A 144,179-nucleotide genomic window follows, 5' to 3' on the forward strand; every position below is an offset into this window, starting at 1 on the left:
TCAACTTGTCCACGGATGTGGACAAGTTTAGAGCTGACAAGTTGAGAGCTTGTCCAAAACTCATTGTCCTTTCCAATGAGGATTCTGGAATGGACAAACATGGCATACAGTTTAAAAAGTCTTTGTCACGTAGAAATGAACAAAAACTCAACAAACAGGTTAGAGAGAAGGCAGAGGAACGATTGGTAAAGCCAAGGCAAACACCCAGAGTTAGTGAAGGCAAACGGTCAGAATATGTACATAACGAGAGGGAGAAAAATGTTCACGAGCAGGTTAAATTTCAAGAGAAATGTAAGAAGATGGCCTATGAAAATATAGAGAATATAAGGAGAAAAGAATATGTCAAAGAAGCTGTTGAGGAGAAAAAGCTTAATCAAGAAAAAGCTAAGCAGGAGTTTGCCCAAAAGTTACTTGACAAACAGGAGAAAGAAAAGAAAGTCAAATTGCAAAAGTATTTGACTGATGCATGGGATGATCAAGTTGAATACAAACGGCAAAAGCAGATTGAAATGGACAAGATCATAAATAAAGGGTCTGATTCCTTGATGGAATCAGAGCAGTCGCATCGAACGGAGGACGTTGAGAAGAAGAAACAGAAGAAGCAGCAGAAACTCAGAACACAGGACAAGACTGAGCAAAACATGAGGGACCAAAAGTTGAATTCCTTAGAGGAATGTAAGCAGATTGTTTATGAAAATCTGGATAATATCAAGAAGAAGGAAGCTGCAAACTTTGCTCTTTTGGAGGAAAAGCAATTTCAAGAGAGGGTTAAGCAGCAGTTAGGCCAAAAGTTACAAGAGGAACAGGAGAGGGACAAGAAAGCCATATTGAAAAAGTCAGTGTCTGACACATGGGATGCCAAAATTCAAGCCAATAAACAGAATAAGAAGAAAATAGCGGAACATGAAAGGCAACAAATGGCTGCCACAATGGAGTCAGATAGACTGCATCAAATTGATGAAATTGAGATCAGGAGACAGAAGAAAGAGAAAGACTGAAATTTTTTTTGGAGGCAGAATGAGACTGAGCCAAACATGGAAGACCAAAAGAAGACTGTGGATGACAATTTACAGGATATATTGAGGAAAGAAGCTGCCTACGACTCTGTTTTGCAAAAGAAGCTATGCAACAGCATGGCTAAAGAGAAGGTTGCCAAAATGCTACATGAAGCACATCAGCAGAAGAAGGAAACTCCAAAGCCAAAGACTCTGGCTGATAAAGTCTTCGCTAGTTATGAAAATAAACAGGAACAGAAGAGGGAAATGGACAGGGCTGAAAGGGAAGGGGTGCTTCCTGGATATCCAGCTGAGGAAATTGTAGCCAGGAGACAGAAGAAGGATCCCCAGCAGAAACTGAAGACACAGGACGAGACTAAAAAACATACGGAAAATTTAGTAATAATGCAGTGGGAAATACAGCACAGTGTAACTAAGCAAGAAAGAGATGTTCAGTATGAATCTGGCTTTCTAGACTATGAGAGTGACTGCGACATTCCTGATAAGGACAGAAGTCGTGAAATACGTAAAAAAATTGTGTACGACCAACTGTCACTTACAAAGAAGGAAGAAGCTAAAAAACGGGCTTTTATGGAGGATAAGTTACTGAAAGAAAGGAAAGAACGGGAATCTGCAGAGCAAAAGCGTGAAAAACTGGAGAAAGAGAAAAAAGCTGCAGCTATAAAGAGTCTGACTAATTCTTGGGATTCCCAGATTCAACTCAAACGGCAGGAGAAAAAGGAACTGTGTGAGATTGAAAGGAAAAACATGCAGACCTTGATGGAATTAGACAGAGTGTGTGGAGCTGAAAACAGTAAGCCAAGCCACCAGACTCTGCCAGGGAGAAGTACCTCCCTGGCAGAGTCTGCAAGAAGATCTGCAAGAAGATCGGTGGGTACTGCTGACCAACATGACGACACAAGAAACAGACCTATACTGAGTAGTCAGAAAGTTAGGAAGCCTGTCACATTACCTTTACTCAAATCCACCTCTGTGCACTTTGCTGAGGATCACCAACAGCAAAATAAAAGAGTAAAATTCCCGTCCATTTCCAGTCCCAGAATAACAGAATAGCTGTTTCTCAGCTGGCCATGGAATGTGATGGGAATCCCCCGGAGGAGCTGACCAAAGTGGCTTAGGAGAGGGAAGTTTGTGCCTCCCTACTTAGGCTGCTGCCCCCATGACCTGAAGAAAATGGATGGATGGATAGATGGATAGATAGGTTTTCTCTGGGTGCTCCAGTTTCCCTACAAAAACGATAGATAGGTTTTCAGCTTCAGAAGGGAGGCCCAGACTTCCCTCTCCTCAGCCACTTCTTCCAGCTCCTCCGGGGGAATCCCAAGGCGTTCCCATGCCAGCCGAGAGACATAGTCCCTCCAGCGTGTCCATGTCTTTCTGATTAGCTTCCCTGTGTATTTAACCCCACCTGTTGTCTCTGTCCTTCGTTGGGTCCTCGTCATTAGTTCATCGTTCTTCTGTCCGTTTGCAGTGCCGCATGTCTTTCTGAGTTTGTTCCTGATTCTTTATTAAATACATAATTTCCTCATTACTACCTGGGTTTACCGGCGTCTTCCTCACCTACAACCACGCACACATGACAGAATGTCCCTAGTATTAGCTACGAGAGAGATATGGCCAGGGCCGTACAGAGACCAGTACAGGGGCAGGTGCTCAACAACAAAAAAGGGCCCATCTAACCGCCTTCTAGGACAGAATATTAACAGCCTCTCAGCTTTCAGAGTTTAATAAACAATGATAAATTACAAAATTGTGAGACATACATTCAGAGCTAAAGGAAATCTCTACATAGAGCATAACACTATGCATATGTAAGATATTTTATTAGTAATTTCGTTCTGCAGGTCTATTTTGTAAATCAGAGCTGGTGGTCTAGCTCTGGTTTACATATTTTGTCTTTACATAATTACACTATTAAAAATATAAACAAGGGCACAAAGCCACCTTTGTGCCCTTGTAATCTTTTTATAGATTACAGATTAGTGGACTGTAATCTCTAAAAAGAGCTTCCTGTTTGCTGCAGTGGAGATGAAGACGGTCCAATCAGGAAAGCAGAGCTGCATCAAACTTTAGGGTGGAACTGCAGAAAAAAGAAAAAAACAAAAGCAAAAATTGAATTGTTAATGCATGTCACCATGAGAAAAGCCTACTGAGTTTTGCTTAAAAAAACCTTTTTAAACATTTAAATCACACATTTGTCTCATGAACAGCAGTCTCATGTCTCAGTGATTGTTTTTGTTAAACAAACTTATTTGTGCATGTCATAAATCTTTTCTTGATATTCTAAGTTTTTGTTTGACTCAAAGTTTTGCTTGTGATTCTCACATGACGTTGTGAGCAGTGGCGTAGCCAGAGGGGGGGGCAGGGGGGCCATGGCTCCCCCTGTCATCTGATTGGCCCCCCAGTGGCCCCCCTGATGATTGAAATGTAACGGCACCAGGTTATTCCTGTACATTATTTGGAATCATTCTAAGTCAATATATCTAAAGAAGAAAAACAATAATAAATATATGAAAAGAAAATGTATAAAACTTTATATAAGTCCATGTGATGACATAAATAAATAGATTTTTATCAGGCGCGATACCAGCCTCCTTTATACTCATAACAACAAGCTGATATTCTTCTCCTGGATGTTTCAGTTATGCTGCGCTGTGGTGCAACTCAAAGGCTAAAGCGCTTCATACCTGGTGGTTGTAAAACACCAATAAGTTATTTATTGATCCTCCGCAAAAAAGAGAAAAAACCGAAGAGGGGCCGACAATGTTCCTAGTTTGGAGCAGAGGTGGCGCTGGAGTTTTTTTGTTGTCTGTCAAAAAAAAAATAATTTTATTTTCAATTTGTAGTCATCAAACGAAACATTTATTATTTCTCTGCTAGAACGTTTTTGAAATCAGGTAACATTTCACAAAATGACGTGATTAGAAGACGGCAGAACTCTGATCGTTTCCTGATCCCGCATCACTTCCCTCTGCGGGAGAAAAACCAGCAGAAGCGGATCAGCTGAGCTAGGAGCTCCAAAGTCTCTGGTCCGTTAAATCGTCCAGATCAGAGATGATCCTCTGACTGATGTTGTTCTTAGTCTGATTAATAATGAGCTCCACGATGTTCTCTGTGCGTAAAGTTGAAACTGTCTGCGCACCAAGTGGTCAGCTGATCACAGTCTGGACAGAAACCAGCGAACTGCTCTCTGTTCTCATCAAGATGAGGGTGAGGAGGGAATCTGGCATATTAACTAGGTTAAGTTTTTACTGCTTTTGTTTTTAAAACACCATTAACATAAGCAGTGTAACTATATATTGTATATTTGGCGTTTCTCATTTCATGTGGGATTAATTGGAGCATTTATGCGCATTTATTGCCCAGCGCTCTGCGCTTGTTTCTGCCTAACGGATCTGCACTTTAATTTCTTTCCTCTCTCAACAGTCAGCTGTTATTCCTCTACATAAACTACAATAAGTACATCACATTCTCTTTAGGTTTTCTCTGTGTGCTCCAAACTCATTAAATGTAAACTCATCAGAAGCCCGAACCACCATCAGGCAAATAATTCTGGTCCAACCCGAAATATTGTTACCCGTCAAATTACCTGTCCAATCAGAGCTTCCTAACCAAGGTGTCCATAACTCTTCAACACGCTGTCAGCTCCCGGTCAGAAAGACGCATTTAGTTCAGTGTCCATGAGATGATATTCAGAAAGGATCTTTAATTTGATTGATTTTAGTTTCCTCTGTGATCAACTCTGCGTATCATGTCTCCATGTGCGCCAGTCAAAGGTGTTAATTATAACATGTCAAATGACAGAGGGGCTTAAAAACTAACCAAATATTCAGTTGTTATTTTTTTAAATTATATATATGTGCACACACACATTTAAAATTTTGCCCCCCCAGAGGTAGTCCTGGCCCCCCCAACGTTAAAAGTCTAGCTCCGCCACTGCCAGCAGGGAGTCCCCGGTTCGAGGTACACATGCTCAGAGCAGAGAACCCTTCATGTACAAAAAAAAAAAGTCTTGGAAAGGAAGGAAGGCACTTACCCAACACGACACAATGCTCCCGGATTGTTGCCATTTTAAATGATAGAGTTTTGATTTTGACACATTTTTTTATTTATAAATAAAGTGCAAAAAAAAGGACATGGTAAGTACATGTATTAAAAAAAACACAAAGACTCAAAATACAAGTGCAAAAAAGGAAATGCAAGTACTTGTATGAAAAAATAAAACGCACACAAAGACTCGATGGACTATAATAAAGTGCAAAATATTAAAGAAAATAAGGTGCAAAAACGTAAAAAAAAAAAAAAAAAAAAAAGACTTCAAACCTAATAAGTGGAATAGAAAAAAAAAGTGCAGGGGAAATTCACATGACAAAAAAAAACAAATGGTTACAAAAGCCACTCGTACAAAGTTCAAGGAAGTTCTACTTCCTTAAAGTAGAACTTCAAGTTGCTCTTCCGCCTCCTGTCTACCGTCGTCGTCGACGCTGGACAAAAAAAGTTCTAACGGACTGCAGTCATCGGACAGGAGGAGGGGACATGAGTTTTGCGGCAGGTCCCTCCTGGACGGCGGGCTCTGGAGCAGAGGCAGGTCCCTCCTGGACGGCGGGCTCTGGAGCAGAGGCAGGTCCCTCCTGGACGGCGGGCTCTGGAGCAGAGGCAGGTCCCTCCTGGACGGCGGGCTCTGGAGCAGAGGCAGGTCCCTCCTGGACGGCGGGCTCTGAAGCAGAGGCAGGTCCCTCCTGGACGGCGGGCTCTGGAGCAGAGGCAGGTCCTCCTGGACGGCGGGCTCTGGAGCAGAGGCAGGTCCCTCCTGGACGGCGGGCTCTGGAGCAGAGGCAGGTCCCTCCTGGACGGCGGGCTCTGAAGCAGAGGCAGGTCCCTCCTGGACGGCGGGCTCTGGAGCAGAGGCAGGTCCCTCCTGGACGGCGGGCTCTGGAGCAGAGGCAGGTCCCTCCTGGACGGCGGGCTCTGAAGCAGAGGCAGGTCCCTCCTGGACGGCGGGCTCTGGAGCAGAGGCAGGTCCCTCCTGGACGGCGGGCTCTGGAGCAGAGGAAGGTCCCTCCTGGACGGCGGGCTCTGGAGCAGAGGCAGGTCCCTCCTGGACGGCGGGCTCTGGAGCAGAGGAAGGTCCCTCCTGGACGGCGGGCTCTGGAGCAGAGGCAGGTCCCTCCTGGACGGCGGGCTCTGGAGCAGAGGAAGGTCCCTCCTGGACGGCGGGCTCTGGAGCAGAGGAAGGTCCCTCCTGGACCGATGGCTCTGTGGGTACCTCCCATGGCTCCAAGCTCTCAGTCCCTGGTGGTAGTTTCTGAACCACTTCTGGTATTGACTCATTCCCTTCTGGTAGTCTGGCTGCCATTCTTCGCTGGGAGACGGCCGCCAACAGGGAGAGGCGGGTTCTGCGGGGACCATTCCCCAGCAGGACCCTTCGCTCCCCAATGGCTGCCGTCTCCCAGCGCTCACGCCCGCTGGGATACCGCCTCCATCAGGGAGCGGCGGGTCCTGCCGGGACCATTCCCCAGCAGGACCCACCGCTCCCGGACGTCAGCCACTCAACCAGCGGGGAATGGCAGCCAGACTACCGGAAGGGAAGGAGTCAATACCAGAAGCAGGTCAGTCCTGCAGGAAAGGAGAACACAGGTAGGTCATTGAATGTGGTCATCGATTTTTCCATACCTGCTCCAAGAGCCTGATCCACCGCTTGAAGTTGTGGTTCAAGTCCTTCAGCTGCATAGTGGGCCAACTTGAATCCACAAGTCTCACCTGGGAGTGGGCTTTGAGGGGAGGTGGATGTCAAGTGATTAAATGTGATTAAATGATTAAATAGAAAAAAGTAGAATTAAAGCAAAGTTTGCAGGACAATAACACACACAACCAGATTAATTTTATTACCGTCTGACTCTACTGTTGGGTCTTGATGTCCCCTGTGTAATTTTATTTATTATTACTATTAAACTAAAAATCTCCAGCATGGGGAAGTGGTATGAGCTCGACTTTTCTCAACATATTCTGGTTCATGAACAAACTGCACACAAACTTATGAAAAAACTGAAAAAGTATACTGCTCAAAAAAAAATAAAGGGAACACCACAATATAACTCCAAGTAAGTCATACTTCTGTGAAATCAAACTGTCCACTTAGGAAGCAACACCGATTAACAGAGACCCTCGTCGGGTCAATCAGTGTTGCTTCCTAAGTGGACAGTTTGATTTCACAGAAGTTTGATTTACATTGTGTTGTTTAAGTGTTCCCTTTATTTTTTTGAGCAGTGTATTTTCTCTACAGCTTCTGACAGAATCAAACTGAGATGTAGGAAGAGTCTTTATCACAAACCTGAAGAGGAGACATGTCCAGGGAATTCTCAGAGCTGCTGCTGGTGAGAACGCTCCTCGATGACATGACTGCCGCTGGGACATACTCGGCTGAAGACAGAGGACAAAAAACCGGTCAAAATAGAGAACTCACAAAGAGAAAAGAAAGAGTCAGCTGCTGGTTAGCTGGCAGAAGAAAGGAGACTAAAATCGTACATGAAAGACACAAAAAACAAGAGGAGTCAAGGTGTGGAAGCTGAAGGAGAGCCACACATCTAAGTGTTAGAAAATCTAAGCACACAGATAATCCAACTACTACAATATTAACTTGTTTATTTTTCATTTCTAGTTTAAAATAAACTTGACACATGTCGACATGAATTAAGTTTTGAATGAAAAGTAGTTTGAAGAACATAAATATTGTATAGTATCAAAAGAAAATCTACAAAACAATTACCACTTTGCATTAAAATCCAAACAGTCAAAAACATAACGTTAATTATGTAAATATTAAATATTTAGCACAGATAGGATTTAAATATAATTACTAGATCATGTCAAATCTTTTTTCACGTTCCTGTCAATCCAAACAAACATGCAGTCAGTTTCTAGAGTTTCACTCAGAACCTTTCATTCAGTGTAATGTACCTGAAGTGTGTCGATGTCCCACGTGGTGATCAACGGGACAGCAGGAGTCGCGGCACGGAGGACAGCCAGGCGCATGATTGTGACGCGCCTTTTGACGCCTTGAATATAGTCACTAAGGAGCGACCTGGCCACCTCCGAGTGGAACTTGGAGGAGAGGTGGACGTCAAGTCGGGATGCGGCATAGCCGCACCCCTCTACGGGACAGGGCTGACCCCTGATGTTAACTCGCCCTGTCCCGTAGCTGACGAGGATCCGCCTCTCCTCCAAGTTCCTGACACCATGAGTTGCCTTCAGGTGCCCAGCCAGTTTTTGAGTGCGATGATGGCACAATGGGCACCTATAGGGAGACATTCTTGAAAAAAAATTTGATCAATCAATGACAAATGAAATCAATTTTTAATTGACAGAATTGTTTAATGTAGCCATTCTTTTACAGCAGCTGGATCAGGTTCTATTATCCCCTGTGCAGATATACTTCAAATACTTCACAGAAGTCTGAAAGAATTTGCATTTAGAAGGGGACAGTTTGAGACCAAAATTAGCAATACGTTGGAGGACCCTCATTAACCTCACCTCATGTTCTTCAACCCAGCTTGAAAATATATCATCTAAGAAGGCAACAACCTCCAACAATTTTTAATTGTTATCAACAAACATACGGTAAGTATTTGTTAAGCATAACAGTTATGTTTCACATCCAGGGTAGCTTGCTACCAACCGAGCAGCTGGCGGGCTACCCTGGATGTGCTAGCCAGCCCACTTGGTAGCAAGCTATCGTGGAGCAAACAGGTGTTTTCACACAGTTACGAATTCGAAAGTTTTCTGCTTTCAAAGTTACATTAACTCACCCATTGAATGGTAAAGTTGCACATTAAACCCGCTTCTATTCCAAACATCACATTTTACATTAAATAAAAACTTACTCTTCTGGTGAGTACATTTGTGGTGCCGCGACTCTGTTCTGCTGTCCGTGTCTGAGGAACTCCTGCTCCTCTCTCACCTCTTTTCAATTAACAGCTAATTTAATTGGACACAGGTGCGTGTGACGCAGGAAGTGGGAAGGACTTCACCTTCTCTCGGAGACTTCACAAGACTGATAAAGAAATACAGTAGGAAGTGATCATTATCCTATAATTATAAGGGTAGGAATAATTGGAAATGAGTATAAAAAGAGTGGGGAGAGATTAAACTTTAATAAGGCAGATTGGAGTAAGTTTAGACATTTGAGTGAAATGTATTTAGAAAAGGTAGATTTTAATATGCATATAAATAAAGTAAATGCAAGTATCTCAAAAATAATAATGGAAGTGTAACCAAAGAACAGAATTTACTCGGGTTCAGACAGCAGTTTACTATCAACCAGTTTATTTATTACAAATTACTGGACTGAAACACATCCAACTTTGTTTCAACACTTTGTCATAGTTTTCCTGGAAAACCCACAAAGAGAAAAGAAAAACAAAACATTTAGGTCATAAGGAATCCTTTCAGGGTCCTTGGTAAAAAATAAAATTAAATTAAAAGAAGCTCGCCAGCAAAAAAAACAAAAAAAAAACTTCATATAGAGCTCTATATTTGTGTGCGTGTCTGATGGGTACGAAACGATGAAAGAGGTTGTCCTGGCTGGGATGGCGACCCAGAATGACGATGGCAGCCGACGTCCACAGACACAGAAACCCCGCAGCCTCTCTCTCTTCCTCCGCAGGCACAGGAGCACCTTCCCAGTGTTCCCTGTTGTGACTTTTTTACACTTATATGTTGTTTAGTATGATAAGTGACTGATTTACAATTATATGTTAAGCATAGATTACATGATTATTATTAATTGAATTGAACATGATTGTATATAATTACAAGGATGAAGTGAAATATATTTAAGTGCAAGACATGATTTATTTGAATAGAAGAAGTCTTTTATTTTGAAGAATGCTTAAGTATCTGGTTTTGTTTTGTCACTATCTTGCTTTGCTGATATTTTGGTTGTCTTGGTTGCGAACAGCTGTCGCCGTTTTCTCTCTTCAATAAAGAACTGAACAGAAAGGTTCAGTAAAAGACATACGAGCCTCCGTTTTGTTTGAAGAAGCTTCACTCCGTAACATTCCCTTCCCCAATATCGGCCACAATAATGCACTAGCAGGAAAACATCATATATCAGGCATAAAAAAGTCAAGGCTATGCAGAAGGGCAGCAGAGACTAGCACGTCTCTGCTCCGCAGCAGCTCTGAAACTCTAAAGCCCGGGAGTTTCCCTAGTAACTGCAGTCGGAACGCTGCCGTAAAGTGATGTCGTACCTTGCTCTTAAAGGGACACTACCCATAAAGTAAAAACAATACAGAAAAGCAAATAACACAGAACAAACAAATAAAATACAGCTGGGTTACATCCTCCCCCACTTAAAATGTGACGTCCTCGTCACTACCAGTAGTCAGCGACTGAACTAACCCTGCAAGTTGTTGTTGCAAGGACACCAAAAAACTACAAACCAGTGTCTGCTGTGTCGGTGAACATGAACTGTGTGGTTGATAATGAACTTTAGAGCCGACCTGACAGTCACTAAGGTAGGCTGGTTGAACTCGCCGTCTTTGGGATCTTGAACGTGGTAAAACTGGACTAACTTCAGCCACTGACCCTGCCAAATCTATTTGTCCTGAAATGAACTCAGAAGCATCGGGATTCAGGGTATTTTGTGACTGTGGCATACTTTGCAAAGAAGTTCCTGCGACCTCCCCCTGTGGTTCCTGATCTGTATTCTCTACCACATTAGACATGTTGATCACACATTCGTCCTCCTAATTTGTCGCTGAAGAGTGAAGCAGGGATTCGGGGCCACTCCGTCTCCAACATCTGGTCTCCAAGCTGCTGGTAGGAATCCGCAGGGGAGAAGCATGTCTCGATGCAGAACCCTCTCTCTGCCCTCTCCATCCTCCGGCGTGACTGGGATACTTTCGTCAGGCTGTTTGACAACAATATGAACAATGGCTTCCCACTTGTCAGAAATCTTGTGTTTCTTTCTTAGACTCAGATTCCTTATAAGAACTATGTCACCTATTTCCAAGGGCATGGCAGTCACTTTGGCATCCCAGCGCGTTTTGTTCAGCAACATTCTCTTCTCTGCATTTTTGGAGGCCAACTCATAAGCATGTTTAAGTCTTTTCTTTAGGTCTCTCACATACTGTGAATGCGTTTTGTGGTTGTAACCTTGAGGGTTGATGCCGAAACAAATGTCCATGGGGAGACGTGGTTCTCTGCCAAGCATGAAAAGAAAAGGAGCTTCTCCAGTCACATCATTCCTGGTGTGCACCAGGGGCCTGACATATTTTCTCCATTCTTCTTTCCTTTTTGTCCTCCAGTGTCCCCAAAAGATCGATCAGAGTTCTGTTAAATCTTTCTACTGGATTGCCTCTTGGATGGTAGGGTGTAGTTCGAGATTTGGAAATTCCAGCAAGTTTGCAGAGTACAGTCACAACTTCAGACTCAAAGCAGGCTCCCTGATCACTATGCAGCCTCCGGGGAAAACCATAGTGACTGATGAAGTTCCCCCACAACACTGCAGCAACAGTTTTTGCAGTCTGATCTCTGGTTGGATATGCCTGGGCATATTTGGTTTAGTGATCTGTTATCACCAAATATTTCGAGTGTCTTTTGGAGTCGGGTTCTAAAGATAAAAAAATCCATGCAAACAAGTTCAAGAGGACCACTGACTTTGATGTTTACTAATTTAGATGCTCTCTGCACCCTTGCCTTTCTTCTCACACACCTTTCACAGATTTTACACTTTGCCTCGATATACTTAGCCATTTTTGGCCAGAAAAATCTTGCTCTAGCAAGCTCGAGAGTTCTTTCTATGCCCATGTGCCCTGTCTCTGTATGGACACCTTCAAAAGCTCTTTCTCTGTGGCTGCTAGGCAGCACAAGCTGATTAAAAGCTTGACCTCTTTGGTTGCAAACTTTACGGTACAGTACTCCTTCTACCAAAACTAGTTTTGACCTCACGCAGAAGTAAAGATACTTCTGACTCCTCAACCATGTTTAGTGTCATAGTATCAGGTTCATTTTCTAGAAGATGGATAACTCTAGCCAAAGAATGATCCCTTCTCTGCAAATGATACCAGTCCTCTCTAGACATTTCAGGCAATGCAGAGAGACCTGGCCCTAAGACTGGGTCTTCCAGGTCCTCTGGGACAACACCTTCATCGCACAAAAGTGGCTCAACTGCAGGTATCTCGCTATCCATTCCCTGCCTATCCCCTGCATCTGCAACATCGGTCACACCAAGGCACATGTACAAGCTGTTCACTACGTCTCTATCCAAAACCTTAAACTCATCAGAGGATGGGCTGGCACGATCCAATAGGGTCGTGATTCTCCTGTCTATCTCTTGAGACTCATCATCATCTTGAGGTGGCTCGTGGGGCCTCCTGGAGAGCCCGTCAGCATCAGCATTGTGTTGACCGGACTTGTAATGAATGTCAAAGTTGTACAGTGACAGTGCTGCAAGCCACCTATGGCTTGTGGCATCAAGCTTAGCACTGGTCAACACGTACGTTAGAGGATTATTATCTGTCAGTACTTTGAAACTAGCCCCATACAAATAGTCGTGGAACTTCTCACTGACCGCCCATTTAAGTGCGAGAAACTCTAACTTGTGCACAGGATAATTTCTTTCACTCTTAGAGAGACCACGACTCGCATAAGCTATCACTCTGATCTGACCATCCTGAACCTGATAAAGAGCTGCGCCTAAACCTGTCAAGCTAGCATCTGTATGAAGCAGATAAGGGAGAAGCCAGTTGGAAAAAGCAAGCACAGGAGCTGATGTTAGCTTTTCAATGATGAGCTCAAATGCAGTCTGACACATAGGGGCCCATCTGTCCCCAAGTGGATGTGACTGTTTGCGGGGCCAATAGCTGGAATTTTTATGCCTAGGGCTCCAGTCTCCTTTCAACAAATCATTCAGAGGTCTAACCACTTTGGCATAATCCCTAACAAAGCGTCGATAATAGCCAGTGAAACCTAAGAAAGACCGCAGCTCCTTAACTGTTTGAGGTCGAGGCCATTCTTTTACAGCAGCTACCTTTTCTGGATCAGGTTCTATCCCCTGTGCAGATATCACATGCCCCAAATACTTCACAGAAGTCTGAAAGAATTTGCATTTAGAAGGGGACAGTTTGAGACCAAAATTAGCAATGCGTTGGAGGACCCTCATTAACCTCACCTCATGTTCTTCAACCGAGCTTGAAAATATGATATCATCTAAGAAGGCAACAACCTCCTGGAGGTTAATTCCTTCCATCACTTTCTCCATAGTTCGTTGAAATGTGGCTGGGGAGTTAGTTAAACCTTGTGGCATTCTGCGGAACTGCCAGGTACCAAAGGGCGTAGTAAACGCTGTCTTTGGTCGATCTGCAGGTTCAACATCCAGCTGATAATACCCACTCTTAAGATCCAGCACGGTGAACCACTTTGAACCTGACAACAGGGAAATGTCTCCTCTATCCGAGGTAATGGCGTCTTTCTTAGTTAAATTGTTCAGTCTGTGGTAATCCACCACCATTCGCAACTCTCCATTCTTTTTATGGACTAGAACAACAGGAGAGGCATAAGGACTATGAGATTCTTCTATCACACCCACAGCCAGAAGATCTTGAAGATGCCGTTTCAAGTCATTGAAGTCTGCAGGTGAGACACGTCTTGTCCTCTCTTTGAACGGCACATGTGGTTCTAGCTCAATATGGTGAGAGACACCTTCAATGATACCGACATCTAGATCATGCCTAGAAAAAGCACTAGCAGCTTCAGTGTTGATTCTACGTTGTATGTGTTCTTTTAATTGGGCTGGTATTGGGCTGTCACTAAAGTCAAGATTGAGAGTTTCAGTTGTTGGTGCTACTTTTACATCACTAGCTATCAAAAAGGAATGTGCCTGGGGAACTTCAGCATCTGATAAAATGTTTGGTTTGCTGGATGTGATAGGCACAACCCAGTCAATGGGAGAGCAATCAGCAATGAGAGTTTTTGGATACAAAGTTATGTCATGTTCTGAAATGTTTTTAACCGCTAGGCGGAATTTATTGTGGGATTCAGACTTTACTTCCACAATCTGGTCATAAACTATTAAGCCTCCTGGTATAGGGGCTTCCTCTGCACCACCCACCAGAGCTTGCAACTCACCCTTTTCCTGCTTAGAATGGCAGATACCCTTTAAAGTGTATAACTCACCACTCTTTAGGTGTACAGGTACTTTGCTGCTGAGTGTGACACGGAGAACTTTTGCACTCTTTGTTTGAAAATCTGTCAATTCACGACACTTGGCATAAGCCATTACCCAATTGGCCTGAATGGGCAAAGTTTCTAAAAATTTTGACCCACCTCTCTTCCTGCAATCTCGTGTCATTAGACACAAAACATTTGTACCAACAAGGAGAGGGTACTCGTTGTTGTAGGCCTGGTCTGGACTGACTAAAGCTAAGATGTGATAGCCTTGGCCTGTCCCACATGCATCTTTTGGGAACTGAACCTCCACCTCTACATATCCCACATAAGGGACCTTTTGCCCCGCTGCTCCTTCAATGTCGAGTGCCCCTTTAATAGAGAATAACTGTCGGTGGGAAAGGTAATGAGAGTAAAATGACTGAGATATTATGGTCACCTGTGACCCAGTGTCAATAATACATTTGCACTGAGCTCCATCCAACCATGCTTCACTGTCGCAGGGTTTCCCCACCAGTCCAACGGGGATCTGAGAGAGTTCTGTTACATGGGATGGCTCAGTAATACTCTGATTCAAAACAAGGGAACTAGTTTGACTTTGGGCCCCTGCCTGTTCCATAGCAGGAGCCCTTACTTGTTTAAAGCCATGTTTGGCAAAGACGTTTTGTGTTGTGGGTTTAGTGTGAGTTGATTCTGCCTGGTATGATGTTTCACACACAGTCTCTGTTGCACCAGGACAGCATTGGTTGGATTGGTGCATTGTGGCAATAAATGAGCGTCGTCTCCACAGTTATAACAAAACTTTCCAACTTTTGTAAGATTTCCTGCTGAAGTTGCTGGGGCTGCTGAAGTTGCAGGACTGCCTTTAGTTCTTTGGTGAAGCTTCCGTATGTTTCTCTTCTTTGGAAGGATGAGGGTGCTTAACAGGCAAGTTTCTCTGAAGTTCAGCTTCCAACTGCCTGGTCTTCTCTTCCAGTTGTTCTCTAGAATGGACATCTGGTCCTAGAGGAAAAGTGTTGCTACAGGGCTCTGAAGCGTCACTAGTGAAATGAGTCCTGGTATGGACTTTGGTTGAGCTTGCCCCCATATGTCGCTTCCTTCTCATTTCCTTTAAATGGCTCTCTTTTCATATGTTCTTATTTTGAACAGTAGTTCTGAAAACGTCAAAATGGTATTTGGGCTATAATCTGACTCTTTCAGATGCAGTGCAGTTATTAAGGAATCATCCCAACAGCCTCGGAGGAACTGCTTTAACAACTGAGAGTCAAAGTTCTGCTTAGCCACACCACTGCTTTCTACAACTTCCTGCAGCAGAGTTTGAAGTCGACGGAGGTAGTCAGATGCCTTCTCCCCACTGTTCTGATGTGTCTCTAGAAACTGAATATACAGCTCCTCCCCTCCTGTAACATTACCATATGCTTTCTCTAATTCTTGAAGATAAGCACTTGGTGTGGCTTGAGCTCCAATGAAAAGAGCCACATTTAAAGCAGGGGTAAGTAAGCTATCAAGTATCATACGACGTTGCTGCCCTTCTGACAGGCTAATGTCATTTATCACTTGCTTAGCTCGAAGCCGCCATATGCTAAAATCTACTTCTGTTGGAGGTTTTGGAGAGTTGCCAGAGAAAAGCTTTAATTCTCTTGGAGGAGGCTGGTGCACTGGTGAGTCATGTTTTACAATATGTTCTACTATAACTTTTTGGACCTCAGCAGGCAGAGGGCTGATTAATATAGTCTCGTTTGCTGCCTGTGTATGATTTGATGTATGATTCTCATCATCTGCGACAGCTGGTCTTGAATGGGTGACCGGCTGGGTTTTGAGTGCAGATACTGGAGTTGATGATACAAGTTTTTTTTCATCATGTTTTCCACAAATGCGACTTGCAGCTACCTGACTTATTGTAGCAGGGTCCATTTTATACGTTAGGGCCAACTCGTGAACTTGTTCCTGAAAACTCATTGTCATGTTACCAATGGCACGTGCAAGAGGTATTACTTCCTGACAGAATGACTCACATTTAGGGGAACAGTAATCATCGATCTGTACAACCTCCCATACTGAATCAACAACTGAGTACTCACAGTCCAACAACATAGGAGTAATACCTTCGGCAAACTGGCACAGAATGGAATCAGGGAGACTGTCAATGAATTGCACTTTGATAACATCAAGCGCTGAAAAGGCCCTTTTTACATCACCCAGTTTAGTTGTAGCTGGGACACCCTTAAGAATGACAATGCACTCAGGGTCAAAGTCATATATTTCACAAAGCTCCATTTTTTTTTTTTTTACTCAGATGTTATCCTGGGAAAATATGGTTTGTTCAACCATATTAGAGACGAGATGAATGCCTTTCAAGTCCCTGTTCGGGCGCCAAATTTTCTCTATTACTTTGGATGTAACCAAAGAACAGAATTTACTCAGGTTCAGATAGCAGTTTACTATCAACCAGTTTATTTATTACAAATTACTGGACTGAAACACATCCAACTTTGTTTCAACACTTTGTCATAGTTTTCCTGGAAAACCCACAAAGAGAAAAGAAAAACAAAACATTTAGGTCATAAGGAATCCTTTCAGGGTCCTTGGTAAAAAATTTAATTAAATTAAAATAAGCTGGCCAGCAAAAAAAAACAAAAATCTTCATATAGAGCTCTATATTTGTGTGCAGAGACTGGCACGTCTCTGCTCCGCAGCAGCTCTGAAACTCTAAAGCCCGGGAGTTTCCCTAGTAACTAAGAGCAGTCAGCTCCATTTTAAAACACTTAAGATTTTTATCAGGACTATAACTCCATAAAATAAGAAGCACCTCATGCACATAGATGAAAATGAAATATTTCATTTAACACGACAAACTCGACAGTCATTTTAAGTCACAATACCCACGGAAAAACAGGAGGTTGGTTTCTAAAACATTACAGAATTAGCGACGACTTAGTACATAAAATTAGAACACATACGACATTACAAATCTCCTCTGAAAGCTCTGAAACTCTAAAGCCGGGAGTTTCCCTAGTAACTGCAGTCGGAACGCTGCCGTAAAGTGATGTCATACCTTGCTCTTAAAGGGACACTACCCATAAAGTAAAAACAATACAGAAAAGCAAATAACACAGAACAAACAAATAAAATACAGCTTGCTTCCCCCCCGGACATTCCCTCTAACCGGCCGGACCCCTCCTCATCGCTGGTGCCCCTGTTAAGGCGGACATTCGGAAGCACCCCAGAATTATTCCGTATGTCCAGCAGAGAGGGTCTCGATTAGGTCGAAGGAAGGAAGGACGCCAGCTGGCTGCTTATTGTCAATCACAACGTGGCTCATGTAGCTTTGCGGCTCACTTACAGGCTCATTTATTGGTCAGGAACAGCTAAGAGCGTCATCCCATTCGGCGGCAGCAATTTATTCCACGTGTCTCCTGCAGCTTGGTGGCTTTTTAAACCTCCATCCATTTCGCCACTGCGAAATGGAGCCTTCTCCATCCATCCATCCATCCATCCATCCATCCATCCATCCATCCATCCATCCATCCATCCATCCATCCATCCATCCATCCATCCATGTGTAACGCTCTATTTAAATGTGCAGGTCTGACTGCAAGATTTAGTGTTGACCACTTTGTAGAATCAGAAGAAGGTACGGCATGGAGTCATGATTGGGTGGATAATTGATGCAGCTGATGCAAAGAGGTTTGTTTATATTGCCATTTATTGCAGTGGAAATAATGATAGTGACAATAATAATAATAACAGCAACAACTAAACAAACATAAATTGTTCAAAAGAAACAAAGAAGGAAAAAACAAATAAACCAATCAAAGAAATAATAATCAGTGATACTTCAAAACCAATTGTAGTTCAAAAGGAGTCCAAGAGCAAAGGGAGAATAGTCTTGTTCAGTGATAGTCGAGTTGGAGATTTTAGATTGTTTTATTAACAACCGACGCCACAACCAACAGTGAGCAGCAGAATAGTGGAAACCCAGAAATACACATGAGGATCCCAGAGGTTAAAGGGAAGGTGGGTTACACAAGCAACGGGTCATTTTTTTTCTCCATCCCCCCAGCACGGACGGACGGCTTCTATAGTTTGGTGATTTTCTGACGTGGAGAGGAAGCTGCTGGTGGTGATGATGCTCCTCGCTGCTCCAAATCGCTTTCTATCAGCTGCTAGCGGCGCTATGAGCAAAGGTGACCCACTTGTGGCTCCAGTAGTCTTGTCTTTTAAGCTGCCCCGCATCGCAATGGATTGCAGCCACGTGTGGCCCCCGCTTGCAGCGGATTTGTTGCAGCCATGTGGTTTGAGGTGGGTTGCCCCTCCACCCGACACAATTGCAGTGGATCGCAGCAGCCACGCATTCTTGGTGTTCGGTGGGGGGGTCTTCCCAATAATACCAGGGTTGCGTCGGCGAAGCTACCCGCATCCTCCGCTAAACCACAGCATCCACTGTGTGGTCGTGTACCGCAAAAAGCAGCGTTGGTACTGCTACTGCTCTTGGCATGTGCGTGCCGCAAAAAGCACCACGGGTACTTCTTCAGCGTGTGGGTGTGGAATTGAGCCGCAACAGGAAAAATAAATAAATAAATAAAAATAAAAGCGCTATCGTTTTTCACCACTGTGCTCCGGTAGTGCAGTTCCTCCGCTCTTGGAGGTCGACGTGCGCAGAGCCAAAACATCCCCATGGTTGGCCTCTCACACACACACACACCCACCCGCATCAGTTCACCCCACAAATACACCCTTTGGAAAATAACCAAAGGTTTCCATATGGCTAAACATGCTCCCTCACGGCCCCAGGACCCTCCCCTAACGACCCCGTAGAACCCCACGAGCCCACCGAGCCCAAATCCCCACTTGACGGGACCCGGGAAACACCATGACACCTCATGGCCGAAATAAACCCCAATGGCTGAACCCAAAACCTCCCAGCAGCCCCACACCGAAATCCAGATCGTCAAAAAGTAAGACCAGAGCTCCACTCGGTGGATTTTGCATGTTACTACACATGCCACCGCATGGCTCAAAACGCTCCCTCTTTCCCCGTTCAAATGCCACGAAATGGCTGTTGACTCCCCCGAACCCTAATGTGTGGTTTGCTGAAGAACTTAAAACCTTTTACACTATGGTTATTTGAATTACTTGGTGTACACAATGACATCAACCCAAAACAAAATAAATATCACTCTGTGAACTAAATAAAAACTATATGAAACAGTTTGTGAAGTCCATCCATCCATCCATTTCTTGCACCCTTTTTCCCTCAGTGGGGTCGGGAGGGGTGCTGGTGCCCATCTCCAGCCAACGTTTCGGGCGAGAGGCGGGGTACACCCTGGACAGGTCGCCAGTCTGTCGCAGGGAGTTTGTGAAGTTATTTAAATTAAAGAAAACATTTATTTTTTCTTTTTAATTAGCTGGAACACATTCAGCTCACTGGGAGGTGAAAGTCTCACCTCCCAGTGAGACTTTCATTAGAGGGACAGTAAATTTGCCCTAAGGAGCATTTTCGCCATGGCGTGGCATTTTACATTGAGTCGTGTTGAGACGCTTCACCAAGGTCGAGAAAGAGTCACACGCTGTTAGACAAAGGCCCGTAGTAAAGAGTTACATGTTTGACTCTGTTAGACACTAAAGTCCATTTCTCACGAAAAAGAAACGTTTTCCCAGGCCACAGAGACATGGTGTGATTTCAGGGAGTGTCTTCAGTCCATATTATCAGCTACCCTCCTCTTCCTCCTCAGACGCTGCACAGACTTTTTTAGAAACTCTTCTCGGATGTAATGGTAAAAGCGTCTCCTTTCAGCGCTGAAAGTGAATAAAATAAGTAAAGTCTCAATGACTTTCTTGGCTGATTTTATGCTCCGTGTGTCAATACAAATTATGATTCATTGATCGGGATTTCCATATAGAAGCTCTTACTAAATTAACAATTGGTTATATAAAATTGAATAGCTTCAATCAATATCTATTTATTTTCAGACTGATGAGTTTCCTGCATTGTTGCTCTGTGGCAGAACCTGCTGGAGTTTGATAAACAGAGGGTGGTATTTGCTGCAAGGCATCAAGAGAAATTGAACATTGGGAGGTTTAGGTCCCCCAAGAAGAGGCAGGAATTACTCCTGGGGTTGAGAGTGTGAAGAGGCATGCTTTAACCACTCCAGCCCCATCTGCCCAATGGCCAGACAGCTGCCGCCTGGTGGAGACCATCTTTGTCCGGCTGTGCAATATCCGTCGTAGTCCAAAGAAAAGAGGGGCAGGCACAGTCTCCAGGTGGGATTTAATCCTTCAAGAGTAAAGGAAGATCAGGCAGCTCGTTCTGGCAAATGGAGCCGTGATGGGGCAGACAAACCTGCAGCTAGTGGATGTGAGCTACACCACCCTGGTTCAGTGGCATAACAGAAGGGTCAAAAGGCAAGAAACCGCTGTGGTACTTCAAGGGTTAAACCTTCCCAGCCGCTTTTCTGTTCCTGCTGACCCACTTCTGCCTGCAAATATACGTCCGCATTACGGCGTACCACATTCAGGGCCACTGCATTCGTACAGGCTACCATCCAACACTGTGGGGCAGTCAAAAAAAAAGCTACAATTCACTGATGGGACAAATCCATCAGGACAGCGGCAGCTTCTCCCTGCCCACCCAAAAGGCCTCAGCTAGTGGCAATTACTCCAGTGGCACCACAGGGATCCGTTATCCTCACTACCCAACAGCAACAGAGTTTGTGGAGCCTCTCCACCCTCCTCCACATGCTTATGCTGTGGCCCCTGCTCTGGACTCTGCTGTGGCCCCTGCTCAACCTGGTAGAGAACCTTGAAAACTGACGCACAAGTTTTGCACAACACATGCAAAAAATGCGGGCAGTTTAGAATAGCTGAAACAGGACACAGCCAATATAGGGGGCAAATTTACTGTCCCTCTAATGAAAGTCTCACTTTCACCTCCCAGTGAGCTGAATGTGTTCCAGCAGTGACTGGAACAAATTAAAAAGAAAAAAATAAATGTTTTCTTTACTTTAAATAACTTCACAAACTGTTTCATATAGTTTTTATTTAGTTCACAGAGTGATATTTATTTTGTTTTAGGTTGATTGATGTCATTGTGTACACCAAGTAATTCAACAAACCATAGTGTAAAAGGTTTCAAGTCCTTCAGCAAACCACACATTTCTTGGTTTAAGAAAGAAATGGGAGACTTCAATGGAAATGTGTTGCATCCAAATGCTACAATGTTTTTGGACTAACTAAAAATGTTTAATTCACCGTCTTAATTGTTGATGAATAAATATTTGGTTCTTTGAAATCGATGAGGTCTATGGTCTTTTACTGTGAGTAAATGTTAGCTGCTTCCAATTCTGAATTATTGGTAATAATTTTAAGCATACACTAGAAAAAAATATTATTCACTTCACTCAAAAAGTACTTAAGGAAAGACACTTGAAAGAATATTTTAGTTTCAGTCATTGTTTAGCTGTGAAAAATGAAAATAAGCACTGGGTATGATTACGGACATTAAAATATACTGTATATAGCATACAGTATAATTTAACATCAATTTGACTATATTGGTAGAATAAAAAAAATTAAGGAATTCATCAGTTTTAAAACGAAAGCCTTTTATTACAAAGTGTTGTGTTTTACTTTACAGTACTACACCATCTGTACAAAAAAGCATTTAAAATGTTCAAGATACAAAAAAACAAACAAACAGTCATTACTTCATAACACTTAAACATTGATTGTGCGAAATCTTTTCACTAAAACATAGTATGGCGACTGGTAGGATCGAACTCACGACTCTGGGATCGGCCTCACTCTTCCCCTTCCTCAACCTTTAAATGGGCGAGTTAATGTAACTTTGAAAGCAGAAAACCTTCGAATTTGTAACTGTGGAAACACCTGTTTGCTCCACGATAGCTTGCTACCAAGTGGGCTGGTTAGCACATCCAGGGTAGCCCGCCAGCTGCTCGGTTGGTAGCAAGCTACCCTGGATGTGACACATAACTGTTATGCTTAACAAATACTTACAGTATGTTTGTTGATAACAATTAAAAATTGTTGGAGGTTGTTGCCTTCTTAGATGATATCATATTTTCAAGCTGGGTTGAAGAACATGAGGTGAGGTTAATGAGGGTCCTCCAACGCATTGCTAATTTTGGTCTCAAACTGTCCCCTTCTAAATGCAAATTCTTTCAGACTTCTGTGAAGTATTTGAAGTATATCTGCACAGGGGATAATAGAACCTGATCCAGCTGCTGTAAAAGAATGGCTACATTAAACAATTCTGTCAATTAAAAATTGATTTCATTTGTCATTGATTGGTCAAATTTTTTTTCAACAATGTCTCCCTATAGATGCCCGTTGTGTCATCACCTTACACCCAAACTGGCTGGGCATCTGAAAACGGCTCATGGTGTCAGGAACTTGGAGGAGAGGCGGATCCTCGTCAACTACGGGTCAGGGCGAGTTAACATCAGGGGACAGCCCTGTCCCGTAGAGGGGTGCGGCTATGCCGCATCCCGACTTGACGTCCACCTCTCCTCCAAGTTCCACTCGGAGGTGGCCAGGTCGCTCCTTAGTGACTATATTCAAGGCGTCAAAAGGCGCGTCACAATCATGCGCCTGGCGGTCCTCCGTGCCGCGACTCCTGCTGTCCCGTTGATCACCACGTGGGACATCGACACACTTCAGGTACATTACACTGAATGAAATTCTTTTTCAAATTCTTTTTCAAGAATGTCTTTTAGTTGCCCCATCTGCTTCAACTGCACCTCGAAACTGGCTCTTCACCTGAAGGCAACTCATGGTGTGGAGAACTTGGACAGGAGGATCCTCGTCAACTACGGGTCAGGGCGAGTTAACATCAGGGGACAGCCCTGTCCTGTAGAGGGGTGCAGCTATGCCGCATCCCGGCTTGACATCCACCTCTCCTCCAAGTTCCACTCCGAGTTGCCCAGTGCGCTCCTCAGTGACGTTATTCAAGGCGTTAAGAGGTAACCATCATGCGCCTGGCTGTCCTCCGTGCCGCGACTCCTGCTGTGCCGTTGATGACGACTTGGGACATCGACAGACTTGAGCTACATTACACTTAAAGGTTCTGAGTGAAACTCTAGAAACTGACTGCATGTTTGTTTGGATCGACAGGAACGTGAAAAAAGATTGGACATGATCTAGTAATTATATTTAAATCCTATCTGTGCTAAATATTTAATATTTACATAATTAACGTTATGTTTTTGACTGTTTGGATTTTAATGCAAAGTGGTAATTGTTTTGTAGATTTTCTTTTGATACTATACAATATTCATGTTCAAACTACTTTTCATTCAAAACTTAATTCTCCAAGATGCCCCATCTGCAAACACCTTGCATCAAAACTGGCTCGCCATCTAAAAACGGCTCATGGTGTTGAGAACTTGGAGGAGAGGCGGATCCTCGTCAACTACGGGTCAGGGCGCGTTAACATCAGGGGACAGCCCTGTCCCGTAGAGGGGTGGGAGACAGGAGTTCCTCAGACACAGACAGCAGAACAGAGTCGCGGCACCACAAATATACTCACCAAAAGGGTTAATGAGGGTCCTCCAACGCATTGCTAATTTTGGTCTCAAACTGTCCCCTTCTAAATGCAAATTCTTTCAGACTTCTGTGACATATTTGAAGTATATCTGCACAGGGGATAATAGAACCTGATCCAGCTGCTGTACAAGAATGGCTACATTAAACAATTCTGTCAATTAAAAATTAATTTCATTTGTCATTGATTGATCAAATTCTTTTTCAAGAATGTCTCCAAGATGCCCCTTATGCCATCGCCTTACACCAAAACTGGCTGGGCATCTAAAAACGGACCATGGTGTTGAGAACTTGGAGAGGCGGATCCTCGTCAACTACGGGTCAGGGCGCGTTAACATCAGGGACAGCCCTGTCCTGTAGAGGGGTGCAGCTATGCCGCATCCCAACTTGACATCCACCTCTCCTCCAAGTTCCACTCGGAGGTGGCCAGGTCGCTCCTTAGTGACTATATTCAAGGCGTCAAAAGGCGCGTCACAATCATGCGCCTGGCTGTCCTCAGTGCCGCGACTCCTGCTGTGCCGTTGATTACCACCTGGGACATCGACACACTTCAGCTACATTACACTGAAAGGTGTCCACCTCTCCTCCAAGTTCCACTCGGAGGTGGCCAGGTCGCTCCTTAGTGACTATATTCAAGGCGTCCAAAGGCGCGTCACAATCATGCGCCTGGCGGTCCTCCGTGCCGCGACTCCTGCTGTGCCCTTGATGACCACCTGGGACATCGACGCACTTGAGCTACATTACACTGAATGAAAGGTTCTGAGTCAGAAACTCTAGAAACTGACTGCATGTTTGTTTGGATCGACAGGAACGTGAAAAAAGACTTGACATGATCTAGTAATTATATTTAAATCCTATCTGTGCTAAATATTTAATATTTACATAATTAACGTTATGTTTTTGACTGTTGTTTGGGTAGGAATTGTCCTTGTCCAAATGAGGTCAAAACTGGAGCTGGTGGACCGTAGCAGAAACCCAAAGAAGTGGATGGCGCTTGTGGCACCTGGTTCTGCTCACAGTGGGACCAAGCAGATGATGGTGGCTGATCAGTCTGTGGATACAAGAAGCTGGCAGGAACTGGGGCCTGTGAAAAGTGTCCTTCCTGGTATGATGGAGGATAATGCTGTGTGAAGCCAGCTTTTCCACCAACCCGTTGACTGATCAGTACCTCGCCTTCACTGTTTTCAGGTTCCTTAAACTCCATGCTTTTATGTCCGTGTTCCACAGGAATGGAGGGGAGCCGTCTCGCTTCTGGGAAGGAGGCGTCAGCCACGGACACCTTCGGAGGAAGTTTCACACCTTGGAGAAGAGAGTCCCTTTCTGTTCTCTTCTGCCGCTCATGTAGCCTGAAAGATAAAAACAGAAATTGTTTCCTTTCAAAGTCGAGCCATCTTTAAAGTGCAATATCTGTTGAAAATAAAGGACTTCTTACCAAGCACACACAGTGGTATTGTTGATGGTGACTAACAACAAGTTGGTCTCGTCCTGTATGGGCTGGGAGTCCTCAAGCAGTTGTTTAATGTAGCAGTATGTTTGAACAATAGACTGCGGGATGGGTAAAACCTTCCCCTTGGTGTCTTTTGGCCGGTTTCTTGCTTGCCGATATTCTTTCAACAGCTTAAGGCAAATGCACTCAGACACTCTGAGTCACAGGTCTCTGGGCAGCCTGGCCATGAAGAGTCTGTGTGACAAACGGGTCATTGAAATAGTAGAAAAACACTAAAGTTCATCAACACTGATTTGATTGGAGCAGCAATGAAGTGCAGTAGAAAAGTACTTCTCATTTTGATGAGCTCAGCAAACCCACATTAATCTCCTAAGCTTAAAACTGTACAACGCTGAGAAAAAAAATTTATTTGGCTTCCATGAGTGAATATGCAAACAAGTTATCCATTGTGTCAAATATCAGACAGGTTACCTTTCAGCTGCTTGCTGACCAGGTGCAGAGCCACTTTGTTTCCGGGAAGCCCTCCATGGTCCTGGTAACGTGCTCTTCTTGTTTTTTAAGGTGTATTTGGGGGCTGCTTGTCCATAGCATGCAGGTTAGAATACAGCTGCAAGACATTTTCTACCTCTGTTGTTGACAATGCAGTTATTGTTCTGTTGGGGCTCAAAAGGTTCTCTGCCAAGCTGTCAACTGCCTCCCATCCAGGAAAACCTCTGTAGTCACACCGGGTCTCCTTAAAAAATAAGAAATAAAAAAATTGGTACAGATATATACACAGTCATTTCTTTGTTATCTCAAAGAATTTCCTGGAACTTCTGGTTGATCGGACTGGATAATCCATATTTGTACCAAAGGAAAAGGCCAACATGCCACAGAAGAAAAAGAGAGAAATAACAGTCTAAACCAGTGGTTCCCAACAAGTGCTGCAGAAGCCTTTTAATCATTTAAGTAAGCGGTTTGCAAGCAGGACACTTAAAACATGCAGTGGAGGGTACATGAGGACCAGACTAGGGAACTACTGGTTTAAATAAAGTAGATTAAAGTTTAAAATCAAGTACCGTTTCAGATTTATTAATAAAAAAAAAAACAGTACAGTGTGAAAGTCCTAGGCACATTCGAACCCTCAAAACCATGAATGTCCGACTTATCCAGCCTTGCAAGAACAATAGGTGTCAGTGATCTTGTCCACAGCTATATTTATGCTGAGGGTGTGAGGATCTGCTGTTTTCCTCATCGACCGGTAGCATTTAGCTGTGACGCACAGCTAAATGCTACTTACTTTTGACCTCATTTCTGCTTATTTTGATATTTACCTCAACACTATCCCTTTTTGTTGCACTCTTAGCAAATTTATCCGCCAACTCATCCTACTATTCCAATATGAGCAGGAATCCAAATTAACTTAACCCTGGACCCATATTTTTTAATTCTAAAAATTAATTAATATTAAATATGATATCTTGTCTCGTTTCTGAATTCTGTTCCAAAATACTTATTAATGCACTACTTGAATCTGAACAAATCAATATTTCTCTTTTTTTCTCGTTTCCTCACTCTATTCTAGAGGCATTAATATAGCCATTAGCTCACCTGTATAAACTGTCAGTCTGTTATTCTTTTATTTTTCATAAGCATCTGTATATACTTGTAAATACTCAGCATATTCTTTATTTTTATACCTTTCCACCTCTTTTTTTTCTATTTGTCTGCCTTTTTCCAATAAGCTTAAATCAAATTCAGGTTTTCCACTTAACCAAGATGGAGTATCGGGAATACTCACCACAGGACTAATTAAATAATGATTTATTCCCATCTTACTTATCTCATCGTTTATAATCCATCCAAAACTATTTGACATTTAAAACATCTAATTGGTCGTGGGACATACTCTCTTACATTGTAGGACAAATATCCTAAATAGACTTTTTCTGGGAGTTTTTCTTCATCAAACTCTATCAGGATACTTTCACTGTTGGTTTTTTCTCCATTTTTAAAGGTCTGAAGCCTTCTTACATTTTTTATTTTTCCTCCTTTGAGATTTGATTTGCTCTCCTCATCTGACACCTCCACTGGGATCCCCCAAATCACTCCCTTCCTCCATTTACTTCCTTCTGGTACCACACTCTATATTTTCCCATTTCTCTCATCCTACATGCTCTGTCTTTTTGTTCCTCTGTATTACAACTTACCATTAAGTTTCCATCTCTTAGTACTTTTGCATTAGTGATATCCCCCACTTGATTCTTCAGAATCGTGGAAAGTTATGAGAGGCCCCAAGGGACAAAACCTACAAACTCTCTTTCATTCACTATCGTTTGATTGCAACGGAAGTTAACTTAAAATTTCAGTTTCTGATTGGACCCCAGGCAGAGTAGGCGGGTTTTCGCGGACAGGAAAATAGCTGAGCGGCAGCGACTCACAGAATGACATCGTTAGCGCTCCTACAGTAATGTCAGCAATATCAGAAGTGTTTTGAAGCCGACAGCCAGCATCAGAAACCCCATCTATCAGTGGGAAAAAGCTAGCCGCCACTTCGGAAATGGCAGTAAAGCCAGCCTGCACTTGATTTTAATGTGCGCGACAGCACAAGTTATGGCGCTCTCTTTTCAAAATAAAAGTGGATTTCCGGTTAATATTTGATTCACACGTCAAGTTTCTCTCCGGCGGCTATAAGAGGCTAAAACTTTGTGTTAATTTATTTGCAAAACGACATTATGTATCTGAAATTTTGTTGATATATTGTGTAGGCAAAAAAATCCTGTAAAGCACATACGTACAACCTCAGTTAAAATTGGATTTTTTGCATGTCAAATGTCAGCAATTTTGATAAAGGTAGAACATTTGTGGTTTACAGAATTTTTTTTACCCACATATTAATTTATTTTCAGATATATGATTTCCTTTAGCAAATCAACACAAAGTTTTACATTTTTAAAGCCGCAGGAGAGAAACATGAATCAAACATAAACCGCTCAGTGAAAGAGAGTTTGTAGGTTTTGTCCCTTGGAGCCTCTCATAGAAAGTTTAACTGGACTGATCTCCTCATTAACTCTAACAATCACTTTGAACTCTCTCACTTACCTCTCCATTTCCTCTTCAGACTCATCCCAGCTTTTCACTACTCTTCCCTTCTTTTCTCCACCTGCCGTTGCTGAAGAATTTCCTCTTTTTGAACTCATCCTTTCACTATTCGATGTTTCAGAACTCCCGTCTCTTTCACCATTTCCCCACTCTGGTCCACTCACAGCACAGCTGTGTCTACCCGCCGTAGTCTTCGTCCAAAGTTCGTTCACCAGTCCTCGGGATTTCCCGATAGAGTCTTGAACATTCCCCCGACGCCGACTTCCAGAAGTCCGAGGTATTCTTAACTCTTTATCTTCATCTTCTCCTTTTTCAGTTCTTGATTTCAACTTTTTAACCATCAATCAGCTACTTAGATTCCACCTGCTCAGACGGAACCTCCCACCTTCCTCCATAGAAGCTATTAGCTCTGCCAGGCTGTTAATGTGAGACATGAAGTCACGTGGGACTTTCGAGGGGCGTTTCTGGGCGGAGCTTGGTAAGGTCCATTTCACTGGATGAAAGGTTCTGAGTCAGAAACTCTAGAACAGTGTTTCTCAACCCTGGTCCTCAATGCCCCTGCTCTGCATGTTTTAGATGTGCCTCTATTCCAGAACAGCTGATTCAAATGATTGCATGACCATCAAGTGGTGCAGAAGCCTGTTAATCACCCAGAGATACAATTCAGGTGTGTGGCAGAAGGGAAATACCTAAGACATGCAGGACAGGGGGGCGCTGAGGACCAGGGTTGAGAAACACTGCTCTAGAAACTGACTGCATGTTTGTTTGGATTGACAGGAACGTGAAAAAGGATTTGAAATGTCAAACAATTATTCCATCATCACATCAGTAATGCGTTACTCTAATTTGACCCCTTGTTTCAGTAACAAATATTCTACAATCCAATAATTGGATTAAAGTTATGCATAGTTTAATGACCATCATTCCAGGATGAACACTCACTTTAGAACAGGGGTGTCAAACTCCAGTCCTGAAGGGCCGCTGTCCTGCAGTTTTTAGATGTGCCACAGGTACAAAACACCTGAATCAAATGGCTTAATTACCTCCTCAGTTCTCCAGAGCCTTGCTAATGACCTAATTATTCTATTCAGGTGTGGTGCAGCAGAGGCACTTCTAAAAGTTGCAGGACACACCGGCCCTCGAGGACTGGAGTTTGACACCCTGCTTTAGAATGTTCCTCACAACTAGAAAGATAAATACTCTGGTAGCACAGACAGGCTACCGGATTCTGATATATCTTATTGGTCAAAAGACATTTGATTATTGGTCAAAATGCATTGATATAAATTGACTGGTAATTGAACTGGTTCTACCTCTTTCTAAAACCAAAGTAGAAAACAGATAAAATAGGACTCGACAGTTTTAAACTCAATACATCAGTTTGACCAACAAAAATAAAATCTAAAAAACAAGTTTTGTTCTTCTTGAACATCTCTCTACATCAGTGCAACAGTTTGATCTACAAAATAAATTAAAATGATACTTTTCACGTCTAACAGACCTTTAGCTCCTCACTGTTAACTCAGTCTCACTTTCCAGCTCTGCATTCAGTAACTTACCAAACATGATCCATAAAAGCACTGATTCAAAAAACCAAAATGTTTTTTTTCCTGTCATTTTCAGCCGCAAACATTTAACTAAAATATCTACGGATACGTGTTTCTGTCTCTGCCTCCCTCTGACTCTCTGCAGCCTGATGTTCCTGCAGGGATTCATGGATTTACAACAGACACTACAGTAATGTACAGTGTCAGAATGTGAACTAAATATAAAAAGTATGATCATACAGAATGAGAATTTAAACAACTTCCTTTTCAGATGTACATTATTATACATCTCAACTCTATTTACAGTGTAGCAAAAATGTTCACAAATTTATTTTTAAACCTCTCCTCCAGCACTTTTCTTATCGTCTCCTAACCATTACCCTTATAGTGTGGAAATAATGAAAACAAAAATTGAAACATTGAAAGAAATCAACCTGACATCAGCCTTCATCTGTTCTCCTTTCTGGTTTTATTGTAATTAATATAATTTTTATATCTTCACACTCTGAAACTCCACCTGGCTCTCCTATGTCTTCCCTGACCTGCTCCTCTCATAATAAAATAGTTTAGTTTATTTAAAAATTAAAAACGGTTAATACATATTTCAATAAACTAAATGAAGACCTCGCCAGAGCTTCATCAGCTTTCAACATCATTCTAGCTCTGCTGTTCTCCTAAATATCTAAATAATATAATATAATTCAATATAAATACATGTTAAGTGGTCGAGTATGATCAGGTGTTGCTCACTTTAAATAATAAAAAGGCTAATTTTGCTGCTGTTTCAGTCTCATTCTAAATCATTGTGACTAGACTAGCTAACTTTTAAGCAGTAACATTTTGAACATGTGACTATTCCAGAATTAAAACAGCTTATCCAAAAAGATTTAGTTCTATATATGAAAATAAACTGACAACAAGATGTTATAAACGAGCGATATTCATGGCAACATTCCTGACAGACAGTTTACTTCATTCAAACGGAGTTTTTCTGACTCCTTCTGCTGCTGCCTTTACTCTGAGCTGTTCAGATGGGGGAGGAAGCGCTCTGCTGAATGCGCTGTTGTGCGCCTTCAAAATAAAAGCATGCGAGTAGAAGATTTTAAAATTCTTCGCAACTGCGGTGAAATTATTGGGGGGGACGAATGTGTCTCTGGCTCTCTCCAATATTTGGGGGACATGTCCCCCCCCCCCCCGTGGCGTAGCCAGAGGCGGGGCCAGGGGGCCAGTGCCCCCCTGTCTTCTGATTGGCCCCCCCATTTATTATTTCTCTGCTAGAACGTTTTGAAATCAGGTAACATTTCACGAAATGACGTGATTAGAAGACGGCAGAACTCTGATCGGTTCCTGATCCCGCATCACTTCCCTCTGCGGGAGAAAAACCAGCAGAAGCGGATCAGCTGCGCTAGGAGCTCCAAAGTCTCTGGTCCGTTAAATCGTCCAGATCAGAGATGATCCTCTGACTGATGTTGTTCTTAGTCTGATTAATAATGAGCTCCACGATGTTCTCTGTGCGTAAAGTTGAAACTGTCTGCGCACCAAGTGGTCAGCTGATCACAGTCTGGACAGAAACCAGCGAACTGCTCTCTGTTCTCATCAAGATGAGGGTGAGGAGGGAATCTGGCATATTAACTAGGTTAAGTTTTTACTGCTTTTGTTTTTAAAACACCATTAACGTAAGCAGTGTAACTATATATTGTATATTTGGCGTTTGTCATCTCATGTGGGATTAATTGGAGCATTTACGTGCATTTATTGCCCAGCGCTCTGCGCTTGTTTCTGCCTAACGGATCTGCACTTTAATTTCTTTCCTCTCTCAACAGTCAGCTGTTATTCCTCTACTCAAACTACAATAAGTAGATCACATTCTCTTTAGGTTTTCTCTGTGTGCTCCAAACTCATTAAATGTAAACTCATCAGAAGCCCGAACCACCATCAGGCAAATAATTCTGGTGCGACCCGAAATATTGTTACCCGTCAAATTACCTGTCCAATCAGAGCTTCCTAACCAAGGTGTCCATAACTCTTCAACACGCTGTCAGCTCCCGGTCAGAAAGACGCATTTAGTTCAGTGTCCATGAGATGATATTCAGAAAGGATCTTTAATTTGATTGATTTTAGTTTCCTCTGCGATCAACTCTGCGTATCATGTCTCCATGTGCGCCAGTCAAAGGTGTTAATTATAACATGTCAAATGACAGAGGGGCTTAAAAACTAACCAAATATTCAGTTATTTTTTAAAATTATATATATGTGAACACACACATTTAAAATTTTGCCCCCCCAGAGGTAGTCCTGGCCCCCCCAACTTTAAAAGTCTAGCTCCGCCACTGCAGGCAGGGAGTCCCCGGTTCGAGGTCGGCATGCTCAGAGTAGAGAACCCTTCATGTACAAAAAAAAAAAAGTCTTGGAAAGGAAGGAAGGCACTTAGTTTACTTTGAGACTTTTGGCAGACAGCTGTACACGAGCACTGACGCCTGCTGGGACATTGCCGCGATTTCCACAGCACGAAACAACGCCGATGTGTCCCCACCACAGACCTGCTGGGAGAGGAATGCCACTTACCCAACACGACACAATGCTACCGGATTGTTGCCATTTTAAATGATAGAGTTTTGATTTTGACACATTTTATTTATAAAGTGCAAAAAAAGGACATGGTAAGTACATGTATTAACAAAAACACAAAAAGACTCAAAATAATACAAGTGAAAAAAAGGAAATGCAAGTACTTGTATGAAAAAATAAAACGCACAAAGACTCGATGGACTATAATAAAGTGCAAAATAATAAAGAAAATAACGTGCAAAAACGTAAAAAAAAAATAAAAAAAAAAGACTTCAAACCTAATAAGTGGAATAGAAAAAAAGGGCAGAGGAAATTCACATGATAAAAAAACAAAAACAAAAAACAAATTGTTACAAAAGCCACTCGTACAAAGTTCAAGGAAGTTCTACTTCCTTAAAGTAGAACTTCAAGTTGCTCGTCCGCCTCCTCTACCGTCGTCGTCGACGCTGGACAAAAAAAGTTCTAACGGACTGCAGTCATCGGACAGGAGGAGGGGACATGAGTTTTGCGGCAGGTCCCTCCTGGACGGCGGGCTCTGGAGCAGAGGCAGGTCCCTCCTGGACGGCGGGCTCTGGAGCAGAGGCAGGTCCCTCCTGGACGGCGGGCTCTGGAGCAGAGGCAGGTCCCTCCTGGACGGCGGGCTCTGAAGCAGAGGCAGGTCCCTCCTGGACGGCGGGCTCTGGAGCAGAGGCAGGTCCCTCCTGGACGGCGGGCTCTGGAGCAGAGGCAGGTCCCTCCTGGACGGCGGGCTCTGGAGCAGAGGCAGGTCCCTCCTGGACCCATGGCTCTGTGGGTACCTCCCATGGCTGCGAGCTCTCAGTCACCCTGGTGGTAGTTTCTGAACCACTTCTGGTATTGACTCGTTCCCTTCTGGTAGTCTGGCTGCCATTCTTCGCTGGGAGACGGCCGCCAACAGGGAGAGGCGGGTCCTGCGGGGACCATTCCCCAGCAGGACCCTCGGCTCCCTAATGGCTACCGTCTCCCAGCGCTCAAGCCCGCTGGGATACCGCCTCCATCAGGGAGCGGCGGGTCCTGCCGGGACCATTCCCCAGCAGGACCCACCGCTCCCGGATGTCAGCCACTCAACCAGCGGGGAATGGCAGCCAGACTACCGGAAGGGAAGGAGTCAATACCAGAAGCAGGTCAGTCCTGCAGGAAAGGAGAACACAGGTAGGTCATTGAATGTGGTCATCGATTTTTACATACCTGCTCCAAGATTCTGATCCACCGCTTGAAGTTGTGGTTCAAGTCCTTCAGCTGCATAGTGGGCCAACTTGCATCCACAAGTCTCACCTGGGAGTGGGCTTTGAGGGGAGGTGGATGTCAAGTCGGGATGCGGCATAGCTGCACCCCTCTACGGGACAAGGCTGTTCCCTGATGTTAACGCGCCCTGTCCCGTAGTTTACTGGAATCCTCTCCAAGTTCTTAACACGAATCTGTCAATGACAAATAATATCAATTCTTAATTGTTAACAGACATACTTTAAGTATTTGTTAAACATAACAGTTATGCGTCACATCCAGGGTAGCTTGCTACCAAGTGAGCGGCAGGCGGGCTAGCTGGCGCTAGCCAGCACGGTAGCGCCCATCTTCCAGCAGGGGCCGCTGCTGGGAGATGGGCGCTACCGTGCTGGCTAGCGCCAGCTAGCGCTCGTTCTACCAAGCTACCCTGAAGAAGACGGTTAAAATTTCCAAGACTTTCTGCTTACATTAACTGAGCAATTACATGGATAAGCATCTCACGGTTAAATAAAATTCAAAACTAATCGGCAAGTATCATATGGAACCGTGTAGAAACACCTGTTGGCTCCACCGTAGCTTGCTACCACGTGCGCAGCTAGCTAGCGTGTTTTCTGCTGTCAAAGTGATATTAACTCACCCATTGAAGGTAAAGTTGCACATTAAACCCGCTTCTATTCTAAACATCACATTTTACATTAAATAAAACTTACCCTGTTTGTGGGACCGCGTCTGTGTCTCTCCTGCTGTCTGTCTGCTCTGAGAAACTCCTGCTCCTCTCCCACCTGTTTTCAATTAACAGCTAATTTAATTGGACACAGGTGCGTGTGACGCAGGAAGTAGGAGGGACTTCACCTGCTCTCTCTCGGAGACTTCACAAGCTGAACGAACAGTAAGTGACGTGGCAAAAGCGGCCGAGTGCTTTAGAGCAGTGGTCCCCAACCTTTTTATTACCGCGGACCGGTCAAGACTTGGAAAATGTTGCTGCGGCCCAGGAGGGGGCGAACCGTCAGATAAGGCGGTGTTGGTGTTCCCGCTACAGCCTGAAAATACCCAATTTGGGTTGTCTTGGACATTTTATCGCAGCCTGTGGGGTTTTCCCTGACTGGGAACGAGAATACGACCTGCTGAATGTGACAGGTAGCCAGGGGCGGATCTAGAAAAATATTTATGGGGTGGCAAGATGGTGGCAGGGACTTTTTCAGGGGTGGCAGCATATATATATATATATATATATATATATATATATATACTGCTCAAAAAAATAAAGAGAACACTTCAGTGTTCACTTAAATGTTAAAGTGTTCCCTTTATTTTTTTGAGCAGTGTACATAGTTTTTAACTTGCATTGTTTCAAAATGAGCTTCATGTAGCACTGAGGCTTAAATACAATTTCTTAATGTATTATAATTAATTATTTTCACATCTTTTGTACTCCTGCTAATTGATATGCATATCAATTGACATGCATTGTGTCCAGAAAACCATTTTATCCCAACACAGGACAAGGAGAAATCTGTCACAAAAATATTAGTAGTGCCATCATTTGTTCTGATTAGAAAACTGATGTTTGATAAATTCTCCATGATACAAATCTATAAACAGTTTAGTTTCTGTTAGTTCTGTCAAGATGCAAGAAAGGGCGAATATCTACTTATATAGGTCAATGGTTTTATTTTAAATATGCTGTAGGAGCCGTAGTTTGACAACTGTTATAAATATCACCATGTTTTGAGAACACAGGGGATTAGCTCAGTTTTTGTCGCTTGTTTTTAGGAATTGCAGCGGCTGCAGTGGCGCCACAATAAAGGTACATACAATAAAGCTGATAAACAGGTGAAGAACCAAACAGAACCACTTCTGACTGTTCGCAAAGCCAAACATCCAATAAAAGTTCCACCAAGCCACTACTAAGGCACTGGGGTCATGATTCTAGACACGGGCAAAACAAGGTTCAATGTCCAAACTTATTGATTGTTCTTGGTGATTTATTTTCCTCTTTCACCAAACAATTACAGACATCAAACTTTCATTTGTTCTCATGCTACCGCTCTTAAAAACCATCAGCCCCAAACCCAAATGCCTGCTGGTCCTTCTCCAGGCTCCTGCACTTATCTATGTGGACTGACCCAGATTACTTCCTGTCTACATTTAGAAAATAAATAAGAAAATAATAAATAACATCAACAATTATCAACCTACAAATAAACTCTGTAAATAATACAAAAAATAGAAATTTAAGAATAAAGTAACAAAATTGAAATGGATAAAGAAATAAAGAAAAAATAGCTCCAACAACTTTTATTCTGCCTTTTCTCGCTCTGTGTCGCTTTACACGGACCCGTTGCCATGGCAACCGACAGACACCAGCTCAACGGGCACATAGAGCAGAGATTACCGATCAGGGGAATCAACACCAAAGAACAAACATTTCCCACACAAAAGAGTAGCAAAAACAATAAAACAGAGCATCCAGTCTGTTACACTATGCTGTCAGACTTAATGTCTATATTTGGATTATTAATAAGTTTTCGCCTGAGCACAGCGGCGGTTGATTAGCTGATTTAAACAGCTGCTCTACTGATGACGTGGTGGGCGGGTTGACCTGTTTTAGTACCAACGGAACCAAAACACACTGAACTGCGCAGCACATGTTAAGGTTATCAAAGTCAGTAGCAGGCTAACAGTTAGGCTAGCATAACTGACCCACTGCTCACTTGTTCAATCTTTTCTTTAAATTAAAAGTTTTCCTCACCTGTGAAATCTGAAGCCCTTATTACCATTATCTATGGCTGAATTAACTACTAAACATTGCGTCCGTTGTTCTGATTCTTTGCGTGATTGTAGTATTTTCCTGACCACCAATATTCCTGACTCAATGGACAGCAATGGCGCATGTGTGACTTACGATAAATCACATAATGTCCAGTCCAGTAACATATACATCTATCAATGCTGCTGCCTCCCGCTCTGTCCTTCTCTCGCACTTCCCGCTACTTAGCAGTGGGTGTCAGGTTACATTGTGTTGCATTCAATGTTGTCGGGGAAAAAAGAGTTTCATGCGCTTAATGTCCGATTTATCATAACTATTTATTAAATTCATTGTCGCTAGCTGGGGTGGCAACAGGGGTGGCGAGGCTCTCGTTTGGGGTGGCAACTGCCACCCCTGTTGCCACCCGCTAGATCCGCCCCTGCAGGTAGCCAATCAGGAAGCGCGGTGACGTAAGAACAGAGGGGGATCCCTAACAGCGGACATATCGACATATCGCGCAACTGAGAGTCCGGTGGATATCGGAGATATGTGGAAATGTTTATTATTATATGTAAAGGTCCTTATTATATATGTTTATGTTTATTCAGTTAAAAATGTTAACTATGAAAAAACAGTCACCTCCAAATCATAGTGCAGCAAATAGAGCGGCTGCTCCCGTCGTCTTTTATCCACCGCCTTTTCTTTTTGTTACGTCTTTTATCTCTTAAAATGACTCAACAAACTGTCACTATTGCTTCTACATCGTCATCCGTGTTTGGTTATTCTAAATCCCCGTATGCTATGTTGGGAGTTTTGTGGATTTTCTTCTGGAATCGGGATGTTTGTGACTGGAATCGGTTCGTGTGGTGTGTTGCTCCTGCCATGTGGCTGGAGACAAGAACCGATCGAACCTATAGTATTTTTATCAGCTCTGTGGTCACAGAGGTTTGGAGAATCGGCCGACAATCATAGGCGTAGGAAGCGGGGGGGGAAGGGGGGGACATGTCCCCCCCAATATTGGAGAGAGACAGAGACACATTCGTCCCCCCCAATAATTTCACCGCAGTTGCGAAGAATTTTAAAATCTTCCACTCGCATGCTTTTATTTTGAAGGCGCACAACAGCGCATTCAGCAGAGCGCTTCCTCCCCCTCCCCCCTCTGAACGGCTCAGAGTAAAGGCAGCAGCAGACGGAGTCAGAAACTCCGTTTGAATCAAGTAAACTGTCTGTCAGGAATGTTGCCATGAATATCGCTCGTTTATAACATCTTGTTGTCAGTTTACTTTTATATATAGAACTAAATCTTTTTGGTTAAGCGGTTTTAATTCTGGAATAGTCACATGTTCAAAATGTTACTGCTTAAAAGTTAGCTAGTTTAGTCACAATGATTTAGAATGAGACTGAAACAGCAGCAAAATTAGCCTTTTTATTATTTAAAGTGAGCAACACCTGATCATACTCGACCACTTAACATGTATTTATATTGAATTATATTATATTATTTAGATATTTAGGAGAACAGCAGAGCTAGAATGATGTTGAAAGCTGATGAAGCTCTGGCGAGGTCTTCATTTAGTTTATTGAAATATGTATTAACTGTTTTTAATTTTTAAATAAACTAAACTATTTTATTATGAGAGGAGCAGGTCAGGGAAGACATAGGAGAGCCAGGTGGAGTTTCAGAGTGTGAAGATATAAACATTATATTAATTACAATAAAACCAGAAAGGAGAACAGATGAAGACTGATGTCAGGTTGATTTCTTTCAATGTTTCAATTTTTGTTTTCATTATTTCCACACTATAAGGGTAATGGTTAGGAGACGATAAGAAAAGTGCTGGAGGAGAGGTTTAAAAATAAATTTGTGAACATTTTTGCTACACATTAAATAGAGTTGAGATGTATAATAATGTACATCTGAAAATGAAGTTGTTTAAATTCTCATTCTGTATGATAAAAACATACTTTTTATATTTAGTTCACATTCTGACACTGTACATTACTGTAGTGTCTGTTGTAAATCCATGAATCCCTGCAGGAACATCAGGCTGCAGAGAGTCAGAGGGAGGCAGAGACAGAAACACGTATCCGTAGATATTTTAGTTAAATGTTTGCGGCTGAAAATGACAGGAAAAAAAACATTTTGGTTTTTTGAATCAGTGCTTTTATGGATCATGTTTGGTAAGTTACTGAATGCAGAGCTGGAAAGTGAGACTGAGTTAACAGTGAGGAGCTAAAGGTCTGTTAGACGTGAAAAGTATCATTTTAATTTATTTTGTAGATCAAACTGTTGCACTGATGTAGAGAGATGTTCAAGAAGAACAAAACTTGTTTTTTAGATTTTATTTTTGTTGGTCAAACTGATGTATTGAGTTTAAAACTGTCGAGTCCTATTTTAGCTGTTTTCTACTTTGGTTTTAGAAAGAGGTAGAACCAGTTCAGTTACCAGTCAATTTATATCAATGCATTTTGACCAATAATCAAATGTCTTTTGACCAATAAGATATATCAGAATCCGGTAGCCTGTCTGTGCTACCAGAGTATTTATCTTTCTAGTTGTGAGGAACATTCTAAAGCAGGGTGTCAAACTCCAGTCCTCGAGGGCCGGTGTCCTGCAACTTTTAGAAGTGCCTCTGCTGCACCACACCTGAATAGAATAATTAGGTCATTAGCAAGGCTCTGGAGAACTGAGGAGGTAATTAAGCCATTTGATTCAGGTGTTTTGTACCTGTGGCACATCTAAAAACTGCAGGACAGCGGCCCTTCAGGACTGGAGTTTGACACCCCTGTTCTAAAGTGAGTGTTCATCCTGGAATGATGGTCATTAAACTATGCATAACTTTAATCCAATTATTGGATTGTAGAATATTTGTTACTGAAACAAGGGGTCAAATTAGAGTAACGCATTACTGAAGTGATGATGGAATAATTGTTTGACATTTCAAATCTTTTTTCACGTTCCTGTCAATCCAAACAAACATGCAGTCAGTTTCTAGAGCAGTGTTTCTCAACCCTGGTCCTCAGCGCCCCCCTGTCCTGCATGTCTTAGGTATTTCCCTTCTGCCACACACCTGAATTGTATCTCTGGGTGATTAACAGGCTTCTGCACCACTTGATGGTCATGCAATCATTTGAATCAGCTGTTCTGGAATAGAGGCACATCTAAAACATGCAGAGCAGGGGCATTGAGGACCAGGGTTGAGAAACACTGTTCTAGAGTTTCTGACTCAGAACCTTTCATCCAGTGAAATGGACCTTACCAAGCTCCGCCCAGAAACGCCCCTCGAAAGTCCCACGTGACTTCATGTCTCACATTAACAGCCTCGCAGAGCTAATAGCTTCTATGGAGGAAGGTGGGAGGTTCCGTCTGAGCAGGTGGAATCTAAGTAGCTGATTGATGGTTAAAAAGTTGAAATCAAGAACTGAAAAAGGAGAAGATGAAGATAAAGAGTTAAGAATACCTCGGACTTCTGGAAGTCGGCGTCGGGGGAATGTTCAAGACTCTATCGGGAAATCCCGAGGACTGGTGAACGAACTTTGGACGAAGACTACGGCGGGTAGACACAGCTGTGCTGTGAGTGGACCAGAGTGGGGAAATGGTGAAAGAGACGGGAGTTCTGAAACATCGAATAGTGAAAGGATGAGTTCAAAAAGAGGAAATTCTTCAGCAACGGCAGGTGGAGAAAAGAAGGGAAGAGTAGTGAAAAGCTGGGATGAGTCTGAAGAGGAAATGGAGAGGTAAGTGAGAGAGTTCAAAGTGATTGTTAGAGTTAATGAGGAGATCAGTCCAGTTAAACTTTCCACGATTCTGAAGAATCAAGTGGGGGATATCACTAATGCAAAAGTACTAAGAGATGGAAACTTAATGGTAAGTTGTAATACAGAGGAACAAAAAGACAGAGCATGTAGGATGAGAGAAATGGGAAAATATAGAGTGTGGTACAAGAAGGAAGTAAATGGAGGAAGGGAGTGATTTGGGGGATCCCAGTGGAGGTGTCAGATGAGGAAATCAAATCAAATCTCAAAGGAGGAAAAATAAAAAATGTAAGAAGGCTTCAGACCTTTAAAAATGGAGAAAAAACCAACAGTGAAAGTATCCTGATAGAGTTTGATGAAGAAAAACTCCCAGAAAAAGTCTATTTAGGATATTTGTCCTACAATGTAAGAGAGTATGTCCCACGACCAATTAGATGTTTTAAATGTCAAATAGTTTTGGATGGATTATAAACGATGAGATAAGTAAGATGGGAATAAATCATTATTTAATTAGTCCTGTGGTGAGTATTCCCGATACTCCATCTTGGTTAAGTGGAAAACCTGAATTTGATTTAAGCTTATTGGAAAAAGGCAGACAAATAGAAAAAAAGAGGTGGAAAGGTATAAAAATAAAGAATATGCTGAGTATTTACAAGTATATACAGATGCTTATGAAAAATAAAAGAATAACAGACAGATTGACAGTTTATGCAGGTGAGCTAATGGCTATATTAATGCCTCTTGAATAGAGTGAGGAAACGAGAAAAAGAGAAATATTGATTTGTTCAGATTCAAGTAGTGCATTAATAAGTATTTTAGAACAGAATTCAGAAACGAGACAAGATATCATATTGAATATTAATTAATTTTTAGAATTAAAAAATATGGGTCCAGGGTTAAGTTAATTTGGATTCCTGCTCATATTGGAATAGTAGGATGAGTTGGCGGATAAATTTGCTAAGAGTGCAACAAAAAGGGATAGTGTTGAGGTAAATATCAAAATAAGCAGAAATGAGGTCAAAAGTAAGTAGCATTTAGCTGTGCGTCACAGCTAAATGCTACCGGTCGATGAGGAAAACAGCAGATCCTCACACCCTCAGCATAAATATAGCTGTGGACAAGATCACTGACGCCTATTGTTCTTGCAAGGCTGGATAAGTCGGACATTCATGGTTTTGAGGGTTCGAATGTGCCTAGGACTTTCACACTGTACTCGTTTTTTTAATTAATAAATCTGAAACGGTACTTGATTTTATACTTTAATCTACTTTATTTAAACCAGTAGTTCCCTAGTCTGGTCCTCATGTACCCCTCCACTGCATGTTTTAAGTGTCCTGCTTGCAAACAGCTTACTTAAATGATTAAAAGGCTTCTGCAGCACTTGTTGGGAACCACTGGTTTAGACTGTTATTTCTCTCTTTTTCTTCTGTGGCATGTTGGCCTTTTCCTTTGGTACAAATATGGATTATCCAGTCCGATCAACCAGAAGTTCCAGGAAATTCTTTGAGATAACAAAAAAATGACTATATCTGTACCAATTTTTTTATTTCTTATTTTGTAAGGAGACCCGGTGTGACTACAGAGGTTTTCCTGGATGGGAGGCAGTTGACAGCTTGGCAGAGAACCTTTTGAGCCCCAACAGAACAATAACTGCATTGTCAACAACAGAGGTAGAAAATGTCTTGCAGCTGTATTCTAACCTGCATGCTATGGACAAGCAGCCCCCCAAATACACCTTAAAAAACAAGAAGAGCACGTTACCAGGACCATGGAGGGCTTCCCGGAAACAAAGTGGCTCTGCACCTGGTCAGCAAGCAGCTGAAAGGTAACCTGTCTGATTTTTGACACAATGGATAACTTGTTTGCATATTCACTCATGGAAACCAAATACATTTTTTTTTTTCTCAGCGTTGTAAAGTTTTAAGCTTAGGAGATTAATGTGGGTTTGCTGAGCTCATCAAAATGAGAAGTACTTTTCTACTGCACTTCATTGCTGCTCCAATCAAATCAGTGTTGATGAACTTTAGTGTTTTTCTACTATTTCAATGACCCGTTTGTCACACAGACTCTTCATGGCCAGGCTGCCCAGAGACCTGTGACTCAGAGTGTCTGAGTGCATTTGCCTTAAGCTGTTGAAAGAATATCGGCAAGCAAGAAACCGGCCAAAAGACACCAAGGGGAAGGTTTTACCCATCCCGCAGTCTATTGTTCAAACATACTGCCACATTAAACAACTGCTTGAGGACCCCCAGCCCATACAGGACGAGACCAACTTGTTGTTAGTCACCATCAACAATACCACTGTGTGTGTTTGGTAAGAAGTTTTTTATTTTCAACAGATATTGCACTTTAAAGATGGCTCGACTTTGAAAGGAAACAATTTCTGTTTTTATCTTTCAGGCTACATGAGCGGCAGAAGAGAACAGACAGGGACTCTCTTCTCCAAGGTGTGAAACTTCCTCCGAAGGTGTCCGTGGCTGACGCCTCCGTCCCAGAAGCGAGACGGCTCCCCTCCATTCCTGTGGAACACGGACATAAAAGCATGGAGTTTAAGGAACCTGAAAACAGTGAAGGCGAGGCACTGATCAGTCAACGGGTTGGTGGAAAAGCTGGCTTCACACAGCATTATCCTCCATCATACCAGGAAGGACACTTTTCACAGGCCCCAGTTCCTGCCAGCTTCTTGTATCCACAGACTGATCAGCCACCATCATCTGCTTGGTCCCACTGTGAGCAGAACCAGGTGCCACAAGCGCCATCCACTTCTTTGGGTTTCTGCTACGGTCCACCAGCTCCAGTTTTGACCTCATTTGGACAAGGACAATTCCTACCCAAATAACAGTCAAAAACAAAACGTTAATTATGTAAATATTAAATATTTAGCACAGATAGGATTTAAATATAATTACTAGATCATGTCAAATCTTTTTTCACGTTCCTGTCGATCCAAACAAACATGCAGTCAGTTTCTAGAGTTTCTGACTCAGAACACGTAACCATCATGCGCCTGGCGGTCCTCCGTGCCGCCAGGCCTACTGTGCCATTGCTGATCACCTAGGACATCGACACACTTGAGGTCCATTACATTGAATAAAATGCCTCTTAATTTCTTCACGAACATCGCTAAGCAGCACACTGGGCAACTCCGAGTGGAACTTGGAGGAGAGGTGGATGTCAAGTCGGGATGCGGCATAGCCGCACCCCTCTACGGGACAGGGCTGTCCCCTGATGTTAACGCGCCCTGACCCGTAGTTGACGAGGATCCGCCTCTCCAAGTTCTCAACACCATGAGCCGTTTTTAGATGCCCAGCCAGTTTTGGTGTTAGGTGTTGGCATAAGGGGCATCTATAGGGAGACATTCTTGAAAAAGAATTTGATCAATCAATGACAAATGAAATCAATTTTTAATTGACAGAATTGTTTAATGTAGCCATTCTTTTACAGCAGCTGGATCAGGTTCTATTATCCCCTGTGCAGATATACTTCAAATATGTCACAGAAGTCTGAAAGAATTTGCATTTAGAAGGGGACAGTTTGAGACCAAAATTAGCAATGCGTTGGAGGACCCTCATTAACCCTTTTGGTGAGTATATTTGTGGTGCCGCGACTCTGTTCTGCTGTCTGTGTCTGAGGAGCTCCTGTCTCCCACCCCTCTACAGGACAGGGCTGTCCCCTGATGTTTACTCGCCCTGACCCGTAGTTGACGAGGATCCGCCTCTCCTCCAAGTTCTCAACACCATGAGCCGTTTTTAGATGGCGAGCCAGTTTGCAGGTTAGGCGTTGGCAGATGGGGCATCTTGGAGACATTCTTGTACAGCAGCTGGATCAGGTTCTATTATCCCCTGTGCAGATATACTTCACAGAAGTCTGAAAGAATTTGCATTTAGAAGGGGACAGTTTGAGACCAAAATTAGCAATGCGTTGGAGGACCCTCATTAACCTCACCTCATGTTCTTCAACCCAGCTTGAAAATATATCATCTAAGAAGGCAACAACCTCCAACAATTTTTAATTAACAAACATACTGTAAGTATTTGTTAAGCATAACAGTTATGTGTCACATCCAGGGTAGCTTGCTACCAAGTGAGCAGCTGGCGGGCTACCCTGGATGTGCTAGCCAGCCCACTTGGTAGCAAGCTATCGTGGAGCAAACAGGCGTTTCCACACTGTTACGAATTCGAACGTTTTCTGCTTTCAAAGTTACATTAACTCGCCCATTGAAAGGGTGAGGAAGGGGAAGAGTGAGGCCGATCCCAGAGTCGTGAGTTCGATCCTACCAGTCGCCATACTATGTTTTAGTGAAAAGATTTCGCACAATCAATGTTTAAGTGTTATGAAGTAATGACTGTTTGTTTGTGTTTTTGTATCTTGAACATTTTAAATGCTTTTTTGTACAGATGGTGTAGTACTGTAAAGTAAAACACAACACTTTGTAATAAAAGGCTTTCGTTTTAAAACTGATGAATTCCTTAATTTTTTTTATTCTATCAATATAGTCAAATTGATGTTAAATTATACTGTATGCTATATACAGTATATTTTAATATCTGTAATCATACCCAGTGCTTATTTTCATTTTTCACAGCTAAACAATGACTGAAACTAAAATATTCTTTCAAGTGTCTTTCCTTAAGTACTTTTTGAGTGAAGTGAATGATATTTTTTTCTAGTGTATGCTTAAAATTATTACCAATAATTCAGAATTGGAAGCAGCTAACATTTACTCACAGTAAAAGACCATAGACCTCATCGATTTCAAAGAACCAAATATTTATTCATCAACAATTAAGACGGTGAATTAAACATTTTTAGTTGGTCCAAAAACATTGTAGCATTTGGATGCAACACATTTCCATTGAAGTCTCCCATTTCTTTCTTCAACCAAGAAATGTGTGGTTTGCTGAAGGACTTGAAACCTTTTACACTATGGTTTGTTGAATTACTTGGTGTACACAATGACATCAATCAACCTAAAACAAAATAAATATCACTCTGTGAACTAAATAAAAACTATATGAAACAGTTTGTGAAGTTATTTAAAGTAAAGAAAACATTTATTTTTTTAATTTGTTCCAGTCACTGCTGGAACACATTCAGCTCACTGGGAGGTGAAAGTGAGACTTTCATTAGAGGGACAGTAAATTTGCCCCCTATATTGGCTGTGTCCTGTTTCAGCTATTCTAAACTGCCCGCATTTTTTGCATGTGTTGTGCAAAACTTTGCGTGTCAGTTTTCGAGGTTCTCTACCAGGTTGAGCAGGGGCCACAGCAGAGTCCAGAGCAGGGGCCACAGCAGAGTCCAGAGCAGGGGCCACAGCAGAGTCCAGAGCAGGGGCCACAGCATAAGCATGTGGAGGAGGGGTGGAGAGGCTCCACAAACTCTGTTGCTGTTGGGTAGTGAGGATAATGGATCCCTGTGGTGCCACTGGAGTAATTGCCACTAGCTGAGGCCTTTTGGGTGGGGCAGGGAGAAGCTGCCGCTGTCCTGATGGATTTGTCCCATCAGTGAATTGTAGCTTTTTTTTATTTTGACTGCCCCACAGTGTTGGATGGTAGCCTGTACGAATGCAGTGGCCCTGAATGTGGTACGCCGTAATGCGGACGTATATTTGCAGGCAGAAGTGGGTCAGCAGCAACAGAAAAGCGGCTGGGAAGGTTTAACCCTTGAAGTACCACAGCGGTTTCTTGCCTTTTGACCCTTCTGTTATGCCACTGAACCAGGGTGGTGTAGCTCACATCCACTAGCTGCAGGTTTGTCTGCCCCATCACAGCTCCATTTGCCAGAACGAGCTGCCTGATCTTCCTTTACTCTTGAAGGATTAAATCCCACCTGGAGACTGTGCCTGCCCCTCTTTTCTTTGGACTACGACGGATATTGCACAGCCGGACAAAGATGGTCTCCACCAGGCGGCAGCAGTCTGGCCATTGGGCAGATGGGGCTGGAGTGGTTAAAGCATGCCTCTTCACACTCTCAACCCCAGGAGTAAATTCCTGCCTCTTCTTGGGGGACCTAAACCTCCCAGTGTTCAATTTCTCTTGATGCCTTGCAGCAAATACCACCCTCTGTTCATCAAACTCCAGCAGGTTCTGCCACAGAGCAACAATGCAGCTCACCTAAACAGGAAAATAAAACAATTATACATGAGGACACAGCAATATGCAAGTGAGGTGAAAGGTGTGTGCATGTCTGCAGCAAGCAACAACGCATGTGACTCACCTCCTGGTTGGTCAGCACCAGTGAGGTTTTGCTCCTTAGCTCCACCAGATACTCAGCCAAGCTGTCAACTTTGCCCAGGCCTGGTACACCGACCTCATCTAAACCCTGAGAAAACAACAAAAAATGTTGAAGTTATTTTTTATTTTTCTTCAATTCTACAGCTTACTAAGAATGCCCACCTCTGACAGGCTAGGTTCTGTCGGTTTTATCCTCGGGGAGTGCTGCCCTCGGAAAATAACGCGTTAGCCAATCTGTGACTTACTCGAGAAACACAAAAGGGTTGAGAGGGTCCACCATAGGAAAAAAAGAGATGAAAAATGTTGATCGCGATCTGTTCCTCTAAAGAGTAATAAGTGAAATAAGAGATAATAAGAGAACAACATAGGAGCTGAAAAGCGTGGATCCATTTCTGTGTGTCTGTCAGCTGTGTGTGTGTCTGTCAGCTGTGTGTGTAAGCTTCTGCCGCTGAGCAGACCTTATGTGTTTAAATGTACTCTTTTCTGTTTATTGCAATGTGTTTTAAAACCATGGTCAACATTGGGAGATTATAATCTGTGGGAGGTTTTTGATTTTGTCTCCTGTGTTTGGTTTCTTTGCCGCCGTGCGAGCGAAACTGCAATAAAAAGAAAAAGAGAAAAGAGAGAAGAGGTGATTTCTGAGTCTAAATTTTGAGCCTAAACAGATATGATCCAAAGTGGGACACCAGGACATGGATTACGCTCAGTGAGCAAATAGAAGCACTAATAACTTATTTGGCAGAGCATGATGAATATCAAAATAAGAGAAAAACAAAAAAGGATAGAATACCTGGTGCAGAAGAAAGGAGGCGACTTGTTAAACAGACGTCCTTTGGGAAAATACCGGCTGGAAGGAATAAATGACGCTAAGGGAAAACTGGTTGAAACTAAAATAATCCTGCACAATTCACTATTTTCACATGTGGTAAAATTAACTGTATGAAAGATGAATGAAGTTACATATAATAATTTTTATTATAAACAAAATAAAGTGACTTCTAATGTGTTGAAGTTTTTGAAACTCAGCTTAGCTGTAGAGGGGTTTAAATTTAGACTTAATGAAACTTAAAAATTGAGATTTATAGCAGACTTGAACTTTATCATGGATTAATCAGTATTTTTATCTCTTATTATCAAAAACAAGATTTCTTTTCATTTGAAACTTGATCACCTTAAAATATCTAAAGAAGGAACAGAATTGGTATATAAATATGAGTATGTGTTTGATTCAAAGGGTGATTATGAAACAGCTCTAGATTCAATTATGGCTCATTACATTGGTTACAACATATTCTTGTCTGAAAGACAATTAATGATTATAGATCTAGATAATTCAGTTACCTTACTTCAAAGTGGGAAATAATATGTTCGAAAAGGAGTAATCACATTTCAGCTTTGGTTTAAATCCAGACAGCATTTATTACGAGACTTTTCATTTAGTTTGACATGTTTTATTTTCTTTTGATTTTTATTAATATTGTTGTTTTTATTTTCTAATAACAAAACTAACTAAATATCTAACTAAATATCTAACTAACTAACTAACTAACTAACTAACTAACTAACTAACTAACTAACTAACTAACTAACTAACTAACTAACTAACTAACTAACTAACTAACTAACTAACTAACTAACTAACTAACTAACTGCTGCTTTCGAAACACATGCTTGTCTTGGTAGAAAGGCACAAATTGGACATGATGAAACGTTTAAAGTGGATATGATTGATTATGTAAAAACAAACTGATTGGACAACAACTGGCTCACAGCACTTTGTGCCTTAAATTTTGATTGAATTGATGCATAAATTCAAGTCCAACAGAACATTTGATTTGAAACGTAATGACATCTTACAGTACTGCACAATATTTGTCTACATTTTTTTTTATCCTCTGCCACAAAAGAAAAATCTGATCAATTTTTCTTTTGTCAGTTCAGAATAAACATTGACACGGCCTTTTAGGAAAGCAATCCAAATTCTGATCTGAACTCTTTAAAATAATAAAACTTTTGGCCTTTGCAGTACAGTTTCAGTTGGACATTTTAGAAATATGTACAGAAAAAGAATCTCTGAAAAATATTTCTGAGGACAATAGAAATGTTGTTGTCAGAAATGTTTGTTTTCTATTTACATAAGAAAATAAAAAGGGGGAAATGGTAAAAGATAAACATAAAACATTTCTGATAAAACTTTTTATTTAAAACATCTGATAGTCTACTTTCAATTCTAGATAGATGATTTGGAAAACTTGTGAAACCCTGTAAAATTTTAGTTTTGGAGAAAAGTAAATGCAAAATCGCTTTCAAATATTTAAATTATGTCAACAGGGGGTGGAGAAGAAATAGACTCTTATTACTAGTCGGTTTAAAGATATGGTTAATTATGAATGTATTCATTTAATATTGTTATATTGTGAGTTCATTTAATGAGCTCTTACACTGGGCCTTCCTGCATGACTGAAATACAGAGTTATAGAGAAGCTCTTACTAAATTAACAATTGGTTATATAAAATTGAATAGCTTCAATCAATATCTATGCCATGTTTATTTTCAGACTGATGAGTTTCCTGCATCACCTCTAATTTTAATTGTATAAAGTTACAGTTGGATGTAATTGTTATCATTGAGAACATTTTGGTTAAAAGTACTTTAAATTCTACGGAGCCCCAAAGGGGACATGGAGAAAAATTCAGACAAAATGTGAACAATTTTTTAATTCTAAAAAGAAAACAATACATTAATAAAACACTCAGCAGTTTTGAAAAATATCAGGATAATGGTAATATTTTCATTAATGAAATAAAGAATAACTGATTACAGTTTTCTTTTTGATGTGAATTATTATTAAGGAAATTTAACTGGTTGTCTTAAAGTGTGGCAATATCACAAGGATGCTTTTGTGTAAAATTGTACAATATTGAATTAATTATTTTACATATGCATTTGAATAACCAATATATGAAAAGTGTATGAAGCTGGAAATACTAAATTTTGTCAAAATGTTTAATAATTTCTTAGTTTGATTTTTGAAAGGAGTTGGTTCCACAACCGGTTAATTCTGAAACATCTGAGGGTGAATCATCTTAATGCATTTCTATTTTATCTTTGGAGCTCAGGGTCTGAGGCAGTGGACGTTATCTGAGCCGCTCCAGTGACCCTGAGCCTGGCTGAAACAAAAGAAACAAACAAAAAAAGAGGCAACTCTTCATCTACATCACCAGCTACAGAAAAGACAGTTAATTTATAATTATGTGAGCAAAAGGTGGCATACACTTTGATTTTCTTAATTTACTTTGTGTTTTACTCTAGCAGTGCTGCTTCCTGTGGTCTGACGGGGACCACGGGGGCCGGGTTTTGCGGGTTTTGCGGGTTCAGGGCCGTGCGAGGAGGTGAGGAGAAAGGCCTCTGCTGTTCTTAGCTGTGCTGACTTGGACATTTGCACTTTCTACACCTATGAATTGTACCATTTTCTCCTGGACTGCTGTTTGAGGGCAAAGACCTATTGGTCGATTCCTACAGCTTCTACAGAGGTCAGTGAGGTTGGATTTTTCCTGTTGTCACATGAGGACGGATTGCAGCTTACAGGATCTCGCATTGGATGTTTGACTGTGATCTCTGAGGACACACCTGGCTACAGGACGAGACCCAGGCGTGATTTGTGAGGGTCTCCTATGGCAGAAAAGACCATCGGATTCTGCCCGACGTGATACGGAGGTTTGAAAACAATGACATGCTGTATCTCTCCGTCTCTCCCTCGCTCTCTCAAGGAGGGCCACACACTTTGTCCAGATTTTTCTGCACAGCAGGACTGAATGCTGCCCTGAACAGCTTCTGATGGGGCAAATGGAGCATCACATGTAAAGTCATCCTGAGACTCAGAGGCGGTCCTGCTTGCCTGTTGCCCTGGTTGGTCCTGGTTCTACGCCTCTGGTCATGTGACCTGGGCTCCGGGGCCCCTGGGGTTCCACTCAGTCTACAGGTTGGAGACAAAATGGCTGCCAACAAAACTTGGTAGTTTTTAAAGGTTTTTCTTGAATTTTTGATGCCACTTTTTCTCACCTTTGTTTAATTTACAGCACATTCATGGTCTACTGTCTTTGCACTCTGACCTCTGCTGTTTGACCCCCAGGATAAGTTTAACGGTACAAGTGAAGGCTCGATGCAGCAGGGTGTTAGAACCCTCTGCAGGTTACAGAAATATTTTGTTTGCCTGAATGATTATAACTGATTGTCCAACATCTGGCTAATGTGTTTTTCTCCTCCAGCATGACAACGATTGAAAAAGGATAAAAGTACGGTAAAAATTGTTAATTTCCTGATTTACAAAAGCACAACCAGCCACACTTCAAATACAAAAAAGGATCGTCTAAAATCTATTTGGCTCAAATTACAGTGGCTACAAATATGAGGACTAGTATCTCAAGTTTTGATTTAAGTTTATTTGAATCCATTTCAAATCTTAGGAAAAATACTCTTCAGAAAATTACTGAACCAAATGATGGGTTTACTGCACATATTGTCAACCAAATATTCAATTCTTTCACTGAGGTGTAAACACCCTGTTCAAATTAAACCCAACTGTTATAGTTAGCAATGAAAGAAATGTGGGCTAAATGATTTGAGTGGGTTTCTTGGGAGTTTCTGTACCGAAACACTTAAACAGTGTTTCAATACAGAAACGGGGAGATGCATGGAATTAATCTAATCTACAAATTGTGAGTTAATCTGATCTATTGAGAAAGTTTTCAGTTTTGGGCTTCAGCAAAATATAAAAGAGGTTAAATCAAAATTCACAAATGTTTTAACTATTCGAATGAGTTTCCAAAGTAATACTGAATATTCTGAATTGTATACATTAAAATTAACAATGATGTCATGTGTCAAATAGATTTCTACAAAATAGAGTTGTTTAAAACAGGGAATAAATTGTTTGCTTCTCTCTGGCTATAATTCAAAATAATCTGTTTAACCAAGTCATGCAGAAAGGTCTAACCTGAAAATTATATAATTTAATAAATCTAGTTGTATCAAATTTCTCCCCAAAACTGCCAAAAACATTGATATTTATGATAAACACTACAAAAGAGGGTAATTCAGTTAAATAAATATTTTATAGAAGGGTTTCGAAAGAACCAATCTTTTGGGATTTAAAACCATGAAGTCAGTTAAATATGGAGTGACAGGGTTAACTTTATTCTTGTAAAAAAAACAAAACAGGCTAATTACATGAGGTTTTAAAATGAGAAGAAAAATACAAAGATTCAAAGTAAATTGGTCTAAATTGGGATTTACAAATGAGCAATTATGGAACTGCTTAAAGCGGGTCAAACAGATTGACAGAATTAAGCTAAAGATCTAGTGCAATATGTAACTATTGATTCAAGGTCTGTCTAAAATGTCTAAACATTTCTCATAATCATAATTTACAGTTTTGGTTTGAGACAAAACAGGGTTATCTTTTATGACATGAATGGAATATATTACAAAAGATCTTAAATTAACACGTATCATTAACTTTTCACACTATTGACAATATGTTACAAGCCTTTAGTATAGCGGGTTACTTCTTATTGTTAAATGAGGACTATATGACTGAATTTAATTAAAATAACAAAAGCAAAAGATTTATAGAGGGTTTAAATTTTCTGGTAAAGTTTCTATTAGGGATAATTCATATATACATTTCAAATGATATTCCTTTGCTAAAGCATGACTGTGGGCAGTTTTGCACATTCATTTCATAATCTGATCCTTTACATGATTTTTTGTTTGGTTTGTCTGATCCTATGAATATGTCTACACTTAAAACAAGCAAAGCTATTTTAGAAGGTTAAAATGTGTTACTTAATTTAAACATTTCTTTAACTATTATTAAGAGGAGAACTTAAATAACAGATGCTATTGATATATTGATCCTCTATTGGCTTAGTATATTAAAAAACCTGATCTTCAGCTTCAAGGAGCAGCCTTTTAAAAAATAGAAAGAAAAACATTATGATGATGCACAATCTGAAAGAATCGTCCTCCTTGCTCTCCTCATCACCTGTGGATTCTGCTGCTCCCTGCCTGAGGTCCTTGGCTGTTCAGTGCATCACCTCCAACATAGAGAAGAGCAGCGGTACCAATAGAACCCCACCTGCCTATCAGATGGTTTCCCAGAACCAAAAGACGACCGTGGAACTTCAGCTTTCCAGAGCTTAAGGGCAGTACTAGTATCTAGTGACGAAAATATATGCTTTCCTTCACTTTAAATTTCTTTATATAATCCATTGATTTCCCTTTTTTTGTGTTTTTTGTGTTGCAGAATGAAGTCCAATCCTTTCTGGGTGTGCCGGGATGTGAGACTGTGGGCACCTTCCACGATTGGTGGACCAGTTTACAGCTGAAACGCCACTGAAGCCTCGCGGGCCTGTCAGGGTTTCCCATCGAGCTGCGCCGGCTCAACATCTGGACACACGCAGAAACTGATTTGACGTTGATAGGTCTCGCTATAGAGAGACTGATATGATTAAATTTTATTACTATTATTACATTTTACTTAGAAAGCATCTTTACTTGTTTCCTCATCATAGTTCATTCATACCAGTATATTTTGACTGTGCTGCCTTGATCCTGATTTATTGGTTTGCTGTTTAGAATTAGTTGTATGTTCTGTGCCTTTCCATATTCATTACTTCTAAGCTTTTCTTGCCATTTCATTTAACATTGCATCCTCTGCGGTTCATTAACTTTTAAATATTACCTTAAAATTTCAAACAAGTTTGGTTTAACGTACTAATAGATCGTTTTACGCATTATTCCTTATTGCTTCATTGACATTAAAGGATAGTATCTTAACATTTCTAATTTTACATTTTATTAACGTTTCAGTAATATCTACCTTTTATTCATTTTACCTTTTATTAAATTTGGTTCCTGTTTTAGTTCTCAACTTTTAAAACATATATTAATCTAACATTTTGTTGACTTTTTGCATGTTGCATAACACTTTGAGTTTGCATTTTAGTAACTCACTCATTTACATTTTATTCATTTGAAAATATTAACCCAAAAAAAAACATTTTCGGATTTTGCTTTTTTACAGTTCTTTAACCTTCTATGGCATAGCATTGACCTGAGCTAATATAAAACAAAAAACAAATCTGGTTTAAAATTAAATTAAAAAATCCAAAATGAAATAATTTACGGTCCGAAATTAAGATGTGTAGCGTATGCCACGCGTCACGATCGAGGGCGGGGGGGTTAAAAATCCCCCCTCCCCCAAAGCCATAATGGCTCCTCCGCTCTTCAGAGGTCGACGTGCGCAGGGCCAAAACATCCCCCATGGTTGGCCTCTCACACACACACACACCCACCCGCATCAGTTCACCCCACAAACACACCCTTTGGAAAATAACCAAAGGTTTCCATATGGCTAAACATGCTCCCTAACGACCCCGTAGAACCCCACGAGCCCAAATCCCCACTTGACGGGACCCGGGAAACACCATGACACCTCATGGCCGAAATAAACCCCAATGGCTGAACCCAAAACCTCCCAGCAGCCCCACGCCGAAATCCAGATCGTCAAAGACAAGAGCGCCACTCGGTGGATTTTGCATGTTACTACACATGCCACCGCATGGCTCAAAACGCTCCCTCATTCCCCGTTCAAATGCCACGAAATGGCTGTTGACTCCCCCGAACCCCAAGGAGCATTTGCCGCCATTGCGTGGCATTTTACATTGAGTCGCCAAACAATCTCGCACCGACCCCATCAGCAAAGTGGTCCAGTAGCCAGAGGGGGGCCAGTGCCCCCCCTGTCATCTGATTGGCCCCCCAGTGGCCCCCCCAGATGATTGACATGTAACAGCACCAGGTTATTCCTGCACATTATTTGGAATCATTCTAAGCCAACCTAATATCTAAAGAAGAAAAACAATAATAAATATATCAAAAGAAAATGTATAAAACTTTATATAAGTCCATGTGATGACATAAATAAATAGATTTTTATCAGGCGCGATACCAGCCTCCTTTATACTCATAACAACAAGCTGATATTCTTCTCCTGGGTGTTTCAGTTATGCTGCGCTGTGGTGCAACTCAAAGGCTAAAGCGCTTCATACCTGGTGGTTGTAAAACACCAATAAGTTATTTATTGATCCTCCGCAAAAAAGAGAAAAAACCGAAGAGGGGCCGACAATGTTCGTAGTTTGGAGCAGAGGTGGCGCTGGAGTTTTTTTGTTGTCTGTCAAAGAAAAAAAAATTTTATTTGCAATTTGTAGTCATCAAACGAAACATTTATTATTTCTCTGCTAGAACGTTTTTGAAATCAGGTAACATTTCACTAAATGACGTGATTAGAAGACGACAGAACTCTGATCGTTTCCTGATCCCGCATCACTTCCCTCTGCGGGAGAAAAACCAGCAGAAGCGGATCAGCTGCGCTAGGAGCTCCAAAGTCTCTGGTCCGTTAAATCGTCCAGATCAGAGATGATCCTCTGACTGATGTTGTTCTTAGTCTGATTAATAATGAGCTCCACGATGTTCTCTGTGCGTAAAGTTGAAACTGTCTGCGCACCAAGTGGTCAGCTGATCACAGTCTGGACAGAAACCAGCGAACTGCTCTCTGTTCTCATCAAGATGAGGGTGAGGAGGGAATCTGGCATATTAACTAGGTTAAGTTTTTACTGCTTTTGTTTTTAAAACACCATTAACATAAGCAGTGTAACTATATATTGTATATTTGGCGTTTGTCATCTCATGTGGGATTAATTGGAGCATTTACGTGCATTTATTGCCCAGCGCTCTGCGCTTGTTTCTGCCTAACGGATCTGCACTTTAATTTCTTTCCTCTCTCAACAGTCAGCTGTTATTCCTCTACATAAACTACAATAAGTAGATCACATTCTCTTTAGGTTTTCTCTGTGTGCTCCAAACTCATTAAATGTAAACTCATCAGAAGCCCGAACCACCATCAGGCAAATAATTCTGGTGCGACCCGAAATATTGTTACCCGTCAAATTACCTGTCCAATCAGAGCTTCCTAACCAAGGTGTCCATAACTCTTCAACACGCTGTCAGCTCCCGGTCAGAAAGACGCATTTAGTTCAGTGTCCATGAGATGATATTCAGAAAGGATCTTTAATTTGATTGATTTTAGTTTCCTCTGCGATCAACTCTGCGTATCATGTCTCCATGTGCGCCAGTCAAAGGTGTTAATTATAACATGTCAAATGACAGAGGGGCTTAAAAACTAACCAAATATTCAGTTTGGTTATTTTTTAAAATTATATATATGTGCACACACACATTTAAAATGTTGCCCCCCCAGAGGTAGTCCTGGCCCCCCCAACTTTAAAAGTCTAGCTCCGCCACTGATGCTATGTTGGGAGTTTTGTGGATTTTCTTCTGGAATCGGGATGTTTGTGACTGGAATCGGTTCGTGTGGTGTGTTGCTCCTGCCATGTCGCTGGAGACAAGAACCGATCGAACCTATAGTATTTTTATCAGCTCTGTGGTCACAGAGGTTTGGAGAATCGGCCGACAATCATAGGCGTAGGAAGCGGGGGGGGAAGGGGGGGACATGTCCCCCCCAATATTGGAGAGAGACAGAGACACATTCGTCCCCCCCAATAATTTCACCGCAGTTGCGAAGAATTTTAAAATCTTCCACTCGCATGCTTTTATTTTGAAGGCGCACAACAGCGCATTCAGCAGAGCGCTTCCTCCCCCGCCCCCCTCTGAACGGCTCAGAGTAAAGGCAGCAGCAGACGGAGTCAGAAATATGGAGGACCAAAACTGACATAATAATAAATAAAAGAATATATATATATACTATATATTTTCTTTTTTATTTCTCCATACACTTGACTTTCCATCAAGAAAAATAGACATTTTTTATTTATTATTTCCTAACCGTATTTATTTCTTGATGTATTTATTTATTATTTCCTCGCTGCATTATTATTCACTCCTCCGTATTATTATTCACTCCTTCGTATTATTATTCACTCCTCCATATTATTATTCACTCCTCCGTATTATTATTCACTCCTACGTTTTATTATTCCCTCGTCCGTTTTATTATTCCCTCGTCCGTTTTATTATTCCCTCGTCCGTTTTATTATTCCCTCGTCCGTTTTATTATTCCCTCGTCCGTTTTATTATTCCCTCGTCCGTTTTATTATTCCCTCGTCGGTGTACGAACGAGGGAATGTAAATATGTAAATGAGGAAGCCTGCTTTCTATGTCCTGCTCCTCTATTGGGTCAATCAACCGGAAACAGAACGATCAGTCTGCAGATCCATTGTTCATGCCTTTCTACTTTGCGCTTTCGGCCTCAGTTGAGCAGTACTTAAGGTATGGCGGAGTCACATGGCGGACGCTCAGTTTCTGACTTGTTAAGGGAGGCTGCGAATAGGTTGGAGGAGTTGGAACGCGGTAAGTTTTTGGCTAACTATACATTTGGAAATTTGTGGAAGATGTTAATCATACTCTCATTTCATTAGCAACCACCGGTTCTACTCCTCCGACACAAAGTCCCAGGGCCAGGCCAACGCGCAATTTTAGTAAGTGTTCTCTTGTTCCCGTCCTTGTGTGTGTTTTTTTTTTTTTTTTTTTACTATTTTTAATGTAATTCGTCAGCTTATGTTATGTTACTTCGTTATTGTACTTAAGTACATTTATTGAGTACTTTCTCCACCACTGATGGGCGGAGCAGCAGGAAGACGCAGGTGGAACCGTATCAGATGGGGAATCGTGGATTGACATACTCCCGTTTCCTCCCACAGTCCATAAACACGACTGTCAGGTTTATTGGTCTGTCTAAATCAGGGATGTCCAAAATGTTTTTAGTGAGCGCCAAAATGCAGAAAAATAAATGAAGGTATTTAGAATCTAAATTATCCGTAGTTGTGAGTGTGTGTTCGTGTTGCTTACAATGCCAGACTTTCTCACATATTTTGACACATATCTCATTATTTTCACAGCATCAACAACACCTGGAAATGTTGATTTTGCAGGACGGCATCCGGTTGATGGTGAGCTATTTCATAGTTTTTAAAAAAAGGTTTTTAAAAAATTGTCTTTCTTAAGTATGTAACTTTGGTGCTTTGAACACTTGATTATTTCCACCCTCAGCTGAGGTTTCTAGACTGTTTTCCAGCCGGACAAATCTAAGGCATCAGAGACGGACAAATCCCGTCTGTCAGACGACGTATACACACAGTTTCTGTTGTCTTGCACGGAAAGACTCCTCGGTTGTCCCAAGACGACAGGACAAAGAGCGTCTCCAAAGAGCTGGGCTGGGAGAAAAACGCATATGTTTCCGAGGTGGGTTAGTTATGTTACTGTTGCTTTACTATTTTGCTTGTCTAACAATGTATGTAAAATGTTTTAGTTCCATAAATTAAAGTGTGTTTGTAAGGACAAACCAATTATGTGTCTTTAAAAGGCCACACTGGTTTGCAATACATCAAACAATTTTATTTTGACAAGTTTGATACATTCCTTCAAAATTTCTTGCTTAATTTTTAAAATGTAATGATTTATGTTTCTTATTTGTTTGTAGAGTGCAACAATGTACTACTAATGGAATGTCTTTCTTTTGTTAAACTACTTATTTTTTATTGAAAACAGACAGACATTACATTTGTTATTACATTTAGTGGATGTCAAAGACTCCAATGATAAGGTTTCGATAGACAAGTTCCTTCATTTTTATCTTTTGTTTATGTTATTTTTCAGGTAACTTCAAAAGTTCTGAAGATTTTTCTCACTGGCTGTATGACAATTATCCAAAGTTGAGGAATAGTGGCGGATACGAGCTCCTTAGATCATCTGGTAACACGAGATCTCGCCAGCTTACACTTATACACTGTCCTAACGAAGGATACAGTGTAGAATACCTGAAGGCACCGAGCACCATGATTTTTCACTCCACTATATACATCCGGCCTGTTCAATCCAATATCAGCATGGAGCAGGTAACTACATATTTTTACTCTGAAATATGATCACTGAACTTGCACTTTAAATCTTGGCTCACAACTGTACAACTGTAATAATCGCTACATTGTTTTATTGATATTTTTGTACTAATAAAATGCACAGGCATTGTGAATTTAGAAATTATCAGTGATAGATGTTTATATCTATCTATCTATATAGACCAGTGGCTATATAGGATCATATTGAATTATTATTGGATCATATTGAATTATGATCATATGATCATAATGATTCAATCCGACTAGGTCATAGTCGGACATGGGGTTCGGGGCCATCGACCGGTGTTCTATCAGATAGCCATACGCTGTCAGGATAGCATACATGCAGTTAGTACGCATGCCCGCGCATGCGCATTAAGAAGTCCAACCGTCAGTGGAGTTGTCAGTTCAGCATACACAACACGTTATGACGAAAATAAGTCATTAAATTGTCTATAATATCACATGATAACTAGATAAATATACATGCGTTGTCGTGGTTTCAACGTGTATTTAAAGCAGGTCTTGTTGCTGCTACAGTAAATTACAACACACGCCGTGTAAAACTCATTAACCTACTTAACCGCTAAGTCAGGATGCCATACAGTTGTTCATAACAAAGTGTATGATGATCTACGTCATGATTATATGTTGCTGATTAAATAAAATCATATGGTAATGACTGCGTATACATGTCTGAGCTAAGCGTATGACTATCTGACAATGTAGGCTGATCTGACAGAACACCGGCCCTATCATGTTTCAAGCTCCACCACTGAGAGATACTTATTTTTAATCTTTATATGTATTTGCTTTCTATGTAGGAAGAAATCGATTGTCATTCCGGCCAATTTTCTGGACCACTGACACCATGTCTTTTTTGTGGAGAGGACTTTCCTTTTTCACAGATGAGGACACACAATCAGTCATGTTCAAGGTACTGACCTAAATCTAAAGTACTCAGCTATACACAATGTTGGACTTAAAAATGTAAAATGCTTTCCCAGACATTTATATTACCTGGATTTACAAATGAGTCACATATACCTATGTAAGAATTGCCTTCATATACCATTTTACAGATTCTTAGGTTTATTCTTTGCTATGAAGTGGTAATGGCTTAATCGAAATTTACTCTTAGTTTATTGTCAGTTTAATTTACATAATTTTAAAAATTAACTTTTAATAAAATTTAATATTTAAATTAACATAACATGGATATTATATGACTTCCCAATCCATAAGGAGTTGTATCCAAAATATTTTTATTAATAAAATTATATATAGGCGATGTACATAATCTGACACTATCAGGTGCAACACATTGTGAAGGAAGACACACCACACAAATGATGAAGATGTTTACATGTAGTACTATTACACATATTTTAATATAATGTGACATATTTAGAGTGACTCAAATTTTTCATTTAGAATACATATATATTTTTTGGGTAATAATAAATAACATGAATGATGTACATCATTATTTGTAATTGTTTCAGAATATCACAGGTTGACAGGGAAAGACGACAGAAAATGACACAGGAGAGGAATCTATCCCTTCCATTAGGGGAACAAGTCGCACCTCTTCACTGCAACATGCTATAGATATAGGGAAAATACAGGTTCAGATCAGGGTTTGTACAGTGATATCTGCAACCAACTGCAGCAATATTTTGTGTATTTTAATGTCAGTCCATTGAGTTTGCAAATTAATAGAAGCCGACTTGTATTAAATGTGTCTTATAACTTGTGCTATGACTGTTTTTATCTTTAGCTGGTCCTTCTACTTCTACAAGTGTACAACTGGCTAATCCTCCAGAAATTAAAAATGATCAGGGACATGGTAATTGGCATTATTGTATCATACTTCAGACTTCAATCTATTACTCAGTAGATGTTAAGATTTTCCGTTTATGTCCATGGTCACTTGGGCACCTATTGAAAACAGTGGCTTTCCATTTTTTTTTCAAATTGATCGTGCTTGTTTGTCATTGTGACGCAAACCTGCTGCTCATGTCATGACATTTGTTATAAAATGTTTTTTTCAATATTCAATGACACACACTCATGTAATAATTATAAAAGGAGACCAGCGCATCACATTAACAAAGTTTGTTTCATTTTGAAAACTGTGCCTTCTTTATTAATGAGGCCCCAGTTGTTCAGTTGCTACATGGAGTATGGAATGTACATGATTAGAAAAATGTAAGGATAGAATAGATGTTTTGGTAAAAGTCTGGTTTTGTAGTCATGTCTTTACTTAAAAATTAATACAGCACTGATTTTGTCCTGTTCATGTCTCTGTTAAGCTTGGATTACAGAACCTCTCCCAGCAAAAGCTTCTGAACTGTACATTGACTCAGTACGTAAAGCGAACAAGGATAAAGACAGTCTGACATTTACTCTGAGTTTAAAGGAAAGCCTGAAGGAAAGGAACCGTGCCATTATTGGATTCTACAAAAGACCACGAGTGCAGTGGACCAACCCACTGCACTGCCAACTCATAGGTAAAAATGACATGAAATAATTTTATCATTATAATCACGTTGGGAACACGTTTGGCTTATGCTCAACAATAAATTATTTCATAACAGTCAAATATGAACTTGCTTATATGCACAAATTTGGTATGACTGACTGTTGGATCGTAATTGTTTGATTTGTCATATGGCATATGTTCTTTAACTAAGGTAAAATGCCTTTTAAATGTAATTGGTCCTCCATAGCTTGTTGATATTGCAATAACACATTATTTAAGATGGTTACAATTTATATTTAAACTTGAAAGCACTTTTAAATGCCTTGCTGGTGAAATAGGATATATAAATGCAATATGATTCAATAAATGATTTATGTAATGGATATGCTAAAAATGTATTAAATATTGTTAGATTAGATATTACGTCTTTGGATGGAGATTAACAAAATTAAAATTAAATTAATTTTTTCTAAACAAAATATAAATTTATTTATTCATTTAATTAGCCAGTAACTGCATGGACACAAACTCTTGCAAGAAGTTGCTTTGATCTTTTTCACACAACTTATCTTCTTTCTACCTCTTTCTTAGGTGATACCGCAATTGGGGATGGTGTCAATCGACATATACTTTCCATAGTAATGTATCATCTCCAAAATGGATTCCTGCTAGCTGAAGAAAATGGTACGGTTGTTTTGTTCATTGTCTTGTCCTGGCAGCTATGCTATGGAGGTAGTTCAGTAAAATATGTTTATTTAAATATCTACATAATATCTTAACAGATGTGACAACATTGTTGTTCGAGGGTGAGCAGGACCATTTAACTCCCTCCACATCAAGGTTGCTTACAGAAAGCGACTTTTTTGTGGTGGCAGGTAGAATGATTGGCCACAGCTTCCTGAATGGTGGACCTCGTCTGGTTGGTCTCAGCCCTGCCATTATGCACGTGCTGATTGGAGGGGACCCAGAAACCGCCACTTTAACAGAGTCAGATTGTGCTGACCAAGACGTACGGGAAGTTGTATCAATGGTTAGATTAATGTATTTATTTTCTTTTTGCGCAATTTTGGATGCCCTTCATATATACTTAGAGATTTATATGTTGCTGTGCATATCTATCAATTGATGTCAAACTGTTTCATTTCTTCAAATTACATATGTAGTTACAAGGAACAAAGGAATTGAGTGAAGAGGAGAAGTCTAAGGTCCTCGCTTTGACGCTGCCATGGGATCTTCCCGGCGTTACATCCAAAAATAGATTTTGGCTCAAGGAGAAAATCCTTCTACATGCTGTAAGTTAAAATGCATGCAGAAAAAATGTCTTATGAAAGGCCATACATTGAGGTAAAAGTGTCCCAATGTTGTTGTACAGTCACTGCAGTCATTATAGTCTTACCTTGCACAATGTATAAGTGTTGAAAGTAAAGACAATTTCTATAAAGACAGAAGGTATGTAATATTAAAGACAAATATGTCTCTTTGTATTACAGATTGTGATAAACATTTTCTTTTAATTTTTTTAATTTTGAATACTCTAATCATAAATTTAAAAAATAACCTAAAAAAGTGTCATGATGATAAATCCTTTAAAAGCAATAAAGAGCATGTCATTAATTCCATACAAAATTTTTAAATTATATTTCTAAGCTTCCAGGACAACCTCTTAAGTACAACACAGAGCATAACAATGTACCTTCTTCTCTTTAACATTGCAATGACCATTGAACTAACTGTCGTCTGTTTTTTTTGTTTTGTTTTTTTATTTTCAAATGTCTTACAGTGTATCACAATGTTTTTCTTATGTTTTGTAGGTTTTGGAAAGAACAGAAAAACAAGTCAAACAAATTCGAAGAGGACTCAAAGACACAGGCGTTTTAGAATTTTCAGTTCAAGGCCTGATGCTTTGCCTTTACTTTTTCCAAGGGCCAGAGAGGCTGAAATAACTCCACAGGTAAGTTCACATTGCACAGCTTACAATTACACAATGCATGCAAAGTTGTTGTTTTTTCATATTAAACTAAAAACCATTAAGAATATATTTTGGGGATGGGGCCTACATACAGTGCTTGTACACGTGAAGTTATATGCACTTGAGACATGTTACTGCACAGTACATACAAATGCATGACACTGTTTACACTTGTATTTCATATGTCTCTTCTGCACATTAAAACACTAAACAAAAGACTTTACACATTCTTAGGCCTACCTTTATACGCATCTTTTTCAAATCTTCAATAACCTATATGTAGATGAATGTTTTTGCATTTCATTTCTTTGTGCAAATGTAACTTGATAACATCAACTGGCCTAATGACGAAGAGATCGATGAGGACATAGTCTCTTTGGAAGATCACTGTCTGATTATGAGTTTCCTCCGCAGATTCATCGAAAGTGGTAAGAAATTATTTAAAAATACATTTGGTTTTTTCAAAACTTAATTGGGAAGAGTTTTTTCACAGATGTATTAATTAAATTTTAATCTTAACATAATTTTTGTATTTGTGTGCCGTAAAGGGACGTCGGACATCCTAAGGAATCTACTAACTTTTTGGACTGGCTGGGGTGTGGTCAGCTCCAATCTGGAGATTCAAGTTGTTGACTGCAGTCTCCCGCAGTCATCTACTTGCTTTCTGATGTTGAAATTGTCAAAAAATGACAAAACCTATGCAGACTTCCACCAAAACCTTATGGCCAGCATTTCATCAAGCTATTCAGGTTTCGGACTAATTTGAACCAGGCTATTGCAACGCGTTACAAGTTTACGCACTTAGACATGCCCCATGACATTTCTTGTCAAAGTTACAACTTTCTAATTTTCTGTAATGGTTCTGAAGTAATGTGTAGTGCACTTGTTAATTACTCGAGTTTGACAGAACTTTGCATTATTGTTTAAAATATAACTGCTTCAAGTTATTGTACAACTTATTGAAGAGCTTGTTCTTGATGCTATCAATTGTTTACTAAGTTTACCTAGTCATTTGTAGTATCGCACAAAAACTTTCAAAATATAAAACCATAGTAATACTTTATTTCTTAGCTTGAAATTAATTAAACCTACAAGCTAAAATCTGATATATATTGATTTATAATGAAAAGTCATATTAAAGGTGTTTTTATTACAGAAACATGTAAGTAGCACATTTAAACACTGAATATTGTTAATTTCCAAATAGTTCACATCAAGTTTATTGTCTTTTCAATTACAAAATGTAACTGGACCACTGTGAAAGATTATGTGATGGTTATAAATAAATAGCAAGTTGTTTCTGTTATAATGGAGTTAATTTTATTAACTTTTCGTCTGAAAAGGAGCAACATACATTATGATAATAAATTACACACTCAAAGAAAATATTTTTATCTAATAAGGAAACAAAGTTGCATCAAATTTTCAAGGACGTTTCTTTTGTAGCCTCTATTTACATATTTCCAAATATTTCAGTGAGAATATCAACTGTCTGTTGATAAACATTTATCACATTAGAAAACAAGGTCGTTGGATCTGGTAGTCTTTCAATTTCCACCTGAGTCAAAGGCCTTGGAAGCTCTACCTCTGGCACAGTCACGCCATCATGATGGTGACCATATTGCCTCTCCCCATCAATACCATACTGGTTGTCAACCTGTCAAAGATTTAAGAAATCGTGATATAAATAAAATCCAAATTAGACACACTGGAGTTTTTTTTAAAACACACAAGTTAATTTATAATTAAACTTTGTGAAATGGAACACATTACACAAACCTGTGTGGGGTCGCCATCTTCACGTTGGTTTTGAGACCACAACAGTAGTGGTGACTGGTTCCGTTCTGTACGTAGTCGGTGGTTGTTCCAGCCGTCCATGAAAAATCTCAGATGTCTGTTGATTTGAGGTAGAAAGGTCCAGTGTAATGCGTATAAGTGCACCTCGTTGTCTGTTTGCAACAGGCCCTCGGTCTCCAGGTAGCAGAAAGTTGTATAAAACAGATCCAACACTGCCCCAAATACATCTCTCCACAACCTCTCAATCCTGGATTGAAAAGACATTTTAATGAGAAAAACAAGGATCTCATAATACACTTATTTAAAGACCAACAACTTTAAATTCTATTTACATTATGTCACTCAATGTTATTCATGTCCTGTAAATGTATTTAGTCTTTAGAAAACAAATTGAATGGTTATTTAAAAATCTTTAATAACAGTCTGAGCGTCAATAATTTTCAGCAAATTCAGTCATGTGTACTACAAAAATGTGAAGACACAGACAACTGTACAAAGCCTTGGACTGCTACACAAGTTAGATGAGTTAGAGCAGTTTAGTCTTCCAGCAGCCCATGACCATGGAGACAAAGGAGAAGACGTGAGAGAAAACAAAAGCTAGGGTGTCATGGACTTGCACATCAGCTAAAAGCTACCCTTTCCAAATGATAGCTTGAAAGCAATGTATCATTGCTTTCATGTAGTCCATTAAGCTTCATGGATTACATGAATCTTAATGTAACCACCAAAAGGGAAACAAGAAACTGCTGCTTTCTCTTTTTCTGCAAGACATGGATAAACTATTTTTTTCCTGATAATGCCATAAGGCTTGGAGGGGCTAACAACTTTTATTGCATGACAGGAGTCATGCTCTTACAGGTAAATCCAGTATAGGTTGTGTTTGGATTTACATTAACAGCTGGCTTCACAACGCCACCCTGGTATCCAGTTATTGCTCTGTAGACATTGAGTTCATGATTTTGAGTTCCATATCTTTATACTAACCTCGGTAATTTGGTTATTTTTAATGCTATTTTTAAAAAGGTAGCAATTTCCATGTAAGTAGTCAATATGAAAAAAAAGGATAATGGATAATAAATATAGAATTTAATTTTAATACCTCTGGTTATGTGTGCTTCTTCCTGTTATGTGAGAATTTCTGTTATGTCCTCTGGTTGAAACCATGAAGTGTGCCACTAGTACGTTCTCTCCTCCTTTGTCTGAACGAACACGAGATGGCACTCCATATGTGTTCACAGCTTCAAGAAAGCTGTCAAGAACTGTTGTGGCACGGTTGTTTGTAGCAGCAGTCAGGTAAACAATGAGGCGGCTAAAGCCGTCAATGCCCCCGTGAACAACGACTCGCCATCTATATAGAGAAAAAACATTTTTTGATTAGCACTGGTAGAAGAAACTTTATTTTTATTGTTGGATGCATGATTAAAATTCACATAGAAATAAAATCATAACTGCAGTGCAATTATTAAGCTAAGTCCATGTTTACGTTAAATAAAATGGTAGTTCCATTAAGGGTTAATTTCTCAATTAGGAAAAGCTGAGAAAAAAGTTATCCTTTTTTTGTCTCACTTTGAAAAATGGCATTAATAAAAGTAATCTGTATAATCATCAGCACTTGAAGTCCTTATTCCCTATTTGTAAAAAGTACATGTATTTTTAATGTCAACTTAATTCCTCTTTTTAAAAAATTACATTAATAAGTAATCATGAGCAGGCAAATAAATTTATAGGAATCAATTTTTACTTTAATGCTTTTCATTATGTAAATGTAATGAAGCAGCTATAGAAGTTTTACAAACATCAATCAAATGTTTTTTTTTTTCTTAATAGGCCTATTCTTTTCATAATAGGTGTGACCCTTAATAAAATTATCAAAACCATTTCAAAATAGATGGTCATTAAAAAAGGAAAATTTGTATGCTTAATTTAGGAAGATTTAACATGTTTGATCAGTATCTGCAGGTCACTAACTATATAGTTAAGCATTTATCTGGTCTTGTCATTTCTCTGTGTCCATAAAGTATCAGGAATTGTTGATATTATTCTATCAAATAAATAATTCTGACCGTATAAGTTTATGGTTTCCATCTATGTGCCACAAGCTGTTTGGAGCTGGCACAGAGTATCTTCTACGACGAACAGTGCGAAGCTGGAAAGTGCGCGTCAATATTCCTTGCTGGTCAACTCGGTGCATTGCTTCTTGCACTCTTCTTCCTTGAAAATTTAAGTAAACCATAATTAAAGCATATTTTATTTGGAGGTGAAGAACATTTATCATCAATTGAATGATATATAAAACTGCAATTGTTGTTTGTATAAGCAGCCACAGGCTCATCTGTTGACTTACTTTGGATATGAATACCTCGGGCATTCAAGTAGCCCAATAACATCTTGTATCCTGTGTTAGGGTGATAACTTAGAATGTCTCGCACAACTCCATCGAGCTCATCATCTTCTATGTTGCTGTATAATTGAGATATTCTAAAAGAGAAAATAAAAAGCAACACAAAGTGAAGTTACACACACAGAATGAATTGCAGGAATAATTACCATAATAGTTATGTGGAAGAATATTAATGGTGGACAGCAAAAAATTCGTAAATACTTTTCTGATGCCATCTAAAACTAAATATATTACTATTAATCAATCAATCCATCAACACTTATCATTATCCTAGTTGGGTGATGATGGGTGAGGTAAACTATCTCCAGAGGTTAAGAGGTCAGAAGCAGGGTTAGAACAGAGAACGAGCAAATCATTAATGAATATGAATATCTCACAATTCTGAACTTCTTCAGTGAATTAAAGGCTCAAGATGACATGTTTTATTAGTAAAATTTGATATTTGGACATTTGAACACAACAGATCAGAAACATGCGGTCAGGGGAGGCAGAGCGTCAGCTGTCATCATGAAAAAATAATATAATGATAACATTATTTATAATGATTTTTGCACCCTGTTTTTCCATAGCTAAACACTAACATGAATGGGATCTTATGATTTAGATTAAGTCAGTACCTCAACAGCCATGAAACATAACCACACGCAACTGAAACAGATGTTCTGTAACAACTGGAATTATAATACTAATATTAAATACAAATAAGTTCCAAAAAGCAAAAGAAATATCACACATGCTTACCTTATACCGTACTCTGCCATTCGCCTGTGAACTGTTCTTTCACTGACCCCAAAAAGTCTGCCAATATCCATGACGGATACACCAGCAAGAAGAAATGATTCCAATACCTCAGCAGGCAGCAAATATCCAGGTCTTCCAACTGTTCTTGTGTGGTACACAGATTGGTGCAAACGGCAAGCCACTTCCTCCAACATCTGGACAACTAATGAGTCAGCATCATTATCCGTGTCTGCAGGTACCTGGACCAGCAACTCCATAAAAACATTGACACGAAAAAGCAAATAGTCATCACTGACTGTGCTACTTTCAGCTAAATTGGCAAGGTGCCTTAAATCCTCAGCAATCCTACGATACATGTCTTAGATTTTTTAAAATTCCTCTAAAAAAGGTTGCTCTGCTAAGAGAAGCACAGCGCAGGCATGAACAATGGATCTGCAGACTGATCGTTCTGTTTCCGGTTGATTGACCCAATAGAAGAGCAGGACATAGAAAGCAGGCCTCCTCATTTACATATTTACATTCCCTCGTCCGTACACCGACGAGGGAATAATAAAACGGACGAGGGAATAATAAAACGGAGGAGTGAATAATAATACGAAGGAGTGAATAATAATACGGAGGAGTGAATAATAATACGAAGGAGTGAATAATAATACGGAGGAGTGAATAATAATACAGCGAGGAAATAATAAATAAATACATCAAGAAATAAATACGGTTAGGAAATAATAAATAAAAAATGTCTATTTTTCTTGATGGAAAGTCATGTGTATGGAGAAATAAAAAAGAAAATATATAGTATATATATTTATTCTTTTATTTATTATTATGTCAGTTTTGGTCCTCCATACAGAAACTCCGTTTGAATCAAGTAAACTGTCTGTCAGGAATGTTGCCATGAATATCGCTCGTTTATAACATCTTGTTGTCAGTTTACTTTTATATATAGAACTAAATCTTTTTGGTTAAGCGGTTTTAATTCTGGAATAGTCACATGTTCAAAATGTTACTGCTTAAAAGTTAGCTAGTCTAGTCACAATGATTTAGAATGAGACTGAAACAGCAGCAAAATTAGCCTTTTTATTATTTAAAGTGAGCAACACCTGATCATACTCGACCACTTAACATGTATTTATATTGTATTGTATTATATTATATTATTTAGATATTTAGGAGAACAGCAGAGCTAGAATGATGTTGAAGAAAGCTGATGAAGCTCTGGCGAGGTCTTCATTTAGTTTATTGAAATATGTATTAACTGTTTTTAATTTTTAAATAAACTAAACTATTTTATTATGAGAGGAGCAGGTCAGGGAAGACATAGGAGAGCCAGGTGGAGTTTCAGAGTGTGAAGATATAAAAATTATATTAATTACAATAAAACCAGAAAGGAGAACAGATGAAGACTGATGTCAGGTTGATTTCTTTCAATGTTTCAATTTTTGTTTTCATTATTTCCACACTATAAGGGTAATGGTTAGGAGACGATAAGAAAAGTGCTGGAGGAGAGGTTTAAAAATAAAGTTGTGAACATTTTTGCTACACTGTAAATAGAGTTGAGATGTATAATAATGTACATCTGAAAATGAAGTTGTTTAAATTCTCATTCTGTATGATCATACTTTTTATATTTAGTTCACATTCTGACACTGTACATTACTGTAGTGTCTGTTGTAAATCCATGAATCCCTGCAGGAACATCAGGCTGCAGAGAGTCAGAGGGAGGCAGAGACAGAAACACGTATCCGTAGATATTTTAGTTAAATGTTTGCGGCTGAAAATGACAGGAAAAAAAACATTTTGGTTTTTTGAATCAGTGCTTTTATGGATCATGTTTGGTAAGTTACTGAATGCAGAGCTGGAAAGTGAGACTGAGTTAACAGTGAGGAGCTAAAGGTCTGTTAGACGTGAAAAGTATCATTTTAATTTATTTTGTAGATCAAACTGTTGCACTGATGTAGAGAGATGTTCAAGAAGAACAAAACTTGTTTTTTAGATTTTATTTTTGTTGGTCAAACTGATGTATTGAGTTTAAAATTGTCGAGTCCTATTTTAGCTGTTTTCTACTTTGGTTTTAGAAAGAGGTAGAACCAGTTCAGTTACCAGTCAATTTATATCAATGCATTTTGACCAATAATCAAATGTCTTTTGACCAATAAGATATATCAGAATCCGGTAGCCTGTCTGTGCTACCAGAGTATTTATCTTTCTAGTTGTGAGGAACATTCTAAAGCAGGGTGTCAAACTCCAGTCCTCGAGGGCCGGTGTGTCCTGCAACTTTTAGAAGTGCCTCTGCTGCACCACACCTGAATAGAATAATTAGGTCATTAGCAAGGCTCTGGAGAACTGAGGAGGTAATTAAGCCATTTGATTCAGGTGTTTTGTACCTGTGGCACATCTAAAAACTGCAGGACAGCGGCCCTTCAGGACTGGAGTTTGACACCCCTGTTCTAAAGTGAGTGTTCATCCTGGAATGATGGTCATTAAACTATGCATAACTTTAATCCAATTATTGGATTGTAGAATATTTGTTACTGAAACAAGGGGTCAAATTAGAGTAACGCATTACTGATGTGATGATGGAATAATTGTTTGACATTTCAAATCTTTTTTCACGTTCCTGTCAATCCAAACAAACATGCAGTCAGTTTCTAGAGCAGTGTTTCTCAACCCTGGTCCTCAGCGCCCCCCTGTCCTGCATGTCTTAGGTATTTCCCTTCTGCCACACACCTGAATTGTATCTCTGGGTGATTAACAGGCTTCTGCACCACTTGATGGTCATGCAATCATTTGAATCAGCTGTTCTGGAATAGAGGCACATCTAAAACATGCAGAGCAGGGGCATTGAGGACCAGGGTTGAGAAACACTGTTCTAGAGTTTCTGACTCAGAACCTTTCATCCAGTGAAATGGACCTTACCAAGCTCCGCCCAGAAACGCCCCTCGAAAGTCCCACGTGACTTCATGTCTCACATTAACAGCCTGGCAGAGCTAATAGCTTCTATGGAGGAAGGTGGGAGGTTCCGTCTGAGCAGGTGGAATCTAAGTAGCTGATTGATGGTTAAAAAGTTGAAATCAAGAACTGAAAAAGGAGAAGATGAAGATAAAGAGTTAAGAATACCTCGGACTTCTGGAAGTCGGCGTCGGGGGAATGTTCAAGACTCTATCGGGAAATCCCGAGGACTGGTGAACGAACTTTGGACGAAGACTACGGCGGGTAGACACAGCTGTGCTGTGAGTGGACCAGAGTGGGGAAATGGTGAAAGAGACGGGAGTTCTGAAACATCGAATAGTGAAAGGATGAGTTCAAAAAGAGGAAATTCTTCAGCAACGGCAGGTGGAGAAAAGAAGGGAAGAGTAGTGAAAAGCTGGGATGAGTCTGAAGAGGAAATGGAGAGGTAAGTGAGAGAGTTCAAAGTGATTGTTAGAGTTAATGAGGAGATCAGTCCAGTTAAACTTTCCACGATTCTGAAGAATCAAGTGGGGGATATCACTAATGCAAAAGTACTAAGAGATGGAAACTTAATGGTAAGTTGTAATACAGAGGAACAAAAAGACAGAGCATGTAGGATGAGAGAAATGGGAAAATATAGAGTGTGGTACAAGAAGGAAGTAAATGGAGGAAGGGAGTGATTTGGGGGATCCCAGTGGAGGTGTCAGATGAGGAAATCAAATCTCAAAGGAGGAAAAATAAAAAAATGTAAGAAGGCTTCAGACCTTTAAAAATGGAGAAAAAACCAACAGTGAAAGTATCCTGATAGAGTTTGATGAAGAAAAACTCCCAGAAAAAGTCTATTTAGGATATTTGTCCTACAATGTAAGAGAGTATGTCCCACGACCAATTAGATGTTTTAAATGTCAAATAGTTTTGGATGGATTATAAACGGTGAGATAAGTAAGATGGGAATAAATCATTATTTAATTAGTCCTGTGGTGAGTATTCCCGATACTCCATCTTGGTTAAGTGGAAAACCTGAATTTGATTTAAGCTTATTGGAAAAAGGCAGACAAATAGAAAAAAAAGAGGTGGAAAGGTATAAAAATAAAGAATATGCTGAGTATTTACAAGTATATACAGATGCTTATGAAAAATAAAAGAATAACAGACAGATTGACAGTTTATACAGGTGAGCTAATGGCTATATTAATGCCTCTAGAATAGAGTGAGGAAACGAGAAAAAAGAAATATTGATTTGTTCAGATTCAAGTAGTGCATTAATAAGTATTTTAGAACAGAATTCAGAAACGAGACAAGATATCATATTGAATATTAATTAATTTTTAGAATTAAAAAATATGGGTCCAGGGTTAAGTTAATTTGGATTCCTGCTCATATTGGAATAGTAGGATGAGTTGGCGGATAAATTTGCTAAGAGTGCAACAAAAAGGGATAGTGTTGAGGTAAATATCAAAATAAGCAGAAATGAGGTCAAAAGTATAAGTAAAATATATATTAAAAAGAAATGGCAGGAACTATGGGATAGAGAAGAAAAGGCAAGATTTTATTATAGCATTCAAAAAACAGTAGGGGAATGTAGGGAAGGTAATGGGAATAAAAAGAGGATATTATATCCAGATTAAGGTTTGGGCATACGGGGCTCAATAGTACTCTGAAAATAATTAATAAACACAGTACTGGTTTGTGTAGTTATTGTGGAGAGTCGGAAACGGTGCAGCATATTTTTCTAGAATGTAATAAGTATAGTCTGGAAAGAGAGGTGTTGGAGAGTTAAATAGAAATAAAAATGATTTAGATATTAAAAATTTGCTGCAAAGATCGTCTGGGGATGTAGCATTTGACAGCATTTTTAGTTTTCTTAGGAAGTCCGATATTATGGGAAGATTATAGCGATAGGCCATCTAATCTATACTCCAGTCTGGAAGGTGGCTGTAATGCACCTATAAGTTGTTTGCCAACCGCCATAATACAAGAAGAAGAAGAAGCTTCTATGGCATTTTTCGTTTCGACTGACTCTCTGCAGAGAATTTCTGAGTCGATTAGTGTAGCATTTCTGCCACATGTTCGCAAAATATCAGCCACGACAATGGACAGGGGAACCAACAAGTTCATGTCATCTTTTTTGAACGACATCAAGGTGTTTTAGCCACGCGATGCCTCCAACATTGTGCGTCACAGCTAAATGCTACCGGTCGATGAGGAAAACAGCAGATCCTCACACCCTCAGCATAAATATAGCTGTGGACAAGATCACTGACACCTATTGTTCTTGCAAGGCTGGATAAGTCGGACTTTCATGGTTTTGAGGGTTCGAATGTGCCTAGGACTTTCACACGGTACTCTGTTTTTTTTAATTAATAAATCTGAAACGGTACTTGATTTTAAACTTTAATCTACTTTATTTAAACCAGTAGTTCCCTAGTCTGGTCCTCATGTACCCCTCCACTGCATGTTTTAAGTGTCCTGCTTGCAAACAGCTTACTTAAATGATTAAAAGGCTTCTGCAGCACTTGTTGGGACCCACTGGTTTAGACTGTTATTTCTCTCTTTTTCTTCTGTGGCATGTTGGCCTTTTCCTTTGGTACAAATATGGATTATCCAGTCCGATCAACCAGAAGTTCCAGGAAATTCTTTGAGATAACAAAGAAATGACTGTGTATATATCTGTACCAATTTTTTTTATTTCTTATTTTGTAAGGAGACCCGGTGTGACTACAGAGGTTTTCCTGGATGGGAGGCAGTTGACAGCTTGGCAGAGAACCTTTTGAGCCCCAACAGAACAATAACTGCATTGTCAACAACAGAGGTAGAAAATGTCTTGCAGCTGTATTCTAACCTGCATGCTATGGACAAGCAGCCCCCCAAATACACCTTAAAAAACAAGAAGAGCACGTTACCAGGACCATGGAGGGCTTCCCGGAAACAAAGTGGCTCTGCACCTGGTCAGCAAGCAGCTGAAAGGTAACCTGTCTGATATTTGACACAATGGATAACTTGTTTGCATATTCACTCATGGAAGCCAAATACATTTTTTTTTTCTCAGCGTTGTAAAGTTTTAAGCTTAGGAGATTAATGTGGGTTTGCTGAGCTCATCAAAATGAGAAGTACTTTTCTACTGCACTTCATTGCTGCTCCAATCAAATCAGTGTTGATGAACTTTAGTGTTTTTCTACTATTTCAATGACCCGTTTGTCACACAGACTCTTCATGGCCAGGCTGCCCAGAAACCTGTGACTCAGAGTGTCTGAGTGCATTTGCCTTAAGCTGTTGAAAGAATATCAGCAAGCAAGAAACCGGCCAAAAGACACCAAGGGGAAGGTTTTACCCATCCCGCAGTCTATTGTTCAAACATACTGCCACATTAAACAACTGCTTGAGGACCCCCAGCCCATACAGGACGAGACCAACTTGTTGTTGGTCACCATCAACAATACCACTGTGTGTGCTTGGTAAGAAGTCCTTTATTTTCAACAGATATTGCACTTTAAAGATGGCTTGACTTTGAAAGGAAACAATTTCTGTTTTTATCTTTCAGGCTACATGAGCGGCAGAAGAGAACAGACAGGGACTCTCTTCTCCAAGGTGTGAAACTTCCTCCGAAGGTGTCCGTGGCTGACGCCTCCTTCCCAGAAGCGAGACGGCTCCCCTCCATTCCTGTGGAACACGGACATAAAAGCATGGAGTTTAAGGAACCTGAAAACAGTGAAGGCGAGGCACTGATCAGTCAACGGGTTGGTGGAAAAGCTGGCTTCACACAGCATTATCCTCCATCATACCAGGAAGGACACTTTTCACAGGCCCCAGTTCCTGCCAGCTTCTTGTATCCACAGACTGATCAGCCACCATCATCTGCTTGGTCCCACTGTGAGCAGAACCAGGTGCCACAAGCGCCATCCACTTCTTTGGGTTTCTGCTACGGTCCACCAGCTCCAGTTTTGACCTCATTTGGACAAGGACAATTCCTACCCAAATAACAGTCAAAAACAAAACGTTAATTATGTAAATATTAAATATTTAGCACAGATAGGATTTAAATATAATTACTAGATCATGTCAAATCATTTTTCACGTTCCTGTCGATCCAAACAAACATGCAGTCAGTTTCTAGAGTTTCTGACTCAGAACCTTTCATTCAGTGTAATGTACCTCAAGTGCTTCGATGTCCCAGGTGGTCAGCAACGGCACAGTAGGGCTAGAGGTACGGAGGACCGCCAGGCGCATGATGGTTACGTGCCTCTTAACGCTTTGACGAACATCGCTTAGCAGCAATGTGGGCAACTCCGAATGGAACTTGGAGGAGAGGTGGACGTCAAGGCGGGATGCGGCATAGCTGCACCACTCTACGGGACAGGGCTGTCCCCTGATGTTAACGCGCCCTGACCCGTAGTTGACCAAGTTCTCCACACCATGAGCCGTTTTTAGATGCCAAGCCAGTTTTGTTGTTCGGTGATGGCAGATGGGGCATCTATATGGAGACATTCTTGAAAAAGAATTTGATCAATCAATGACAAATGAAATCAATTTTTAATTGACAGAATTGTTTAATGTAGCCATTCTTTTACAGCAGCTGGATCAGGTTCTATTATCCCCTGTGCAGATATACTTCAAATACTTCACAGAAGTCTGAAAGAATTTGCATTTAGAAGGGGACAGTTTGAGACGAAAATTAGCAATGCGTTGGAGGACCCTCATTAACCCTTTTTGTGAGTATATTTGTGGTGCTGCGACTCTGTTCTGCTGTCTGTGTCTGAGGAACTCCTGTCTCCCACCCCTCTACGGGACAGGGCTGTCCCCTGATGTTAACGCGCCCTGACCCGTAGTTGACGAGAATCCGCCTCTCCTCCAAGTTCTCAACACCATGAGCCGTTTTCAGATGGCGAGCCAGTTTTGATGCAAGGTGTTTGCAGATGGGGCATCTTGGAGAATTAAGTTTTGAATGAAAAGTAGTTTGAACATGAATATTGTATAGTATCAAAAGAAAATCTACAAAACAATTACCACTTTGCATTAAAATCCAAACAGTCAAAAACATAACGTTAATTATGTAAATATTAAATATTTAGCACAGATAGGATTTAAATATAATTACTAGATCATGTCAAATCTTTTTTCACGTTCCTGTCGATCCAAACAAACATGCAGTCAGTTTCTAGAGTTTCTGACTCAGAACCTTTCATTCAGTGTAATGTAGCTCAAGTGCTTCGATGTCCCAGGTGGTCATCAACGGCACAGCAGGAGTCGCGGCACGGAGGACCGCCAGGCGCATGATGGTTACGTGCCTCTTAATTTCTTCACGAACATCGCTAAGCAGCGCACTGGGCAACTCGGAGTGGAACTTGGAGGAGAGGTGGATGTCAAGTCGGGATGCGGCATAGCTGCACCCCTCTACAGGACAGGGCTGTCCCCTGATGTTAACGCGCCCTGACCCAAGTTCCCAACACCATGCTCCATCCTTAGATGCCCAGCCAGTTTTGTTGTTCGGTGATGGCAGATGGGGCATCTATATGGAGACATTCTTGAAAAAGAATTTGATCAATCAATGACAAATGAAATCAATTTTTAATTGACAGAATTGTTTAATGTAGCCATTCTTGTACAGCAGCTGGATCAGGTTCTATTATCCCCTGTGCAGATATACTTCAAATACTTCACAGAAGTCTGAAAGAATTTGCATTTAGAAGGGGACAGTTTGAGACCAAAATTAGCAATGCGTTGGAGGACCCTCATTAACCTCACCTCATGTTCTTCAACCGAGCTTGAAAAATCATCTAAGAAGGCAACAACCTCCAACAATTTTTAATTGTTAACAAACATACGGTAAGTATTTGTTAAGCATAACAGTTATGTGTCACATCCAGGGTAGCTTGCTACCAAGTGAGCAGCTGGCGGGCTACCCTGGATGTGCTAACCAGTCCACTTGGTAGCAAGCTATCGTGGAGCAAACAGGTGTTTCCACAGTTACAAATTCGAAGGTTTTCTGCTTTCAAAGTTACATTAACTCACCCATTGAATGGTTGAGGAAGGGGAAGAGTGAGGCCGATCCCAGAGTCGTGAGTTCGATCCTACCAGTCGCCATACTATGTTTTAGTGAAAAGATTTCGCACAATCAATGTTTAAGTGTTATGAAGTAATGACTGTTTGTTTTTTTGTATCTTGAAAACATTTTAAATGCTTTTTTGTACAGATGGTGTAGTACTGTAAAGTAAAACACAACACTTTGTAATAAAAGGCTTTCGTTTTAAAACTGATGAATTCCTTAATTTTTTTTTATTCTACCAATATAGTCAAATTGATGTTAAATTATACTGTATGCTATATACAGTATATTTTAATGTCCGTAATCATACCCAGTGCTTATTTTCATTTTTCACAGCTAAACAATGACTGAAACTAAAATATTCTTTCAAGTGTCTTTCCTTAAGTACTTTTTGAGTGAAGTGAATAATATTTTTTTCTAGTGTATGCTTAAAATTATTACCAATAATTCAGAATTGGAAGCAGCTAACATTTACTCACAGTAAAAGACCATAGACCTCATCGATTTCAAAGAACCAAATATTTATTCATCAACAATTAAGACGGTGAATTAAACATTTTGTTGGTCCAAAAACATTGTAGCATTTGGATGCAACACATTTCCATTGAAGTCTCCCATTTCTTTCTTAAACCAAGAAATGTGTGGTTTGCTGAAGGACTTGAAACCTTTTACACTATGGTTTGTTGAATTACTTGGTGTACACAATGACATCAATCAACCTAAAACAAAATAAATATCACTCTGTGAACTAAATAAAAACTATATGAAACAGTTTGTGAAGTTATTTAAAGTAAAGAAAACATTTATTTTTTTCTTTTTAATTTGTTCCAGTCACTGCTGGAACAAATTCAGCTCACTGGGAGGTGAAAGTGAGACTTTCATTAGAGGGACAGTAAATTTGCCCCCTATATTGGCTGTGTCCTGTTTCAGCTATTCTAAACTGCCCGCATTTTTTGCATGTGTTGTGCAAAACTTTGTGCGTCAGTTTTCGAGGTTCTCTACCAGGTTGAGCAGGGGCCACAGCAGAGTCCAGAGCAGGGGCCACAGCAGAGTCCAGAGCAGGGGCCACAGCATAAGCATGTGGAGGAGGGGTGGAGAGGCTCCACAAACTCTGTTGCTGTTGGGTAGTGAGGATAACGGATCCCTGTGGTGCCACTGGAGTAATTGCCACTAGCTGAGGCCTTTTGGGTGGGGCAGGGAGAAGCTGCTGCTGTCCTGATGGATTTGTCCCATCAGTGAATTGTAGCTTTTTTTTATTTTGACTGCCCCACAGTGTTGGATGGTAGCCTGTACGAATGCAGTGGCCCTGAATGTGGTACGCCGTAATGCGGACGTATATTTGCAGGCAGAAGTGGGTCAGCAGCAACAGAAAAGCGGCTGGGAAGGTTTAACCCTTGAAGTACCACAGCGGTTTCTTGCCTTTTGACCCTTCTGTTATGCCACTGAACCAGGGTGGTGTAGCTCACATCCACTAGCTGCAAGTTTGTCTGCCCCATCACGGCTACATTTGCCAGAACGAGCTGCCTGATCTTCCTTTACTCTTGAAGGATTAAATCCCACCTGGAGACTGTGCCTGCCCCTCTTTTCTTTGGACTACGACGGATATTGCACAGCCGGACAAAGATGGTCTCCACCAGGCGGCAGCAGTCTGGCCATTGGGCAGATGGGGCTGGAGTGGTTAAAGCATGCCTCTTCACACTCTCAACCCCAGGAGTAAATTCCTGCCTCTTCTTGGGGGACCAAAACCTCCCAATGTTCAATTTCTCTTGATGCCTTGCAGGTACACCGACCTCATCTAAACCCTGAGAAAACAACAAAAAATGTTGAAGTTATTTTTTATTTTTCTTCAATTCTACAGCTTACTAAGAATGCCCACCTCTGACATAGGCACAGCAATGCCAGGCTGGGTGGAGGATTCGAGCTGTGATGTAGCAGAGAAAAGGGTCTCATCGTCTAGCTCCGATACTAGAAAGTCCCAAGCTTCCTCGTCCACAAAGCCTTCATCTTCCTCCGCTACATTTGCCTCCACACCTTCCAGCAGAACATCTGTCTGTTCTGAGTTTCAGTGGCTTTCCTGTTTGACTTAGAAGGTAGTCAACGCCCAGTAGCTCACCTATGGAAAATCACAAACACATTGATAGTAAAACAGTCCAAAACATGTTACATATTAGTGATTTTTTTTAATACTATAGTTTATCTAAAACCGTTTTTCCTTCACATATTTCATTTTGTAATACCTGTGTACTTTGAAGGAGGCTTAAATTGTGGGACTTACCCTCGTCCCAGCACCTTCAAGCTGTTCTGATTTATGGACCGAGTCATGTCTCCAGCATATGTCAGAAGAGACGATGGTTTATTGGTCACAGCTGCAGAACCCCGGTCCTGATTCCATCTATTCCAGCCTGGAGGCAGCTGGCTGGGTCCAAACAAACATGCAGTCAGTTTCTAGAGTTTCTGACTCGGAACCTTTCATTCAGTGTAATGGACCTTACCAAGCTTAAGGTCCATTGAACACAAAGGTCTCGAGGAGAAGCTCAAGGGTCCCGGGCCGGTCACCTCCTGATCCAGGGCTTCCCGGTCCCAGGTCGTCACCAAAGGAACATGAGGGTTCGATGCCCGTAGCACTGCCAACCGCCTAAGGGTCACCTCCCTGTCCCCTTATGTTTACTCGCCCTGTCCCGTAGTTGACTAGAATCCGCCTCTCCTCCAAGTTCCCAAGTTTATTTATTACAAGTTACTGGACTGAAACACATCCAACTTTGTTTCAACACTTTGTCATAGTTTTCCTGGAAAACCCACAATGAGAAAAGAAAAACAAAACATTTAGGTCATAAGGAATCCTTTCAGGGTCCTTGGTAAAAAAATTAAATAAAATTAAAAGAAGCTGGACAGCAAAAAAAAAAAAAAAATCTTCATATAGAGCTCTATATTTGTGTGCAGAGACTAGCACGTCTCTGCTCCGCAGCAGCTCTGAAACTCTAAAGCCCGGGAGTTTCCCTAGTAACTGCAGTCGGAATGCTGCCGTAAAGTGATGTCGTACCTTGCTCTTAAAGGGACACTACCCATAAAGTAAAAACAATACAGAAAAGCAAATAACACAGAACAAACAAATAAAATACAGCTTGCTTCCCCCCCCCGGACATTCCCGCTACCCGGCCGGACCCCTCCTCATCGCTGGTGCCCCTGTTAAGGCGGACATTCGGAAGCACCCCAGAATTATTCCGGATAATTGATGCAGCTGATGCAAAGAGGTTTGTTTATATTGCCATTTATTGCAGTGGAAATAATGATGATAATAATAATAATAATAATAATAATAATAATAATAATAATAATAATAGTGACAATAATAATAATAACAGCAACAACTAAACAAAAATAAATTGTTCAAAAGAAACAAAGAAGGAAAAAACAAATAAACCAATCAAAGAAATAATAATCAGTGATACTTCAAAACCAATTGTAGTTCAAAAGGAGTCCAAGAGCAAAGGGAGAATAGTCTTGTTCAGTAATAGTTGAGTTGGAGATTTCAGATTGTTTTATTAACAACCGACGCCACAACCAACAGTGAGCAGCAGAATAGTGGAAACCCAGAAATACACATGAGGATCCCAGAGGTTAAAGGGAAGGTGGGTTACACAAGCAACGGGTCATTTTTTTTCTCCATCCCCCCAGCACGGACGGACGGCTTCTATAGTTTGGTGATTTTCTGACGTGGAGAGGAAGCTGCTGGTGGTGATGATGCTCCTCGCTGCTCCAAATCGCTTGCTATCAGCTGCTAGCGGCGCTATGAGCAAAGGTGACCCACTTGTGGCTCCAGTAGTCTTGTCTTTTAAGCTGCCCCACAATGGCAGTTGATGGCAGCCAGCCACTTGGTTTAAGGTGCCCCGCATCGCAATGGATTGCAGCCACGTGTTTGAAGGTCCCTAGCTTGCAGTGGATTGCAGCAGCCACGCATTCTTCGTGTTCGGGGGGGGGGGTCTTCCCAATAATACCAGGGTTGCGTCGGCGAAGCTACCCGCATCCTCCGCTAAACCACAGCATCCACTGTGTGGTCGTGTACCGCAAAAAGCAGCGTTGGTACTGCTACTGCTCTTGGCATGTGCGTGCCGCAAAAAGCACCACGGGTACTTCTTCAGCGTGTGGGTGTGGAATTGAGCCGCAACAGGAAAAAATAAATAAATAAATAAATAAAAATGAAAGCGCTATCGTTTTTCACCACTGTGCTCCGGTAGCGCAGTGGTTCAAGGTGCCAGACTCGCAGTGAATGTCAGCCAAGATGCTGGGGGGGTTGGGGGAGGAAGGTTTGAAATCCCGTGCTGGAACTGGAACTGGCACTCACCCCCGCACATCTCCGAAACTACTCTGGTAAACTACAGGGTCCATTCCATGTGTTTCACAAGCACCCACCACCACCACTACTGGTACTTCTTCAGCTTCAGCTGGTGTTCCATTGAAAAAAATAAATAAATACAGCAAAAACAGTACATAAAACCATCTCCGCTACTCTGCTTTCTGTTCATCTTCTTGAACTGCTAAACTAAACAGCGTGAAGCAAAAAGCAACGTTGGCACTGCGGTTTGTGTTGCGTTCTACCAACACGGCCAATTCCTCATCCCGTAACTGACCCGTGCATCGCAAAAAGCGACGTTGGCACTTCTTCCCTCCTGTTGCGGTCTCAAATGCAGTGGGCACGCTCTGCTTTGGATGTTTTGCGATGCAGTTGGTCCTGATCGGGTCGGGCATCGCATTGTTGTGATCACAAGAGTAATCGAGTCACTTCTATCGTCTTTTTTTAGTTGTTTTTTTATTGGGTTTAGGTTACTCAGGTTACTCCATATGTCTGGTGCCCCTGGTAAGGCAGCCATCGGGAGGCAGCCGCACCCCCCAGCACTGACTCCTGCCATTGTCCAGCAGCGAGTCCTTCTTGCAAATGCCGGACGTTTCCCCAGCAACCTCAGGTCATCCCTAATGTCTGGTGAGGCACGTGGCACCAATCCACCGAAGGCCATAATGGCTCCTCCGCTCTTCGGAGGTCGACGTGCGGACGCGTCACGTTCGAGGGCGGGGGGTAAAAATCCCCCCCTCCCCCAAAGCCATAATGGCTCCTCCACTCTTTGGAGGTCGACGTACGCAGGGCCAAAACATCCCCCATGGTTGGCCTCTCACACACACCCCCACCCACCCGCATCAGTTCACCCCACAAACACACCCTTTGGAAAATAACCAAAGGTTTCCATATGGCTAAACATGCTCCCTCACGGCCCCAGGACCCTCCCCTAACGACCCCGTAGAACCCCACGAGCCCACCGAGCCCAAATCCCCACTTGACGGGACCCGGGAAACACCATGACACCTCATGGCCGAAATAAACCCCAATGGCTGAACCCAAAACCTCCGCGCAGCCCCACGCCGAAATCCAGATTGTCAGAAAGTAAGAGCTCCACTGATTATAGATCTAGATAATTCAGTTACCTTACTTCAAAGTGGGAAATAATATGTTCGAAAAGGAGTAATCACATTTCAGCTTTGGTTTAAATCCAGACAGCATTTATTACGAGACTTTTCATTTAGTTTGACATGTTTTATTTTCTTTTGATTTTTATTAATATTGTTGTTTTTATTTTCTAATAACAAAACTAACTAAATATCTAACTAACTAACTAACTAACTAACTAACTAACTAACTGCTGCTTTCGAAACACATGCTTGTCTTGGTAGAAAGGCACAAATTGGACATGATGAAACGTTTAAAGTGGATATGATTGATTATGTAAAAACAAACTGATTGGACAACAACTGGCTCACAGCACTTTGTGCCTTAAATTTTGATTGAATTGATGCATAAATTCAAGTCCAACAGAACATTTGATTTGAAACGTAATGACATCTTACAGTACTGCACAATATTTGTCTACATTTTTTTCTCCTCTGCCACAAAAGAAAAATCTGATCAATTTTTCTTTTGTCAGTTCAGAATAAACATTGACACGGCCTTTTAGGAAAGCAATCCAAATTCTGATCTGAACTCTTTAAAATAATAAAACTTTTGGCCTTTGCAGTACAGTTTCAGTTGGACATTTTAGAAATATGTACAGAAAAAGAATCTCTGAAAAAATATTTCTGAGAACAATAGAAATGTTGTTGTCAGAAATGTTTGTTTTCTATTTACATAAGAAAACAAAAAGGGGGAAAAAGATAAACATAAAACATTTCTGATAAAACTTTACATTTAAAACATCTGATAGTCTACTTTCAATTCCAGATAGATGATTTGGAAAACTTGTGAAATCCTGTAAAATTTTAGTTTTGGAGAAAAGTAAATGCAAAATCGCTTTCAAATATTTAAATTATGTCAACAGGGGGTGGAGAAGAAATAGACTCTAATTACTATTCGGTTTAAAGATATGGTTAATTATGAATGTATTCATTTAATATTGTTATATTGTGAGTTCATTTAATGAGCTCTTATACTGGGCCTTCCTGCATGACTGAAATACAGAGTTATAGAGAAGCTCTTACTAAATTAACAATTGGTTATATAAAATTGAATAGCTTCAATCAATATCTATGCCATGTTTATTTTCAGACTGATGAGTTTCCTGCATCACCTCTAATTTTAATTGTATAAAGTTACAGTTGGATGTAATTGTTATCATTGAGAACATTTTGGTTAAAAGTACTTTAAATTCTACGGAGCCCCAAAGGGGACATGGAGAAAAATTCAGACAAAATGTGAACAATTTTTTAATTCTAAAAAGAAAACAATACATTAATAAAACACTCAGCAGTTTTGAAAAATATCAGGATAATGGTAATATTTTCATTAATGGAATAAATAATATTTGATTACAGTTTTCTTTTTGACGTGAATTATTATTAAGGAAATTTAACTGGTTGTCTTAAAGTGTGGCAATATCACAAGGATGCTTTTGTGTAAAATTGTACAATATTGAATTCATTATTTTACATATGCATTTGAATAACCAATAGATGAAAAGTGTCTGAAGCTGGAAATAATACATTTTGTCAAAATGTTTAGTAATTTCTTGGAGTTTCATTTTTGAAAGGAGTTGGTTCCACAACCGGTTAATTCTGAAACATCTGAGGGTGAATCATCTTAATGCATTTCTATTTTATCTTTGGAGCTCAGGGTCTGAGGCAGTGGACGTTATCTGAGCCGCTCCAGTGACCCTGAGCCTGGCTGAAACAAAAGAAACAAACAAAAAAAGAGGCAACTCTTCATCTACATCACCAGCTACAGAAAAGACAGTTAATTTTGTTAAGGAAGAATTTTTATATTACTGGTAAATTTAGCAAAACTCTGGCTCTGATACTTCCTTTTGATCCCGGGTTCTCTCGCGTGGCCACGTGTGGGGACAAAAACACAACAATGCGTGTTGACGTCACAGAATTACAGGATTTAATCCAATCAGAAGAAAATATAAGATAGTACAGGAAACTAAAGAAAGACAGATACAAACAGTGTTACCTGAGACAAGAAGACAAAGAAATATCAAGGACGTCCTTGGAGAAAGAGCTGGTGCAGAAGTAAAATGAATCAGCTTTTTTCTGAATTGTTTCCCTTGTGCACAAACTTTTATACCTGTAGGTGTGTTTTCCTCTTTAATGTATTCAAATAAGGCGTATCTCTACTTGACCAATTGGAAGGCATCTCTGGCCCTTTTAAATTTAGAAAAAGTCCCGCAGTTTGTTGACAAGATCAAACACCTTTTGTTAAATAAGGTAGAAGCAGACTCTCCGAATTCATGGTGGTTTATGGCTTTCACAGATCAGTGTGAAAAGCTAGAACTTCCTACTGATTGTTTCCCAGACAGACAAAGAGCAGATCAGAGATCTTGGCAAACAATCTGCTTTAACTACAGTAAAATATATCAATAGGTCAGAATATGTTATAAATTTTAAAACTATAATTATGGTATTTCAATCAAGTCATAATAAATTCTAAAACTAACTTATTTTAAATTTATTTTCTTAACAGTATCTGGCCTCCTGTGGCTCTACAGCCATCTGGGCCAAGAGAAACAGATGCAGGAACCTCACAGGTAGCTGTGAAATTCTGGTTTCTCTTCTGCTCTGCCAGGAACAAACCTTTAATACTGTACTTTTAATTCAATGAAAAGTTCTCCAAAAACCCAATTTGTTCTTCTGCACTCAGCATCTCCAAAGTTTAGTCCTGATATCAAACCAAAAGAAATAGACAATATTAACAGAAAATAATGAAGTACAATTCCTGTTTCTAATTAGGAATTAGAAACAAATAAGAATTAAGACATTCATTCACCATAAACCTAAGTATTTTCTAATACTAAACAAAACATTTTCATGTGATTCTAATATACTCAGAAATAATACAATTTCAAATACATTCATCATTGACTAAATTAATTCTAAAACAAAATAGAATTTTCAGTCAAAACATATTATTAATAACTAAGAAAAATGTCTTACAAATTAACTGTTAGTGATTTAAAACATTTTATGTTCAGTTTTTTCACCATGTCAGATGTTAGTTTTGGAAGAATTCTCATCCTGGTTACGTGAACCGACCAAAGTTCCCTTTCTCAGAGTAATTCAAGTGATACTGTCCTCCACCTTCCTGCATATGTTGATTTATGACCTCCTGTCTTTAATGATAAGACCCCAGGGGTCTGAGCCGAAATTCTCCTGCAGATTCTCTATTCTCCTTTGTACTTTAAATACTTCGGGTTTTAAATCACTCACACAAACCTGTTCAAACTTAAGAAATTTGTTCTAAAAGGTTTAAACTGTGTTAAACACTCAAAATAATAATTTTTCTCAACAATTTATAATTATGTGAGCAAAAGGTGGCATACACTTTGATTTTCTTAATTTACTTTGTGTTTTACTCTAGCAGTGCTGCTTCCTGTGGTCTGACGGGGACCACGGGGGCCGGGTTTTGCGGGTTCAGGGCCGTGCGAGGAGGTGAGGAGAAAGGCCTCTGCTGTTCTTAGCTGTGCTGACTTGGACATTTGCACTTTCTACACCTATGAATTGTACCATTTTCTCCTGGACTGCTGTTTGAGGGCAAAGACCTATTGGTCGATTCCTACAGCTTCTACAGAGGTCAGTGAGGTTGGATTTTTCCTGTTGTCACATGAGGACGGATTGCAGCTTACAGGATCTCGCATTGGATGTTTGACTGTGATCTCTGAGGACACACCTGGCTACAGGACGAGACCCAGGCGTGATTTGTGAGGGTCTCCTATGGCAGAAAAGACCATCGGATTCTGCCCGACGTGATACGGAGGTTTGAAAACAATGACATGCTGTATCTCTCCGTCTCTCCCTCGCTCTCTCAAGGAGGGCCACACACTTTGTCCAGATTTTTCTGCACAGCAGGACTGAATGCTGCCCTGAACAGCTTCTGATGGGGCAAATGGAGCATCACATGTAAAGTCATCCTGAGACTCAGAGGCGGTCCTGCTTGCCTGTTGCCCTGGTTGGTCCTGGTTCTACGCCTCTGGTCATGTGACCTGGGCTCCGGGGCCTCTGGGGTTCCACTCAGTCTACAGGTTGGAGACAAAATGGCTGCCAACAAAACTTGGTAGTTTTTAAAGGTTTTTCTTGAATTTTTGATGCCACTTTTTCTCACCTTTGTTTAATTTACAGCACATTCATGGTCTCCTGTCTTTGCACTCTGACCTCTGCTGTTTGACCCCCAGGATAAGTTTAACGGTACAAGTGAAGGCTCGATGCAGCAGGGTGTTAGAACCCTCTGCAGGTTACAGAAATATTTTGTTTGCCTGAATGATTATAACTGATTGTCCAACATCTGGCTAATGTGTTTTTCTCCTCCAGCATGACAACGATTGAAAAAGGATAAAAGTACGGTAAAAATTGTTAATTTCCTGATTTACAAAAGCACAACCAGCCACACTTCAAATACAAAAAAGGATCGTCTAAAATCTATTTGGCTCAAATTACAGTGGCTACAAATATGAGGACTAGTATCTCAAGTTTTGATTTAAGTTTATTTGAATCCATTTCAAATCTTAGGAAAAATACTCTTCAGAAAATTACTGAACCAAATGATGGGTTTACTGCACATATTGTCAACCAAATATTCAATTCTTTCACTGAGGTGTAAACACCCTGTTCAAATTAAATCCAACTGTTATAGTTAGCAATGAAAGAAATGTGGGCTAAATGATTAGAGTGGGTTTCTTAGGAGTTTCTGTACCGAAACACTTAAACAGTGTTTCAATACAGAAACGGGGAGATGCATGGAATTAATCTAATCTACAAATTGTGAGTTAATCTGATCTATTGAGAAATTTTTCAGTTTTGGGCTTCAGCAAAATATAAAAGAGGTTAAATCAAAATTCACAAATGTTTTAACTATTCGAATGAGTTTCCAAAGTAATACTGAATATTCTGAATTGTATACATTAAAATTAACAATGATGTCATGTGTCAAATAGATTTCTACAAAATAGAGTTGTTTAAAACAGGGAATAAATTGTTTGCTTCTCTCTGGCTATAACTCAAAATAATCTGTTTAACCAAGTCATGCAGAAAGGTCTAACCTGAAAATTATATAATTTAATAAATCTAGTTGTATCAAATTTCTCCCCAAAACTGCCAAAAACATTGATAATGAAAATAATACATTAAGAAATTGTATTTAAGCCTCAGTGCTACATGAAGCTCATTTTGAACCAATGCAAGTTAAAAACTATATACACTGCTCAAAAAAAATAAAGGGAACACTTTAACATTTAAGTGAACACTGAAGTTCACTTAAACAATCTTGCACCGACCCCATCAGCAAAGTGGTCCAGTAGCCCGACTCCCCGGTTCGAGGTCCACATGCTCAGAGCAGAGAACCCTTCATGTACAAAAAAAAAAGTCTTGGAAAGGAAGGAAGGCACTTAGTTTACTTTGAGACTTTTGGCAGACAGCCGTACACGAGCACTGACGCCTGCTGGGACATTGCCGCGATTTCCACAGCACGAAACGACGCGGATGTGTCCCCACCACAGACCTGCTGGGAGAGGAATGCCACTTACCCAACACGACACAATGCTACCGGATTGTTGCCATTTTAAATGATAAGAGTTTTGATTTTGACACATTTTTTTATTTATAAAGTGCAAAAAAAAGGACATGGTAAGTACATGTATTAAAAAAAACACAAAGACTCAAAATACAAGTGCAAAAAAGGAAATGCAAGTACTTGTATGAAAAAATAAAACGCACACAAAGACTCGATGGACTATAATAAAGTGCAAAATATTAAAGAAAATAAGGTGCAAAAACGTAAAAAAAAAAGACTTCAAACCTAATAAGTGGAATAGAAAAAAAAAAGTGCAGGGGAAATTCACATGACAAAAAAAAACAAATGGTTACAAAAGCCACTCGTATAAAGTTCAAGGAAGTTCTACTTCCTTAAAATAGAACTTCAAGGTGCTCTTCCGCCTCCTGTCTACCGTCGTCGCTGCTGGACAAAAAAAGTTCTAACGGACTGCAGTCATCGGACAGGAGGAGGGGACATGAGTGTTGCGGCAGGTCCCTCCTGGACGGCGGGCTCTGGAGCAGAGGCAGGTCCCTCCTGGACGGCGGGCTCTGGAGCAGAGGCAGGTCCCTCCTGGACGGCGGGCTCTGGAGCAGAGGCAGGTCCCTCCTGGACGGCGGGCTCTGGAGCAGAGGCAGGTCCCTCCTGGACGGCGGGCTCTGGAGCAGAGGCAGGTCCCTCCTGGACGGCGGGCTCTGGAGCAGAGGCAGGTCCCTCCTGGACCGATGGCTCTGTGGGTACCTCCCATGGCTGCGAGCTCTCAGTCACCCTGGTGGTAGTTTCTGAACCACTTCTGGTATTGACTCGTTCCCTTCTGGTAGTCTGGCTGCCATTCTTCGCTGGGAGACGGCCGCCAACAGGGAGAGGCGGGTCCTGCCGGGACCATTCCCCAGCAGGACCCTCCGCTCCCTAATGGCTGCCGTCTCCCAGCGCTCACGCCCGCTGGGATACCGCCTCCATCAGGGAGCGGCGGGTCCTGCCGGGACCATTCCCCAGCAGGACCCACCGCTCCCGGATGTCAGCCACTCAACCAGCGGGGAATGGCAGCCAGACTACCGGAAGGGAAGGAGTCAATACCAGAAGCAGGTCAGTCCTGCAGGAAAGGAGAACACAGGTAGGTCATTGAATGTGGTCATCGATTTTTACATACCTGCTCCAAGAGCCTGATCCACCGCTTGAAGTTGTGGTTCAAGTCCTTCAGCTGCATAGTGGGCCAACTTGCATCCACAAGTCTCACCTGGGAGTGGGCTTTGAGGGGAGGTGGACCTCCAGGCGCATGATGGTTACGTGCCTCTTAACGTTTTGACAAACATCGCTTAGCAGCACACTGGGCAACTCCGAATGGAACTTGGAGGAGAGGTGGATGTCAAGGCGGGATGCGGCATAGCTGCACCCGTCTACGGGTCAGGGCTGTCCCCTTATATTTATTCGCCCTGACCCGTAGTTTACTGGAATCCTCTCCCAAGTTCTTAACACGAATCTGTCAATGACAAATAAAATCAATTCTTAATTGTTAACAGACATACTTTAAGTATTTGTTAAACATAACAGTTATGCGTCACATCCAGGGTAGCTTGCTACCAAGTTAGCAGCAGGCGGGCTAGCTGGCGCTAGCCAGCACGGTAGCGCCCATCTTCCAGCATATATATATATATATATATATATATATATATATATATATATATATATATATATATATATATATATATATATATAGATATATATATATATATATATATATATATATATATATATATATATATATATATATATATATATATATATATATATATATATATATGATTTTTTTTCTTTGACGGACAACAAAAAAACTGTAGCGCAACCTCTGCTCCAAACTACGAATATTGTCGGCCCGTCTTCGGTTTTTCCTTTTTTTTTTTTTTTCAGAGGATCAGTAAATACTGTAACTTATTGGTGTTTTACCATCACCACCAGGTATGAAGTGCTTTAGCCTTTGAGTTGCCCCACAGCCCAGCACAACTGAAACAACCGGTGTGAAGTAGCGAAGTACTTGTACTTCGTTACTTCACACCACTGCCTACCAGATTGTCAACAGGAATGGCATCCCGGACGGACAGATTGTGGTCTTGATGTACGATGACTTGACACAAAACGAGGCATGAGTTTGCTTTTCTTACTGTTTCTGTACTTCTCCTTTCTTCTAAAGAGTTCAGAAACTGTATGCCTATTATTCATTTCTTAATAAGTTATAAGACTACAAATGAACTTACACTAGGGATTGCTAACTGTTTACATTCGTGGTTCTCAAGCTGTGGTGCATGTACCACTGGTGGTACTTGGGATGGCTGTAGTTGCACTCAGGAGAAATATTATGTGCAATGCAAGAAATTAGCAGTACTGCAGTGAAAGAACAGATTCCAGCAGCTATTTATGTCATGTTCAGATTAATTTTGAAGTTGCAATGTGAATACGATTTCACCATGTTCCAGTTCCATGTCTGCAAACAGGTGGGACTTACTGCTTGACGTGCTCAGTTATTAACGATATGTGCCAATTACAATGCATTTTTCCACATTTTTGCATAGAGCCGTGTGTGTGAAGCATTTAAAGAAATGCAAACGATCACAAGTGCAAATAAAAAGTTGTATTTTTATGACATGTAAGGATTTATGCATGTCACAATTTTTCCCAGTCAAAATCCCAACTTCGATGGACTTTTTAGTAAATATTTTGAACTTCAAACTCCCAACTACAGTCATATATTTGATGAATTAATATTTAATTTCAAGGCAATAAGAAGCTTCTGATCAAACAAGCAATTCATTTTTCTAAGTATAATTTCAAGGACATAAAATCTGAGGGCGGCGGATGTAGATCCACCTCTGCATAGCAAAAACCACCAACACTTCTCTACCTACTGAGCCTAAAAGTTTAGCTCTGAAAAAGTTACATGTAACCTTGGAAAATAATCCAGCAGGTAAACATAAATAATGTAGTTGGTGAAATCACTGGGAATCTGAGGTGTGAAAGACCTTGAAGCGGGCTGAGAACACTTTCTGCTTCTACTGCTGGGTTTCCTCAGGCCTGGCGCCCAGGATGAGACGAAACTCCATCTTAACTGTTTAATATTATGATAAATGGAGAGAAAATGTGAAATCAGTGTGACTGGAGCAGGGAGTGAGGAAGTGGGATGTGAAATTAGATGGTGAATGTGTCGCCGGTGACAAACCCAAAGTGAGATGGAGAAAGCTTAATGGGAAGAGTGATATTCCTCCTGGGGGAGTTTTGCTGATGGCAGTGGCGCAACTACACATTATTCAGGTGGATGCGAAAACATAGATCGGCGCCCCCCACCACCCAACCTCCCGAGGGAAGGATCGTCAGGGTGAAGGAGCGACGCTCTCCCCCCGAGGCGACGATACGTGAAGGGTAAAACTCGCTACATTTACCTCGTTATGTGCGCGAGGTGAAGGAGCGTTACACGCGCCGAAGTGTATGGGAAAACAATCATCGGCGCGCCGCCCCCTCCAGACGGGGTTTTGGCGCCCCCTCTGGTGCTGCGCCCCTATGCGTTGCATACCCTGCATACCCACTTTTTGCGCCACTGTATATGCTGCCACCCCTGAAAAAGTCCCTGCCACCCTCTTGCCACCCCATAAATATTTTTTCTAGATCCGCCCCTGGCTACCTGTCAATCAATCAATCAATCAATCAAATTTTATTTGTATAGCACATTTCAGCTGCAAGGCATTTCAAAGTGCTTTACATAATTAAAATAAAAACAGAAATAAACAGTAAGAAAGAGAGAAATTTAAAAAGTAAAAAAAAAAAAAATAAAAATAAAAAACTCCCGTTGTCCTTTGCGGAATTTAACTAACTATAGAGGACTCCGCCGTCCTTTGCGGAATTTAACTATTTCATAGAGGACTCCGCCGTCCTTTAGCAGGGGACGCTGCCGTCCCACACAGAATTTAACTAACTTAGAGTTAGGGGAGTCTGCTACGGAAGCGCATTGCTATCACGCAGGAAAAAAAAAATTCGAGCGCTATCACGTTATAACGTGATACGTATCTTGTTAAAACGTGATACATATCACGTTATAACGTGATACTATCTTGTTAAAACGTGATACTATCTTGTTAAAACGTGATAGTTATCCTGTTAAAACGTGATATGTATCTTGTTAAAACGTGATAGTTATCTTGTTAAAACGTGATACGTATCTTGTTAAAACGTGATAGTTATCTTGTTAAAACGTGATACGTATCTTGTTAAAACGTGATAGTTATCTTGTTAAAACGTGATACGTATCTTGTTAAAACGTGATAGTTATCTTGTTAAAACGTGATACGTATCTTGTTAAAACGTGATAGTTATCTTGTTAAAACGTGATAGTTATCTTGTTAAAACATAATACGTATCTCGTTAAAACGTGATAGTTATCTTGTTAAAACGTGATACGTATCTTGTTAAAACGTGATACGTATCTTGTTAAAACGTGATAATTCTATGTCCAGGAAGTGGCGGTATTATGCTAGGCTAGTACAGTGGCTAACATGAATTGGTCAGGTTTCCCTTCATGTTTGGTCTACACGGATATGGATGCTGCTTTGCACTGTGGTTAAAACCATTAATAGCTACTCTGAGCAGGATCCTAAATAGAACGGTCTGCACAGAAGGAAACGTCAGTTTGGTTCTCTAGCTGTGGCGGCGTTCCTGACTGTCTGGATCGAAGCTGAAGTTGGCTTCCGATTGTAGCTTCTGATTCGGGAAATGGCTAAAGAGCGATTATAACGGAGGCTCAGATGTATTTGCTGAATATTTTCTGTTCAGATTTATTTATTTTTTAACAGTACACTTGCTGAACAACGGCTGTTCGTAACCAAGCAACCGAAATCAACAGAAGGCTACATAGTGGCAAAAGACAAAACTAGATCCTGTTAAGCCTTCTTCAAAATAAAAGACTTCCTCTCAAGTTAAAATGCATCCCTGTAAGCCACAACAGCCAAACAGAAAGGCAGGTGCTCTAGGACAAAAAAATGAAAGAAAACAGAAAGCTAAAATAATAGCAAATATTGTAAATGTGATAGTTAATTTATAATGCATTCCAGATACGAAAAGGCTTTTAAATCTCTCATGTTTGAAGTTTCACAATTCAGATAAAGGTTTCACAAATCACAAACTAGGTTTGAAATATTCTGCCACTGGCATAGAATAATCTACTCCAGATTTGAAGTGTCGATGTATGTTTGTTTTTAAAGCATATCAGGTGATTTCTTAACACTTTCATGTTAAATCTAATTCCATGATTAGTTACTTATTTACAGGGCTGCACAATGATGTAGTTGGTAGAGCTAATGCCTTGCAGCAAAAAGGTTCTGGGTTCGATTCCTGGCACGGGTCTTTCTGCATGGAGTTTGCATGTTCTCCCTGTGCATGCGTGGGTTTTCTCCGGGTACTCCGGTTTCCTCCCACAGTCCAAAAACATGACTGTCAGGTTAAATGGCCACTCCAAATTGTCCCTAGGTGTGTGTGTGTGTGTGTGTGTATCTCTTTGTTGCCCTGCGACAGACTGGCGACCTGTCCAGGGTGTACCTCGTCTCTCGCCCAGAATGTCAGCTGGAGATAGGCACCAACACCCCTCCCGAGCCCACTAACGTACAAGGGTGTAAAGAAAATGGACGGAGTTACTTAATTACAGTCATATGTTAAGTATAATTTAAATGCTCATTATTATTTACTGAATGTAACTTGATTGTACATAATTACAAAAAGGTGATGTGAAAAATAATTAAATTCAAAGCTTTATTTATGATTTATTTTGACAAAAGGGAAGAGAGAGGAAGTCTTTTATTTTGAAGAATGCTTAACAGGATCAAATTTTTTGTCTTTTGCCACTATCTAGCCTTCTGTTTATTTTGGTTGCTTGGTTACGAACAGCCGTTGCCGTTATGCACCTATTGTACTGTTCAATAAAAATGTTTTACAGAAAATGTTCAGCAAATACATCTGAGCCTCCGTTCTAATCGCTCTTTAGCCATTTCCCGAATCAGAAGCTACAATCGGAAGCCAACTCCAGCTTCGATCCAGACAGTCAGGAACGCCGCCACAGCTAGAGAACCAAACTGACGTTTCCTTCTGTGCAGACCGTTCTATTTAGGATCCTGCTCAGAGTAGCTATTAATGGTTTTAACCACAGTGCAAAGCAGCATCCATATCCGTGTAGACCAAACATGAAGGGAAACCTGACCAATTCATGTTAGCCACTGTAAAAGCCTAGCATAATACCGCCACTTCCTGGACATAGAATTATCACGTTTTAACAAGATACGTATCACGTTTTAACAAGATAACTATCACGTTTTAACAAGATACGTATCACGTTTTAACAAGATAACTATCACGTTTTAACAAGATACGTATCACGTTTTAACAAGATAACTATCACGTTTTAACAAGATACGTATCACGTTTTAACAAGATAACTATCACGTTTTAACAAGATACATATCACGTTTTAACAAGATAACTATCACGTTTTAACAAGATAGTATCACGTTTTAACAAGATAGTATCACGTTATAACGTGATATGTATCACGTTTTAACAAGATACGTATCACGTTATAACGTGATAGCGCTCGAATTTTTTTTTTTCTTGCGTGATAGCAATGCGCTTCCGTAGTCTGCCCTCCCGCGGACTTTAACTGCTTTTATTGTACCTGACAGTGCCTAGGATTCTCAGGGTTTAACTTCTTACCAGAGGACGCCGCCGTCCCACACAGAATTTAACTAACTTATAATTAGAGGAGTCTGCCCTCCCGCGGACTTTAACTGGTTTTATTTTATTTTTATTTTATTTTTAATTTTTATCGTTTTTTATTTTTATTTTTTATTTTCTTCCCCATACATAAAAGAAAGAAGAAAAAAAAATTAAAAACATTAAAGACATAAAAACATGGAAGACATCAAAACCTGCACTCTAACCCTAATTTAGCCATAAGCAACTCTAAACAGGTGGGTTTTAAGTTGAGATTTAAAGGCACCCAGTGTTTCAGCTGTTTTACAGTTTTCTGGAAGTTTGTTCCAAATCTGTGGTGCGTAGAAACTGAATGCTGCTTCTCCTCGTCTGGTTCTGGGGATGCAGAGCAGACCAGAACCAGAAGATCTGAGGGGTCTAGACGGTTGGTACAGTAATAACAGATCTTTAAGGTATTGTGGTGCTAAACCGTTCAGTGATTTATAAACTAACATCAGTATTTTAAAGTCTATTCTCTGAGCTACAGGGAGCCAGTGTAGGGACCTTAAAACTGGTGTTATGTGCTCTATCTTCCACATTCAGCAGGTCGTATTCTCGTTCCCAGTCAGGGAAAACCCCACAGGCTGCGATAAAATGTCCAAGACAACCCAAATTGGGTATTTTCAGGCTGTAGCGGGAACACCAACACCGCCTTATCTGACGGTTCGCCCCCTCCTGGGCCGCAGCAACATTTTCCAAGTCTTGACCGGTCCGCGGTAATAAAAAGGTTGGGGACCACTGCTCTAAAGCACTCGGCCGCTTTTGCCACGTCACTTACTGTTCGTTCAGCTTGTGAAGTCTCCGAGAGAGAGCAGGTGAAGTCCCTCCTACTTCCTGCGTGGCACGCACCTGTGTCCAATTAAATTAGCTGTTAATTGAAAACAGGTGGGAGAGGAACAGGAGTTTCTCAGAGCAGACAGACAGCAGGAGAGACACAGACGCGGTCCCACAAACAGGGTAAGTTTTATTTAATGTAAAATGTGATGTTTAGAATAGAAGCGGGTTTAATGTGCAACTTTACCATTCAATGGGTGAGTTAATATCACTTTGACAGCAGAAAACACGCTAGCTAGCTGCGCAACGTGGTAGCAAGCTACGGTGGAGCCAACAGGTGTTTCTACACGGTTCCATATGATACTTGCCGATTAGTTTTGAATTTTATTTAACCGTGAGATGCTTATCCATGTATAGCTCAATAGGTATAGCTCAATAGGTAAGTCACCAGTCTTCCACCCGGGAGACCCGGGTTCGAGGCCAGGCTGGGGGCTGGGGCAAAAAGTTACAACGGTGACATTGAGCTGTCAGTGTGGGTCCTTAGGCAAGACCCTTGGAGCTATATAGCCTACCTCATACCATGAGAGACACAAATAAGCATGACATGCCGGCTCAGACGTCGCCCGGTCAAACAAGGTCTGCGTCAGGTGCTGGGGGACCAGAGCACCCTGATGAAAAGTGGGCTACTGGAACAAGACGGAAATGGGCGAGAGATGAAAACATGGATCTGTTGGAATGCTACTACTCAAGTAATCCTAGTCAGAGGGGCTACATGCAAAGACTGTGGGAGGAATGGTTAGCTCGACATCCCCAGTCAACACTAACTGCCAAACAACTAGTAGCTCAGTGTTCCAACATCCGCAAACGGCAACTGCTGTCACAACTGGAGATTGACGAGGTACGACACAAGTGCTACGGGAAGGAGCCAGGATGCCAGGTCAGAAGGGAGTCAACTACAACTCCCCGCCCAGAGACTGGGTATGTAGCCCCAGTAATGAACGAACCATCTGAGCTGAATGAGGCAGCAACTGACCTGAGAGAGAGAATCATGGCCCGAATGAACACCAGACGACCCCGACGCCAATTACAACGGCTGAGTGAAGTACCATCAGAAAGTCTCATTGAAGATGTGAATTCGGCATTGAGAACGATCCCTACCAACACCATAACAGAAACCAATGAGCTGATATACAACTCAGCATCAGTGATCCTTGAGATGCTTGGTTATAAGAGCAACCATGAGACCCAATACCCACCATGGAAAAGACGGTTAGAGGCTAAGATCAAGATAACAAGGAGGGAAGTGAGTCAACTGTCAGAGCTCCAAAGGGGTGCAATGAAAAGATCAGTACCCAAGAAGTACAGCCAGATGCCCATACCTGAAGCACTCGAAACTGCCAAACAAAGGCTCCAAGCCTTGGCCAGCCGCCTAAAGAGATACACGAGAGAGAATGAAGCCAGGAGGATTAACCGGCTCTTCGCCACCCAACCAGCTAAAGTGTACTCTCAATGGCAGGGTAATAACAATAGAGCAGACCCACCCAGGCTGGAGACTGAACAATACTGGAAAGGCATATGGGAAAGGGAGGCGTCCCACAACAGCAATGCACAGTGGCTAACCTCTCTACGAGAGGACCACAGCAACCTCCCTGAACAAGCCCGAGTAACCATCACTGTGGCAGATGTCCAAGACAGAGTCTCGGGTATGAAAAACTGGACAGCACCAGGACCTGACATGATCCATGCCTACTGGCTTAAGAAACTCACTGCCCTCCATGAGCGACTGGCAGCTCAACTGAACCAGCTGCTACAAAATGGGACTCACCCTGAATGGTTAACTGAAGGGCGCACAATCCTGATACAGAAGGAACCCTCGAAGGGTTCAGTCCCATCCAACTATCGGCCAATAACCTGTCTCTCTACAACATGGAAGCTCATGTCAGGCATCATAGCGGCTAAGATAAGCGGGCACATGGATACATACATGAGCAAGGCACAGAAGGGCATAGGCATAAATAGCAGAGGAGCCAAACACCAACTCCTTGTAGACCACACAGTTGCCCGAGACTGCAAAACCCGACACACCAACCTGTGTACCGCTTGGATTGATTACAAGAAAGCCTATGACTCAATGCCACACACTTGGATCATTGAATGCTTAGAGATGTACAACATCAATAGGACTCTAAGAGCCTTCATTGCAAACTCGATGGGGCTGTGGAAAACCACCCTTGAAGCCAACTGCAAACCACTTGCACAAGTGTCCATCAAATGTGGCATATACCAAGGAGATGCTCTGTCCCCACTGCTGTTCTGCATAGGCCTGAACCCTCTCAGCCAAATCATCAACAAGACTGGCTACGGATACCGACTCAAGAATGGGGCTACAATCAGTCACCTCCTCTACATGGATGACATCAAGCTGTACGCCAAGAGCGAGCGAGACATCGACTCACTGATCCACACCACCAGGATCTACAGCACTGACATTGGGATGTCATTCGGACTAGAGAAGTGTGGTCGGATGGTTACAAAGAGAGGAAAGGTCGCCCACACAGAAGGGGTCTCACTCCCAGAAGGAACAATAGCAGACATAGAGCACAGCTACAAGTACCTGGGAATACCACAAGCAAATGGCAACCTCGATGAGGTCACAAGGAAAAGAGCCACAGCCAAATACCTTCAACGAATAAGGCAAGTCCTGAGAAGCCAGCTCAATGGCAAGAACAAGATCCGTGCAATAAACAGCTATGCCTTACCAGTAATCAGATACCCTGCCGGAATAATTAGCTGGCCAATGGAAGAGATGAAGGCCACGGATGTTAAGACTAGGAAGCTACTAACCATGCATGGAGGGTTCCACCCCAAATCCAGCACCCTGAGACTGTACACGAGCCGTAAGGAAGGAGGCAGAGGACTAGTGAGTGTGAGAGCCACTGTCCAGGATGAAACATCCAAGATCCATAAATACATCAAGGACAAAGCCTCAACAGACGATGTGCTCAGCGAATGTCTCAGGCAATGGGGAACAGAAGACACGGTGCTGGAAGTACCATCATGGGAGGACAAGCCCCTACATGGGATGTACCACCGACAAATAACTGAAGTGGCTGATGTCAGGAAAACCTACCAATGGCTGGAGAAAGCTGGACTCAAGGACAGCACAGAGGCTCTCATCCTGGCCGCCCAGGAACAGGCCCTAAACACCAGAGCAATAGAGGCTCAGATCTACCACACCAGACAAGACCCAAGGTGTAGGTTGTGCAAGGAGGCCCCTGAGACAGTCCAGCACATAATAGCAGGGTGCAAGATGCTGGCAGGGAAAGCGTACATGGAACGACATAACCAAGTGGCGGCATAGTGTACAGGAACATCTGTGCAGAATATGGACTGGAAGCCCCAAGATCAAAGTGGGGAACACCCCCAAAAGTGGTGGAGAATGACCGAGCTAAGATCCTGTGGGACTTCCAGATCCAGACAGACAAGATGGTAATGGCGAACCAACCGGACATTGTGGTGGTGGATAAAGAACAGAGGAAAGCCGTTGTGGTGGATGTAGCAATACCAAGTGATTACAACATCAGGAAAAAGGAGCATGAGAAATTGGAGAAATACCAGGGCCTCAGGGAGGAACTGGAAAAGACCTGGAAGGTGAAGACCACAGTGGTGCCTGTGGTCATCGGGGCCCTCGGGGCAGTCACCCCCAAACTGGAGCAGTGGCTCAAACAGATCCCAGGAACAACATCAGACATCTCAGTCCAGAAATGTGCAGTTCTAGGCACAGCCAAGATACTGCGCAGAACCCTCAAGCTCCCAGGCCTCTGGTAGAGGACCCGAGCTCAGAGGATGAAACAGACCACCCGCGGAGGGTGAGAAGGGAATTTTTTTTTATTTTTTTATATATATATATATTTAGTTTGGTCTATCTATCGACTAGATAGATGTGCGCGCACACATTATAAATTTTGCCCCCCCAGAGGTAGTCCTGGCCTCCCCTTGGCCCCCCCAACTTTAAAAGTCTAGCTCCGCCACTGTTTCCAAGCCCAAATGAGGAACTTCATGTTCAAGAACGAGCCCAAAAAACCGCAACCCGCGACTCATTACGTTTGCTAGCGACGTTAAAAAAAAACAAGCCCAAAGTAACTTATAATAATCGGACTTGACAGAAACTCAAAATAGTTCTTGATTTTCCAGCAACAAAATGCGCATCTCCCTCCTCTGTCCATTGTTCATGTTTCTCATCAACTGATCAGCTGATAAAGGTAGCGTAGAAACGGCGGCCGCTCCCCAAGACGCGCAGAGAAAATATAATGACATTACTAAAGAAAATAGTAACGCGCATGATTTGGATAAGTAACTTTTATCTGATTGCTGGATTTGGAATAGTAACGCCTTAGATTACTCATTACTGAAAAAGAAGTGGTCAGATAAGACAAAGTGACGAGGTAGCACAGATCGTCAGAACACTTGCATGCCGATTACGTCATTGCTCTGCATGTATTTCTGTGCTGATGCGTCATAGTTTGTGATGTCACAAGCGCTTTGTTATGTAACACATATATAACTGCTGTTGATAAAATTCTACCTCATTACAAGTCAGTTCGAGGAGAAGAGGATCTCGTTTAATCTAGGAAAATGGCGCTGATGAATTCAATAAGAGCAGATCTCCATGTCTTAGTGGATGACCTTGCAATTCCCGCGATTGAGGAATATTACCAACAAATCCCAGAGGAAGATTGGGACGATTTGACTTTGGAATATGAGGACATCAGAGAGAACACCGAACATCTTTTGAATTATCTGACAGATGTCTTTTCAGATTTGGTTTTAGACCTGGTTGAGAACCAGGGATTTACATATCAGGACTTGAAAGCCACATTTGATAATATTGTTTCTCAGGCCTTCGCCCAGGCCATGGGTATTGAGAAGAATATAAAAGATGAGTGTACAGAGGTAGTAAACATGCTTTTTATAAAGCATATCATATCGATGGTGACATCTCCCTCAGATGACCAGGACCCCAACGAGTGGCTCAAGGTGGGGTTAGAATTTAGATCTCTGGTGAATCCTGTCATCTGGTTCGTCCAGGAACTGAGAGCAATGAGGAAATCACTCGAGGAAGAGCGAAAAGACGCGGTACAACTTTTTGTACAGTTGTTGATATCTCAAGGAATCAAGAAGTCAAAGAAACGTTGGAGTCTTAGCTACCTGAGAGAGACACATGATCGCATTGTCGACCAAATCTGGGCTGAATTTGAGGGACGGCAATACAAAATCCAGCAGAAATGGATTCCTGCCCTAAGTAAAAAGGTTTTTAGGGATATCACTAAACGCTGCGGGTCTGCTGGATGGGTGCTGTCCTTCATAAAGAAAGAGGAGGTCGACGATGCGATCGTGTGGTGTCTAGAAAGTCACCTAAAAAAGCACCAGAAAAAGAGAGCCAGCTTTGTTTCAAGGTTTTTTTCTGGTGCTGTTAATGCCGTGAGATGCCATTTCTCTCAGTTAGGGCCAATAGTGTCTTGTCTCTCTGTGCCTCCGTCAAAAATGGACCGATGATGCTTTTCTGTGCTTATGTTGATTCCGGACCCAAGAAGCCTCCCCATGCCACATCCGATTCCAGCGACAAGGATCTCTTAGCCCTCCGCTTGTCCCAGGGCTTCCAGCTTGTGCCGTTCCAGTGAGCCAGAGTCTCCAGCTGTCGAGCCTTCAGCTGTCAAGCCTTCAGATGTCGAGCCTTCAGTTGTCGAGCCTTCAGTTGTCGAGCTTTCAGTTGTCAAGCCATCAGTTGAAGATCCTTCAGATGTCGAGCCTTCAGTTGTCGAACCTTCAGTTGTCGAACCTTCAGTTGTCGAGCCTTCAGATGTCCATCCTTCAGTTGTCGAGCCTTCAGTTGTCGAGCCTTCAGACGTCGAACCTTAAGTTGTCGAGCTTTCAGCTGTCCATCCTTCAGCTGTCCATCCTTCAGTTGTCCATCCTTCAGTTGTCGAGCCTTCAGTTGTCGAGCCTTCAGACGTTGAGCCTTCAGACGTCGAGCCTTCAGACGTTGAGCCTTCAGACGTCGAGCCTTCAGACGTCGAGCCTTCAGACATCGAACCTTCAGATGTCTGTCCTTCAGTTGTCGAGCCTTCAGACGTCGAACCTTCAGTTGTCGAGCCTTCAGACGTCGAACCTTCAGTTGTCGAGCCTTCAGACGTCGAGCCTTCAGACGTCGAACCTTCAGTTGTCAAGCCTTCATATGTCTATCCTTCAGTTGCTGAGCCTTCAGTTGTCGAGCCTTCAGACGTTGAGCCTTCAGACGTCGAGCCTTCAGACATCGAACCTTCAGATGTCTGTCCTTCAGTTGTCGAGCCTTCAGATGTCGAGCCTTCAGTTGTCAAACCTTCAGATGTAAATCCTTCAAATTTTGAGCCTTCAGTTGTCGTACCTTCAGATGTCGACCCTTCAGTTGTCGTACCTTCAGTTGTCGAGCCTTCAGACGTCGAACCTTCAGATGTCGAACCTTCAGTTGTCAAGCCTTCAGATGTCGAACCTTCAGTTGCTGAGCCTTCAGTTGTCGAGCCTTCAGACGTCGAACCTTCAGTTGTCGAGCCTTCAGACGTCGAACCTTCAGATGTCGAACCTTCAGTTGTCGAGCCTTCAGATGTCCATCCTTCAGTTGTTGAGCCTTCAGTTGTCGAGCCTTCAGACGTTGAGCCTTCAGACGTCGAGCCTTCAGACGTCGAGCCTTCAGACATCGAACCTTCAGATGTCTGTCCTTCAGTTGTCGAGCCTTCAGATGTCGAGCCTTCAGTTGTCAAACCTTCAGATGTAAATCCTTCAATTTTTGAGCCTTCAGTTGTCGAGCCTTCAGATGTCGAGCCTTCGGACGTCGAGCCTTCAGACGTTGAGCCTTCAGACGTCAAGCCTTCAGATGTCGAGCCTTCAGACATTGAACCTTCAGATGTCTGTCCTTCAGTTGTCGAGCCTTCAGACGTCGAACCTTCAGTTGTCGAGCCTTCAGACGTCGAGCCTTCAGACGTCGAACCTTCAGTTGTCAAGCCTTCAGATGTCCATCCTTCAGTTGCTGAGCCTTCAGTTGTCGAGCCTTCAGACGTTGAGCCTTCAGACGTCGAGCCTTCAGACATCGAACCTTCAGATGTCTGTCCTTCAGTTGTCGAGCCTTCAGATGTCGAGCCTTCAGTTGTCAAGCCTTCAGATGTCTGTCCTTCAGTTGTCGAGCCTTCAGACGTCAAACCTTCAGTTGTCGAGCCTTCAGACGTCGAACCTTCAGTTGTCGAGCCTTCAGACGTTGAGCCTTCAGACGTCGAGCCTTCAGACATCGAACCTTCAGATGTCTGTCCTTCAGTTGTCGAGCCTTCAGATGTCGAGCCTTCAGTTGTCAAGCCTTCAGATGTCTGTCCTTCAGTTGTCGAGCCTTCAGACGTCGAGCCTTCAGTTGTCAAGCCTTCAGACGTCGAACCTTCAGTTGTCAAGCCTTCAGATGTCCATCCTTCAGATGCTGAGCCTTCAGTTGTCCTAGCTGGGGTGGCAACAGGGGTGGCGAGGCTCTCGTTTGGGGTGTTGCCACCCCTGCCACCCGCTAGATCCGCCCCTGCAGGTAGCCAATCAGGAAGCGCGGTGACGTAAGAACAGAGGGGGATCCCTAACAGCGGACATATCGACATATCGCGCAACTGAGAGTCCGGTGGATATCGGAGATATGTGGAAATGTTTATTATTATATGTAAAGGTCCTTATTATATATGTTTATGTTTATTCAGTTAAAAATGTTAACTATGAAAAAACAGTCACCTCCAAATCATAGTGCAGCAAATAGAGCGGCTGCTCCCGTCGTCTTTTATCCACCGCCTTTTCTTTTTGTTACGTCTTTTATCTCTTAAAATGACTCCACAAACTGTCACTATTGCTTCTACATCGTCATCCGTGTTTGGTTATTCTAAATCCCCGTATGCTATGTTGGGAGTTTTGTGGATTTTCTTCTGGAATCGGGATGTTTGTGACTGGAATCGGTTCGTGTGGTGTGTTGCTCCTGCCATGTGGCTGGAGACAAGAACCGATCGAACCTATAGTATTTTTATCAGCTCTGTGGTCACAGAGGTTTGGAGAATCGGCCGACAATCATAGGCGTAGGAAGCGGGTGAGGGGGGGACGGGGGGGACATGTCCCCCGAAATATTGGAGAGAGACAGAGACACATTCGTCCCCCCCAATAATTTCACCGCAGTTGCGAAGAATTTTAAAATCTTCCACTCGCATGCTTTTATTTTGAAGGCGCACAACAGCGCATTCAGCAGAGCGCTTCCTCCCCCTCCCCCCTCTGAACGGCTCAGAGTAAAGGCAGCAGCAGACGGAGTCAGAAACTCCGTTTGAATCAAGTAAACTGTCTGTCAGGAATGTTGCCATGAATATCGCTCGTTTATAACATCTTGTTGTCAGTTTACTTTTATATATAGAACTAAATCTTTTTGGTTAAGCGGTTTTAATTCTGGAATAGTCACATGTTCAAAATGTTACTGCTTAAAAGTTAGCTAGTCTAGTCACAATGATTTAGAATGAGACTGAAACAGCAGCAAAATTAGCCTTTTTATTATTTAAAGTGAGCAACACCTGATCATACTCGACCACTTAACATGTATTTATATTGAATTATATTATATTATTTAGATATTTAGGAGAACAGCAGAGCTAGAATGATGTTGAAAGCTGATGAAGCTCTGGCGAGGTCTTCATTTAGTTTATTGAAATATGTATTAACTGTTTTTAATTTTTAAATAAACTAAACTATTTTATTATGAGAGGAGCAGGTCAGGGAAGACATAGGAGAGCCAGGTGGAGTTTCAGAGTGTGAAGATATAAAAATTATATTAATTTCAATAAAACCAGAAAGGAGAACAGATGAAGGCTGATGTCAAGTTGATTTCTTTCAATGTTTCAATTTTTGTTTTCATTATTTCCACACTATAAGGGTAATGGTTAGGAGACGATAAGAAAAGTGCTGGAGGAGAGGTTTAAAAATAAAGTTGTGAACATTTTTGCTACACTGTAAATAGAGTTGAGATGTATAATAATGTACATCTGAAAATGAAGTTGTTTAAATTCTCATTCTGTATGATCATACTTTTTATATTTAGTTCACATTCTGACACTGTACATTACTGTAGTGTCTGTTGTAAATCCATGAATCCCTGCAGGAACATCAGGCTGCAGAGAGTCAGAGGGAGGCAGAGACAGAAACACGTATCCGTAGATATTTAGTTAAATGTTTGCGGCTGAAAATGACAGGAAAAAAAACATTTTGGTTTTTTGAATCAGTGCTTTTATGGATCATGTTTGGTAAGTTACTGAATGCAGAGCTGGAAAGTGAGACTGAGTTAACAGTGAGGAGCTAAAGGTCTGTTAGACGTGAAAAGTATCATTTTAATTTATTTTGTAGATCAAACTGTTGCACTGATGTAGAGAGATGTTCAAGAAGAACAAAACTTGTTTTTTAGATTTTATTTTTGTTGGTCAAACTGATGTATTGAGTTTAAAACTGTCGAGTCCTATTTTAGCTGTTTTCTACTTTGGTTTTAGAAAGAGGTAGAACCAGTTCAGTTACCAGTCAATTTATATCAATGCATTTTGACCAATAATCAAATGTCTTTTGACCAATAAGATATATCAGAATCCGGTAGCCTGTCTGTGCTACCAGAGTATTTATCTTTCTAGTTGTGAGGAACATTCTAAAGCAGGGTGTCAAACTCCAGTCCTCGAGGGCCGGTGTGTCCTGCAACTTTTAGAAGTGCCTCTGCTGCACCACACCTGAATAGAATAATTAGGTCATTAGCAAGGCTCTGGAGAACTGAGGAGGTAATTAAGCCATTTGATTCAGGTGTTTTGTACCTGTGGCACATCTAAAAACTGCAGGACAGCGGCCCTTCAGGACTGGAGTTTGACACCCCTGTTCTAAAGTGAGTGTTCATCCTGGAATGATGGTCATTAAACTATGCATAACTTTAATCCACTTATTGGATTGTAGAATATTTGTTACTGAAACAAAGGGTCAAATTAGAGTAACGCATTACTGATGTGATGATGGAATAATTGTTTGACATTTCAAATCTTTTTTCACGTTCCTGTCAATCCAAACAAACATGCAGTCAGTTTCTAGAGCAGTGTTTCTCAACCCTGGTCCTCAGCGCCCCCCTGTCCTGCATGTCTTAGGTATTTCCCTTCTGCCACACACCTGAATTGTATCTCTGGGTGATTAACAGGCTTCTGCACCACTTGATGGTCATGCAATCATTTGAATCAGCTGTTCTGGAATAGAGGCACATCTAAAACATGCAGAGCAGGGGCATTGAGGACCAGGGTTGAGAAACACTGTTCTAGAGTTTCTGACTCAGAACCTTTCATTCAGTGAAATGGACCTTACCAAGCTCCGCCCAGAAACGCCCCTCGAAAGTCCCACGTGACTTCATGTCTCACATTAACAGCCTCGCAGAGCTAATAGCTTCTATGGAGGAAGGTGGGAGGTTCCGTCTGAGCAGGTGGAATCTAAGTAGCTAATTGATGGTTAAAAAGTTGAAATCAAGAACTGAAAAAGGAGAAGATGAAGATAAAGAGTTAAGAATACCTCGGACTTCTGGAAGTCGGCGTCGGGGGAATGTTCAAGACTCTATCGGGAAATCCCGAGGACTGGTGAACGAACTTTGGACGAAGACTACGGCGGGTAGACACAGCTGTGCTGTGAGTGGACCAGAGTGGGGAAATGGTGAAAGAGACGGGAGTTCTGAAACATCGAATAGTGAAAGGATGAGTTCAAAAAGAGGAAATTCTTCAGCAACGGCAGGTGGAGAAAAGAAGGGAAGAGTAGTGAAAAGCTGGGATGAGTCTGAAGAGGAAATGGAGAGGTAAGTGAGAGAGTTCAAAGTGATTGTTGGAGTTAATGAGGAGATCAGTCCAGTTAAACTTTCTATGAGAGGCTCCAAGGGACAAAACCTACAAACTCTCTTTCACTGAGCGGTTTATGTTTGATTCATGTTTCTCTCCTGCGGCTTTAAAAATGTAAAACTTTGTGTTGATTTGCTAAAGGAAATCATATATCTGAAAATAAATTAATATGTGGGTAAAAAAAATTCTGTAAACCACAAATGTTCTACCTTTATCAAAATTGCTGACATTTGACATGCAAAAAATCTTTCGGATTACATAAGCAATAATTCTTTCACTTCAGGATGACGCAGGGACACCTATAAGACCAATTTTAACTGAGGTTGTACGTATGTGCTTTACAGGATTTTTTTGCCTACACAATATATAAAAAAATTTCAGATGCATAATGTCGTTTTGCAAATTAATTAACACAAAGTTTTAGCCTCTTATAGCCGCCGGAGAGAAACTTGACGTGTGAATCAAATATTAACCGGAAATCCACTTTTATTTTGAAAAGAGAGCGCCATAACTTGTGCTGTCGCGCACATTAAAATCAAGTGCAGGCTGGCTTTACTGCCATTTCCGAAGTGGCGGCTAGCTTTTTCCCACTGATAGATGGGGTTTCTGATGCTGGCTGTCGGCTTCAAAACTCTTCTGATATTGCTGACATTACTGTAGGAGCGCTAACGATGTCATTCTGTGAGTCGCTGCCGCTCAGCTATTTTCCTGTCCGCGAAAACCCGCCTACTCTGCCTGGGGTCCAATCAGAAACTGAAATTTTAAGTTGACTTCCGTTGCAATCAAACGATAGTGAATGAAAGAGAGTTTGATAGTGAATGAAAGAGAGTTTGATAGTGAATGAAAGAGAGTTTGATAGTGAATGAAAGAGAGTTTGATAGTGAATGAAAGAGAGTTTGTAGGTTTTGTCCCTTGGGGCCTCTCATAACTTTCCACGATTCTGAAGAATCAAGTGGGGGATATCACTAATGCAAAAGTACTAAGAGATGGAAACTTAATGGTAAGTTGTAATACAGAGGAACAAAAAGACAGAGCATGTAGGATGAGAGAAATGGGAAAATATAGAGTGTGGTACAAGAAGGAAGTAAATGGAGGAAGGGAGTGATTTGGGGGATCCCAGTGGAGGTGTCAGATGAGGAAATCAAATCAAATCTCAAAGGAGGAAAAATAAAAAAATGTAAGAAGGCTTCAGACCTTTAAAAATGGAGAAAAAACCAACAGTAAAAGTATCCTGATAGAGTTTGATGAAGAAAAAGTCTATTTAGGATATTTGTCCTACAATGTAAGAGAGTATGTCCCACGACCAATTAGATGTTTTAAATGTCAAATAGTTTTGGATGGATTATAAACGATGAGATAAGTAAGATGGGAATAAATCATTATTTAATTAGTCCTGTGGTGAGTATTCCCGATACTCCATCTTGGTTAAGTGGAAAACCTGAATTTGATTTAAGCTTATTGGAAAAAGGCAGACAAATAGAAAAAAAGAGGTGGAAAGGTATAAAAATAAAGAATATGCTGAGTATTTACAAGTATATACAGATGCTTATGAAAAATAAAAGAATAACAGACAGATTGACAGTTTATACAGGTGAGCTAATGGCTATATTAATGCCTCTAGAATAGAGTGAGGAAACGAGAAAAAAGAAATATTGATTTGTTCAGATTCAAGTAGTGCATTAATAAGTATTTTAGAACAGAATTCAGAAACGAGACAAGATATCATATTGAATATTAATTTTTAGAATTAAAAAATATGGGTCCAGGGTTAAGTTAATTTGGATTCCTGCTCATATTGGAATAGTAGGATGAGTTGGCGGATAAATTTGCTAAGAGTGCAACAAAAAGGGATAGTGTTGAGGTAAATATCAAAATAAGCAGAAATGAGGTCAAAAGTATAAGTAAAATATATATTAAAAAGAAATGGCAGGAACTATGGGATAGAGAAGAAAAGGCAAGATTTTATTATAGCATTCAAAAAAAAGTAGGGGAATGTAGGGAAGGTAATGGGAATAAAAAGAGGATATTATATCCAGATTAAGGTTTGGGCATACGGGGCTCAATAGTACTCTGAAAATAATTAATAAACACAGTACTGGTTTGTGTAGTTATTGTGGAGAGTCGGAAACGGTGCAGCATATTTTTCTAGAATGTAATAAGTATAGTCTGGAAAGAGAGGTGTTGGAGAGTTAAATAGAAATAAAAATGATTTAGATATTAAAAATTTGCTGCAAAGATCGTCTGGGGATGTAGCATTTGACAGCATTTTTAGTTTTCGTAGGAAGTCCGATATTATGGGAAGATTATAGCGATAGGCCATCTAATCTATACTCCAGTCTGGAAGGTGGCTGTAATGCACCTATAAGTTGTTTGCCAACCGCCATAATACAAGAAGAAGAAGAAGAAGAAGCTTCTATGGCATTTTTCGTTTCTACTGACTCTCTGCAGAGAATTTCTGAGTCGATTAGTGTAGCATTTCTGCCACATGTTCGCAAAATATCAGCCACGACAATGGACAGGGGAACCAACAAGTTCATGTCATCTTTTTTGAACGACATCAAGGAGTTTTAGCCACGCGATGCCTCCAACATTGTGAGTCACAGCTAAATGCTACCGGTCGATGAGGAAAACAGCAGATCCTCACACCCTCAGCATAAATATAGCTGTGGACAAGATCACTGACACCTATTGTTCTTGCAAGGCTGGATAAGTCGGACTTTCATGGTTTTGAGGGTTCGAATGTGCCTAGGACTTTCACACGGTACTCGTTTTTTTAATTAATAAATCTGAAACGGTACTTGATTTTATACTTTAATCTACTTTATTTAAACCAGTAGTTCCCTAGTCTGGTCCTCATGTACCCCTCCACTGCATGTTTTAAGTGTCCTGCTTGCAAACAGCTTACTTAAATGATTAAAAGGCTTCTGCAGCACTTGTTGGGAACCACTGGTTTAGACTGTTATTTCTCTTTTTCTTCTGTGGCATGTTGGCCTTTTCCTTTGGTACAAATATGGATTATCCAGTCCGATCAACCAGAAGTTCCAGGAAATTCTTTGAGATAACAAAGAAATGACTGTGTATATATCTGTACCAATTTTTTTATTTCTTATTTTGTAAGGAGACCCGGTGTGACTACAGAGGTTTTCCTGGATGGGAGGCAGTTGACAGCTTGGCAGAGAACCTTTTGAGCCCCAACAGAACAATAACTGCATTGTCAACAACAGAGGTAGAAAATGTCTTGCAGCTGTATTCTAACCTGCATGCTATGGACAAGCAGCCCCCCAAATACACCTTAAAAAACAAGAAGAGCACGTTACCAGGACCATGGAGGGCTTCCCGGAAACAAAGTGGCTCTGCACCTGGTCAGCAAGCAGCTGAAAGGTAACCTGTCTGATATTTGACACAATGGATAACTTGTTTGCATATTCACTCATGGAAGCCAAATACATTTTTTTTTTCTCAGCGTTGTAAAGTTTTAAGCTTAGGAGATTAATGTGGGTTTGCTGAGCTCATCAAAATGAGAAGTACTTTTCTACTGCACTTCATTGCTGCTCCAATCAAATCAGTGTTGATGAACTTTAGTGTTTTCTACTATTTCAATGACCCGTTTGTCACACAGACTCTTCATGGCCAGGCTGCCCAGAGACCTGTGACTCAGAGTGTCTGAGTGCATTTGCCTTAAGCTGTTGAAAGAATATCGGCAAGCAAGAAACCGGCCAAAAGACACCAAGGGGAAGGTTTTACCCATCCCGCAGTCTATTGTTCAAACATACTGCCACATTAAACAACTGCTTGAGGACCCCCAGCCCATACAGGACGAGACCAACTTGTTGTTAGTCACCATCAACAATACCACTGTGTGTGCTTGGTAAGAAGTCCTTTATTTTCAACAGATATTGCACTTTAAAGATGGCTTGACTTTGAAAGGAAACAATTTCTGTTTTTATCTTTCAGGCTACATGAGCGGCAGAAGAGAACAGACAGGGACTCTCTTCTCCAAGGTGTGAAACTTCCTCCGAAGGTGTCCGTGGCTGACGCCTCCTTCCCAGAAGCGAGACGGCTCCCCTCCATTCCTGTGGAACACGGACATAAAAGCATGGAGTTTAAGGAACCTGAAAACGGTGAAGGCGAGGCACTGATCAGTCAACGGGTTGGTGGAAAAGCTGGCTTCACACAGCATTATCCTCCATCATACCAGGAAGGACACTTTTCACAGGCCCCAGTTCCTGCCAGCTTCTTGTATCCACAGACTGATCAGCCACCATCATCTGCTTGGTCCCACTGTGAGCAGAACCAGGTGCCACAAGCGCCATCCACTTCTTTGGGTTTCTGCTACGGTCCACCAGCTCCAGTTTTGACCTCATTTGGACAAGGACAATTCCTACCCAAATAACAGTCAAAAACATAACGTTAATTATGTAAATATTAAATATTTAGCACAGATAGGATTTAAATATAATTACTAGATCATGTCAAATCTTTTTTCACGTTCCTGTCGATCCAAACAAACATGCAGTCAGTTTCTAGAGTTTCTGACTCAGAACCTTTCATTCAGTGTAATGTAGCTCAAGTGCTTCGATGTCCCAGGTGGTCATCAAGGGCACAGCAGGAGTCGCGGCACGGAGGACCGCCAGGCGCATGATGGTTACGTGCCTCTTAATTTCTTCACGAACATCGCTAAGCAGCACACTGGGCAACTCGGAGTGGAACTTGGAGGAGAGGTGGATGTCAAGGCGGGATGCGGCATAGCTGCACCACTCTACGGGACAGGGCTGTCCCCTGATGTTAACGCGCCCTGACCCGTAGTTGACCAAGTTCTCCACACCATGAGCCGTTTTTAGATGCCAAGCCAGTTTTGTTGTTCGGTGATGGCAGATGGGGCATCTAGATGTAGACATTCTTGAAAAAGAATTTGATCAATCAATGACAAATGAAATCAATTTTTAATTGACAGAATTGTTTAATGTAGCCATTCTTTTACAGCAGCTGGATCAGGTTCTATTATCCCCTGTGCAGATATACTTCACAGAAGTCTGAAAGAATTTGCATTTAGAAGGGGACAGTTTGAGACCAAAATTAGCAATGCGTTGGAGGACCCTCATTAACCCTTTTTGTGAGTATATTTGTGGTGCTGCGACTCTATTCTGCTGTCTGTGTCTGAGGAACTCCTGTCTCCCACCCCTCTACGGGACAGGGCTGTCCCCTGATGTTTACTCGCCCTGACCCGTAGTTGACGAGGATCCGCCTCTCCTCCAAGTTCTCAACACCATGAGCCGTTTTCAGATGGCGAGCCAGTTTTGATGCAAGGTGTTTGCAGATGGGGCATCTTGGAGAATTAAGTTTTGAATGAAAAGTAGTTTGAACATGAATATTGTATAGTATCAAAAGAAAATCTACAAAACAATTACCACTTTGCATTAAAATCCAAACAGTCAAAAACATAACGTTAATTATGTAAATATTAAATATTTAGCACAGATAGGATTTAAATATAATTACTAGATCATGTCAAATCTTTTTTCACGTTCCTGTCGATCCAAACAAACATGCAGTCAGTTTCTAGAGTTTCTGACTCAGAACCTTTCATTCAGTGTAATGTAGCTCAAGTGCTTCGATGTCCCACGTGGTAATCAACGGCACAGCAGGAGTCGCGGCACGGAGGACCGCCAGGCGCATGATGGTTACGTGCCTCTTAATTTCTTCACGAACATCGCTAAGCAGCGCACTGGGCAACTCGGAGTGGAACTTGGAGGAGAGGTGGATGTCAAGTCGGGATGCGGCATAGCTGCACCCCTCTACAGGACAGGGCTGTCCCCTGATGTTAACGCGCCCTGACCCAAGTTCCCAACACCATGCTCCATCCTTAGATGCCCAGCCAGTTTTGTTGTTCGGTGATGGCAGATGGGGCATCTTGGAGACATTCTTGAAAAAGAATTTGATCAATCAATGACAAATGAAATAAATTTTTAATTGACAGAATTGTTTAATGTAGCCATTCTTTTACAGCAGCTGGATCAGGTTCTATTATCCCCTGTGCAGATATACTTCAAATACTTCACAGAAGTCTGAAAGAATTTGCATTTAGAAGGGGACAGTTTGAGACCAAAATTAGCAATGCGTTGGAGGACCCTCATTAACCTCACCTCATGTTCTTCAACCCAGCTTGAAAATATATCATCTAAGAAGGCAACAACCTCCAACAATTTTTAATTGTTAACAAACGTACTGTAAGTATTTGTTAAGCATAACAGTTATGTGTCACATCCAGGGTAGCTTGCTACCAACCGAGCAGCTGGCGGGCTACCCTGGATGTGCTAACCAGCCCACTTGGTAGCAAGCTATCGTGGAGCAAACAGGCGTTTCCACACTGTTACGAATTCGAACGTTTTCTGCTTTCAAAGTTACATTAACTCGCCCATTGAAAGGGTGAGGAAGGGGAAGAGTGAGGCCGATCCCAGAGTCGTGAGTTCGATCCTACCAGTCGCCATACTATGTTTTAGTGAAAAGATTTCGCACAATCAATGTTTAGGTGTTATGAAGTAATGACTGTTTGTTTGTTTTTTTGTATCTTGAAAACATTTTAAATGCTTTTTTGTACAGATGGTGTAGTACTGTAAAGTAAAACGCAACACTTTGTAATAAAAGGCTTTCGTTTTAAAACTGATGAATTCCTTAATTTTTTATATTCTACCAATATAGTCAAATTGATGTTAAATTATACTGTATGCTATATACAGTATATTTTAATGTCCGTAATCATACCCAGTGCTTATTTACATTTTTCACAGCTAAACAATGACTGAAACCAAAATATTATTTAAAGTGTCTTTCCTTAAGTACTTTTTTAGTGAAGTGAAATTATGACCAATAATTCAGAATTGGAAGCAGCTAACATTTACTCACAGTAAAAGACCATAGACCTTATCGATTTCAAAGAACCAAATATTTATTCATCAACAATTAAGACGGTGAATTAAACATTTTTAGTTAGTCCAAAAACATTGTAGCATTTGGATGCAACACATTTCCATTGAAGTCTCCCATTTCTTTCTTAAACCAAGAAATGTGTGGTTTGCTGAAGGACTTGAAACCTTTTACACTATGGTTTGTTGAATTACTTGGTGTACACAATGACATCAATCAACCTAAAACTAAATAAATATCACTCTGTGAACTAAATAAAAACTATAAGAAACAGTTTGTGAAGTTATTTAAAGTAAAGAAAACATTTATTTTTTTTATTTGTTCCAGCCACTGCTGGAACAAATTCAGCTCACTGGGAGGTGAAAGTGAGACTTTCATTAGAGGGACAGTAAATTTGCCCCCTATATTGGCTGTGTCCTGTTTCAGCTATTCTAAACTGCCCGCATTTTTTGCATGTGTTGTGCAAAACTTTGCGTGTCAGTTTTTGAGGTTCTCTACCAGGTTGAGCAGGGGCCACAGCAGAGTCCAGAGCAGGGGCCACAGCATAAGCATGTGGAGGAGGGGTGGAGAGGCTCCACAAACTCTGTTGCTGTTGGGTAGTGAGGATAACGGATCCCTGTGGTGCCACTGGAGTAATTGCCACTAGCTGAGGCCTTTTGGGTGGGGCAGGGAGAAGCTGCTGCTGTCCTGATGGATTTGTCCCATCAGTGAATTGTAGCTTTTTTTTATTTTGACTGCCCCACAGTGTTGGATGGTAGCCTGTACGAATGCAGTGGCCCTGAATGTGGTACGCCGTAATGCGGACGTATATTTGCAGGCAGAAGTGGGTCAGCAGCAACAGAAAAGCGGCTGGGAAGGTTTAACCCTTGAAGTACCACAGCGGTTTCTTGCCTTTTGACCCTTCTGTTATGCCACTGAACCAGGGTGGTGTAGCTCACATCCACTAGCTGCAAGTTTGTCTGCCCCATCACGGCTCCATTTGCCAGAACGAGCTGCCTGATCTTCCTTTACTCTTGAAGGATTAAATCCCACCTGGAGACTGTGCCTGCCCCTCTTTTCTTTGGACTACGACGGATATTGCACAGCCGGACAAAGATGGTCTCCACCAGGCGGCAGCAGTCTGGCCATTGGGCAGATGGGGCTGGAGTGGTTAAAGCATGCCTCTTCACACTCTCAACCCCAGGAGTAAATTCCTGCCTCTTCTTGGGGGACCAAAACCTCCCAATGTTCAATTTCTCTTGATGCCTTGCAGGTACACCGACCTCATCTAAACCCTGAGAAAACAACAAAAAATGTTGAAGTTATTTTTTATTTTTCTTCAATTCTACAGCTTACTAAGAATGCCCACCTCTGACATAGGCACAGCAATGCCAGGCTGGGTGGAGGATTCGAGCTGTGATGTAGCAGAGAAAAGGGTCTCATCGTCTAGCTCCGATACTAGAAAGTCCCAAGCTTCCTCGTCCACAAAGCCTTCATCTTCCTCCGCTACATTTGCCTCCACACCTTCCAGCAGAACATCTGTCTGTTCTGAGTTTCAGTGGCTTTCCTGTTTGACTTAGAAGGTAGTCAACGCCCAGTAGCTCACCTATCAAACACATTGATAGTAAAACAGTCCAAAACATGTTACATATTAGTGATTTTTTTTAATACTAGTTTATCTAAAACTGTTTTTCCTTCACATATTTCATTTTGTAATACCTGTGTACTTTGAAGGAGGCTTAAATTGTGGGACTTACCCTCGTCCCAGCACCTTCAAGCTGTTCTGATTTATGGACCGAGTCATGTCTCCAGCATATGTCAGAAGAGACGATGGTTTATTGGTCACAGCTGCAGAACCCCGGTCCTGATTCCATCTATTCCAGCCTGGAGGCAGCTGGCTGGGTCCAAACAAACATGCAGTCAGTTTCTAGAGTTTCTGACTCAGAACCTTTCATTCAGTGCAATGGACCTTACCAAGCTTAAGGTCCATTGAACACAAAGGTCTCGAGGAGAAGCTCGAGGGTCCCGGGCCGGTCACCTCCTGATCCAGGGCTTCCCGGTCCCAGGTCGTCACCAAAGGAACATGAGGGTTCGATGCCCGTAGCGCTGCCAACCACCTGAGGGTCACCTCCCTCTTGATGTCATTTACCACATCATGCAGCAGGACTAGTATCTCAAGTTTTGATTTAAGTTTATTTGAATCCATTTCAAATCTTAGGAAAAATACTCTTCAGAAAATTACTGAACCAAATGATGGGTTTACTGCACATATTGTCAACCAAATATTCAATTCTTTCACTGAGGTGTAAACACCCTGTTCAAATTAAACCCAACTGTTATAGTTAGCAATGAAAGAAATGTGGGCTAAATGATTTGAGTGGGTTTCTTGGGAGTTTCTGTACCGAAACACTTAAACAGTGTTTCAATACAGAAACGGGGAGATGCATGGAATTAATCTAATCTACAAATTGTGAGTTAATCTGATCTATTGAGAAATTTTTCAGTTTTGGGCTTCAGCAAAATATAAAAGAGGTTAAATCAAAATTCACAAATGTTTTAACTATTCGAATGAGTTTCCAAAGTAATACTGAATATTCTGAATTGTATACATTAAAATTAACAATGATGTCATGTGTCAAATAGATTTCTACAAAATAGAGTTGTTTAAAACAGGGAATAAATTGTTTGCTTCTCTCTGGCTATAATTCAAAATAATCTGTTTAACCAAGTCATGCAGAAAGGTCTAACCTGAAAATTATATAATTTAATAAATCTAGTTGTATCAAATTTCTCCCCAAAACTGCCAAAAACATTGATATTTATGATAAACACTACAAAAGAGGGTAATTCAGTTAAATAAATATTTTATAGAAGGGTTTCGAAAGAACCAATCTTTTGGGATTTAAAACCATGAAGTCAGTTAAATATGGAGTGACAGGGTTAACTTTATTCTTGTAAAAAAAACAAAACAGGCTAATTACATGAGGTTTTAAAATGAGAAGAAAAATACAAAGATTCAAAGTAAATTGGTCTAAATTGGGATTTACAAATGAGCAATTATGGAACTGCTTAAAGCGGGTCAAACAGATTGACAGAATTAAGCTAAAGATCTAGTGCAATATGTAACTATTGATTCAAGGTCTGTCTAAAATGTCTAAACATTTCTCATAATCATAATTTACAGTTTTGGTTTGAGACAAAACAGGGTTATCTTTTATGACATGAATGGAATATATTACAAAAGATCTTAAATTAACACGTATCATTACCTTTTCACACTATTGACAATATGTTACAAGCCTTTAGTATAGCGGGTTACTTCTTATTGTTAAATGAGGACTATATGACTGAATTTAATTAAAATAACAAAAGCAAAAGATTTATAGAGGGTTTAAATTTTCTGGTAAAGTTTCTATTAGGGATAATTCATATACTTATCCATCCATCCATCCATCCATCCATCCATTTTCTTCCGCTTATCCGGGGTCGGGTCGCGGGGGCAGCAGCTTCAGAAGGGAGGCCCAGACTTCCCTCCCCAGCCACTTCTTCCAGCTCCTCCGGGGGAATCCCAAGGCGTTCCCAGGCCAGCCGAGAGACGTAATCCCTCCAGCGTGTCCTGGGTCTTCCCCGAGGCCTCCTCCCGGTGGGACGTGCCCGGAACACCTCACCAGGGAGGCGTCCAGGAGGCATCCTTACCAGATGCCCGAGCCACCTCAACTGGCTCCTCTCAACGTGGAGGAGCAGCGGCTCTACTCTGAGTCCCTCCCGGATGACCGAGCTTCTCACCCTATCTCTAAGGGAGAGCCCAGCCACCCTGCGGAGGAAACCCATTTCGGCCGCTTGTACCCGTGATCTCGTTCTTTCGGTCATGACCCAAAGCTCATGACCATAGATGAGGGTGGGAACGTAGATCGACCGGTAAATCGAGAGCTTCGCTTACATTTCAAATGATATTCCTTTGCTAAAGCATGACTGTGGGCAGTTTTGCACATTCATTTCATAATCTGATCCTTTACATGATTTTTTGTTTGGTTTGTCTGATCCTATGAATATGGCTACACTTAAAACAAGCAAAGCTATTTTTGAAGGTTAAAATGTGTTACTTAATTTAAGCATTTCTTTAACTATTATTAAGAGGAGAACTTAAATAACAGATGCTATTGATATATTGATCCTCTATTGGCTTAGTATATTAAAAAAACCTGATCTTCAGCTTCAAGGAGCAGCCTTTTAAAAAAAAGAAAGAAAAAACATTATGATGATGCACAATCTGAAAGAATCGTCCTCCTTGCTCTCCTCATCACCTGTGGATTCTGCTGCTCCCTGCCTGAGGTCCTTGGCTGTTCAGTGCATCACCTCCAACATAGAGAAGAGCAGCGGTACCAATAGAACCCCACCTGCCTATCAGATGGTTTCCCAGAACCAAAAGACGACCGTGGAACTTCAGCTTTCCAGAGTTTAAGGGCAGTACTAGTATCTAGTGACGAAAATAGATGCTTTCCTTCACTTTAAATTTCTTTATATAATCCATTGATTTCCCTTCTTGTTGTGTTTTTTGTGTTGCAGAATGAAGTCCAATCCTTTCTGGGTGTGCCGGGATGTGAGACTGTGGGCACCTTCCACGATTGGTGGACCAGTTTACAGCTGAAACGCCACTGAAGCCTCGCGGGCCTGTCAGGGTTTCCCATCGAGCTGCGCCGGCTCAACATCTGGACACACGCAGAAACTGATTTGACGTTGATAGGTCTCGCTATAGAGAGACTGATATGATTAAATTTTATTACTATTATTACATTTTACTTAGAAAGCATCTTTACTTGTTTCCTCATCATAGTTCATTCATACCAGTATATTTTGACTGTGCTGCCTTGATCCTGATTTATTGGTTTGCTGTTTAGAATTAGTTGTATGTTCTGTGCCTTTCCATATTCATCACTTCTAAGCTTTTCTTGCCATTTCATTTAACATTGCATCCTTTCTGTGGTTCATTAACTTTTAAATATTACCTTAAAATTTCAAACAAGTTTGGTTTAACGTACTAATAGATCATTTTACGCATTATTCCTTATTGCTTCATTGACATTAAAGGATAGTATCTTAACATTTCTAATTTTACATTTTATTAACGTTTCAGTAATATCTACCTTTTATTCATTTTACCTTTTATTAAATTTGGTTCCTGTTTTAGTTCTCAACTTTTAAAACATATATTAATCTAACATTTTGTTGACTTTTTGCATGTTGCATAACACTTTGAGTTTGCATTTTAGTAACTCACTCATTTACATTTTATTCATTTGAAAATATTAACCCAAAAAAAAACATTTTCGGATTTTGCTTTTTTACAGTTCTTTAACCTTCTATGGCATAGCATTGACCTGAGCTAATATAAAACAAAAAACAAATCTGGTTTAAAATTAAATTAAAAAATCCAAAATGAAATAATTTACGGTCCGAAATTAAGATGTGTAGCGTATGCCACGCGTCACGATCGAGGGCGGGGGGTTAAAAATCCCCCCCCTCCCCCAAAGCCATAATGGCTCCTCCGCTCTTCGGAGGTCGACGTGCGCAGGGCCAAAACATCCCCCATGGTTGGCCTCTCACACACACCCCCACCCACCCGCATCAGTTCACCCCACAAACACACCCTTTGGAAAATAACCAAAGGTTTCCATATGGCTAAACATGCTCCCTAACGACCCCGTAGAACCCCACGAGCCCAAATCCCCACTTGACGGGACCCGGGAAACACCATGACACCTCATGGCCGAAATAAACCCCAATGGCTGAACCCAAAACCTCCGCGCAGCCCCACGCCGAAATCCAGATCGTCAAAGACAAGAGCGCCACTCGGTGGATTTTGCATGTTACTACACATGCCACCGCATGGCTCAAAACGCTCCCTCATTCCCCGTTCAAATGCCACGAAATGGCTGTTGACTCCCCCGAACCCCAAGGAGCATTTGCCGCCATTGCGTGGCATTTTACATTGAGTCGCCAAACAATCTTGCACCGACCCCATCAGCAAAGTGGTCCAGTAGCCAGAGGGGGGGCCAGTGCCCCCCCTGTCATCTGATTGGCCCCCCAGTGGCCCCCCCAGATGATTGACATGTAACAGCACCAGGTTATTCCTGCACATTATTTGGAATCATTCTAAGCCAACCTAATATCTAAAGAAGAAAAACAATAATAAATATATCAAAAGAAAATGTATAAAACTTTATATAAGTCCATGTGATGACATAAATAAATAGATTTTTATCAGGCGCGATACCAGCCTCCTTTATACTCATAACAACAAGCTGATATTCTTCTCCTGGGTGTTTCAGTTATGCTGCGCTGTGGTGCAACTCAAAGGCTAAAGCGCTTCATACCTGGTGGTTGTAAAACACCAATAAGTTATTTATTGATCCTCCGCAAAAAAGAGAAAAAACCGAAGAGGGGCCGACAATGTTCGTAGTTTGGAGCAGAGGTGGCGCTGGAGTTTTTTTGTTGTCTGTCAAAGAAAAAAAAAATTATTTGCAATTTGTAGTCATCAAACGAAACATTTATTATTTCTCTGCTAGAACGTTTTTGAAATCAGGTAACATTTCACTAAATGACGTGATTAGAAGACGACAGAACTCTGATCGTTTCCTGATCCCGCATCACTTCCCTCTGCGGGAGAAAAACTCAGCAGAAGCGGATCAGCTGCGCTAGGAGCTCCAAAGTCTCTGGTCCGTTAAATCGTCCAGATCAGAGATGATCCTCTGACTGATGTTGTTCTTAGTCTGATTAATAATGAGCTCCACGATGTTCTCTGTGCGTAAAGATGAAACTGTCTGCGCACCAAGTGGTCAGCTGATCACAGTCTGGACAGAAACCAGCGAACTGCTCTCTGTTCTCATCAAGATGAGGTCAGGAGGGAATCTGGCATATTAACTAGGTTAAGTTTTTACTGGTTTTGTTTTTAAAACACCATTAACGTAAGCAGTGTAACTATATATTGTATATTTGGCGTTTGTCATCTCATGTGTGATTAATTGGAGCATTTAAGTGCATTTATTGCCCAGCGCTCTGCGCTTGTTTCTGCCTAACGGATCTGCACTTTAATTTCTTTCCTCTCTCAACAGTCAGCTGTTATTCCTCTACATAAACTACAATAAGTAGATCACATTCTCTTTAGGTTTTCTCTGTGTGCTCCAAACTCATTAAATGTAAACTCATCAGAAGCCCGAACCACCATCAGGCAAATAATTCTGGTGCGACCCGAAATATTGTTACCCGTCAAATTACCTGTCCAATCAGAGCTTCCTAACCAAGGTGTCCATAACTCTTCAACACGCTGTCAGCTCCCGGTCAGAAAGACGCATTTAGTTCAGTGTCCATGAGATGATATTCAGAAAGGATCTTTAATTTGATTGATTTTAGTTTCCTCTGCGATCAACTCTGCGTATCATGTCTCCATGTGCGCCAGTCAAAGGTGTTAATTATAACATGTCAAATGACAGAGGGGCTTAAAAACTAACCAAATATTCAGTTGTTATTTTTTTAAATTATATATATGTGCACACACACATTTAAAATTTTGCCCCCAGAGGTAGTCCTGGCCCCCCCAACTTTAAAAGTCTAGCTCCGCCACTGCCGGCAGGGAGTCCCCGGTTCGAGGTCGGCATGCTCAGAGCAGAGAACCCTTCATGTACAAAAAAAAAGTCTTGGAAAGGAAGGAAGTGACTTACCCAACACGACACAAGGCTGCCGGATGGTTGCCATTTTAAATGATAGAGTTTTGATTTTGACACATTTTTTATTTATAAATAAATTGCAAAAAAAAGGACATGGTAAGTACATGTATTAAAAAAAACACAAAGACTCAAAATACAAGTGCAAAAAAGGAAATGCAAGTACTTGTATGAAAAAATAAAACACAAAGACTCGATGGACTATAATAAAGTGCAAAATATTAAAGAAAATAAGGTGCAAAAACGTAAAAAAAAAAAAAAAAAAAAGACTTCAAACCTAATAAGTGGAATAGAAAAAAATTAAGTGCAGGGGAAATTCACATGACAAAAAAAACAAAAAACAAATGGTTACAAAAGCCACTCGTACAAAGTTCAAGGAAGTTCTACTTCCTTAAAGTAGAACTTCAAGTTGCTCGTCCGCCTCCTCTACTGTCTACCGTCGTCGTCGACGCTGGACAAAAAAGTTCTAACGGACTGCAGTCATCGGACAGGAGGAGGGGACATAAGTTTTGCGGCAGGTCCCTCCTGGACGGCGGGCTCTGAAGCAGAGGCAGGTCCCTCCTGGACGGCGGGCTCTGGAGCAGAGGAAGGTCCCTCCTGGACGGCGGGCTCTGGAGCAGCGGAAGGTCCCTCCTGGACGGCGGGCTCTGGAGCAGAGGAAGGTCCCTCCTGGACGGCGGGCTCTGGAGCAGAGGAAGGTCCCTCCTGGACGGCGGGCTCTGGAGCAGAGGAAGGTCCCTCCTGGACGGCGGGCTCTGGAGCAGAGGCAGGTCCCTCCTGGACCTATGGCTCTGTGGGTACCTCCCATGGCTCCAAGCTCTCAGTCCCTGGTGGTAGTTTCTGAACCACTTCTGGTATTGACTCGTTCCCTTCTGGTAGTCTGGCTGCCATTCTTCGCTGGGAGACGGCCGCCAACAGGGAGAGGCGGGTCCTGCGGGACCATTCCCCAGCAGGACCCTTCGCTCCCAATGGCTGCCGTCTCCCAGCGCTCACGCCCGCTGGGATACCGCCTCCATCAGGGAGCGGCGGGTCCTGCCGGGACCATTCCCCAGCAGGACCCACCGCTCCCGGACGTCAGCCACTCAACCAGCGGGGAATGGCAGCCAGACTACCGGAAGGGAAGGAGTCAATACCAGAAGCAGGTCAGTCCTGCAGGAAAGGAGAACACAGGTAGGTCATTGAATGTGGTCATCGATTTTTCCATACCTGCTCCAAGAGCCTGATCCACCGCTTGAAGTTGTGGTTCAAGTCCTTCAGCTGCATAGTGGGCCAACTTGAATCCACAAGTCTCACCTGGGAGTGGGCTTTGAGGGGAGGTGGATGTCAAGTGATTAAATGTGATTAAATGATTAAATAGAAAAAAGTAGAATTAAAGCAAAGTTTGCAGGACAATAACACACAACCAGATTAATTTTATTACCGTCTGACTCTACTGTTGGGTCTTGATGTCCCCTGTGTAATTTTATTTATTATTACTATTAAACTAAAAATCTCCAGCATGGGGAAGTGGTATGAGCTCGACTTTTCTCAACATATTCTGGTTCATGAACAAACTGCACACAAACTTATGAAAAAACTGAAAAAGTATACTGCTCAAAAAAAATAAAGGGACCACCACAATACAACTCCAAGTAAGTCATACTTCTGTGAAATCAAACTGTCCACTTAGGAAGCAACACCGATTAACAGAGACCCTCGTCGGGTCAATCAGTGTTGCTTCCTAAGTGGACAGTTTGATTTCACAGAAGTTTGATTTACATTGTGTTGTTTAAGTGTTCCCTTTATTTTTTTGAGCAGTGTATTTTCTCTACAGCTTCTGACAGAATCAAACTGAGATGTAGGAAGAGTCTTTATCACAAACCTGAAGAGGAGCCATGTCCAGGGAATTCTCAGAGCTGCTGCTGGTGAGAACGCTCCTCGATGACATGACTGCCGCTGGGACATACTCGGCTGAAGACAGAGGACAAAAAACCGGTCAAAATAGAGAACTCACAAAAGAGAAAAGAAAGAGTCAGCTGCTGGTTAGCTGGCAGAAGAAAGGAGACTAAAATCTTACAAGAAAGACACAAAAAACAAGAGGAGTCAAGGTGTGGAAGCTGAAGGAGAGCCACACATCCAAGTGTTAGAAAATCTAAGCACACAGATAATCCAACTACTACAATATTAACTTGTTTATTTTTCATTTCTAGTTTAAAATAAACTTGACACATGTCGACAGGAATTAAGTTTTGAATGAAAAGTAGTTTGAAGAACATAAATATTGTATAGTATCAAAAGAAAATCTACAAAACAATTACCACTTTGCATTAAAATCCAAACAGTCAAAAACATAACGTTAATTATGTAAATATTAAATATTTAGCACAGATAGGATTTAAATATAATTACTAGATCATGTCAAATCTTTTTTCACGTTCCTGTCAATCCAAACAACATGCAGTCAGTTTCTAGAGTTTCACTCAGAACCTTTCATTCAGTGTAATGTACCTGAAGTGTGTCGATGTCCCACGTGGTGATCAACGGACAGCAGGAGTCGCGGCACGGAGGACAGCCAGGCGCATGATTGTGACGCGCTTTTGACGCCTTGAATATAGTCACTAAGGAGCGACCTGGCCACCTCCGAGTGGAAATTGGAGGAGAGGTGGATGTCAAGTCGGGATGCGGCATAGCCGCACCCCTCTACGGGACAGGGCTGACCCCTGATGTTAACTCGCCCTGTCCCGTAGCTGACGAGGATCCGCCTCTCCTCCAAGTTCCTGACACCATGAGTTGCCTTCAGGTGCCCAGCCAGTTTTTGAGTGCGATGATGGCACAATGGGCACCTATAGGGAGACATTCTTGAAAAAAAAATTTGATCAATCAATGACAAATGAAATCAATTTTTAATTGACAGAATTGTTTAATGTAGCCATTCTTTTACAGCAGCTGGATCAGGTTCTATTATCCCCTGTGCAGATATACTTCAAATACTTCACAGAAGTCTGAAAGAATTTGCATTTAGAAGGGGACAGTTTGAGACCAAAATTAGCAATGCGTTGGAGGACCCTCATTAACCTCACCTCATGTTCTTCAACCCAGCTTGAAAATATATCATCCAAGAAGGCAACAACCTCCAACAATTTTTAATTGTTATCAACAAACATACTGTAAGTATTTGTTAAGCATAACAGTTATGTTTCACATCCAGGGTAGCTTGCTACCAACCGAGCAGCTGGCGGGCTACCCTGGATGTGCTAACCAGCCCACTTGGTAGCAAGCTATCGTGGAGCAAACAGGTGTTTTCACAAAGTTACGAATTCGAAAGTTTTCTGCTTTCAAAGTTACATTAACTCACCCATTGAATGGTAAAGTTGCACATTAAACCCGCTTCTATTCAAACATCACATTTTACATTAAATAAAAACTTACTCTTCTGGTGAGTATTATTTGTGGTGCCGCGACTGTCTGTTCTGCTGTCCGTGTCTGAGGAACTCCTGCTCCTCTCCCACCTCTTTTCAATTAACAGCTAATTTAATTGGACACAGGTGCGTGTGACGCAGGAAGTGGGAAGGACTTCACCTTCTCTCGGAGACTTCACAAGACTGATAAAGAAATACAGTAGGAAGTGATCATTATCCTATAATTATAAGGGTAGGAATAATTGGAAATGAGTATAAAAAGAGTGGGGAGAGATTAAACTTTAATAAGGCAGATTGGAGTAAGTTTAGATATTTGAGTGAAATGTATTTAGAAAAGGTAGATTTTAATATGCATATAAATAAAGTAAATGCAAGTATCTCAAAAATAATAATGGAAGTGTAACCAAAGAACAGAATTTACTCGGGTTCAGACAGCAGTTTACTATCAACCAGTTTATTTATTACAAATTACTGGACTGAAACACATCCAACTTTGTTTCAACACTTTGTCATAGTTTTCCTGGAAAACCCACAAAGAGAAAAGAAAAACAAAACATTTAGGTCATAAGGAATCCTTTCAGGGTCCTTGGTAAAAAATAAAATTAAATTAAAAGAAGCTCGCCAGCAAAAAAAACAAAAAAAAAAACTTCATATAGAGCTCTATATTTGTGTGCGTGTCTGATGGGTACGAAACGATGAAAGAGGTTGTCCTGGCTGGGATGGCGACCCAGAATGACGATGGCAGCCGACGTCCACAGACACAGAAACCCCGCAGCCTCTCTCTCTTCCTCCGCAGGCACAGGAGCACCTTCCCAGTGTTCCCTGTTGTGACTTTTTTACACTTATATGTTGTTTAGTATGATAAGTGACTGATTTACAATTATATGTTAAGCATAGATTACATGATTATTATTAATTGAATTGAACATGATTGTATATAATTACAAGGATGAAGTGAAATATATTTAAGTGCAAGACATGATTTATTTGAATAGAAGAAGTCTTTTATTTTGAAGAATGCTTAAGTATCTGGTTTTGTTTTGTCACTATCTTGCTTTGCTGATATTTTGGTTGTCTTGGTTGCGAACAGCTGTCGCCGTTTTCTCTCTTCAATAAAGAACTGAACAGAAAGGTTCAGTAAAAGACATACGAGCCTCCGTTTTGTTTGAAGAAGCTTCACTCCGTAACATTCCCTTCCCCAATATCGGCCACAATAATGCACTAGCAGGAAAACATCATATATCAGGCATAAAAAAGTCAAGGCTATGCAGAAGGGCAGCAGAGACTAGCACGTCTCTGCTCCGCAGCAGCTCTGAAACTCTAAAGCCCGGGAGTTTCCCTAGTAACTGCAGTCGGAACGCTGCCGTAAAGTGATGTCGTACCTTGCTCTTAAAGGGACACTACCCATAAAGTAAAAACAATACAGAAAAGCAAATAACACAGAACAAACAAATAAAATACAGCTGGGTTACATCCTCCCCCACTTAAAATGTGACGTCCTCGTCACTACCAGTAGTCAGCGACTGAACTAACCCTGCAAGTTGTTGTTGCAAGGACACCAAAAAACTACAAACCAGTGTCTGCTGTGTCGGTGAACATGAACTGTGTGGTTGATAATGAACTTTAGAGCCGACCTGACAGTCACTAAGGTAGGCTGGTTGAACTCGCCGTCTTTGGGATCTTGAACGTGGTAAAACTGGACTAACTTCAGCCACTGACCCTGCCAAATCTGTTTGTCCTGAAATGAACTCAGAAGCATCGGGATTCAGGGTATTTTGTGACTGTGGCATACTTTGCAAAGAAGTTCCTGCGACCTCCCCCTGTGGTTCCTGATCTGTATTCTCTACCACATTAGACATGTTGATCACACATTCGTCCTCCTAATTTGTCGCTGAAGAGTGAAGCAGGGGATTCGGGGCCACTCCGTCTCCAACATCTGGTCTCCAAGCTGCTGGTAGGAATCCGCAGGGGAGAAGCATGTCTCGATGCAGAACCCTCTCTCTGCCCTCTCCATCCTCCGGCGTGACTGGGATACTTTCGTCAGGCTGTTTGACAACAATATGAACAATGGCTTCCCACTTGTCAGAAATCTTGTGTTTCTTTCTTAGACTCAGATTCCTTATAAGAACTATGTCACCTATTTCCAAGGGCATGGCAGTCACTTTGGCATCCCAGCGCGTTTTGTTCAGCAACATTCTCTTCTCTGCATTTTTGGAGGCCAACTCATAAGCATGTTTAAGTCTTTTCTTTAGGTCTCTCACATACTGTGAATGCGTTTTGTGGTTGTAACCTTGAGGGTTGATGCCGAAACAAATGTCCATGGGGAGACGTGGTTCTCTGCCAAGCATGAAAAGAAAAGGAGCTTCTCCAGTCACATCATTCCTGGTGTGCACCAGGGGCCTGACATATTTTCTCCATTCTTCTTTCCTTTTTGTCCTCCAGTGTCCCCAAAAGATCGATCAGAGTTCTGTTAAATCTTTCTACTGGATTGCCTCTTGGATGGTAGGGTGTAGTTCGAGATTTGGAAATTCCAGCAAGTTTGCAGAGTACAGTCACAACTTCAGACTCAAAGCAGGCTCCCTGATCACTATGCAGCCTCCGGGGAAAACCATAGTGACTGATGAAGTTCCCCCACAACACTGCAGCAACAGTTTTTGCAGTCTGATCTCTGGTTGGATATGCCTGGGCATATTTGGTTTAGTGATCTGTTATCACCAAAATATTTCGAGTGTCTTTGGAGTCAGGTTCTAAAGATAAAAAATCCATGCAAACAAGTTCAAGAGGACCACTGACTTTGATGTTTACTAATTTAGATGCTCTCTGCACCCTTGCCTTTCTTCTCACACACCTTTCACAGATTTTACACTTTGCCTCGATATACTTAGCCATTTTTGGCCAGAAAAATCTTGCTCTAGCAAGCTCGAGAGTTCTTTCTATGCCCATGTGCCCTGTCTCTGTATGGACACCTTCAAAAGCTCTTTCTCTGTGGCTGCTAGGCAGCACAAGCTGATTAAAAGCTTGACCTCTTTGGTTGCAAACTTTACGGTACAGTACTCCTTCTACCAAAACTAGTTTTGACCTCACGCAGAAGTAAAGATACTTCTGACTCCTCAACCATGTTTAGTGTCATAGTATCAGGTTCATTTTCTAGAAGATGGATAACTCTAGCCAAAGAATGATCCCTTCTCTGCAAATGATACCAGTCCTCTCTAGACATTTCAGGCAATGCAGAGAGACCTGGCCCTAAGACTGGGTCTTCCAGGTCCTCTGGGACAACACCTTCATCGCACAAAAGTGGCTCAACTGCAGGTATCTCGCTATCCATTCCCTGCCTATCCCCTGCATCTGCAACATCGGTCACACCAAGGCACATGTACAAGCTGTTCACTACGTCTCTATCCAAAACCTTAAACTCATCAGAGGATGGGCTGGCACGATCCAATAGGGTCGTGATTCTCCTGTCTATCTCTTGAGACTCATCATCATCTTGAGGTGGCTCGTGGGGCCTCCTGGAGAGCCCGTCAGCATCAGCATTGTGTTGACCGGACTTGTAATGAATGTCAAAGTTGTACAGTGACAGTGCTGCAAGCCACCTATGGCTTGTGGCATCAAGCTTAGCACTGGTCAACACGTACGTTAGAGGATTATTATCTGTCAGTACTTTGAAACTAGCCCCATACAAATAGTCGTGGAACTTCTCACTGACCGCCCATTTAAGTGCGAGAAACTCTAACTTGTGCACAGGATAATTTCTTTCACTCTTAGAGAGACCACGACTCGCATAAGCTATCACTCTGATCTGACCATCCTGAACCTGATAAAGAGCTGCGCCTAAACCTGTCAAGCTAGCATCTGTATGAAGCAGATAAGGGAGAAGCCAGTTGGAAAAAGCAAGCACAGGAGCTGATGTTAGCTTTTCAATGATGAGCTCAAATGCAGTCTGACACATAGGGGCCCATCTGTCCCAAGTGGATGTGCTGTTTGCGGGGCCAATAGCTGGAATTTTTATGCCTAGGGCTCCAGTCTCCTTTCAACAAATCATTCAGAGGTCTAACCACTTTGGCATAATCCCTAACAAAGCGTCGGTAATAGCCAGTGAAACCTAAGAAAGACCGCAGCTCCTTAACTGTTTGAGGTCGAGGCCATTCTTTTACAGCAGCTACCTTTTCTGGATCAGGTTCTATCCCCTGTGCAGATATCACATGCCCCAAATACTTCACAGAAGTCTGAAAGAATTTGCATTTAGAAGGGGACAGTTTGAGACCAAAATTAGCAATGCGTTGGAGGACCCTCATTAACCTCACCTCATGTTCTTCAACCGAGCTTGAAAATATGATATCATCTAAGAAGGCAACAACCTCCTGGAGGTTAATTCCTTCCATCACTTTCTCCATAGTTCGTTGAAATGTGGCTGGGGAGTTAGTTAAACCTTGTGGCATTCTGCGGAACTGCCAGGTACCAAAGGGCGTAGTAAACGCTGTCTTTGGTCGATCTGCAGGTTCAACATCCAGCTGATAATACCCACTCTTAAGATCCAGCACGGTGAACCACTTTGAACCTGACAACAGGGAAAATGTCTCCTCTATCCGAGGTAATGGCGTCTTTCTTAGTTAAATTGTTCAGTCTGTGGTAATCCACCACCATTCGCAACTCTCCATTCTTTTTATGGACTAGAACAACAGGAGAGGCATAAGGACTATGAGATTCTTCTATCACACCCACAGCCAGAAGATCTTGAAGATGCCGTTTCAAGTCATTGAAGTCTGCAGGTGAGACACGTCTTGTCCTCTCTTTGAACGGCACATGTGGTTCTAGCTCAATATGGTGAGAGACACCTTCAATGATACCGACATCTAGATCATGCCTAGAAAAAGCACTAGCAGCTTCAGTGTTGATTCTACGTTGTATGTGTTCTTTTAATTGGGCTGGTATTGGGCTGTCACTAAAGTCAAGATTGAGAGTTTCAGTTGTTGGTGCTACTTTTACATCACTAGCTATCAAAAAGGAATGTGCCTGGGGAACTTCAGCATCTGATAAAATGTTTGGTTTGCTGGATGTGATAGGCACAACCCAGTCAATGGGAGAGCAATCAGCAATGAGAGTTTTTGGATACAAAGTTATGTCATGTTCTGAAATGTTTTTAACCGCTAGGCGGAATTTATTGTGGGATTCAGACTTTACTTCCACAATCTGGTCATAAACTATTAAGCCTCCTGGTATAGGGGCTTCCTCTGCACCACCCCACCAGGGCTTGCAACTCACCCTTTTCCTGCTTAGAATGGCAGATACCCTTTAAAGTGTATAACTCACCACTCTTTAGGTGTACAGGTACTTTGCTGCTGAGTGTGACACGGAGAACTTTTGCACTCTTTGTTTGAAAATCTGTCAAATTCACGACACTTGGCATAAGCCATTACCCAATTGGCCTGAATGGGCAAAGTTTCTAAAAATTTTGACCCACCTCTCTTCCTGCAATCTCGTGTCATTAGACGCAAAACATTTGTACCAACAAGAAGAGGGTACTCGTTGTTGTAGGCCTGGTCTGGACTGACTAAAGCTAAGATGTGATAGCCTTGGCCTGTCCCACATGCATCTTTTGGGAATGGAACCTCCACCTCTACATATCCCACATAAGGGACCTTTTGCCCCGCTGCTCCTTCAATGTCGAGTGCCCCTTTAATAGAGAATAACTGTCGGTGGGAAAGGTAATGAGAGTAAAATGACTGAGATATTATGGTCACCTGTGACCCAGTGTCAATAATACATTTGCACTGAGCTCCATCCAACCATGCTTCACTGTCGCAGGGTTTCCCACCAGTCCAACGGGGATCTGAGAGAGTTCTGTTACATGGGATGGCTCAGTAATACTCTGATTCAAAACAAGGGAACTAGTTTGACTTTGGGCCCCTGCCTGTTCCATAGCAGGAGCCCTTACTTGTTTAAAGCCATGTTTGGCAAAGACGTTTTGTGTTGTGGGTTTAGTGTGAGTTGATTCTGCCTGGTATGATGTTTCACACACAGTCTCTGTTGCACCAGGACAGCATTGGTTGGATTGGTGCATTGTGGCAATAAATGAGCGTCGTCTCCACAGTTATAACAAAACTTTCCAACTTTTGTAAGATTTCCTGCTGAAGTTGCTGGGGCTGCTGAAGTTGCAGGACTGCCTTTAGTTCTTTGGTGAAGCTTCCGTATGTTTCTCTTCTTTGGAAGGATGAGGGTGCTTAACAGGCAAGTTTCTCTGAAGTTCAGCTTCCAACTGCCTGGTCTTCTCTTCCAGTTGTTCTCTAGAATGGACATCTGGTCCTAGAGGAAAAGTGTTGCTACAGGGCTCTGAAGCGTCACTAGTGAAATGAGTCCTGGTATGGACTTTGGTTGAGCTTGCCCCCATATGTCGCTTCCTTCTCATTTCCTTTAAATGGCTCTCTTTTTCATATGTTCTTATTTTGAACAGTAGTTCTGAAAACGTCAAAATGGTATTTGGGCTATAATCTGACTCTTTCAGATGCAGTGCAGTTATTAAGGAATCATCCCAACAGCCTCGGAGGAACTGCTTTAACAACTGAGAGTCAAAGTTCTGCTTAGCCACACCACTGCTTTCTACAACTTCCTGCAGCAGAGTTTGAAGTCGACGGAGGTAGTCAGATGCCTTCTCCCCACTGTTCTGATGTGTCTCTAGAAACTGAATATACAGCTCCTCCCCTCCTGTAACATTACCATATGCTTTCTCTAATTCTTGAAGATAAGCACTTGGTGTGGCTTGAGCTCCAATGAAAAGAGCCACATTTAAAGCAGGGGTAAGTAAGCTATCAAGTATCATACGACGTTGCTGCCCTTCTGACAGGCTAATGTCATTTATCACTTGCTTAGCTCGAAGCCGCCATATGCTAAAATCTACTTCTGTTGGAGGTTTTGGAGAGTTGCCAGAGAAAAGCTTTAATTCTCTTGGAGGAGGCTGGTGCACTGGTGAGTCATGTTTTACAATATGTTCTACTATAACTTTTTGGACCTCAGCAGGCAGAGGGCTGATTAATATAGTCTCGTTTGCTGCCTGTGTATGATTTGATGTATGATTCTCATCATCTGCGACAGCTGGTCTTGAATGGGTGACCGGCTGGGTTTTGAGTGCAGATACTGGAGTTGATGATACAAGTTTTTTTTCATGTTTTCCACAAATGCGACTTGCAGCTACCTGACTTATTGTAGCAGGGTCCATTTTATACGTTAGGGCCAACTCGTGAACTTGTTCCTGAAAACTCATTGTCATGTTACCAATGGCACGTGCAAGAGGTATTACTTCCTGACAGAATGACTCACATTTAGGGGAACAGTAATCATCGATCTGTACAACCTCCATACTGATCAACAACTGAGTACTCACAGTCCAACAACATAGGAGTAATACCTTCGGCAAACTGGCACAGAATGGAATCAGGGAGACTGTCAATGAATTGCACTTTGATAACATCAAGCGCTGAAAAGGCCCTTTTTACATCATCCAGTTTAGTTGTAGCTGGGACACCCTTAAGAATGACAATGCACTCAGGGTCAAAGTCATATATTTCACAAAGCTCCATTTTTTTTTTTTTTACTCAGATGTTATCCTGGGAAAATATGGTTTGTTCAACCATATTAGAGACGAGATGAATGCCTTTCAAGTCCCTGTTCGGGCGCCAAATTTTCTCTATTACTTTGGATGTAACCAAAGAACAGAATTTACTCAGGTTCAGATAGCAGTTTACTATCAACCAGTTTATTTATTACAAATTACTGGACTGAAACACATCCAACTTTGTTTCAACACTTTGTCATAGTTTTCCTGGAAAACCCACAAAGAGAAAAGAAAAACAAAACATTTAGGTCATAAGGAATCCTTTCAGGGTCCTTGGTAAAAAATTTAATTAAATTAAAATAAGCTGGCCAGCAAAAAAAAACAAAAATCTTCATATAGAGCTCTATATTTGTGTGCAGAGACTGGCACGTCTCTGCTCCGCAGCAGCTCTGAAACTCTAAAGCCCGGGAGTTTCCCTAGTAACTAAGAGCAGTCAGCTCCATTTTAAAACAACACTTAAGATTTTTTATCAGGACTATAACTCCATAAAATAATAAGCACCTCATGAACATAGATGAAAATGAAATATTTCATTTAACACGACAAACTCGACAGTCATTTTAAGTCACAATAGCCACGGAAAAATAGGAGTTTGGTTTCTAAAACATTACAGAATTAGCGACGACTTAGTACATAAAATTAGAACACATACGACATTACAAATCTCCTCTGAAAGCTTGAAACTCTAAAGCCCGGGAGTTTCTCTAGTAACTGCAGTCGGAACGCTGCCGTAAAGTGATGTCGTACCTTGCTCTTAAAGGGACACTACCCATAAAGTAAAAACAATACAGAAAAGCAAATAACACAGAACAAACAAATAAAAGCTTGCTTCCCCCCTGAATTCCCTCTAACCGGCCGACCCCTCCTCATCGCTGGTGCCCCTGTTAAGGCGGACATTCGGAAGCACCCCAGAATTATTCCGTATGTCCAGCAGAGAGGGTCTCGATTAGGTCGAAGGAAGGAAGGACGCCAGCTGGCTGCTTATTGTCAATCACAACGTGGCTCATGTAGCTTTGCAGCTCACTTACAGGCTCATTTATTGATCAGGAACAGCTAAGAGCGTCATCCCATTCGGCGGCAGCAATTTATTCCACGTGTCTCCTGCAGCTTGGTGGATTTTTAAACCTCCATCCATTTCGCCACTGCGAAATGGAGCCTTCTCCATCCATCCATCCATCCATCCATCCATCCATCCATCCATCCATGTGTAACGCTCTATTTAAATGTGCAGGTCTGACTGCAAGATTTAGTGTTGACCACTTTGTAGAATCAGAAGAAGGTACGACATGGAGTCATGATTGGGTGGATAATTGATGCAGCTGATGCAAAGAGGTTTGTTTATATTGCCATTTATTGCAGTGGAAATAATGATAGTGACAATAATAATAATAACAGCAACAACTAAACAAACATAAATTGTTCAAAAGAAAAAGAAGGAAAAACAAATAAACCAATCAAAGAATAATAATCAGTGAAACTTCAAAACCAATTGTAGTTCAAAAGGAGTCCAAGAGCAAAGGGAGAATAGTCTTGTTCAGCGATAGTCGAGTTGGAGATTTTAGATTGTTTTATTAACAACCGACGCCACAACCAACAGTGAGCTGCAGCATAGTGGAAACCCAGAAATACACATGAGGATCCAGAGGTTAAAGGGAAGGTGGGTTACACAAGCAACGTGTCATTTTTTTTCTCCATCCCCCCGCACGGACGGACGGCTTCTATAGTTTGGTGATTTTCTGACGTGGAGAGGAAGCTGCTGGTGGTGATGATGCTCCTGCTCCAAATCGCTTTCTATCAGCTGCTAGCAGCGCTATGAGCAAAGGTGACCCACTTGTGGCTCCAGTAGTCTTGTCTTTTAAGCTGCCCGCATCGCAATGGATTGCAGCCACGTTTGGCCCCGCTTGCAGCGGATTTGTTGCAGCCATGTGGTTTGAGGTGGGTTGCCCCTCCACCCGACACAATTGCAATGGATCGCAGCAGCCACGCATTCTTGGTGTTCGGTGGGGGGTCTCCCCAATAATACCAGGGTTGCGTCGGCGAAGCTACCCGCATCCTCCGCTAAACCACAGCATCCACTGTGTGGTCGTGTACCGCAAAAGCAGCGTTGGTACTGCTACTGCTCTTGGCATGTGCGTGCCGCAAAAAGCACCACGGTACTTCTTCAGCGTGTGGGTGTGGAATTGAGCCGCAACAGGAAAATAAATAAATAAATAAAAATAAAAGCGCTATCGTTTTTCACCACTGTGCTCCGGTAGTGCAGTTCCTCCGCTCTTTGGAGGTCGACGTGCGCAGAGCCAAAACATCCCCATGGTTGGCCTCTCACACACACACACCCACCCGCATCAGTTCACCCCACAATACACCCTTTGGAAAATAACCAAAGGTTCCATATGGCTAAACATGCTCCCTCACGGCCCCAGGACCCTCCCCTAACACCCCGTAGAACCCCACGAGCCCACCGAGCCCAAATCCCCACTTGACGGACCGGGAAACACCATGACACCTCATGGCCGAAATAAACCCCAATGGCTGAACCAAAACCTCCAGCAGCCCACGCCGAAATCCAGATCGTCAAAAAGTAAGACAAGAGCTCCACTCGGTGGATTTTGCATGTTACTACACATGCCACCGCATGGCTCAAAACGCTCCCTCATTCCCGTTCAAATGCCACGAATGGCTGTTGACTCCCCCGAACCCTAATGTGTGGTTTGCTGAAGAACTTAAAACCTTTTACACTATGGTTATTTGAATTACTTGGTGTACACAATGACATCAACCCAAAACAAAATAAATATCACTCTGTGAACTAAATAAAAAACTATATGAAACAGTTTGTGAAGTCCATCCATCCATCCATTTTCTGCACCTTTTTCCCTCAGTGGGGTCGGGGGGTGCTATGCCCATCTCCAGCCAACGTTTCGGGCGAGAGGCGGGTACACCTGGACAGGTCGCCAGTCTGTCGCAGGAGTTGTGAAGTTATTTAAATTAAAAAAACATTTATTTTTTTCTTTTAATTAGCTGGAACACATTCAGCTCACTGGAGGTGAAAGTCTCACCTCCAGTGAGACTTTCATTAGAGGGACAGTAAATTTGCCCTAAGGAGCATTTTCCGCATGGCGTGGCATTTTACATTGAGTCGTGTTGAGACGCTTCACCAAGGTCGAGAAAGAGTCACACCTGTTAGACAAAGGCCCGTAGTAAAGAGTTACATGTTTGACTCTGTTAGACACTAAAGTCCATTTCTCACGAAAAAGAAACGTTTTCCCAGGCCACAGAGACATGGTGTGATTTCAGGGAGTGTCTTCAGTCCATATTATCAGCTACCCTCCTCTTCCTCCTCAGACGCTGCACAGACTTTTTTAGAAACTCTTCTCGGATGTAATGGTAAAAGCGTCTCCTTTCAGCGCTGAAGTGAATAAATAAGTAAAGTCTCAATGACTTCTTGGCTGATTTTATGCTCCGTGTGTCAATACAAATTATGATTCATTGATCGGATTTCCATTAGAAGCTCTTACTAAATTAACAATTGGTTATATAAAATTGAATAGCTTCAATCAATATCTATTTATTTTCAGACTGATGAGTTTCCTGCATTGTTGCTCTGTGGCAGACCTGCTGGAGTTTGATAAACAGAGGGTGGTATTTGCTGCAAGGCATCAAGAGAAATTGAACATTGGGAGTTTAGGTCCCAAGAAGAGGCAGGAATTTACTCCTGGGGTTGAGAGTGTGAAGAGGCATGCTTTAACCACTCCATCTGCCCAATGGCCAGACTGCTGCCGCCTGGTGGAGACCATCTTTGTCCGGCTGTGCAATATCCGTCGTAGTCCAAAGAAAAGAGGGGCAGGCACAGTCTCCAGGTGGGATTTAATCCTTCAAGAGTAAAGGAAGATCAGGCAGCTCGTTCTGGCAAATGGAGCTGTGATGGGCAGACAAACCTGCAGCTAGTGGATGTGAGCTACACCACCCTGGTTCAGTGGCATAACAGAAGGGTCAAAAGGCAAGAAACCGCTGTGGTACTTCAAGGGTTAAACCTTCCCAGCCGCTTTCTGTTGCTGCTGACCCACTTCTGCCTGCAAATATACGTCCGCATTACGGCGTACCACATTCAGGGCCACTGCATTCGTACAGGCTACCATCCAACACTGTGGGCAGTCAAAAAAAAAAGCTACAATTCACTGATGGGACAAATCCATCAGGACAGCGGCAGCTTCTCCCTGCCCCACCCAAAAGGCCTCAGCTAGTGGCAATTACTCCAGTGGCACCACAGGGATCCGTTATCCTCACTACCCAACAGCAACAGAGTTTGTGGAGCCTCTCCACCCCTCCTCCACATGCTATGCTGTGGCCCCTGCTCTGGACTCTGCTGTGGCCCCTGCTCTGGCCCCTGCTCTGGACTCTGCTGTGGCCCCTGCTCTGGACTCTGCTGGGCCCCTGCTCTGGACTCTGCTGTGGCCCCTCCTCAACCTGGTAGAGAACCTCGAAAACTGACGCGCAAATTTGCACAACACATGCAAAAAATGTGGGCAGTTTAGAATAGCTGAAACAGGACACAGCCAATATAGGGGGCAAATTTACTGTCCCTCTAATGAAAGTCTCACTTTCACCTCCCAGTGAGCTGAATGTGTTCCAGCAGTGACTGGAACACATTAAAAAGAAAAAAATAAATTTACTTTACTTTAAATAACTTCACAAACTGTTTCATATAGTTTTTATTTAGTTCACAGAGTGATATTTATTTGTTTTGGGTTGACTGATGTCATTGTGTACACCAAGTAATTCAACCAACCATAGTGTAAAAGGTTTCAAGCCCTTCAGCAAACCACACATTTCTTGGTTGAAGAATAAATGGGAGACTTCAATGGAAATGTGTTGCATCCAAATGCTACAATGTTTTTGGACTAACTAAAAATGTTTAATTCACCGTCTTAATTGTTGATGAATAAATATTTGGTTCTTTGAAATCGATAAGGTCTATGGTCTTTTACTGTGAGTAAATGTTAGCTGCTTCCAATTCTGAATTATTGGTCATAATTTCACTTCACTAAAAAAGTACTTAAGGAAAGACACTTTAAATAATATTTTGGTTTCAGTCATTGTTTAGCTGTGAAAAATGAAAATAAGCACTGGGTATGATTACGGACATTAAAATATACTGTATATAGCATACAGTATAATGTAACATCAATTTGACTATATTGGTAGAATATAAAAATTAAGGAATTCATCAGTTTTAAAACGAAAGCCTTTTATTACAAAGTGTTGTGTTATACTTTACAGTACTACACCATCTGTACAAAAAGCATTTAAAATGTTTAAGATACAAAAAAACAAACAAACAGTCATTACTTCATAACACTTAAACATTGATTGTGCGAAATCTTTTCACTAAAACATAGTATGGCGACTGGTAGGATCGAACTCACGACTCTGGGATCGGCCTCACTCTTCCCCTTCCTCTCCCTTCAATGGGCGAGTTAATGTAACTTTGAAAGCAGAAACCTTCGAATTTGTAACTGTGGAAACACCTGTTTGCTCCACGATAGCTTGCTACCAAGTGGGCTAGTTAGCACATCCAGGGTAGCCTGCCAGCTGCTCGGTTGGTAGCAAGCTACCCTGGATGTGACACATAACTGTTATGCTTAACAATACTTACAGTATGTTTGTTGATAACAATTAAAATTGTTGGAGGTTGTTGCCTTCTTAGATGATATATTTCAAGCTGGGTTGAAGAACATGAGGTGAGGTTAATGAGGGTCCTCCAACGCATTGCTAATTTTGGTCTCAAACTGTCCCTTCTAAATGCAAATTCTTTCAGACTTCTGTGAAGTATTTGAAGTATATCTGCACAGGGATAATAGAACCTGATCCAGCTGCTGTAAAAGAATGGCTACATTAAACAATTCTGTCAATTAAAAATTGATTTCATTGTCATTGATTGATCAAATTCTTTTTCAAGATGTCTCCAAGATGCCCCATATGCCATCACCGAACACCAAAACTGGCGGGGCATCTAAGGATGGAGCATGGTGTTAGGAACTTGGAGGAGAGGCGGATCCTCGTCAACTACGGGTCAGGGCGCGTTAACATCAGGGGTCAGCCCTGTCCTGTAGAGGGGTGCAGCTATGCCGCATCCCGGCTTGACATCCACCTCTCCTCCAAGTTCCACTCGGAGTTGGCCAGTGCGCTCCTCAGTGACGTGCTTCAAAACGTTAAGAGGTAACCATCATGCGCCTGGCTGTCCTCAGTGCCGCGACTCCTGCTGTGCCGTTGCTGACGACCTGGGACATCGACGACACACTTGAGCTACATTACACTTAAAGGTTCTGAGTGAAACTCTAGAAACTGACTGCATGTTTGTTTGGATTGACAGGAACGTGAAAAAAGATTTGACATGATCTAGTAATTATATTTAATCCTATCTGTGCTAAATATTTAATATTTACATAATTAACGTTATGTTGTTTTTGACTGTTTGGATTTTAATGCAAAGTGGTAATTGTTTGTAGATTTCTTTTGATACATACAATATTCATGTTCAAACACTTTTCATTCAAAACTTAATTCTCCAAGATGCCCCATCTGCAAACACCTTGCATCAAAACTGGCTCGCCATCTAAAAACGGCTCATGGTGTTGAGAACTTGGAGGAGAGGCGGATCCTCGTCAACTACGGGTCAGGGCGCGTTAACATCAGGGACAGCCCTGTCCCGTAGAGGGTGCAGCTATGCCGCATCCCGACTTGACATCCACCTCTCCTCCAAGTTCCACTCGGAGTTGGCCAGTGCGCTCCTCAGTGACGTGCTTCAAACGTTAAGAGGCACGTAACCATCATGCGCCTGGCGGTCCTCCGTGCCGCGACATGGGCCTCATGTTCTGCCATAAAAGCTCTTTTTAATTTTGTTTTGCCGTTTTTCCAGTGAACGACTGCATCATAGGGACGGCGAGTTCCAACAAGTAGATCCAAGTTTTTACATAAACATGGTTTTAATGTTGTTTTTTCTAACCAGTAAATTGGGCCTCATGTAAATATTTGTCTGTTTTAACCGCTTAAGTTTTGGCGCGCATAAAATATCCATCACTGATGTTTTTAGGAAACAGGTCCATTTTATTTATTTTTGATCTTTAAGTACAAATAATGAATAATGTATTGATGTCTTTACTCTTATCGTTCAATTCTATAACTAATAGTCTGGTTCAACCTGCAGCAACAATAGATATTTATTACTAAACTAGATTTAACTGTTATACTGTTAAGTTTTTACTATTTTGAGTTTTCCATTTATGTATGTTTAATTGCTGTTATAATAACTTTTGTTTTTTTATCTCAAATTCTGACTTATGTGCATCAAAAAAATCAGCATATTAAAATATTCCACTTTGACTGGTTTTGGTAAGACTTATTTTATTTAACTAAACATATTTAAATATGTCGTAACTCTTATGATCCCAATAACTGCTGTATAACAGCAAGATTTTGCTCAGTTGTGGTTTAAACTGGAGCCATTTTGACCAAGTATAAGATCTACATAACTCAAGAATTTTAAAATAATATCTAGCAGCAAGTTGGTGAATCTTCTGGGCAGCTTCTCCAGCCAACGAGGACTGTCAGCAAACCAGGTCTTCCGACAGACTTACAGCAAAGTCTAGAGGACAGGATGTCATATTGCCCACTGGTCCCAACAATCCCCTGAGGTCGACCCACACCAGAGGAAACAACTTGTGGTTGAGGACATCCATGAAGACATGGGAGGTTGTAGTTATTTTTTCAGCCTTGACATCATTTCATTTTCAGGTTTCCAAATAAAGAATGGGTGAAGCTGAAAAAAGTTGGCGGCAGGAGCTCAGCCACTGTGTCTATGAGCTCAGGCTGTGGAGGCTGACGCCAGAGGGAAATTGCATTTCCAACATTTCGCACAGGACGAGACCCAGGCCACAGCCCAAGATCTTGCAGCTCTGTCCTCATCCACAGTTTCTGATGCTGAGAACAGTTCCAGCTGTTCATGTCATGATCATGTTGAATCAAGGGCACATGAAAGGGTGGCTGAGCTGAGGAAGCTGCATAAGGTATGAAAACACCTGGAATTAGGTTCCCAATAATACGAAAATAAAAAATTCAATTACAAATTTGTAAAATGTGTTCCAAATAGTAGCCACATTATTTACTAAATATTTGAAAGACAGTGTGGAAATGCTTTTAATAAATCAACTACTCAGAGTAAAAAAAAAGTTTTTTGGATGCAATCTGTTCTTACCGTCTTCAGCACTGTCTGCAAAGGAAAGGACTCTGTGCAGAGGTTGAAGCTGCGCTTGCACTGGAATCTGAAAAGAAGTGTTATCATTCTGTTATTTCTCTGTGGCTTCATTATAATTTTAAGACAACAGATAAAGTAGCTGTGAATAGTGAGTGCTGCCCAAAGGCGTAGGAACGCATCTGTCTTTGGGGGGACGCATATCGGCAACCTGGAAGATCAGTAAATAGCTTGAGCAGAAATGTCAAACAATTATGCCATCAACACGTCAGGAATGTGTTACTCTAAATCTGACCCTTGTTTCAGTAACAAGTATTTTACTGAAACAAAATACTTGTTTCAGTAAAATACTTGCTAAAAAACAAATAATCCAATAATCAGATTAAAGTTATGCACAGTATAATGGCATAGTATATGCCAAACCTTAATCTGGATATAAATCTCTTTTATTCTATTACCTTCCCTACATTCCCCTACTTTTTTTTGAATGCTATAATAAAATCCTGCCTTTCTTCTCATCCCATAGTTCCTGCCATTTCTTTTTAATATATATTTTACTTATACTTTTGACCTCATTTCTGCTTATTTTGATATTTACCTCAACACTATCCCTTTTTGTTGCACTCTTAGCAAATTTATCCGCCAACTCATCCTACTATTCCAATATCAGCAGGAATCCAAATTAACTTAACCCTGGACCCATATTTTTTAATTCTAAAAATTAATTAACATTCAATATGATATCTTGTCTCGTTTCTGAATTCTGTTCCAAAATACTTATTAATGCACTACTTCAATCTGAACAAATCAATATTTCTCTTTTTCTCACTCTATTCTAGAGGCATTAATATAGCCATTAGCTCACCTGTATAAACTGTCAATCTGTCTGTTATTCTTTTATTTTTCATAATATGCAAGTCCGGAATTATAAATGCTATTCCAATTTTATCATTTTAGAAGCATCTGTATATACTTGTAAATACTCAGCATGTTCTTTATTTTATACCTTTCCACCTCTTTTTCTATTTGTCTGCCTTTTTCCAATAAGCTTAAATCAAATTCAGGTTTTCCACTTAACCAAGATGGAGTATCGGGAATACTCACCACAGGACTAATTAAATAATGATTTATTCCCATCTTACTCATCTCATCGTTTATAATCCAAAACTATTTGACATTTAAAACATCTAATTGGTCGTGGGACATACTCTCTTACATTGTAGGACAAATATCCTAAATAGACTTTTTCTGGGAGTTTTTCTTCATCAAACTCTATCAGGATACTTTCACTGTTGGTTTTTTCTCCATTTTTAAAGGTCTGAAGCCTTCTTACATTTTTTTATTTTTCCTCCTTTGAGATTTGATTTCCTCATCTGACACCTCCACTGGGATCCCCCAAATCACTCCCTTCCTCCATTTACTTCCTTCTTGTACCACACTCTATATTTTCCCATTTCTCTCATCCTACATGCTCTGTCTTTTTGTTCCTCTGTATTACAACTTACCATTAAGTTTCCATCTCTTAGTACTTTTGCATTAGTGATATCCCCACTTGATTCTTCAGAATCGTGGAAAGTTTAACTGGACTGATCTCCTCATTAACTCTAACAATCACTTTGAACTCTCTCACTTACCTCTCCATTTCCTCTTCAGACTCATCCCAGCTTTTCACTACTCTTGCCTTCTTTTCTCCACCTGCCGTTGCTGAAGAATTTCCTCTTTTTGAACTCATCCTTTCACTATTCGATGTTTCAGAACTCCCGTCTCTCTCACCATTTCTCCACTCTGGTCCACTCACACACAGCTGTGTCTACCCGCCGTAGTCTTCGTCCAAAGTTCGTTCACCAGTCCTCGGATTTCCCGATAGAGTCTTGAACATTCCCCGACGCCGACTTCCAGAAGTCCGAGGTATTCTTAACTCTTTATCTTCATCTTCTCCTTTTTCAGTTCTTGATTTCAACTTTTTAACCATCAATCAGCTACTTAGATTCCACCTGCTCAGACGGAACCTCCCACCTTCCTCCATAGAAGCTATTAGCTCTGCCAGGCTGTTAATGTGAGACATGAAGTCACGTGGGACTTTCGAGGGGCGTTTCTGGGCGGAGCTTGGTAAGGTCCATTTCACTGGATGAAAGGTTCTGAGTCAGAAACTCTAGAACAGTGTTTCTCAACCCTGGTCCTCAATGCCCCTGCTCTGCATGTTTTAGATGTGCCTCTATTCCAGAACAGCTGATTCAAATGATTGCATGACCATCAGTGGTGCAGAAGCCTGTTAATCACCCAGAGATACAATTCAGGTGTGTGGCAGAAGGGAAATACCTAAGACATGCAGGACAGGGGGGCTGAGGACCAGGGTTGAGAAACACTGCTCTAGAAACTGACTGCATGTTTGTTTGGATTGACAGGAACGTGAAAAAAGATTTGACATGTCAAACAATTATTCCATCATCACATCAGTAATGCGTTACTCTAATTTGACCCCTTGTTTCAGTAACAAATATTCTACAATCCAATAATTGGATTAAAGTTATGCATAGTTTAATGACCATCATTCCAGGATGAACACTCACTTTAGAACAGGGTGTCAAACTCCAGTCCTTAAGGGCCGCTGTCCTGCAGTTTTAGATGTGCCACAGGTACAAAACACCTGAATCAAATGGCTTAATTACCTCCTCAGTTCTCCAGAGCCTTGCTAATGACCTAATTATTCTATTCAGGTGTGGTGCAGCAGAGGCACTTCTAAAAGTTGCAGGACACACCGGCCCTCGAGGACTGGAGTTTGACACCCTGCTTTAGAATGTTCCTCACAACTAGAAAGATAAATACTCTGGTAGCACAGACAGGCTACCGGATTCTGATATATCTTATTGGTCAAAAGACATTTGATTATTGGTCAAAATGCATTGATATAAATTGACTGGTAACTGAACTGGTTCTACCTCTTTCTAAAACCAAAGTAGAAAACAGCTAAAATAGGACTCGACAGTTTTAAACTCAATACATCAGTTTGACCAACAAAAATAAAATCTAAAAAACAAGTTTGTTCTTCTTGAACATCTCTCTACATCAGTGCAACAGTTTGATCTACAAAATAAATTAAAATTATACTTTTCACGTCTAACAGACCTTTAGCTCCTCACTGTTAACTCAGTCTCACTTTCCAGCTCTGCATTCAGTAACTTACCAAACATGATCCATAAAAGCTGATTCAAAAACCAAAATGTTTTTTTCCTGTCATTTTCAGCCGCAAACATTTAACTAAAATATCTACGGATACGTGTTTCTGTCTCTGCCTCCCTCTGACTCTCTGCAGCCTGATGTTCCTGCATGGATTCATGGATTTACAACAGACACTACAGTAATGTACAGTGTCAGAATGTGAACTAAATAAAAAGTATGTTTTTCATACAGAATGAGAATTTAAACAACTTCATTTTCAGATGTACATTATTATACATCTCAACTCTATTTAATGTGTAGCAAAAATTTCACAAATTTATTTTTAAACCTCTCCTCCAGCACTTTTCTTATCGTCTCCTAACCATTACCCTTATAGTGTGGAAATAATGAAAACAAAAATTGAAACATTGAAAGAAATCAACTTGACATCAGCCTTCATCTGTTCTCCTTTCTGGTTTTATTGTAATTAATATAATTTTTATATCTTCACACTCTGAAACTCCACCTGGCTCTCCTATGTCTTCCCTGACCTGCTCCTCTCATAATAAAATAGTTTAGTTTATTTAAAAATTAAAAACAGTTAATACATATTTCAATAAACTAATGAAGACCTCGCCAGAGCTTCATCAGCTTTCAACATCATTCTAGCTCTGCTGTTCTCCTAAATATCTAAAATAAATATAATACAATATAAATACATGTTAAGTGGTCGAGTATGATCAGGTGTTGCTCACTTTAAATAATAAAAGGCTAATTTTGCTGCTGTTTCAGTCTCATTCAAATCATTGTGACTAGACTAGCTAACTTTTAAGCAGTAACATTTTGAACATGTGACTATTCCAGATTAA

The 144,179-nt window shown here is 41.3% G+C and overlaps 2 protein-coding genes and 8 long non-coding RNA genes across 16 annotated transcripts; 4 read left to right on the forward strand and 6 right to left on the reverse strand.

The window, feature by feature from the left end:
• Positions 1-25,031: 25,031 nt before the first annotated feature.
• LOC145550410 (uncharacterized) lies at positions 25,032-25,756 on the reverse strand. Its single transcript, XR_014086314.1, has 3 exons — positions 25,660-25,756; positions 25,174-25,422; positions 25,032-25,087 (listed from the first exon to the last, which is right to left on the reverse strand). It is a non-coding gene; the product is annotated as an uncharacterized LOC145550410 (long non-coding RNA).
• A 13,289-nt stretch (positions 25,757-39,045) lies between these two features.
• LOC145550401 (uncharacterized) lies at positions 39,046-42,424 on the forward strand. The gene is made up of 3 exons (XR_014086301.1): positions 39,046-40,113; positions 41,694-41,956; positions 42,197-42,424. It is a non-coding gene; the product is annotated as an uncharacterized LOC145550401 (long non-coding RNA).
• A 2,490-nt stretch (positions 42,425-44,914) lies between these two features.
• Positions 44,915-46,661, reverse strand: LOC145550402 (uncharacterized). Its single transcript, XR_014086302.1, has 3 exons — positions 46,527-46,661; positions 46,348-46,452; positions 44,915-46,244 (listed from the first exon to the last, which is right to left on the reverse strand). It is a non-coding gene; the product is annotated as an uncharacterized LOC145550402 (long non-coding RNA).
• Positions 46,662-56,142: 9,481 nt separating this feature from the next.
• On the forward strand, positions 56,143-64,103 carry LOC145550404 (uncharacterized). 6 transcript variants are annotated; one of them, XR_014086303.1, is made up of 12 exons: positions 56,143-56,793; positions 56,862-56,921; positions 57,342-57,392; positions 57,493-57,684; positions 58,099-58,337; positions 59,165-59,277; positions 60,656-60,853; positions 61,417-61,509; positions 61,608-61,855; positions 61,989-62,117; positions 62,637-63,222; positions 63,343-64,103. XR_014086303.1 is itself a non-coding variant. In XM_081604369.1 (7 exons), exons 1-7 carry the CDS (start codon positions 56,715-56,717, stop codon positions 60,155-60,157), a joined length of 771 nt encoding a protein of 256 aa, XP_081460495.1. In that variant the 5' UTR covers positions 56,143-56,714; the 3' UTR covers positions 60,158-60,189. The 6 variants fall into 6 exon arrangements, 1 of the variants encoding a protein (XP_081460495.1); XR_014086305.1 differs by having other exon boundaries at positions 61,608-61,834; XR_014086304.1 differs by having other exon boundaries at positions 61,701-61,855.
• Positions 64,104-64,239: 136 nt separating this feature from the next.
• LOC145550403 (uncharacterized) lies at positions 64,240-68,412 on the reverse strand. The gene is made up of 6 exons (XM_081604368.1): positions 67,734-68,412; positions 66,936-67,069; positions 66,655-66,802; positions 65,691-65,939; positions 64,574-64,838; positions 64,240-64,451 (listed from the first exon to the last, which is right to left on the reverse strand). Exons 1-6 carry the CDS (start codon positions 68,087-68,089, stop codon positions 64,248-64,250), a joined length of 1,356 nt encoding a protein of 451 aa, XP_081460494.1. The 5' UTR covers positions 68,090-68,412; the 3' UTR covers positions 64,240-64,247.
• Positions 68,413-69,780: 1,368 nt separating this feature from the next.
• Positions 69,781-76,939, forward strand: LOC145550405 (uncharacterized). The gene is made up of 4 exons (XR_014086308.1): positions 69,781-71,130; positions 73,390-73,652; positions 73,892-74,140; positions 74,227-76,939. It is a non-coding gene; the product is annotated as an uncharacterized LOC145550405 (long non-coding RNA).
• Positions 76,940-78,550: 1,611 nt separating this feature from the next.
• On the reverse strand, positions 78,551-79,368 carry LOC145550406 (uncharacterized). Its single transcript, XR_014086309.1, has 3 exons — positions 79,221-79,368; positions 79,004-79,144; positions 78,551-78,841 (listed from the first exon to the last, which is right to left on the reverse strand). It is a non-coding gene; the product is annotated as an uncharacterized LOC145550406 (long non-coding RNA).
• Positions 79,369-87,831: 8,463 nt separating this feature from the next.
• On the reverse strand, positions 87,832-89,423 carry LOC145550407 (uncharacterized). The gene is made up of 2 exons (XR_014086310.1): positions 89,025-89,423; positions 87,832-88,880 (listed from the first exon to the last, which is right to left on the reverse strand). It is a non-coding gene; the product is annotated as an uncharacterized LOC145550407 (long non-coding RNA).
• A 16,473-nt stretch (positions 89,424-105,896) lies between these two features.
• On the forward strand, positions 105,897-110,474 carry LOC145550408 (uncharacterized). Of its 2 annotated transcripts, XR_014086312.1 has the most exons (4): positions 105,897-106,232; positions 109,391-109,653; positions 109,892-110,140; positions 110,227-110,322. It is a non-coding gene; the product is annotated as an uncharacterized LOC145550408 (long non-coding RNA). The 2 variants fall into 2 exon arrangements; XR_014086311.1 differs by having other exon boundaries at positions 109,892-110,474.
• LOC145550409 (uncharacterized) lies at positions 110,133-110,670 on the reverse strand. Its single transcript, XR_014086313.1, has 2 exons — positions 110,468-110,670; positions 110,133-110,345 (listed from the first exon to the last, which is right to left on the reverse strand). It is a non-coding gene; the product is annotated as an uncharacterized LOC145550409 (long non-coding RNA).
• Between the last annotated feature and the right edge of the window lie 33,509 nt (positions 110,671-144,179).

Source organism: Poecilia reticulata, unplaced genomic scaffold, assembly GCF_904066995.2.
Source record: "Poecilia reticulata unplaced genomic scaffold, P_reticulata-male-v2 Scaffold_41, whole genome shotgun sequence".
Classification (NCBI taxonomy): Eukaryota; Metazoa; Chordata; class Actinopteri; order Cyprinodontiformes; family Poeciliidae; genus Poecilia; species Poecilia reticulata.

Bases quoted from the DNA above. Each gene is read 5' to 3' on its own strand.
- LOC145550404 (XM_081604369.1), top strand. From the start codon at position 56,715: ATGGCGGAGTCACATGGCGGACGCTCAGTTTCTGACTTGTTAAGGGAG. The intron at 56,794-56,861 runs GTAAGTTTTTGG...TCATTTCATTAG, and splicing joins GTTGGAGGAGTTGGAACGCG to CAACCACCGGTTCTACTCCT. The intron at 57,685-58,098 runs GTGGGTTAGTTA...GTTATTTTTCAG, and splicing joins AAAACGCATATGTTTCCGAG to GTAACTTCAAAAGTTCTGAA.
- LOC145550403 (XM_081604368.1), bottom strand. From the start codon at position 68,089: ATGTATCGTAGGATTGCTGAGGATTTAAGGCACCTTGCCAATTTAGCT. The intron at 65,940-66,654 runs GTCAGAATTATT...TTCTCTATATAG, and splicing joins GGAAACCATAAACTTATACG to ATGGCGAGTCGTTGTTCACG. The intron at 64,452-64,573 runs GTTTGTGTAATG...AATCTTTGACAG, and splicing joins AAGATGGCGACCCCACACAG to GTTGACAACCAGTATGGTAT.